At 45.5% G+C, this 144,179-nt stretch overlaps 1 protein-coding gene across 1 annotated transcript; it reads left to right on the top strand.

The window, feature by feature from the left end:
• The first annotated feature begins 45,659 nt into the window (after nucleotides 1-45,659).
• USP53 (ubiquitin specific peptidase 53) lies at nucleotides 45,660-99,133 on the top strand. The gene is made up of 15 exons (XM_040418270.1): nucleotides 45,660-46,094; nucleotides 61,399-61,491; nucleotides 66,234-66,368; nucleotides 67,259-67,372; nucleotides 67,457-67,539; nucleotides 72,236-72,341; nucleotides 73,977-74,123; nucleotides 74,232-74,381; nucleotides 74,465-74,633; nucleotides 75,653-75,805; nucleotides 79,525-79,671; nucleotides 80,424-81,162; nucleotides 86,033-86,097; nucleotides 87,952-88,054; nucleotides 96,409-99,133. The coding sequence occupies exons 1-15, from the start codon at nucleotides 45,948-45,950 to the stop codon at nucleotides 97,211-97,213; spliced, it is 3,156 nt and encodes a 1,051-aa protein (XP_040274204.1). The 5' UTR covers nucleotides 45,660-45,947; the 3' UTR covers nucleotides 97,214-99,133.
• The last annotated feature ends 45,046 nt before the right edge of the window (nucleotides 99,134-144,179 follow it).

Raw genomic sequence — 144,179 nt, 5'->3', positions numbered from 1 at the left:
CTTGTATGACGATACAATAGACCACTTGTCCCTCGGTGATGACGATGGTAGGGGGCGAGGCTATGCGGCGCGCTAGCTTTGTATTGGACGTCTGTTGTAGGTTTGATATGTAGATGGGAGGAGTTTCCTCCATTTAAACAAGCCCGCACTACGCGAGCCAGTTGTTTGCCTGTCCCTTGTATGACGATACAATAGACCACTTGTCCCTCGGTGATGATGATGGTAGGGGGCGAGGCTATGCGGCGCGCTAGCTTTGTATTGGACGTCTGTTGTAGGTTTGATATGTAGATGGGAGGAGTTTCCTCCATTTAAACAAGCCCGCACTACGCGAGCCAGTTGTTTGCCTGTCCCTTGTATGACGATACAATAGACCACTTGTCCCTCGGTGATGACGATGGTAGGGGGCGAGGCTATGCGGCGTGCTAGCTTTTTATTGGACGTCTGTTGTAGGTTTGATATGTAGATGGGAGGAGTTTCCTCCATTTAAACAAGCCCGCACTATGCGCGCGTCACGGCCAATATATGCCGGAGGCTCGTTGCTACACGCACGACATCAGAGGCGTGCAGCATTTCTAGTCAGTAAAAATTCTAGGTCTTTTGCTATCTATTGCATATCCAGCGTCAGGGTGGCAATATTTGACGCTGGCAGAGGACCTAGTAACTTGCTCCTGATGAATCAATAATAATTTGAATAGGGAAACGCGTCGAGCAAATACTGCATTTACATATATGCAGACCGACTCTTGGTTTCACATCTAGAGCCTTATAGGGTATCCTCTAATGGTGGCGATCTGTGTAGGGTCTGAGGCCCAATATACACAGTGTTTTGGATCATTGTAACAACTTGTCAACCAGTCCATATCCTCCTAAATATAAAGGAGGTTGTATCTGATTGTAGATATCTGGGACTTTTTATCCCGGCACCAGATCCAATATTGCATGGCCTTTAAGGGTTTACAGCCCTGCCATGTGGAGCGTGTATCACGCTCATGCTGATCATTAGAGGAACTACACCAGCATTTCTATACTCCTAAAAATAAAGGAGTTCTAGTGATAGGTTGTCTGTAGGAATCAGCATATTATCAGTCTGAGATATTCCCATTCACCCTATTAAGCCTATTTATGTGGAGATATATATTTTTATAGCATTCAATAAAGTGTTTTTAGCGTATTTTACATAGGCAGTAAATATAATTTTTGGAGTAGTACGTCTACATTATTATTACTATTTAGTGAATTACAAACATCGCTATGTGACTACAGATTCCAGAGATGGGACCTAGAACCGTGGGCACCAAAGAGATTTCAAACTTCATCTATCGTACAGGACGTTATCCTTGTGCTGCTGGTATCTGGAAGATTAGACTGGTAGAGACGGGGAGAGGACCCTGCCCACGAGGGCTTACTACATACAAGGAGGCAGTAGGTAGAAGCTGCTCATCCCGCTGTGTAGTGGCTTCAGGGTTACTGTAGACTTTCCCTCAAGAGGATGCTTTTAAAAGTTTTGATGGTGGGTGTCAGAGAGTGAATATTGAGATTTTGAGAGGAGTATCTATCTATAAAGGAAACCAATATAAAATAAAGCATTTAATCAGGGGTGCATATACCAAAAGGTGAACTGCACAGTAAAACTCAAAATGGGATCCACTTTAGAGTTGATACTCACCACCATATCAAGATAGGAGATCCAAGCCCTTGTTCATCATTGCAATATTTTGTAGTAGACAAGCACAGGTGGATTCTCAGGTCACTTCTCCCTCTCTTGTCTGCCAATGTGGAGATGCCGATGGTAAAGGGGTTATGGCAAGTTTCAAACCTATCCCCTATCCACAGGACAGATGGAGATCTGACCACTGAAACTCCCACCAAACATCAGAACTGGCGTCTCATGCCCCCCATTTGAATGAATGAAGTGTTATAGGGCACGTGTTTTGCCACTCTTATTAAAATCTATGGGACTACATCTCTCGGCTATTTCCAGCAGACCCAGAGAGTTTAAAAGGAGTAACAGTGTGCATGATTAACCACCACTCCATTTAAGCCGGTGACGCAAAACCCACATTCTCGTGATTGGGGAAGGGGGTCCCAGTGGTCAGACTCCATCAGTCAGACATTTATCACCTATTTTATGGAAAGGTGATTGGTTTTAATCTTGGCACAACTTGAGTTTTGAGCCCTATGGCAGTCATAAGGATTTGGCACACACATCATTGTAGTTATAATATTCATTGTACAGTTCATTCAACATATCTGTTCATATTAAACATTTCTTCAAAATTTTTATTCTTTTCATTCTGTACAGACAGATATTAATGAAAGACAGTATTGAATACATTTTCTTTTATGATTCTTTGGCCTGACTAGGCTAGATTTCCTAAGTGGAAAAATAAAGAAGATATTTCCAAGAACATCTCGATCAGGCTTAATTCCCCACTTTGGAATCAGATGACTCAGCCACAATGGAAAAACATAGTTTGAACTTAGAAAATACAGAACTCTTTTTCTATATAAGAGTTTATCCTTGGGGTAGGTTTTTTTTCAATCTTCATGAACTTTAGTTGGCACAGTCACGATCAATTGAGGAATTGTATCTCATAAATCATGATCTAAAGCTTTAAAAGTAAAAAAAAACAACAAAAAAAACATATGTTCGAAATGATCACATAACTGATGCTTCTACCACTCTGAAGTTACTTCTACATTGGTTACAGCTAATTTCATGAATAACATTTTGTTTGCGAGTTTAGTGTTTGCACATCAGCTCCCTAGAATAGAATCTGCACTTGATGACATGGAGCAGAAATATGTATGTATCTTTCATTCGTGTTGTCATGTTGGGAGCAGAGTTTAAACCACATCCTAACCAGCTGCAGAAATCTCTGCAACAGGAGCCCTCCAGTCAATACGCCTCTTGTATGCATGTGCTCAGAGAGCTCAGGGTTCCAGGAGAGAAAAATATTGACTCCAGCTTTATTGCGTGAGCTAATTCTGAGATTTAGAATACTTAAAGGGGTTGTCCGGCCTAGAATCCGACAACCTCAGTGACTCTTCAAAAAAATAAAAAATAATCACCTGTCCATGGCGCTTCCCTGCAACTACGATCACTGGCCCTGCAGGGACCGAAGGGGAATGGGAACAGGGCAGCAGCGCAGGACAACGGGACCACAGACAGATGAATGTTGTTTCCTGTTTTATGGGGCACAGGTTATGATTATGACCAAGACCAGACAATCTCTTTAATGCATGAAGAGTATAAAGTTTGATAAGTACAAAGAAATTCTAAGTCAGCAAATGTAAGTGTAGAATTTCTGTAATATATCTGATTTCACATTTTTGCTATTTTCCCTTAAAGGGGTTGTCTCACTTCAGTAAATAGAATTTATCATGTATAGAAAGTTAATACATGCCACTTACTAATGTAATGTTATTATCCTTATTGCTTCATTTGCTGGCTGGATTCATTTTTCCATCACTGCTTGTTTCCATGGTTATGACCACCCTTTATCCCAGGAGCAGTGGTCGTGCTTGCACACTATAGGAAAAAGCACCAGCCTATGCACGGTCCAGGCCACCAGAGAAGCCAGTGCTTTTTCCTATATTGTGCCAGCACGACCACCACAGCTGGATTGCTGGGTGGTCATAACCCATGGATACGAACAGTGTATAATGTGATGGAAAAATGTATCCAGCCAGCGAAGGAGACAATGTGGATAATAACAATACATTAGTATTGTATTAACTTTCTCTACATTATAAATGCTATTTGCTGAAGTTAGACAACCCCTTTAACTTTAATTTAATTTTGCTATATCCTGTATAAAAAAGCAGTTATTTGCTTATGTGAAAATTCAACAAGGTGCTTCCCTGTTTTAGTCCGTGATTGCAGATCCCATAATGCATATTATAGTTCATGGGTCTGTAAAAACCAGGAACGCAACACGGAGATGCTCTGGAGATAAATTTTCTGCCTAGCAGTGTCCATGGACTACGGATGACATATGGAGGGTAAAAACAGACACATGAACCAAACAGAGATTCTTGTCACGGAAGTCATCACGGGCATGGACGTGTGAAAGAGGCCTAAATCTGGTCTTGAAAAAAGGGTGGTCTTCTCAAAGAAGCAGTATTTTAGAGAAATTTCAATGTGTACTGTTTCATACTTTGAGTATGCAGTACCCCAGACCTGGGGTATTGGCAATTACTGTTATTTTATTACGGTATGTATTGTATTGTGTATTATAATGTTCATGTCATGTTTTGGCCATTCATTCCAGCTAGAGGAGGAATAGTTGGCAGGAACAGGGCTTCTCTATGTTCCTTCACTCTGATGGGTTGGTCCTACTTCTTGTCAGAAGGGGGAGTTCCAGTCCAAAGAGAGAAGGAAGAGGAAGCACAGTACAGAGCTCCTACTTTTAGGAACCGTATCCAATTCTCCTGTGAGACCATCACTCTATTGAGACTATCAATATTCAGAACACTGCTTACAGTAAGCATCAGTGTGCCAAGACAGCAGAGTGATTAGCAAAATTTTAGCTCTACAGACGCTGCTGCAGGTAAAGGGCTAAGGCTCAGACACCATCACATACCTAACAACCAGGCCAGACAAACATCAAGCCTGTATCACAGTGGACACCTATATCCACAAGTTCCTACAAGTGCCATTAAATAACCATCTAATCTACCACCATACCTTCCCATCTGGTGCCAGAAACTGCACTTTGTATTACTGCTGGATGTGCCACAAGTTATATTTTGCAAGTGAATAGATGCTTTTGTACTTTACTGCTGGCCTGATTCTTCAAACCACCTTTCCACTGCTCCTTTCCACAGGAAGCAATGGCCTGACGGAGTACACCGTGAAACAACACTTCAACGGGCCTACTACCACTCCAATCCTCTGCATCGGCTCCTCAGGGGCTTGCTGCAAGTATATAATGTATTGGTGTGCATACTTTTTTTTTAATAGTCTGAATGGTATATTAAATTGTTTTCCCCAAGATTTACAACAACTGCTAGGACCGCCACTGATCACAAGAACAGGGGCCCTGTCCCCCGTGCCCCCAAATGAATGAAGTGGAGCATGTGAGCTGAGGCTTTATTCATTCTCTATGGAACTGACAGAAATAGCTGGGTACAGCACACAGGCTATTTCCGGCAGTCCTATAGAGATGAATAGAGTGGTAGTGCTCATGCTGACCACCACTGAATTCCTTCTGAAGGAAGCAAGACCTAAAGGGAGCAAAATAATTTACATTTTTAAATTTCACCTTCGTTTTGAGTTAATACTTGTGTAACACCGAAAGAGTTAAACTTTCTAAAAGCAATTTTGAATACTTTAAGGGATGTAGTTTTAAAATGTGGTGAGTTTTTTTATATCTAGGCCTCTCAAAGCCATTTCAGGTATGAATTGGTACCTAAACAAATAGGTTTTGGAAATATTCTTGAAAATTTGAAAAAGTGCAGGTAAACATGTCCTTTTTAAAATCCCTAAAAATAAAAGGACATTTAAGAAATGAAGCCAGCATAAACTATTGTGCTTTCATGACTGGAGAGAGGTTCTCTGACTCTACTACCTTGACTAACTTTGTAAAAGGACCTATTTTTGGATTGCTGGAAAGCTGGAAGAGAAAGTGGGGATTTTCTTTTTGTTGAATCATATATTTTGGATTTTGGATTCTTTATTTGTATATGTGTAGTTTTCAATAGCCTATTAAAGAAAGTTGAAAAAATAGAAAAATAAAAATTTTGAACATTGCTAATTCTTCCAAATTTTGTGTTTCTTTATAAATAAAATGTAAAACATGACGACTACAATATGAAGTACAATGAAGCACATTTACCGAAGTGTTTGTGCCACTATTGTGGCGTTAAAAAAAATCCCAAATTATGATGCACGCTTTAAAGGGGCTGTCCAGGTTCATGGCTTAACCCAGACATATCCCTGTTTTCACCCAGGCAGCCCCTCTGAGATGAGCATCGGAGCATTTCATGCTCTGATGCTTTCCCTTCCCCTGTGCTGTATTGCGCAGGGCAAGGTTTTTTTTTTTACATTCTTGCACTGCTAGGCAGAGGCTTCTGCTAATGTTTTACAGGCTAGGGCAGTGCTAAAGCCTGCCCATCAGTGCCGGTGATGTCACTGGGAACACTGCCAGGCGGAACCCTCCCCCTAGCAGAGACCCGGTAAGTCACCAGATCTACAGAAAAAGCCCTTGCCCTGCACGATTCATCTCAGAGGGTCTGCCTGGGTGAAGAAGGGGATATCTCCAGGTTCAACTCTGAACCCGGAAAACTGGCAACTTTTTACTTGTCTCGCAACTTTTTAATAGTGGAAATGAAGGTGGGCAGAGCTGTGCAGCAGCGGCTTGGCCTCCTCAGCCTGCCGGATACACTGGCATAAATAATAGTTCAAACCTAAACTAGGTCATAGCTGGCGTAGATTTGAAAGTCTGGCGCACTGACTGCCTGAAAATGAGGCAAATTGATTTTAGAGTCCTGTGTTCAATTGGCATTGATGGATTTTATTATAAGACTCTTAACACCAATATTAGTGTATCTCCCCAACATTTCACAAAAAAACATTCTCTGAATCAGTTGGATATGAAAAGGCATTCCAAAGTTATTAGCACATAAAATAACTCCTCAAAAATGAAAAATAGGGTTTCGTTGTTTGGTCCAAACTGGTTGCTTTGGGAAGGGTTTAAATATCCACCATGTGTTGCATGTGATGCATATAATGCTTCCATAGTTAGCCATAGTGGACCTACAATTCAGACCAAGAGCATCATTTAGGGCTACAACCAACTGCATATCTCTAAGGCTAGGTTCATATCTGTGGTGGAGGTTCCGTCACAGATTATCGTAAAAAAAAGCAAGACTTTAAAAGTAGAAGGCATCTGGTGCCCGGGAATAACATCCAAAAACTTTCTTTGGTATACAAGAAGAACCTACAGCGTTCAGGGTTCCAATGCTAGACACAACTACTCGGCCTCACTTAGCTTGTCACGATTCTAGCATTGAAGGACAGATCAGCGCTATGGAAGATGGCGCTCACTGCGTGGAACTAGTGATGTTTCTACGTTGGCGGCACAGACAGTTTTTGTTTATTTGAGCTTGTTTATATAGAGCAGCTTATGGTGCTGATAGAAGAGTTATGTATTCGGCGCACTCTCTCCTCCCTGGTAAATGTGTTGTTATTTTACACAGTTAAAATGTAGCATAACTTTAATAGAAAAAAAAAAAAAAAGCTTGGCTCAAAAAATGTCTTCCCAAAAGAGACAAACATTTCATCAATCAAGCTGTAGACAGACCATCTGTCTTGGACATGTGCACATAATTGTAATGTGTTGTACATTGCATAACGCAATAGAGAATGATAGAGGGAACATCGGGTGCCCATGTTACAAGCCTCTGACCTGTCAAATTAGATAACACAAGGGTTTAGAGCTGAATGCACAGCACAGTCTGCATAGTAAACTATTAGGCCTCTTTCGTTAAAATTATGCATCTTTACGCTTGGGCTACACGTCGACATGGCTCACAGAAAAGACAAATGACAAAAAATATGTGCGACTTTTCTTCACCTTGCAGTTGCGCAACTATTTTAGAGCTGTGATTTGGCTGTAAAAACTCGGGAAAGTAACAGAAAAGTTGCAGGCAAGCAACCTACATTAAAGTCAGTAGAGAAAAAGTATTTTTGACCTGCAACCAGCAACTTAACATCCATCAGATCTGGATTTTTTGTGACTGTTACGTCACATTCACACGTGTCACACGAACTGTGACAACATTGACAATCATTAGATCCAATGTGGTGCGACACGTCGCCATGCGGCAAAGACTTATACAGAAAAATTGGCAAATAGATAAATAGGTGTCAATAGCAAAAACGTAAGCCAAAAGTGCATAGATCTTTTCCAGTTTGCGTTCCGGTCTGGATGTGGTACGTCCTGTTGCAATCCATCAAAAAAACTCAATTGAAGGTAATAACTGGATCTGTTAAATGGATTTCATACAATAGTATCCATCTATTTTTCATCTTTTAAACAAAAAAAAATGCCTCCCACCAAGACAAGCCTTGTTCAAAAAAGGTCAATATTTTAACTAATCACAGGTCACACAATCCCGACTCCACATTTTTTGTTATATTTGCCTTGTTTGGAAAAAAACAAATCTATTGTAAAAATTTACATCAGTTTGCATATGTTTTATAAATGGATCCAGTTTGTCTAAAAAAAAAAATTATATATATATATATATATATATATATATATATATATATAAAAAAAAGGCATCCTAAGTGGTATGACATAATGGTACAGTAATAGCATTTCATTCAGTAGGGTTGATCCTAAAAATACCTTACTTACGTGCCATTGTCGAGGTATATGTAAATTAGGTTTTCGGTGCATGGGGTCATCCTCCACCTGGAAATGGAGACGCTCGGCTTCGGGTGGAGCGGATGATCTTATCGGCACATGCGCAATAATCGTCACAGCCAGATAGTGTAGATTATGGCACATGTGTAAGATTACAGGGCCAGGAGATATGCTGGGCACTATCAATAAAAGGGTTGAGGGAGCGGCAAGAACTGCAGCGCGGAGGAGCTCTGGTGCTCCAAGGGTCTCAGGCTCAGGCCCCCCGATGCACTGAAGACCAAATTTACACTGACGAGCAAAAGGGTAACAATGTTTAGAATTTTTGACTTTCAGGCTCCATATCTCACCATCCACTACAGCTTCGAATGTGAGACTACCATAATTTTATAGACAATCATCTTGGCTATGTCATACATAAATTGGACTTGCAACTATTTAGAATATGATTAATTATGCAGATTCTTGTCATGTGTTGGCATTGTTACAGTTTTTTTCTTCTTATATACTACAAATTACAACCTGTTCTCACATTCCCTAATAGCTCAATGTGTTATTAGGTAGTGATGGAGGAACATCGGCCGGGACGGTTCGCAAACGCGCGTTCACGACCAAATGTTCGCAAACGGCGCATTCGCGGCGGGTCCCATTGACTTTAATGGCAGGCGAACTTGAAAAACCTTCAGGTCATATTTGCAGCCACCAAATACTTACTAGAAGTGCACAAATAGTCCCACAACATGGACAATGATATACCAGAGGGGGATCATTGGCAAAAATTCCCACAAAAAATATGTATTTTAATCAGAGGCCATTTTTATGTGTCTTAAAGGAAAACTCTCAAAAATGTGCCCTGCTGGAGCATAGAATTTTTTTTATTTTAGACCACGGGAGTACAGGCCCCAAAAATTAGGCATTCACCTGACAGAAAAGAACTTGTGATTATGTGGCTGGAGGTACATTAGGCGGTCACTGGATAACAATGTTACTGTAGTCCAGTACAGGCCCCAGAAATTCATCATTCACCTGACAGAAAAGAACTTGTGATGATGTGGCTGGAGCTACATTAGGCGGTCACTGACTAAAAATTTTACTGTAGGCAACTGAAGTATAGGCCACAAAAATTAGGCATTCACCTGACAGAAAAGAACTTGTGATGATGTGGCTGGAGGTACATTAGGCGGTCACTGGATAAAAAATTTACTGTAGGCCAGTACAGGCCCCACAAATTCGGCATTCACCTGACAGAAAATAATTTGTGATGATGTGGCTGGAGGTACATTAGGCGGTCACCGGATAAAAATATGACTACAGGCCACTGGAGTTAAGGCCCCGAAAATTAGGCATTCACCAGACAGAAAAGGCTTTTTATGCCGCTGTATATACATAAGACAAGGAGCATTCTTTGTTCTGTGTAATGGCGGATATGCGTGGGCTGGCATGAGGAAATTCTATTACACGTGGTCGTCACAGGTGTTGAATTCCTCCGAGATCCATGCCTCATTCATTTTTAGAAATGTGAGGTAGTCCACACTGTCGTGAGCTATGCGAGTGCGCTTATCGGTCACGATCCCCCCTGCTGCGCTGCAAGTCAAGAGTTCCATGGCAAATTGTGCCAGCTCTGGCCACAGGTCAAGCCTGCACACCCAGTAGTCCAGGGGCTCCACATCGGCCGAAGATGTAGTCGGACACCTGTTGGTCTAGGCCAGGGATGGGCAAACTGCGGCTCTCCAGCTGTTGTAAAACTACAACTCCCAGTATGCTTAGTCTACCTACAGCTATCAGCCTACAGCAGGGCATGATGGGATTTGTAGTTTTACAACAGCTGGAGAGCCACAGTTTGCCCATCACTGGTCTAGACGTTCCCTGAGGCTGGATCCGGAGGGTGGCTGTTAATGTGTTGACTGCAAGAATGATCTCATATCCGAAGTGACCAACACATCTTCAAACAGGTATAATAAAACCCTTTAATCAGTATTTTGTGGAAGCAGGTATCTCGCAGGCCTCAAACAATATTTGGTGGAAACAGGTATATCAATTCCCTTAAAGGGGTTATCCGAGTTAATAAAAAAAAATAAAAAAAACACTTAAAATCCATCAGGATATACATATAATTTGGTTAAGCTAGATTTCATCAAGTTAAAACCCATATTTACACCTTTTCATGGTTCTGTCATTGCTTTGTTTACATGCTGAAGTACATGCTGAGGGGGCGTATAACAACAAAGCCTGAGCTCTGCCTCATGAATATTTCTGGGCGTGAACAACCTGACCTTTCCCTCACCCTGCTCTGCACTTTGCAAAAAAATAAATAAATACACACTTGTCATGCGGATGGACGGATCCCTCTGTCAGTCTTTTTCACAGTATTCCCGGTTTGTGCATGTGCAGACCGGAAGGACGGAACTTCAGTTGTTTTGCAATGCCGGATGCGCAAGGCAGCTCCGTCGTCGGAGCTGCGTGCCTGCTGGATATGCCGATCAGACAACTGACAGCATTTGTAGACGGATCCAGGTGCGGATACGTCTAGAAATGAATTGCAATAACGGATCCGTCTATCCGCTTGTGATGCGGATGGACGGATCCCTCTGTCAGTCTTTTTCACAGTTTTCATGTTCTGTGCATGCGTAGACCGGAAGGACGGATCCGTCTATCCGCTTGCCATGTGGATGGATGGATCCCTCTGGCAGTCTTTTTCACAGTTTTCATGTTCTGCGCATGCGCAGACCGGAAGGACGGATCCGTCCTTCAGTTGTTTTGCAACGCCGGATCCGCAAGGCAGCTCCGTCGTCGGAGCTGCGTGCCTGCTGGATCCGCCGATCAGTGTGACAACGGACAGCATTTGTAGAAGGATCCAGGTGCGGATCCGTTTAGAAATGAATTGCAATAACGGATCCGTCCAGCGGCACGGGCAAATAGCGGCAGGGCGATCCGACAGGGTGAACAGCCTGTCGGATACGTCCTGCCGCTAGTCTGAAAATATCATTAGCATTATCTGTATCTAAGCAATATCTATATTATTCAAATATATATTCAATATTGATATTGCTTAGATAAATCCATATATTGGTGGCAGATAAGGATTTTATATAGCTGAATAATTATGATGATGATGATGATAATAATGATGGCCAATTATTTATTTATATTTCCCAGGGGGTGTTCAATGTGTACTAATGTGGGGGTGGGGGGGGACCAGGGCTGTAATAACAATCCCCAGATGCAGAGTGTAACGTTTACAAACTTGTACCTCTAGCCCCAGTGTGTGCAGGAGGGACAAACATACCCTGCTGCCGGAGAAGAAATCGCCTCGGCTCTGGTATGTACTGCGCATGAGCGATCGCATACCAGAGCCGAGGCAGTGAGAAGAGCTGGAGAGGGGCGGGCACCAGAGGCTCTGACGTTTCGTTTACAGAGCCTGGCCACTCCCTCAAGCAGGGAGACGGCTGTAAACGAAACGTCATCAGCAGAGCAGGCTTGCTGACGTCGGGGGTCACATGACCCAGAACTGAACTGGCCAAATAGTGATAGATAGGTGATGAAAGCGATTTTAAGAATCTTTCAAGGGACTACAATAAAAGCAATTAGAATAGATTTATTTAAGTCGGATAACCCCTTTAATCAGTATTTTGTGGAAGCAGGTATATCGCAGGCCTCAATCAATATTTGGTGGAAACAGGTATATCAAACCCCTTAATCAGTATTTTGTGGAAGCAGGTATATCGCAGGCCTCAATCAATATTTGGTGGAGACAGGTATATCGAACCCCTTAAGCAGTATTTTGTGGAAGCAGGTATATCGCAGGCCTCAATCAATATTTGGTGGAAGCAGGTATCTCGCAGGCCTCAATCAATATTTGGTGGAAGCAGGTATATCGCAGGCCTCAATCAATATTTGGTGGAAGCAGGTATATCGCAGGCCTCAATCAATATTTGGTGAAAACAGGTATATCAAACCCCTTAATCAGTATTTTGTGGAAGCAGGTACATCGCAGGCCTCAATCAATATTTGGTGGAAGCAGGTATATCAAACCCCTTGATCAGTATTTTGTGGAAGCAGGTATATCGCAGCCCTCAATCAGTATTTTGTGGAAGCAGGTATATCACACCCCTCAATTATTTTTTTCGCCACAACAGTTATATCACACCACCCTTTTTATTTGGGGCAACAGGTATATCGCAGCTGTCAATCAGTATTTAGTGAAGCAGGTATATCACACCCCTCATTCATTTTTTGGGGGGCAACAGGTATATCACACCCGTTGCAAATAGTTGTTCCAATAGCGCTTGTCCCTCTATATAGCTGCGGTATCGCAGCAGAACTGCACAGAACTGTGGAATCGCTCATCTCCGTAGTCATCTGTATTGCCATCCTCAGGACAGCGTCTTCCTTCCCTGTTCCTCTGATACGCTGCAAGTGCGGGGCAGGGGAGAGGAGTCGCCCTTCCCCGTTCCTCTGATAGGCTGCAAGTGGGGGTCGGCGGCAGGGCACAGGGAGATAAGCACTTCCATTGTGGAATCACTCATCTCCATAGTCATCTGTATTGCCGCCCTCAGGACAACAATACAGATGGATGCTGCGGGGCAGGGGAGTGGCGTCTCCCTTCCCCGTTCCTCTGATAGGCTGCAGGCACTATCAGAGGCCGATGCAGGCGGTGCGATGACGTCATCGAAAGAGGCCTGCATTGCATCGCTGCCAGCCTGATGGAGGTAAGTATGTGAGTTTATTTTTTTTATATGGTACAATACAGGAGAGGAGCGCTATGGGGGCACTTGTTACTGACAGATGATTGGGGGGCACTTGCTACTGGCACATGATTCGGAGGCATCTATAGGGGCACTTCTTACTGGAACATGATTGGGGGGCATCTATGGGGGAACTTCTTACTGGCATATTATTGGGGGGCATCTATGGGGGCACTTCTTACTGGCACATTATTGGGGGGTTCTATGGGGGCACTTCTTACTGGCACATTAGTGGGTGGCACTGTGGGGGCCACTTTTTACTGGCACATTATTGGGTGGAACTATGGGGGCATCTATGGGGAACTTTATTGGGGGGCACTATGAAGGGAATATATACTGAGGCCACAAAGAAGGGGTATTTTATATGGGGGGCACTATGGGGGAAGGGGGAGAGGAACACTATGGGGGCAGCTACTGAGGCCACAAAAGGGTATTTTATATGGGGGGCTCTGTATAGGGGCATTTTATACTGGGACACATTATGGTGGGTACTATGGGGAAGGGAGGAGAGGAGTACTATGGGATCATCTACAGGGGGCACTAAGGAGGGGTATTTTATACTTATGGGGGACACTGAAGGACATCTACTGAGGCACTATATAGGGACATTTTATACTGGTACATTATGGGGGGCACTAGGAGGAAGGGGGAGAGGAGCACTATGGGGCATTTACTGAAGGCACTATAAAGGGGTATTTTATACTGGCACATTATGGGGGCACTATGGGGACATTAGCTAATCTGGGGGCATTGTGTGCACTGGCACACATTATAAGGGGGCATTTTGCATATTGCTAACAATACAGGGAATAATAATGAGACCCTGAATAAGTTGTATTAGTTATAGATATAAATATACAGGGTGGGCCATTTATTTGGATACACCTTAATAAAATGGGACTGGTTGGTGATATTAACTTCCTGTTTGTGGCACATTAGTATATGTGAGGGGGGAAACTTTTCAAGATGGGTGGTGACCATGGTGGCCATTTTGAAGTCGGCAATTTTGAATCCAACTTTTGTTTTTTCAATAGGAAGAGGGTCATGTGACACATCAAACTTATTGGGAATTTAACACGAAAAACAATGGTGTGCTTGGTTTTAACGTAACTTTATTCTTTCATGAGTTATTTACAAGTTTCTCTTTGTTACAGCCATTGACATGTCGCCGAGGTTAACACGTGAGGAGCGGATAGAAATTGTGTTGATGTCTGGTGAACGCAGTAACCGGGTCATTACAGCAGATTTCAATGCAAGACACCCTACGAGACCACCCATCTCCCGTGCTACAGTTAGCAAACTGCTTGCTAAGTTTCGTGAAACTGGTTCAGTGTTGGATTTGCCAAAATGTGGACGCATGAAATCTGTCTCTAATGAAGAAACATCAGTGGCTGTCCTAGCTTCATTCAGCAAGAGCCCACAGCGTAGCACTCGCCTCATGTCACTGGAGAGTGGCATTAGTCGAACATCCCTTCGGCGGATATTAGCTACTCACAAATGGCACCCTTACAAACTCCAGCTACTGCAGCATCTCAACGAGGATGACCCAGATCGGCGCACTGAATTTTCAGAATGGGCAAAACAAAAATTGGAACAGGACCCTCAGTTTACGCAGAAGATTTTGTTCAGTGTTGAGGCAAACTTTTATGTGAATAATGAAGTTAACAAACAAAACCACCGCTATTGGTCTGACACTAACCCATATTGGATAGATCCCTCCAAGACTGTTGGAACAAAAAAATTGATGGTATGGTGTGGTATATGGGGTACAAAGATAGTGGGGCCATTCGTCATCTATGGAAACCTCAAGGCCACTGGATATGCGAAATTGCTACATGATGATGTGTTTCCCTCTTTATGCACTGAAGCTGGCACGTTCCCTGAGTTTTTCCAGCAACATGGTGCACCACCACATTATGGGTGTCAGGTCCGAGCATTCCTAGATGAACAGTTTCCCGGAAAGTGGATTGGTCGTCGTGGGCCATTTGAATGGCCCCCAAGGTCTCCCGATCTGACCCCCTTAGACTTCTATCTTTGGGGTCATCTGAAGGCAATTGTCTATGCTGTGAAGATACGAGATGTGCAGCACCTGAAACTACGGATACTGGAAGCCTGTGCTACCATTTCTCCTGCGGTGTTGCTATCAGTGTGTGAAGAGTGGGAGAAGAGGATTGCATTGACAATCCAACACAATGGGCAGCATATTGAACACATTTTATAAGTGGTCAGAAACTTGTAAATAACTCATGAAAGAATAAAGTTACGTTAAAACCAAGCACACCATTGTTTTTCTTGTGAAATTCCCAATAAGTTTGATGTGTCACATGACCCTCTTACCATTGAAAAAACAAAAGTTGGATTCAAAATGGCCGACTTCAAAATGGCCGCTATGGTCACCACCCATCTTGAAAAGTTTCCCCCCTCACATATACTAATGTGCCACAAACAGGAAGTTAATATCACCAACCATTCCCATTTTATTAAGGTGTATCCATATAAATGGCCCACCCTGTAGATTAAAAAAGAGAAAAAGAAAGATGGAGGGAAAGAGGATAGTTTCCCCCTCATGTATATATACAACCTCACGATGTTAAAAAGATATAGAGAATATACTTGCGTGCCCATGGGTAATAAAAAAGGAAAAGGCAATGTGGCCACAGATAAGTAGCAGTATTGAGCATTTCCGAACAGAGTCTCGGTCTGGGGCGCGCCCGTGCAGGTAGAAGTCTCAGACCGAGACTCTGATCGGACATGCTCAATACTGCTACTTGTGGCCACATTGCCTTTTCCTTTTTTCTTACCCATGGGCACGCAAGTATATTCTCTATATCTTTTTAACATCGTGAGGTTGTATATATACATGAGGGGGAAACTATCCTCTCTTCCTCCCTGTTTCTTTTCTCTGTGACCGTTTTTAATCTATATTTATATCTATAACTAACAAGACTTATTCAGGGTCTCATTATTATTCCCTGTATTGTTAGCAATATTATTCTGGCATCATAGTGAGCATTATGATATGACTCTATCATTGGTGGGTCCGATATCTATCTATAGGAACGGTTTCAATGGAATATTTGGTATTTATTCATTTAATTATTTACCATTACAAATCCAATTCCAAGCCTGATGAACCCTCACAATTAAAGGGTGAAACGCGTTGGGACAGCGACACTCTTAATATGGGGTATATTAAATCCTACATTATATACATTCATATCTACCTACTCTTTCATATTAGGGTCTGTTGTGTGTTATCTGTATAACATATTTTCATCTACCTTTTTTACACCAAAGGATTTTGGCATACTTTTGTTTATTATCTTCTGTATTTTTGTTTCTTGATGTGGCAACTGATACCGAAAACCAACTTCCTGTAGTTATAATTTTCGTCCCCTGATCAGGGCTATCCTAGGGAATATAGGAGGTTCCTGACACAGCCATTCCGTTCTTAGGCAGGGTATTGAGAAATAGGGTGAGCTTTAGGATCAGTAATCCCCCTTATCTGCCGCTAATTCCCTGAGCCTATTTTTGATAATTTTGAGTACAGTAATTGAATTTCATTATCTGTGCGAAAAAAAGTAATTGATAATTAGAGCATCTGTCGTCAGGATCTACCCTATTAAACCAAGCATAATGCCCAGTAGGGTTGATCCTGACAATACCTTACTTACATTCCGTTGTCCAGGTATATTTAAATTAGGTCTTCAGTGCATCGGGTCATCCTCCACCAGGAAATGAAGACGCTCAATTTCGGGTGGAGGATGATGTCATCGGCACATGCGCAAAAAACGTCACAGCCAGATGCACTGTGATAGTGTCGATTATGGCACATGTGCAAGATTACAGGGCCAGGAGAAACGTCAGCTCAAGTTTGCAATAAAGTATGAACAGTAGAAGATTGGAAACAGGTGATTTGGAGCGATGAGACGAAGGTCAATAGACTGGATTCTGATGGGTGCAAATGAGTCTGGAAGAACCAAGGGAAAAGGGGGCTAAAGGATCGAGATATTGAAGGAACTGTCAATTTCGGTGGAGGAAGTCTGATGATATGGGGTTGATAAGGTGTTGGATACTTGATTAGGATCGATGATAGTCTCAATGCTGAGTATCCTACAAGACAAGTTACTTCATACTCTCGAGTACTATGGGTATGAAACGGACAACATAGTGTTCCAGCAGGACAAAAACCAAAAGCATACATCGAGACTGGTGAAGAAATGGTTCAATGACAATTAAGTAGAGGTGCTGGATTGACCCCCACAGTCCCCAAACTTCAACCCAATCAAACACTTGTGGGTAGAGTTGAAAACAAAGCTGTATTTGTACCCAAGTGAGTTGACCAGTATGCACCAACATTGGGAACATGTAGAAAAGACCTGGGATCAGATTTTGGTTGAGACATACTTGAATCTGATCAATAGCATGCCCAGAAAGATTCAGGCAGTGTTGAAAGCCAAGGGTGGATTTACAAAATACCCCAACCTGATGGTTTTGAAATGGGATGTCCAACAATTAACTATAGGCATGATGGTCATGTGTCCATATACTTTTGGCCATACATTTCAAACACTCACAGCAAAGCTAACCATAGACTTTCGATTTATGACAGTAAACTCCACTGACACCATCTCCTGTCATAGGAAACAGGGATCGGACAATCCAACTCTGTCCTCATGATAATCCCACTTCCACACCTGTTCAACATGTTTTATGACAAGCCTTAGGAGCTAACTGCTGGCCAAATATAGTTTGGTCACCAGTTTTCACCTAATTATGGCCAGCTTAAAGGAGTTGTCTATCTTTGGGACTTTCTTAACTGTGGGCAGTTGTACCTTTTGAAAAAACAATACTCGCTCCTCGATGCTCCATTCCGCCTCCCTTCAGTGGTTTTCTGGTCCTGTATACCTCCGGGAGGATGAGGTCATGTGCGCAACTGCAGCCAATGACTGGCCTCAATGGTGATGTGTCCCAAATTAGGAGCACTTGGCTTTGTCCTCTCGACAATTTACAGGATGGGACTGGCAGACCACTGAAGGGAGCTGGACTGGAATGGCAGGGAGGGAACAGGTGTGTATGATTTTTTCAATAGGTAAAACATGTTGCTCGCCAGTTAAAAAGGTGCCAAAGCTGGACAACCCCTTTCAGGCCAATTTTATATAATTCCAGTGACTCTCAGCATGGTTTGGAGGTGTAGGAGGATCGTGACAACCTTCTGGAATGTAATTTTCAAAAAGGATTTTACAGAATGCTCACCTTATTTTCAGTACAGAACTAGGGGTCTGTTTCACTCTGAGATTTGCAGGGCAATGGATGACATATGGATGGCCTATTTATTGGAAGCCTTGGAGCAGCAAAAAAGGTACAGTGATCTACTTGTTAGACAGGTTGCTGTCATTTGGGGGAGGGTTGTTTGACAATCCCTTGGGATATTAACATCATAGAGAGAAGAATGTCAGAGTTGAAATGAGGGCAAAGTAGACAGCCTTAGGACACTTTCACACTAGCGTTAAAGTTTTCCGGTATTTAGTTCCGTAACAGGGGCTCAATACCGGAAAAAAACGCATCAGTTTTATCCTAATGCATTCTGAATGGAAAGCAGTCCGTTCAGTATGCATCAGGATGTCTTCCGTTCCAACCCTTTTACGGTATTTGGCCGGAGAAAATACCGCAGCATGCTGAGGTATTTTCTCCGGCCAAAACTCCGGAACACTTGCCAAATCCAGCATTAATTTCCATTGAAATGTATTAATGCCGGATCCGGTACCAAGTGTTCATGAAATTGCCACATTGACAGATCCGGTTTTCCGGTCTGCGCATGCGCAGACCTTCAAAAATGTGAAAAAAATAAATACCGGATCCGTTTTCCGGATGACACCGGAGACGGATCCAGTATTTCAATGCATTTGTCAGACGGATGGGAAACAAATGATATCTGTTTGCATATGGATTTCCGGATCCGGCTGGATTCTTCTAACACTAGTGTGAAAGTACCCTTAGTACAAGGCACTGTGAAAGTATGGTTGCACTATTAGAGGGGCTTGGTACTTGTTACTGTTGTCAGTCTCTGGCATTGTGTGTTGCCATTATTATGGGCAGGGCCGGAGTCAGCACTCGGCGTACCCGGGCAAGTGTCGGGGCCCACTGCTCCTGGGGGGGCCCAATGTGCAGCTATTAGCGCTTCAATCAATACAGATGAAAGCGCTCATTGCTGGAGTGCAGGGAGCTGCGGTCATTTAATTCACTAACCGCAGCTCCAAGGGGGGAAGCTATGTGGAAGCCACTGTTTTGGGCCCTGAGGGAAGAAGGGACCCGGGAGCAGTAGCATGGCCACAGCGTCAGACTGGAGTAAGGAGCATCAACAGCATGCAGAAGCCGGCTGCTGCTATCCTCCTCACAAGCTCCTGTGCTGCGGAGCTTCAGACACGCCACCTCCACTCCGTTCAGCAGAGCAGGACATCATGTACTGTGCCCTCTTATACCCTTTTATCCAGTCACTGCATAGCATTGTTATCCAGTTACTGTATGGCAGTTTTATCCGATCACTGTATGGAAGTATCCAGTCACTGTATGCAGGTGTTATGCAATAACTGTATCCCCTTCCATGCCCACGCCACCTTTTTTAGACCTGGCATGAGTGGGGAAAAGTTGCAGATTGTGGCGCAAAGGCTCTTTGTGCCACAATCAATGTCAGAAATACGCCTAATATAGGCGTGATGTAATACCACCGGGGGAGAGGGTTTCGTACAAAAATTTGCTGTGGGGCCCAGGCAGTTCTAGCTAGTGAGGGCCTCTTACACAGTATAATGACCCCAGTGCCCCCTCCATACAGTATAACCCCCAGTGTGGGGGCCACTGGTGGTCATTATTCTGAATGCGGGGCGAATGAGGGTCATTATTCTGAATGGAGGGCCACTGTGGGGTCATCATACTGTGTGTGGGGGGCCATTATACTGTGTGGGGGCCACTGGGGGTCATTATACTGTGTGAAGGGCCACTAGTGGTCATTATACAGTATGGGGGCCAATGGGGGTCATTATACGGTGTGGGAGCCACAGGGGTAGATGTAAATGTAAGAAAATGCCACAAATGGCCACACTGAGATTTATTGCCCAAGGGCCCACATGAACCTGGAGCCAGCCCTGATTATGGGGAACATATGTGGTCACTATGGTTGACACTAATGTTGAAGATAGTGTATTATATGATGTTGTAAGAACCATGACATGTACTGCATTCATGACTATTCTCAAGGCCTTGAGATACGGACATCGCTGTTTACTGAGTATTTGTGTAGATAGTCGTGTTCATAGTCTCCTGTACAGTCAGACAGTAAATATAAAATGAACCATGTTGACACTTACTGTCAATGCACCAGTACTATAACACAGGGGTGGGATTCAAATTTCCCACTTAACGGCGGATACACTGCATTACAACACATGTTTACATATACAGTACATACACCATATATATGCAACACACATACACATAAATACACCATATATACACCACACACACATACCTCCCAACTGTTAAAAAGCCTAAGGAATTAAACTATCAGCGCTCATCTCCCGTTGCCCTGACACCGTCAGAGCACCGGATCCGGACTTAGCCGGTAACACCGTTTTCCGATCCGACTGTAATTTTAACAACCATTAACGCTCCTCCAATCTAGTGGGAGTAGGTCAGGACCCTGAGAAGAATACTGAAGCAGTTTAGTACCATCTTTGGCTTATCTTTTGCAGTCTACATAATGCTTAATGAGTGTTATGCAATGAATATGGGCAGCAATACACAATCAATGGGTGCCCCCCATCATGGGAGAGCTGCTGAGTGGTAGCAGGCCCAGATCACCTCTGCCTGTGCCAACAAGTGCCACCACAGGGAGCTATTTTCCACTGTACCTCGAGCTGCTATGGATGTCCCAGTCACAGTGGAAAACTAAAAAAGAAGAATTATAGTGAAAATTCCCATGATGGTTATGAAAATGACCTATTTGGGGACTTATTAAAGGAAGTGTGTCATCAGAACACGACCTATTGTTAATTCACATTTTTATGTTTAACATATTTTTTAAGAATTTTTCATGATATTTTTAATTTTCTATGTCACTATCTATATTTAAACAAAAACCATAAAATCCTAAATTTTTCATACTGGTCACTAAGCCTAATAATAAGTACCACTTCTTGGTCTGTACTTTCTGCAGTTATCTGCTTATCTATACACAGAGATTATATCATTATAGGCAGGATTAGAATGACATAAGACAGGATCCACCATTCACAATAGGTGATTGTCAAAGCTTATCTAGTCTTTCCTTGTACAATGACCTCTGCACAGGTCACAGAGCATGCCTAGAAAACTCTCCCATGTAAGGCCTAGTTCACACAAACGTATGGCTTTTATAGTTTTTTGCGGTCCGTTTTTTAAGGATCCGTTGTTCCGTTTTTGAGTTCCGTTGTGTTTCTGTTTCCGTTCCATTTTTCCGTATGGCATATACAGTATACAGTAATTACATAGAAAAAATTGGGCTGGGCATAACATTTTCAATAGATGGTTCCGCAAAAACGGAACGGATACGGAAGACATACGGATGCATTTCCGTATGTGTTCCGTTTTTTTTGCGGACCCATTGACTTGAATGGAGCCACGGAACGTGATTTGCGGGCAATAATAGGACATGTTCTATCTTTCAACAGAACGGAAAAACGGAATGCTTACGGAACACATTCCGTTTTTAATGCGGAACCATTGAAATGAATGGTTCCGTATACGGAACACAAAAAAACGGCCCGTACACTCGCAAAAAAAACGATCGTGTAAACTAGGCCTAAGTCAATGAGGTCCTGACCATTGTGTCTATGGCTATTTTTTAATGCTTTGTAAATGCTGTTAAAGGGGTTATCCGAGTTATTTTTTGGTTCTTTCTATGTTCCTAACTGAGCAAATGTAACAGCTTTCCAATTCACTCACTTTATCTCCGGTGGGTGGTTTCTCAGATTTCACTGAGGGTCACATGACCTGTGATGTCAGCTTCTCTCCCTGCTCTGATAAAGGTCGTTTACAAGCCTGTAAACGAGACGTCACTGTGCTGGCCACGCCCCCTTCACTGCTGGCTGTGTGCTCTATCCTAGGAATCTTAACCCCTTCAGCTGCAGGCAGTGAGGAGACAATGCTGGGCACTGGAGCTGACATACTAGAGAGAGCATTGCACAAGAAGGTAGGGGGGAAGATCCTGTGTGTATTAGCAGTGTCATTATACAGCTGGGACTTGTAGTTCTACACTTACAAGTTGCTGTTGATTCTCCCAGCATTCAGGGCAGCTCTTGTATCCACTCCCTTAGCAGTGTCATTATACAGCTGGGACTTGTAGTCCTACACATACAACATGCTGCAGAGTCTCCCAGCAAGCAGACATGTCACTCAGGGCAGCTCTTGTATCCACTCCCTTAGCAGTGTCATTATACAGCTGGGACTTGTAGTTCTACACATACAACATGCTGCTGAGTCTCCCAGCAGGCAGACATGTCACATAGGGCAGCTCTTGTATTCACTCCCTTAGCAGTGTCATTATACAGCTGGGACTTGTAGTCCTACACATACAACATGCTGCAGAGTCTCCCAGCAGGCAGACATGTCACATAGGGCAGCTCTTGTATTCACTCCCTTAGCAGTGTCATTATACAGCTGGGACTTGTAGTCCTACACATACAACATGCTGCAGAGTCTCCCAGCAGGCAGACATGTCACTCAGGGCAGCTCTTGTATTCACTCCCTTAGCAGTGTCATTATACAGCTGGGACTTGTAGTTCTACACATACAACAAGCTGCAGAGTCTCCCAGCAGGCAGACATGTCACTCAGGGCAGCACTTGTATTCACTCCCTTAGCAGTGTCATTATACAGCTGGGACTTGTAGTCCTACACATACAACATGCTGCAGAGTCTCCCAGCAGGCAGACATGTCACATAGGGCAGCTCTTGTATTCACTCCCTTAGCAGAGCAGGGGGAGGGGCAGAGATAGTTTTTATTGCATGTAAACAAAGGGCCAGAAAAGAACCAGGGAAACGAGGAAATATATATATTTGTTTTGCATAAAACTTGCTTAGCTGAGTTGTATATCAGATTTTCAGTGCTATATTTTTTTTTTTCATAACTCGGACAACCCCTTTAAGAGCAGCTCAGGCAAGATGGCCACCCCAGAATCATGATTAGGAAATAGAATTAAAAAAAATAAAATCGATAATCAGAAAATAACAACAGATTAGTAAAAAGGAGAGGCGTCTCTATCTGGATTTAACTGGCAGATAAAATGTTTAGTGACATTTCCTTTAAATAACCAAAAAAATATATATAGAGCTAACAATTAAAAAATAAAATAGAAATAAAGATAAAATGCCCAGGCCAATTCAAACCAGCCGATTCATTGTCAGCAGCACACCCATTTGTAAACGGGCGATGTACTGCCAAAAAATGATATTATGAGCCACCTAAACAATGCATCACCGACACATAAGCTTTTGTAAGGTGCTCAGCGACACATTTATACAGGACAGTCATCTGAAACGAGTGTCGTTCGTTCCTGATAATTGGCCCAATTCTTATCCCATCTGAAAAAGTCTTAAATGGGTTTTCCGGGATTTTAATATCGATGGCCTACCTTCAGGACAAGTCATCAATATCTGATCGGTGGGGGCCCGATACCTTGCCAATCAGATGTTGGTGCTGGAACTACACACCTCTATCCATTGTGTAGTGGACGGAGCTGGTAACTGCAGTGCTGCTTCCAAAGAAGTGAATGGGAGTAGCGCTGCAATTACCAGCTCCATCCACGACACAATGGATAGAGGTGTGTAGTACGGGGTGTCGGACCCCACCAATCAGATACTGTATATCCTAAAGATAGGCCATCAATATTAATATTTCAGGTGGGTTTTATAGGATTACTATGGTTTTTAACAGATATGTTCATGTAGCTGCTTATCTCAGGTACATTCAATTTGGACTCTATTGACCCCTTTTCACCATGTAAATAATCTCTCTGGTTTGTTTCCATCCTGTATGTAGCACTTCCTGTTACTGTATCCAACTAAAGCCACCATGCACTTCCTTTCTCTACCTCAGCTTGATCACCACCCCTAACAAGACCTATGTAACTAACTAGTTACATAGATACTCCGCTAACACTGCTCCTAACAACGCCCAGCTACTTTATAGCTCCTCCACCTAGCTAGCTACATAGACACTCCCCTATTACTACCCCTGCCCAATAATATCACAGGAAATAGGAAAGCTGCATGGACATGGTCATGTGACCACAGCCCAGAGTGGAAGATAGGAAAAAAAAAAAAAAGGTAAAGTACATTACAAAATTACAGCTACCTTCATAAATCAATATTTTTAAGTATGGAGATGCAAATCGAACAAACCCTTTAAGGGATGATTTTGACCATAACCTGAGGGGTTGGGATGTCCATCACTGATCAGGTAGACGTGGCCCCATCTCTCAGCAGATAATGAGCTGCACAGTAGTTCTCCAAAACAATGAATAGGAGGGCTTCATCATTTGGAGCTTAGAGTTACAAAACAGTGTTAAAAGGGCTATACAGGAATTTGATATTGATGGGCTATCCTCAGGACTTGGACCCCCACTGATCAGCACCTTGGTCTCCTCACAGCTTGCCAAGCACAGTGTTGTACATTAGATAATGACTATGCTTGTTATTATTATTACTTATTTGAAAGTGCCATTAATGCCATGGTGTTCTACATCTAGAGAGAGTTACACACACAGAATATAAAAAATACAATAAACATGAAACTATTAACAGACTGGTACAGAGGGGAAGAGGACCCTGCCCCCAAGAGCTTACAGTCTACAATGTAGAGGGAAACGACAAAGTAGGTGAAGGTAAAAGCTGCTCATCTTGCTGTATGGTGGCAGCATGCTCATTGTAGATGGTAGACTTTCCTGAAGAGGTGGGTTCTCAGGTTAATTTTGAGGGTTTGGATGTTAAGGGGGGGGGGGGGGGGGGAGTCCAATGCGTTGGGGTAGTGAGTTCCAGAGTATGAGAGAGTCACGTGAGAAATCTTATAGACGATTGTGAAGAACTGGTGAGAGGAGAACAAAGAAGAAGGTCCAGTAGGCATCGGAGATTACATGAGAGGATGTATAGGGAAAGCAGATCAGAGATGTAACTAGTGTACAGCCTTATATGTAGTTGTCAGTATTTTTGAACTGAATTTGCTGGGCTATGGGGAGCGAGTGAAGGGATTGGTAGAGGGGAGAGACAGATTAACTGGGCAGCAAGGTTGAGGAAAGATTGCAGGGGGTATGAGAGTGCTAGATGGGAGGCCACAGAGGAGGATATTACAGTAGTCTAGGCAGGAGATGAGAAGGATATGGACAAGCGTTTTAGTTGACTCAGGGGTGAGCAAGGAGCAAATACGAAAGATGTTCTTGACTTGAAGGCGGCAGGTGGAGGTGAGGGTTTGGATGTGTGGCTTGAAGGATAGGCAGAATCAAATGTAATCCCCAGGCAAAAGGACCTGTGAGACTGGAGAAAGCGTCATGTTATTAACTGTAATGGATATGCCACGTAGGGGGGCTGTGTGACATGGTGAACACCTGATGATTTCAGTTTTCTCCATGTTGAGTTTACGGAAGTGGGAGAAGAATGAAGATATAGCTGACAGACATGCTGGGATTCTGGATAGCAGGGAAGTGACATCTGGGCCAGAGGAGTATCAGCATGGAGGTGGTATTGGAAGCCATGGGATTCTATCAGCTCTCCCAGGCCGAAAGCATAAATGGAGAAAAGTGGGAGACCCAGGAGAGAGCCTTGAGGGACACCAACAGAGAGGGGTATGATGAGGAGTTGGTGTATGAATGGGAAACCCTGAAGGTTCTGTTGCTGAGGTACAAGGAGATCCAGAAGAGGGCCAGATCTTTGATGCCGAGGGATGAGAGTTTGTAACAGGAGAGAGTGGTCGACAGTATCAAAGGCTGAGCACAGGTCAAGGAGGAGAACAGAGTAATGACGTTTATTGCAGCTCAACCCTATTAACTTGAATGGGACTGATCTGCACCTAGGCCATGTGACCAACAAATGTGATGTCACTGGCCTAGGAACAGACTCATGGAGCGCTGCAGATAGGCCATCAATATCAGATTCCTGGATAACCCCTTTAAAGTTATAATTCAGTGTACTGGCAGGCCACGTGCTTACATAGTGCAGCATTTGCATTCATTTCTTCCTCACATTTAGGGCTCATGCACACGAACGTATTTGTTGTCTGTGAGGTTTTTTTTCCGGCCTGTATGCGGAACCATTCATTTTAATGGGTCAGCAAATGAAACAGAAATGACTCCATGTGCATTCTGTATCAGTATGTCTGCAAGTCTGTTCCGCAAAAAATAGAACGTCCTATTCTTATCCATTTGCGGACAAGAACAGGCATTGTTACAATGGATCTGCAAAGGAAAACTGTTGTGAAACGGACATCACACGAATGCCAACCTTTTTTTCTTGCTGAAACCTGGGGAAGGTCTACCAGGGACACGAGAGAGAAAAAAAGAGGGGGTTAGTCACCTGGCTCTCACAATGAAGGTCAGGAAACCTAACTCGCAGGGCGCCAAAGTGTGGATCCGACAATGAGAATTTTTATTTTATTTTTCTTTAAAACATATGTATAGTTATAATTGTTATGAATAATTGATAGAAACAAGTGGACTCAATAAATAAGTTAAGAAGGCTGCCAGTGAGATAAAATTGGCTAGGAAGTATACCTGTCACGAGGGTGTCAAGAACCACGCCTGACTCCGTTATACCCGGGGTCAGGAAGTCGCAGCGGTTGGCTGCGCGCTCTATGTAAGATAGGGCTGTTTCCTTATGGTAGCTTTCTGGGTTTGCTTTGCAAACCCTTTTTGGCTCACTCAGGGATCCGTAGCTCCTTCTCCTCAGCTGTTCCTTGTCCAGCACTCCCAAACCTCCTTATATTCCCCTCTCCCACTTCTCTGGTTGCCAGATATAGAGCTTCCTGCCTGGACATCTATTCTGACCCTCTGGAGCTGTGTTGCTGCGTTCTCTGGTTGTTGGTCCAGAACGCTACCCTCCGGATCCCTGTTGGACCTTTGTGGTCTGCTGTGGTCGCCCACCTGGGTGTATGTGTTTGTCTGTATTGTCTGTCCTCTCCCTGGTGTTTCCCTCTTAGTGTCAGTGGTACGGACTAGCAATCCCACCGGCCCGTTCACTATCTAGGGCTCATTTTAGGGAAAGCCAGGGTTTAGGCACGTGATCGCCGCACGGGCGAGGAACCCGTCTAGGGACGTCAGGTGCCAGCCGCAAGGTGAGTCAGGGGTCACCACCTTTCCTTCTCCCTTGGGCAGGGCTTTCCCTTTTCCCTCCCTGTGCGTGACGCCGGTCATTACATTACCTAGGCAAGAGTGAGCGATTGGAGAGAAATAAAAAAAAACGCAATTAGACTTACCGGTAATTCCGTTTCCTTGAATCCACCATGACGGCCCACCTTGAGATTGACCCTTGACCTCTGTAGGGGCAGGAACACATAGAGAGTTTAAGAACCCCCCACCCCTCCACCTCCTCAGTGCTTTACAATTACCCGAAAAGGTGGAACAAAAGTAAAAGGATATTAATCCATACCCTTAAACTCCTATCTATCCTAAAGTACGTAAGTATGAAAAGATATATTCGTAAGCATATATCTCCCCTTTTTTTTTTTTTTTTTTTTTTTGGAAGGGGAATAGTATGGGCCGTCATGGTGGATTCAAGGAAACGGAATTACCGGTAAGTCTAATTGCGGTTTTTCCATTTCATCCACCATGACGGCCCACCTTGAGACATAACAGATAACTAAAAGGGTGGGGATAACGCCTGTAAAACCCTCCGGCCGAAAAGAGTTTCATTCGAATCCGGAAGATTAAGACGGTAATGTTTTACAAAGGTATTGGTGCTTGACCAGGTTGCAGCCTTGCAAATCTGGTCAAGCGAGACTCCTCCCTTCTCAGCCCAAGAGGAGGCAGTGGCCCTAGTAGAGTGGGCCTTAACATTATCAGGACTGGGTATATTCTGGAACCTGTAACAATATTCAATGGTGGATCTGATCCATCTGGCTATGGAAGACCTAGCTAGTTTCTTTCCCTTATTTTTCCCCGAAAACTGAACAAGGAGATTGCCATCAACCCTAAAATCCCTGGTATAATCCAGGTACTGGATCACTGTATCCCTGACATCTAAGAGATGTAAATTAACACTAGACCCTGAAGATTCAGATCTGGGGATGGAAGGTAGAAAGATCTCCTGTTCCCGATGGAAGGGAGAGACTACTTTTGGGAGAAAACCTGGATCGAGAGTTAAACGGATGTGATCTTGGGTGATCTGGAGGTAGGGTTCCCTACAAGAAAGGGCCTGGATCTCTCCAATACGTCTTGCTGAGGTGATAGCAATTAAAAAGGCAGTTTTTAGGGAAAGGTGTTTTAAAGAGATTTCTGATAACGGTACGAAGGGAGGTTTTGTTAGGCCTTCTAGGACTATGTTAAGGTCCCAAGTAGGAGCCCTTGATTTCAGAGAGGGTCTCAATCTTGAAACCGCTCTAAAGAACCTCCTGATCCATCTGTGGCTAGCTAGGCTGCAGTCATAAAAGGAGCTGAGAGCAGAGACCTGGACTTTCAGGGTACTAGGTCTTAGGCCCAATTCCAAGCCGCACTGTAGAAAATCCAAGATCCTATTGATGGGAGGGGAGGAGGTGTCTGGGCGCTCCACTCCTAACCAGGAACAGTATCTCTTCCAGATCTTTAGGTAGATGGCAGACGTCACATTTTTCCTACTGGCCCTTAGGGTAGATATCACTTTTTCTGAAAGACCCCTGTTTCTTAATGTCTCGCTCTCAGGATCCAGACTGACAGTTTGAATATCCCGGGGTCTGGATGAAGTAGAGGGCCCTGGACTAGAACATCTTTCTGGAAAGGGATTTCCCATGGATCCTCCAGCGATAGCTGTTTTAGAGTGGAGAACCAACTCCTCTTCGGCCACAAAGGGGCTATTAAGATCAGAGTAGTTGGTTCCCCTAGGAGTTTCTGGATGACCCTGGGAAGAAGAGGTATTGGGGGGAAGGCGTAGGCCAGGTTCCAATTCCAGTGTATCGATAGGGCATCGATTGCCCAGGGTCTGTCTTCCCGGTTTAGGGAGCAGAAGCATTCCACCTGCGCATTCTTTCTGGAGGCGAACAAGTCTACCTCCGGACGGCCCCATCTTTCCGAGATCTTCCGGAAGATGTCCCTGTTCAGAGACCATTCTCCTGGATCTATCGTCCTCCTGCTCAGGAAATCTGCTATCGTATTTTCGCAGCCCTTTAGGTGGATGGCGGAGAGAGATAAGACGTTCTCTTCTGCCCAGGAGAAGATTCTTCTTGCTAACGCACCCAAAGGCCGTGACCTTGTCCCTCCTTGATGTCGCAGATAGGCCACCGTTGTGGTGTTGTCGGACATTACTCTTAGGTGTTGCCCTTTTAAAAAACTCTCTCCCCTTACTAACGCCTCCAGGACTGCATACAGCTCTCTGTAGTTTGAGGATTTGACTCGTATCTCGGCTGGCCAGGAGCCCTGTAGAAGATGATCTCCAATCTTTGCACCCCAGCCTCCGAGGCTTGCGTCCGTGATAACCTGAACTGCCGGATGGTTCTGCCACTGTAGGCCTCCAAGCAGTCATCCTCTTTCTTTCCACCAGTCTAGGTCTGTTTTTACGGCCTGCGGGATCCGGAAAGTCTTGTCCAGACTTACCTGCTTCCCGTCCCAGATGCCTAGGATCCAACTCTGGATCACCCTTGTGTGGCCTTGGCACCAGGCAACCGAAGGGATGCAGGCTGTTAGGCTTCCCAGGAGACTCATAGCCTTCCGGATGGAGCAACTGCGAGACCTCTGAAATGCTCGGATCTTTTCCACTAGAGTCGTGGCCTTGTCCTGAGGGAGGAAGGTTCTTAACAGGGATGAGTCCAGCTCCACACCCAGGAACCTTATTCTCCTGGATGGGATTAGGGTGGATTTCTTTAGATTTATGATCCAGCCGAGATTGTTTAGGAATTCCGAGAATCTTTGCGTAGCTCGGAGGTTCTCGGACTCTGTTTTGCCCAGAATCAGGAAGTCGTCGAGATATGGGATGATTGTAATTCCCTCTTGACGAAGATAGGCCACCATCTCTACTACTACTTTTGTGAAGACCCTGGGGGCCGAGGAGATACCGAAGGGAAGGGCCACATATTGAAAGTGATGGATTGATCCGTCTTGACCCTTTATAGCAAATCTTAGATACCTCTGAGAGAGATGATGAATGGGGACGTGGTAGTAGGCGTCCTTTAAATCGATCGATGTCATGAACGCCCCCTTCAGGATCAGGGGAATTATGGATGGGATTGTTTCCATCCTGAACCTCCTGTATAGAATGGACTTGTTTAGGGGTTTTAAGTTTATAATGGTGCGAAAGGATTGGTCTGGCTTTTTTATTAAAAAAAGGCTGGAATAAAACCCTCTCCTTTCCTCTGGGATAGGGACCCTTTGAATCACCCCTAGGTCCAAGAGGTCTTGGACGCCCTGCCAAATTTTTGGAAGTTCTGATCTGCGCTGGTGTGAGATGCAGAATCTTCCTGGGGGGACTGATGCGAATTCTATCTTGTAGCCCTGAGAGATTACATTTAGAACCCAGGGATTTGAAGTTACCTGTTCCCAGGAAGATAGAAAACCCATCAGTCGCCCCCCTACTCTGGCGTCACTGCTGTTTGATTGGTCTATTTTGGGGGTTGAGTATGAAGCCTCTTCCTCTCCCTCCTTTGGGATAGCTCCATCGGCCAGTTTTCCCTTTCCCCCTGTAGGATCTCTGCTGAGGCTGGAATTGACGAAAGGGCTTCTTTTTAGAATCTTTCTCCTCTGGGAACCCCTTTTTCTTGTCTGCTGCCCCCTCTAGGATTTTATCCAAAGTGGGACCGAAGACAAATTCCCCTGAGAAGGGGATGGAGCAGAGTTTAGCCTTGGAAGCCTTGTCCCCGGACCAGGCCTTCATCCATAACGCCCGCCGGGCTGCATTAGAAAGAGCCGCATCCTTGGCTGAGAAGCGGATCGACTCTGCAGAAGCATCGGCCAGAAATGCAGTGGCGGAGCGTAGAAGAGGGAGCGAGTCTCTGATCTCTTCTCTTGGGGTTTTATTTTTCAGGTGTACGTCCAACTCCCCTAGCCATATATACATTGCTCTAGCAACAGAAGTAGCAGCGATATTAGTCTTGACCCCAAACATGGCTGATTCCCAGGATTTTTTTAGGAGCCCGTCCGCCTTTCTATCCATAGGATCGTTCAACTGTGAGGAGTCTTCAAAGGGTAGAGCGGTCTTCTTTACTACCTTAGCCACTTGTAGATCCACTTTAGGGGTCTGATTGTAAAGTTTGCATTCAGTCGGATCAAAGCAGAGCCTGTTTCTGAACTCCTTAGGAACGCCTAACCTCTTCTCCGGGTCTGACCATTCTTCCATTATCATCTCCTTTATATTTTCATTAATGGAAAAAACTATAGGGGATTTAGATCTAAGGCCCCCAAACATTTCGTCTTGTACCGTACGAGGTTTAGGGGTATCCTCGATACCCATTGTGGATCTAACTGCTCTCAGCAGCTCCTCCATTTCATCAGCGGAGAAGAAATATTTTTTATCCTCGTCCGGAATTTCCCCGTCAGACAAGGGTTCCTCATTAGGAAATTGTCTGGACGAGATGGAAGCCACTTCCACCTCCTCGCCCTCAGAGGAGGAGATAGCGGACAACTTGCGTTTCTTGGAGGGGATAGGAGTACTAGCGGGGGTTGTCAGGGTGGCTAAAGAGGACTTAATTTCGTCTGCAATAAAAGATTTCATTTCAGACAGAATATCTGGTTGTTCTTCTTTCCAAATTTCCGATGTGCAAGATTTGCACAACCTTTTTTTGTAGTTCTCAGGGAGACGCTTAGAACAAGCGCAGCATTTTAGGAGTTTGGACTTTGGCTTTGACTCCTTGCTGCCCTGGAGAGGAAACAACCAGATATGCCAATTAGAATTTCAATGTCAAAAGACTGAAAATATATACCCCCCAGAAGGGGACTCACGGTACTGGCAGTAGTGGGATCAGGGCCTTCCTGGCGGGGAGCAGGTGTCTCAGACATCGCGGTGCTGCAGGCAAGAGCTGGAGGGAACCGCGGTCTACTTTCCTTTTCAAATTTTCCCGGCGTCTGACGTCATCAAGCTGCGCCTCTAGTGACGGCAAGAGCCGGTGCCACACGAGCCTATGAGAGGATGCGTGCGGCGTCCGGCCTGCCTCCTCGCCGTACCTGCTCCCCCAGCCGGTCACAAGCGCACAGCATGCAGAGGAAGAACGTCGCATACCGCGCGCCCGCGAATCCGGCACCCCCGACTGCTTCCCTAAGGAGGGAAGGAAGTACGAGAGGTATGGGGGAGGACCACAGGCCTCAGCATAGGCCGAGACGAGGGTCCTCGATGTTCCAAGCTGGCCAGCCTTAGCCCATGCCGCGGGAGGCCAGCTGGAGAACCTGCAAAGTAAAAACTAACGATGTAATCCTCCCTGAGGAGGATCCTCTCCACGTGTTGGCCCCTGTAGGGGCAGGAAAGCACTGAGGAGGTGGAGGGGTGGGGGGTTCTTAAACTCTCTATGTGTTCCTGCCCCTACAGAGGTCAAGGGTCAATCTCAAGGTGGGCCGTCATGGTGGATGAAATGGAAAAGGTTTTTAACTCAAAGAGGGGCGCCACTCTTTCCTTAAATAATTATAATATTTGAATGATTATAATATTTAAAATATTATAATCATTCAAATATTATAATTATTTAAGGAAAGAGTGGCGCCCCTCTGGGAGTTAAAAACCTTTTTTTATTTCTCTCCAATCGAAGGTCTACCAACCAGGCAGTGTTCTCTCCTTAGCCCCGACTAAAGGCTTGTTCAATGAGCCTGGCCAGAACAGCTGCTTCCTGAACAGCGCCGTGCAGGTGAGCGGCTGTACCTACCTGTGTGTGCACACCGTGCTGGTTGACTTGCATATGAGTGTACATACTGCTTCCGCTTCTTGGGTATACATGCTGCCGCTGTACTTACCTGTGTGTGGGGGTACCTGCTTCTGGTCCTGGTACATATACCTATGTGTTGGGGTTCCTGCTGCTGGTCCTGGTACATATACCCATGTGTTGAGGTTCCCGCTGCTGGTCCTGGTACATATACCTATGTGGTGGGGTTCCTGCTGCTGGTCCTGGTACATATACCCATGTGTTAAGGTTCCTGCTGCTGGTCCTGGTACATATACCCATGTGTTGAGGTTCCCGCTGCTGGTCCTGGTGCATACCTGTGTGTAGGTGTATGATGCAGCTCCTGGCACATACCTGTTTCTTTACATGCTCCTGGTCCATACCTGTTTCTTTACATGCTCCTGGTCCATACCTGTGTTCACATGCTGCTGCTTCTGGTACATGATGCTGGTACATACCTGAGGGGGGAGGGGGTACATGCTGCTACTCCTGGTGCATATTTGTTTACATGATGCTGGTACATACCTGTGTGTAAATGCTGCCGCTCCTGGCACATAATGCTGATTTTCATGGGCATAATATGTTTTAAGGACAAATTGCAAAACCTAAGTGAATGATAACTGTGTAGAGCTCTGGACTGATGTGAGCACGATGGCAGCAGGTACTGGGATCTGTACGGTCATAATTACCACTTTAATGTACAGTTGACTTACTAGGATGGAAGATTAGTTTGGCCACTGGCCCCCACCCCCCTATTCCCATTAACAAACACAGAGACCTTATTTGGTGTAAGGCTATAGCGGCCCATTTTATTAACAAAATAACTATTATAACATTGGTCTTTTACACAACGTGCATATCTGAAAATATCACTGTCATACTAACGCCGATACGGCTGCACAAACCATGTGCGGCGTCCTCCTCCGCCAATTTCTTCATTTAGGCAACTAACCAGTCACTCAGTAGTCTTTGCCCATAAGCTCCTGAGGAGGTGCCCGACACAGGGTCACCAGAAACGCGTCGAGCAGGGCTGGGCATGATTAGTTAGCCTTTTATTCCAATGGTGATAGGGGTCCTCCGGGTGACCACTCTGACTGTCAAGTATACGGATAGCATGGTGGCATATCTTGGGCTAAATATATGGACCCTTGATGCATAAAACATTGGATGGCGACCAGGCTTTTTTAAATATACCTGGGGTACTATCAGTGTTTGGTGGTGGCATTGCTGGGACTGCAAAGATACAATAGCCCAGCACGGTCTATTGCCATTTTCACTGCGGATGGTTATCTCATCATGGTGGACATTCATAAATAGTGCTAATAGGCATCCACAGTTTGATACAGGGGATAGTTGTACATATACTTACCCCTATTAAATAAATACTTCATATGCCCATCTCTAGATTTCAAGAGAGGGATCAGCCATATTTTACTAAGTATCTTTAATAAAGTGTTGTTGTTTTCTTTTAACCGTCTTATTAGGCAGTGAGTATATCTGAAAATGCCCAAACATTCCAACTTCATTATCCCCTGATAGTGAGGGATCCTAGAAGGCAACCCAATCATTTGCAGCCTCCACTTGCAATTTCACCTTACCCTTGGCCGCACTCACTGACTCAAGGGCACCAAATCATCCACATAATGCCCCTGCAGGCCTTCTAGCCCTAACAGGAGCCCCCAGAATTCAACTCACCAAAACTCCTAAGATGCACGCCCCAAAGAGTCATGCAAATATTCCAAATCGTTTTGCCTCCCAGGATTCCCTTTCTACCTGCCACAAGAGAACATCAGTGACACCTCACCTATGTTTGTCCTGCCACACCCAAACTGCTGTCTCCAGACCCTCCTGAAGCCCCAATGCCCACAGGTCAGGTCCATCCCCACATCATTCAGATGAACACCACCCACCCACAAAAACTGTGCAGACGCCTCCTCCAACTCCCTATGGTGCACAACAAAACCTCCTTGCCGCCGCACGAAACACCCTACCTCCTTGTTCAACTTCTTCCTGGCTTTGTTGATTCGATAGACTGATCTAGAAAACCTCCATGACCGACAAGCTACCACCTAAGACCAAATTATCAACAAGCCCTTTAAAATTTAATGTCTCTTATGACATCCCTAGAGCGTAGCACCCCCCCCCCCCCCACCCGACATGAAGTACCAAAATATCTGGGAGCCTATCCAAAGAAGCATAGAAACGAAACTCCGGGAGCACCCTACCCCAACAAGAGGCCCCGAAAGACCTGTAAAACCTGACGTTCAGGAAAACCCAATTGTCTTCCGTTCCGCTGAACATCAGCCCTCCAGGCACCCCAATACACATAACAATGCCCAAATATCCAGGCCAAACACACGGAGGACCCTGTAAAAAAAATAACAAAAACATGCATCACACATAAGGCCACCACAGCCACCTCGTGCCCACCAGAACCCACAACCTATCCCCCACCAACACCTCCTTAAAGCAAATAAGGGCTAAGGCTACTTTCACATTAGCATTTTTTGTGGATCCGTCATGGATCTGCAAAAACACTTCCGTTACCATAATACAACCGCATGCATCCGTCATGATCGGATCCGGTTGTATTATGTCTTCTATAGCCATGACGGATCCGTCATGAACACCATTGAAAGTCAATGGGGGACAGGTCATTTTTCTATTGTGCCAGAGAAAACAGATCCGTCCTGCTCTACACCGCATGGCGGCCGCCTCCAGAGCGGAATAGTGACTAAATGGAGGCAAACTGATGCATTCTGAGCGGATCCTTTTCCATTCAGAATGCATTAGGGCAAAACTGATCCATTTTGGACCACTTGTGAGAGCACATGACGGATCTCAGAAAAGGAAAGCCAAAACACGAGTGTGAAAATAGACATACATATGAATGGGAAACATGCCGACTCCCAGCGGCCAATTTGCTTAATTGCTGCACCACCTAAACCCCACCTGGCTGCCTCCGTACCCACCCCTATCCTAAAGGAATGGAAAGCAAACTTCCCGGCCGGCAAACCAGCAACTGAAGACTAATGTCTTTTTGATCCCATCTGAAACTAGGCCGCATTGCCTTCCGCTGATGGAACTGTTCATCATACCTGAGCCAGGCTACTCCCCCCCCATACCCCTTGTAAGCCTCCCTAATGGCGTCCATATAACAAAACAATGCAGAGCAAAGATCAGGAAACTTTTCCCCCCACTACACTAGCCAGAATAGCAAAAGCCTGCAGCCAACTGCTGCTGGCTCAGACCTCCCTTATGGCTGTATTCTGAGTCCCAACCGATACCGACAACGTTGGTGCCCAGACCGCCACCGGAGAAACCCCAGCACTGGACCCCAAGTGCGACACAATCGCCAACAACCCCGCCAACAACTCCTGAGCCATACCGCCAGCACTCTCAAACCCTGGCACTCCTGGACTATTGCCCCCTAACACCCCCCCAACACACACACACCCGCTGTGCCCCTGACGTCCAATCACAAGGCCTGGGGGGGAAAGCTGCCCTGACCCCTCCCTTCCCCGCTGACTGGAAGAGCCGGACAGGGAACACCCCCACCCCTCTACCGCTGGTTCCCATCGCGGTACCGGACTCCTCCCACTGCGGCAGCGGCCTGCTGCAGAACCCGCCTGCCGCACAGGAGGGTCCCTGCTGGTGCTCCGCAAACAGCGCCGAACTCTGGGGGTCAACTCAGGACTCAAGCATGCTGGAGGCCACCCGAGCCCTCACCAAAGAGGCCACTGGAGACCCCTCTGGGCGCCCTAAAGTGACTGCTGCAGCCACTCCGATTCATGCTGCACCGCCGCAGCTCTAACAGCCGCCACCGGCTCCTCCAACGCCGACATGCCTGCACTTCAAATTCCTTCTCCCAGGCGAGTGACTAACCCCCCCCCACCCCACTTGCTTAAATACTGCCCGCCAAACCTCAACTTCACCACCCTCGCTTCAACCAATCCCTACCCTTGGCTATTTAAACTACTTAACCCCTTCATTGCCTGAAACCCCCTGCCGCCGCCCCCAAGTCAAGCCGCATTCCGCTACGACTGCGCCCCGCTCCATCGCTCTTTTTTAGGCCTCTTGCACACGACCGTATGCCCTCCGAGACATACGGTCCGTGAGCGGGCCATACGTCTCGAAGCGGCATTGATCGCACGCACGGGAGTACACAGCATAATAGATTACAATGATGCTGTGCACGTCAGGCCGCCTGCGGGACTATTGTCCTGCACTCATATGATTTTATGAGTGCGGGACAATAGTCCCGTGGGCAGCCCAACGTGCACAGCATCATTGTAATCTATTATGCTATGTACTCCTGTGCGCGCGATCAATGCCGCTCCGGGACATATTACCCGCTCACAGACCGTATGTCTCGGAGGGTATACGGTCGTGTGCAAGAGGCCTTAAAGGGAATCTGTTGTCCTAATTTTGGAGTATTATCTACAGTAATACATGCCTAGTACTGCAGATAAGGAGTTCCCTACTGCCTCCGCTGTCAAAGCTGCACTGAAATACACAGTCTGGACTGCTGTGCTGTTCTAACATGACAGAGAGGACTTGACAGCACTCCAGTCCTGACAAGGTATTCCAGTGCAGCTCTGTTGTGGGTACATGCCAGTGCTGGGTGTAGTGTATATCCGTGTGTAGTATTCCCTGTTGTGTGTCACACATGTACAGTAGGTGGGCATTTTCACTCTGTGTGGCAGTACCAGGGTGCAGACTCCCAAGGGCCGGGGTCAGGATTTGGCTCGAAGTGTGATCCTGTAATCCTGTACTGCGGAGCATGTACTTCTGGTGTGTGTATATATCATTATGGATATGATCGTACCATTTGCAGCAGGTACATGGGCATATACCAGTGTTGGATGCTGTGTCTATAGGTCTGCTCCGCTGTCTTTGGTAACTGGATATCAGTGCTTATAGTTTAGTGTTAGGTCTTATTTGACTTGTTTAAGTTTTGAAGTCCGGGTAAACTGTGAATTGCGTTATGGATTCCATTCCTTTAGAGGCATTCCGTTATGCATTCAAATAGAAGTATATGGCCAGCATAACGGATCCGTACCAATTCCGTTATGCAGGAAAGCGGCCTGCATAGCGGAATCGGTATGGATCCATTATGCTGGCCATAGACTTCTATTATGACGGAATCCATAATACAATTCACAGTTTACCCAAACTTCAAAAATTGAAGTTCGCTCATCCCTACATGTTAACAAATGACTGGTCTTAGGGCCGTCGTCAGTCTGCATGACAATAACTGGCGGAACCCTCTATTATCTGCCACTTGCTTTCCTTTAGGTTGCCTCTTAAAGGCGTTTTCAATTACTTTGATATTGATGACTTATCCTCAGGATAGGTCATTACTATCAGCTAGATGGAGAGCCGACATCCCCATCGATCAGCTGTTTTGGGGGAGTATTCAGTGGATAATGCTCCATCCACTGCCTAGTGGAAGTGCTGGGGTACTGCAGATCTGCTGCCATTCAAGTGAATGGCGGCTGGAAACTGCATAGTGGACAGAACCTTCTGCTTCCAGCTCTGCCTGCCCGAAAGCGCTAATCGGTGGGGGCGGTGGTGTGCCTAGGGTGTTTGGCCCCCGGGACAGGTCCTTTCTCTGGCATCCCTCCCAATACTTTAAAAAATTGTGCAACCTCACAGTAGCATTGCCCTCATTGTACAACCTTCATAGTAGTTATGTCCATATTGTGCCCCTTAAAGTACTTATCCATTCATTGTGCCCCTTTTACAGTACGAATACCATATCTGTGCCCCCTTTACAGTGGTAATACCCTTTTTGTGCCCCTTCACAGTAATGCCCTCTTTGTGCCCCCTTCACATTAGTAATGCAGATTGTGCCCCCTTCACAGTAGTAATGTCTACTTTGTGCCCCCCATAATAGGTATGCCCTCTCTGTGCCCCTTCACATTAGTAATGCCCTCTGGGCCCCCTTCAGAGTAGTAATGCCCATTGTACCCGATAACAGTTATGCCCCTTCACAGTAGTAATGCCCATTGTGCCCCCTATATAGTAGTAATGCCCACTGTGCCCCCTATATAGTAGTAATGCCGCCCCCTTTATAGTAGTAAAGCCCTCTGTGCCCCCTTGATAGTAGTAAAGCCCTCTGTGCCCCCTTTATAGTAGTAATGCCCTCTGTGCCCCTTTTGTAGAAGTACTGCCCTCTCCTCTGGGCCCCGTTTGTAGTAGTACTGCCCTCTCCTCTGGGCCCCGTTTGTAATAGTACTGCCCTCTCCTCTGGGCCCCGTTTGTAATAGTACTGCCCTCTCCTCTGGGCCCCGTTTGTAATAGTACTGCCCTCTCCTCTGGGCCCCGTTTGTAATAGTACTGCCCTCTCCTCTGGGCCCCGTTTGTAATAGTACTGCCCTCTCCTCTGGGCCCCGTTTGTAATAGTACTGCCCTCTCCTCTGGGCCCCGTTTGTAATAGTACTGCCCTCTCCTCTGGGCCCCGTTTGTAATAGTACTGCCCTCTCCTCTGGGCCCCGTTTGTAATAGTACTGCCCTCTCCTCTGGGCCCCGTTTGTAATAGTACTGCCCTCTCCTCTGGGCCCCGTTTGTAATAGTACTGCCCTCTCCTCTGGGCCCCGTTTGTAATAGTACTGCCCTCTCCTCTGGGCCCCGTTTGTAATAGTACTGCCCTCTCCTCTGGGCCCCGTTTGTAATAGTACTGCCCTCTCCTCTGGGCCCCGTTTGTAATAGTACTGCCCTCTCCTCTGGGCCCCGTTTGTAATAGTACTGCCCTCTCCTCTGGGCCCCGTTTGTAATAGTACTGCCCTCTCCTCTGGGCCCCGTTTGTAATAGTACTGCCCTCTCCTCTGGGCCCCGTTTGTAATAGTACTGCCCTCGCCTCTGGGCCCCGTTTGTAATAGTACTGCCCTCGCCTCTGGGCCCCGTTTGTAATAGTACTGCCCTCTCCTCTGGGCCCCGTTTGTAATAGTACTGCCCTCTCCTCTGGGCCCCGTTTGTAATAGTACTGCCCTCTCCTCTGGGCCCCGTTTGTAATAGTACTGCCCTCTCCTGTGGGCCCTGTTTGTAATAGTACTGCCCTCTCCTCTGGGCCCCGTTTGTAATAGTACTGCCCTCTCCTCTGGGCCCCGTTTGTAATAGTACTGCCCTCTCCTCTGGGCCCCGTTTGTAATAGTACTGCCCTCTCCTCTGGGCCCCGTTTGTAATAGAAACATAGAACATAGAAACATAGAATGTGTCGGCAGATAAGAACCATTTGGCCCATCTAGTCTGCCCAATATACTGAATACTATGGATAGCCCCCGGCCCTATCTTATATGAAGGATGGCCTTATGCCTATCCCATGCATGCTTAAACCCCTTCACTGTATTTGCAGCTACCACTTCTGCAGGAAGGCTATTCCATGCATCCACTACTCTCTCAGTAAAGTAATACTTCCTTATATTACTTTTAAACCTTTGCCCCTCTAATTTAAAACTGTGTCCTCTTGTGGTAGTTTTTCTTCTTTTAAATATGCTCTCTTCCTTTACCGAGTTGATTCCCTTTATGTATTTAAAAGTTTCTATCATATCCCCTCTGTCTCTTCTTTCTTCCAAGCTATACATATTAAGGTCCTTTAACCTTTCCTGGTAAGTTTTATCCTGCAATCCATGTACTAGTTTAGTAGCTCTTCTCTGAACTCTCTCTAGAGTATCTATATCCTTCTGGAGATATGGCCTCCAGTACTGCGCACAATACTCCAAGTGAGGTCTCACCAGTGTTCTGTACAGCGGCATAAGCACTTCACTCTTTCTACTGCTTATACCTCTCCCTATACATCCAAGCATTCTGCTGGCATTTCGTGCTGCTCTATTACATTGTCTTCCCACCTTTAAGTCTTCTGAAATAATTACTCCTAAATCCCTTTCCTCAGATACTGAGGTCAGGACTGTGTCAAATATTCTATATTCTGCCCTTGGGTTTTTACGCCCCAGGTGCATTATCTTGCACTTATCCACATTAAATTTCAGTTTCCAGAGTTCTGACCATTCTTCTAGTTTTCCTAAATCCTTTTCCATTTGGCGTTTCCCTCCTAATAGTACTGCCCTCTCCTCTGGGCCCCATTTGTAATAGTACTGCCCTCTCCTCTGGGCCCCATTTGTAATAGTACTGCCCTCTCCTCTGGGCCCCGTTTGTAATAGTACTGCCCTCTCCTCTGGGCCCCGTTTGTAATAGTACTGCCCTCTCCTCTGGGCCCCGTTTGTAATAGTACTGCCCTCTCCTCTGGGCCCCCTTTGTAATAGTACTGCCCTCTCCTCTGGGCCACGTTTGTAGTAGTACTGCCCTCTCCTCTGTGCCCCATTTGTAGTAGTACTCATCTCTCCTCTGGGCCCCATTTGTAGTAGTACTGCCCTCTCCTCTGTGTTAAAAAAATAATAAAAATAACAGTACCTACTCACCTTGTCCTGTTCCTGAAGCTCACAGTCCTCTTTCCCCTGCAGATACAGATCGCTCTGCAGCACTGTGTGAGCGTAGCTTATGCAGATTCCCGTGCTGCAGGCTCCTCCCACACAGGCCGGCAGTGCTATCTGTGCCTGCAGGCTGAATGGTGGATCAGGGAGAAGTCTTCCTGCTTCACCATGCTGTGCGCCGTCGGCCTGGAGGAGAGCGGGGAGCTGAGCGGTGAGTGACAGGACCACAGCTCCTAAAATGAGCACTTCGATTTGTATTGATGGAAGCGCTCATTGCTTCTGGGCTCTACCCACTCTCAGAGGGGTGCCACCCAGTGAGGACTGCCCCCCATCCTCTTAGCCTCTCCTTCCCCCAGCTTTGAGTGTCACCAACAGGCAGTGATGTAGTCTCGCCTGGCCCTGCGTTACTACACGTGTGCCATCACTTGGGCATCTGCGCAAGCGCAATTATAGCCATGTTGCTTGCCATGGCTGAATTTATCGGGACTGTGCTTGGTTGTTTCAGGAATCAATGCATGTGCAATACAGATTACTTTAGCCCTGGCAAGCTACAGGGCTGTACTGCGCGTGTGCCAATTCCTAAAGCAATAGCGAATGCGCTGTAACACAGGGCCAGGAGAGACTACATCACTGCCTGGCCCCGTCACTCAAAGCCGGGGGGGGGGGGGACAAAAGTAAGGAGCGTGGCTTTCAGTGCAGTGGTGCCTCCCTTGTTGCACCCACCAGTTAATTTGCATATGAGAAAAGAAGAATTTCTCTCAAACTCTGGTAACAATCAGGATGGTATCAAGAACGTTTTACTCAGGGGAGCAGCCGACATCTAACTATTTATTAGATTGATATGAAGGTATGTGGTGACTAATTCCCTTAAAGTTGGTAGTATCCTGGCCCAGTGTGGTATTTGGGTCAATAATCTATGAATGCCTTAAAAAAAAAAAAAAAAAAAAAAAATTGTGCGTTTCCCCCCATTTGGATTTTTTTCCCACTTCCCACTACATTGTATGCAACCGTAAATGGTGTCATTAGAAACCAACTTGTCCCACAAAAATGAAGGCCACAAAAGGCTATGTGAACAAAAAAAAAAAAAAGCTATGACTCTGCGAAGGCGGGATAAAAAACGAAAACAGAAAATCGCCCGGTCCTCTAAGGGTTAAAGGAAGTATGAATTCAGGGTCAGACTACACAGGGTTTGTTTGTCTATTACTAGGGATGAGTGAATCGACTTCGGATGATCCTTCTTATGTATGGGCTCCGATGAGCCGAAGTTATTACTTTGTGAAGTCGCGTGAGACTTTGTATAATAACTTTGGAAATTAATTACTACTGTAAAAAACCTTGGAACCAAACTCGGGTTCGTTTCCAAGGTTTTTTATAGTAATAATTAAAGGGGTTGTCTGGGTTTAGAGCTGAACCCGGACATACCTCCATTTTCACCCCAGTAGCCCCCCTGACATGAGCATCGGAGCAGTTCATGCTCCGATGCTCTCCTTTGCCCTGAGCTAAATCGCGCAGGGCAAAGGCATTTTTTGGAGATCCGGTGACGTATCGGGGCTCTCCATGGGGCTGCCAGGAACCCAGGTGACGTCACCGGCACTGATGGGCGGGATTTAGCGCTGCCCTAGCCAGTAAAACGGCTAGTGCAGGCCCATCAGAGTCGGTGATGTCACTGAACACACTGCTAAGCGGAAGTTACCGCCCGGCAGTGTGTTATTGAAAACAAAAGAGCCCGTGGCCAGCACGATTTAGCGCAGGGCAAGGGAGCGCTTCGGAGCATGAGATGCTCTGATGCTAGCCTCAGTGGGGCTGGCGGGGTGAAAATAAGGGTATGTCCGGGTTCAGCTCGAAAAAAGGGACAACCCCTTTAATTCCTGAAGTTATTATACAAAGTTTCACGTGACTTCGCAAAGGAAATAACTTCGGCTCATCGGAGCCCATAGTATTTTTAGCGACTCGACTTCGGATGATTCTCTCATCTCTATCTATTACCGTGGACAACATATAGTTCTACATAGAAGCTGTGGACAAAAAAAGAAGTTAGAATTAAGATTTGGAAAAGGACTTTGGAGGATACGCCACCCCCTCCCTGCTACCTACACAACTCCACCTCTCTGGAGCAGGCCCCACCACACCTGCTCCTCTACTACACAACTCCTCCTCTCTGGAGCAGGCCCCACCACACCTGCTCCTCTACTACACATCTCCTCCTCTCTGGAGCAGGCCGCACCACACCTGCTCCTCTACTACACAACTCCTCCTCTCTGGAGCAGGCCCCACCATACCTGCTCCTCTACTACACAACTCCTCCTCTCTGGAGCAGGCCCCACCATACCTGCTCCTCTACTACACAACTCCTCCTCTCTGGATCAGGCCCCACCATACCTGCTCCTCTACTACACAACTCCTCCTCTCTGGAGCAGGCCCCACCATACCTGCTCCTCTACTACACAACTCCTCCTCTCTGGAGCAGGCCCCACCATACCTGCTCCTCTACTACACAACTCCTCCTCTCTGGAGCAGGCCCCACCATACCTGCTCCTCTACTACACAACTCCTCCTCTCTGGAGCAGGCCCCACCATACCTGCTCCTCTACTACACAACTCCTCCTCTCTGGAGCAGGCCCCACCATACCTGCTCCTCTACTACACAACTCCTCCTCTCTGGAGCAGGCCCCACCATACCTGCTCCTCTACTACACAACTCCTCCTCTCTGGAGCAGGCCCCACCATACCTGCTCCTCTACTACACAACTCCTCCTCTCTGGAGCAGGCCCCACCATACCTGCTCCTCTACTACACAACTCCTCCTCTCTGGAGCAGGCCCCACCATACCTGCTCCTCTACTACACAGCTCCTCCTCTCTGGAGCAGGCCCCACCATACCTGCTCCTCTACTACACAGCTCCTCCTCTCTGGAGCAGGCCCCACCATACCTGCTCCTCTACTACACAGCTCCTCCTCTCTGGAGCAGGCCCCACCATACCTGCTCCTCTACTGCACAGCTCCTCCTCTCTGGAGCAGGCACCACCACACCTGCTCCTCTACTGCACAGCTCCTCCTCTCTGGAGCAGGCCCCACCATACCTGCTCCTCTACTACACAACTCCTCCTCTCTGGAGCAGGCCCCACCATACCTGCTCCTCTACTACACAACTCCTCCTCTCTGGAGCAGGCCCCACCATACCTGCTCCTCTACTACACAACTCCTCCTCTCTGGAGCAGGCCCCACCATACCTGCTCCTCTACTACACAACTCCTCCTCTCTGGAGCAGGCCCCACCATACCTGCTCCTCTACTACACAACTCCTCCTCTCTGGAGCAGGCCCCACCATACCTGCTCCTCTACTACACAACTCCTCCTCTCTGGAGCAGGCCCCACCATACCTGCTCCTCTACTACACAACTCCTCCTCTCTGGAGCAGGCCCCACCATACCTGCTCCTCTACTACACAACTCCTCCTCTCTGGAGCAGGCCCCACCATACCTGCTCCTCTACTACACAGCTCCTCCTCTCTGGAGCAGGCCCCACCATACCTGCTCCTCTACTACACAACTCCTCCTCTCTGGAGCAGGCCCCACCATACCTGCTCCTCTACTACACAGCTCCTCCTCTCTGGAGCAGGCCCCACCATACCTGCTCCTCTACTGCACAGCTCCTCCTCTCTGGAGCAGGCACCACCACACCTGCTCCTCTACTACACAGCTCCTCCTCTCTGGAGCAGGCCCCACCATACCTGCTCCTCTACTACACAGCTCCTCCTCTCTGGAGCAGGCCCCACCATACCTGCTCCTCTACTACACAGCTCCTCCTCTCTGGAGCAGGCCCCACCACACCTGCTCCTCTATAACCTTTAGTGCAGCCCTCTGTCTCTCCCCCCACCTCGGAGACCTGTTGACAGGAGCAGGAGAAACTTGTGCCGTCCAGCCGGCCGCAGAGTGACATGCTGGCTCCGGCTGACTTCACGCGTCGGCCGACCTCTAGCGGCTGGTGTGCAGCCCGTGATCTCTCCCTGCTCCGGTCACTAGCTGCTGACGGATCTGCACTGCAAGGGAAATCAACAAGCTCCTCCTTCTCGTTTCCTGAAACCACCAGAGAGCGAGTCTCCTCCTCCCCCGCACGGCAGCCGCCTTCTTCCACTTGTCTCCCCAGCTCCTTGTAATCGCTGTACAGAGCGGAGCAGCTCCGGGACTACATAACACATGTGCGGCCACCGGGAGAAGATGGAGCCTTCCCGGCCACTAGGCTCAGGAGCGACACCTGTGTGAGAGGCTCTGTGTCTGGACTTACCTGCTGTGCCTTGTGGAACGTGCGACGCTCCTATCCTGCCGGACGGACATGGCCTGGGTGAAACTATTCCGCCGACAGGCGGGGGGGAACCTGGGGAAGGTCTACCAACCGGGCAGTGTTCTCTCCTTAGCCCCGACTAAAGGCTTGTTCAATGAGCCCGGCCAGAACAGCTGCTTCCTGAACAGCGCCGTGCAGGTGAGCGGCTGTACCTACCTGTGTGTGCACACCGTGCTGTTTACCTTGCGTATCTGTGTGTACATACTGCTTCCGCTCCCTGTGTGTACATACCTCGGCTGTACGTACCTGTATGTGGGGGGTACCTGCTGCTGGTCCTGGTACATATACCTGTATGTGGGGGGTACCTGCTGCTGGTCCCGGTACATATACCTGTATGTGGGGGGTACCTGCTGCTGGTCCTGGTACATATACCTGTATGTGGGGGGTACCTGCTGCTGGTCCTGGTACATATACCTGTATGTGGGGGGTACCTGCTGCTGGTCCTGGTACTTATACCTGTATGTGGGGGGTACCTGCTGCTGGTCCCGGTACATATACCTGTATGTGGGGGGTACCTGCTGCTGGTCCCGGTACATATACCTGTATGTGGGGGGTACCTGCTGCTGGTCCTGGTACATATACCTGTATGTGGGGGGTACCTGCTGCTGGTCCCGGTACATATACCTGTATGTGGGGGGTACCTGCTGCTGGTCCTGGTACATATACCTGTATGTGGGGGGTACCTGCTGCTGGTCCCGGTACATATACCTGTATGTGGGGGGTACCTTCTGCTGGTCCCGGTACATATACCTGTATGTGGGGGGTACCTGCTGCTGGTCCCGGTACATATACCTGTATGTGGGGGGTACCTGCTGCTGGTCCCGGTACATATACCTGTATGTGGGGGGTACCTGCTGCTGGTCCCGGTACATATACCTGTATGTGGGGGGTACCTGCTGCTGGTCCTGGTACTTATACCTGTATGTGGGGGGTACCTGCTGCTGGTCCTGGTACATATACCTGTATGTGGGGGGTACCTGCTGCTGGTCCCGGTACATATACCTGTATGTGGGGGGTACCTGCTGCTGGTCCTGGTACATATACCTGTATGTGGGGGGTACCTGCTGCTGGTCCCGGTACATATACCTGTATGTGGGGGGTACCTGCTGCTGGTCCCGGTACATATACCTGTGTGTGGGGGGTACCTGCTGCTGGTCCCGGTACATATACCTGTGTGTGGGGGGTACCTGCTGCTGGTCCCGGTACATATACCTGTATGTGGGGGGTACCTGCTGCTGGTCCTGGTACATATACCTGTATGTGGGGGGTACCTGCTGCTGGTCCCGGTACATATACCTGTATGTGGGGGGTACCTGCTGCTGGTCCCGGTACATATACCTGTATGTGGGGGGTACCTGCTGCTGGTCCCGGTACATATACCTGTATGTGGGGGGTACCTGCTGCTGGTCCTGGTACATATACCTGTATGTGGGGGGTACCTGCTGCTGGTCCCGGTACATATACCTGGGTGTTTACATGGTACAGATTCTGGTACATACCTGTGTGTAGTTAAATGATGCAGCTCCTGGTACATATCTGCTGTCTGTTTACATGATGCTGGTAAGTACTTGGGGGTTACATACCTGTGTGTGTGGGGGGTTACATGCCTGTGTGTTGGGGGGGGGGGGGGGGGTTACATGCTGCTGCTGATGCTGGTACATACCTGTTTCTTTACATGATGCTGGTACATACCTGTTTCTTTACATGATGCTGGTACATACCTGTGTTCACATGCTGCTGCTTCTGGTACATGATGCTGGTACATACCTGAGGGGGGGGGGGGGGGTACATGCTGCTACTCCTGGTGCATATTTGTTTACATGATGCTGGTACATACCTGTGTGTCTGTGGGGGGGGGGGGGGGTACATACCTGTGTGTCTGTGGGGGGGGTACATACCTGTGTGTCTCTGTGGGGGGGGGGGGTACATACCTGTGTGTAAATGATGCCGCTCCTGGCACATAATGCTGATTTTCATGGGTATAATATGTTTTAAGGACAAATTGCAAAACCTAAGTGAATGATAACTGTGTAGAGCTCTGGACTGATGTGAGCACGATGGCAGCAGGTACTGGGATCTGTACGGTCATAATTACCACTTTAATGTACAGTTTAAGGCTACATGCACACGACCATATGTGTTTTGCCATCCGCAAATTGCGGATCCGCAAAAAAAAAAACTGATGACAGCCGTATGCCATCTGTGTGTGTTTTTTTTTTTTTTTTTTTTCGGATCCATTGTAACAATGCCTAAAACGGACAAGTATAGGACACGTTCTATTTTTTTTGCGGGGCTACGGAACGGACATACTGATGCGTACAGCACACTGTGTGCTGTCCGCATTTTTTGCGGACCATTGAAATGAATGGGTCCGCATCCTATCCGCAAAAAAAACAAAACGGAGCGGACACGGAAACAAACAACATTCGTGTGCATGTAGTCTAAAGGGAATCTGTCACCCCGACTGGAGTATTATCTACAGTAATACATGCCTAGCACTGCAGATATGGAGTCCAGATCACTAGTTTTTATTTCCCTACTGACTCCTTTTCCCCCGCTGTCAAAGCTGCACAGAAACACACAGTCCGGACTACCGTGGTAACCTAATGGGGAGGACTCATTGTGTGCTAGCACCGCAGTCCTGACAGTGTATTTCAGCACAGCTCTGTTGTACATGCCTTGGGGGGGTACATGATGCTTGTTGTGGTACATGCCTGGCGGGGGGGGGGGGGGGGGGGGGGGTACATGATGCTTGTTGTGGTACGCGCCTGGTTGTAGTACATACATGTGTATTTAGAGGACGCTTCTCTCTGTGCACATGATGCTTGTTGTGGTACACGCCTGGTTGTAGTACATACATGTGTATTTAGAGGACGCTTCTCTATGTGCACATGGTGCTTGTTGTGGTACACGCCTGGTTGTAGTACATACATGTGTATTTAGAGGACGCTTCTCTATGTGCACATGATGCTTGTTGTGGTACACGCCTGGTTGTAGTACATACATGTGTATTTAGAGGACGCTTCTCTATGTGCACATGGTGCTTGTTGTGGTACACGCCTGGTTGTAGTACATACATGTGTATTTAGAGGACGCTTCTCTCTGTGCACATGGTGCTTGTAGTGGTACACGCCTGGTTGTAGTACATACATGTGTATTTAGATGACGCTTCTCTCTGTGCACATGATGCTTGTTGTGGTACACGCCTGGTTGTAGTACATACATGTGTATTTAGATGACGCTTCTCTCTGTGCACATGGTGCTTGTAGTGGTACACGCCTGGTTGTAGTACATACATGTGTATTTAGATGACGCTTCTCTCTGTGCACATGATGCTTGTTGTGGTACACGCCTGGTTGTAGTACATACATGTGTATTTAGAGGACGCTTCTCTATCTGCACATGATGCTTGTTGTGGTACACGCCTGGTTGTAGTACATACATGTGTATTTAGAGGACGCTTCTCTCTGTGCACATGATGCTTGTTGTGGTACACGCCTGGTTGTAGTACATACATGTGTATTTAGAGGACGCTTCTCTCTGTGCACATGACGCTTGTAGCGGTACACGCCTGGTTGTAGTACATACATGTGTATTTAGAGGATGCTTCTCTCTGTGCACATGGTGCTTGTTGTGGTACACGCCTGGTTGTAGTACATACATGTGTATTTAGAGGACGCTTCTCTCTGTGCACATGACGCTTGTAGCGGTACACGCCTGGTTGTAGTACATACATGTGTATTTAGAGGATGCTTCTCTCTGTGCACATGGTGCTTGTAGTGGTACACGCCTGGTTGTAGTACATACATGTGTATTTAGAGGACGCTTCTCTATGTGCACATGGTGCTTGTAGCAGTCATCAGTTCTGGTTATGGCAGGGATCAGCAGCCTCCGGCACTCCAGCTGTTCTGAAACCGTAACTCCCAGAAACCTCCTTTCACTTCTGTGGGGATTTACAAGAACAGCCAAGTAAGTGTGCATGCTGGGAGTTGTAGTTTCACAGCAGATGGAGTGCCGAAGGTTGCTGATCCCCGGGTTATGGTATATATCTATAGTAGAGATGAGAGAAGTGACGTTGAATGCTATATCTGAAGTCGCTTTGCTAAAAAACGAGTTATGTTGCTGTACGGAGATGCTTCTCCGCGCAGCATTAGACAGTACTGCCTCCGATGAGGCGAAGTCCCTGATTCGCAAAGTTGCGAGAGAGTTCGTATAATAACTTTGATAATTAAAGGGGTTATCCAATACTATAAACAGCCCCCCCCCCCCCCATATGCCGGACCCCTCACAGGGAATATACTTACCACTCCTGGTCCCCGCACCGCCGCTGCTTCTTTCCATGCGGGATGGGGGGGGGAGCAGCCAATGGAGGACAGTGACCAGTCTCCCTAGCTTCGTGAGTGACTACACCATATATCTGTGTGTACGCCTGTTTATTGTCTGTAATCCGTGTGTAGTATTCCCTGCTGTGTGTCACACATGTACAGTAGGTGGGCATTTTCCCTCTGTGTGGCAGTACCAGGGTGCAGACTCCCAAGGGCCGGGCTCGATGTCTCTACTTCTGGTGTGTGTATATATCATTATGGATATGATCGTACCATTTGCAGCAGGTACATGGGCATATACCAGTGTTGGATGCTGTGTCTATAGGCCTGCTGCGCTGTCTTTGGTAACTGGATATCAGTGCTTATATTTTGGGGTACTTTCACACTTGCGTTGTTGGATTCCGGCAGGCAGTTCCGTCGCCGGAACTGCCTGCCCGATCCGGCAATCTGTATGCAAACGGATACCATTTGTAGACTGATCTGGATGCTGATCCGTCTCACAAATGCATTGCAATACCGGATCCGTCTCTCTGGTGTCATCCGGAAAAACTGATCCGGTATTTATCTTTTTCACATTTTTAAAGGTCTGCGCATGAATGCATTTCAATGGAAAATAATGCCGGATCCGGCAAGTGTTCCCAATACTGCAGCATGCTGTGGTATTTTCTCCGTCCAAAAACCGTACAGTGACTGAACTGAAGACATCCTGATGCATCCTGAACGGATTGCTCTCCATTCAGAATGCATTGGGGATAAAACTGATCAGTTCTTCTCCGGTATTGAGCCCCTAGGACAGAACTCAGCGCCGGAAAAGAAAAACGCTGGTGTGAAAGTACCCTTAGTGTTCAGGATCATATGCTGTTATTATGTCCCTTTTGTCTGATTTCTGCTGTATTACCAGTTGGCATGGATGTGCCCATGTGTACAGGACAGAAAGCGAGCCCCGATCTGGCACATTTTCCTAGTACTGCGGTGACCTGAGCCGAGTCTCCTGTACCCAGTGTCGGTTCTCATGTGAATAATGTATCTCGGCGGTGTACAGCATGTTTCCCGTCCTGTTGCCTTGTGTCCATTCATCATTAGGTCTTATTTGACTTGTTAACAAATGACTGGTCTTAGGGCCGTCGTCAGTCTGCATGACAATAACCGGCGAAACTCTTATCTGCCGCTTGCTTTCTTTCAGGCTGCCTCCTAAAGGGGTTTTCAGTTACTTTGATATTGAGGACTTATCCTCAGGGTAGGTCATTATTAGAGATGAGCGAATTTCCTCGAGCTTCGTGGTAGCGAATCGATTTAACCTGAAATAGTGTAAAAAAACAAAATCATACTTACCTCCTCCATTTGCTCACGACGGGCTGGCTGCCACCACCTTGATTGAAGATCTCGGCCGAAATCCCGTGCGCCGTGACGTATAACGTCACCACGCCGCGCCAGATCTTCAAGTAAGATGGCGGCAGCTGCCTGCCTGTCGCAAGCAAATGGAGGCAGTAAGTTTGATTACATAATGTTAATGTTACACTGTTTTTACACTCGGATGCCGTGATCTTGTATGAACGCGGCATCTGAGGGGTACAATGATGGGGGGGGGGCAGTGCTATCGCAGCTCCCTGTTATTGCACCCGCTACTTACAAAAAAATTTACTTCGTGACAAAGTAATTCGTCACAAAACAAATTTCTTTTTTTTTTGTGAAATTCGGCAAAGCAGGCGAATCGAGTTTTCTAAAACTGGTTAGCGGATCTCATCCACTGCCTAGTGGCCGTGCTGGGGTACTGCAGATCCGCTCCCATTCAAGTGAATGGCGGCTGGAAACTGCATAGTGGACCGAACCTTCTGCTTCCAGCTCTGCCCGCCTGAAAGCGCTAATCGGTGGGGGTGCCAGCCTCCTACCCATCTGATATTGATAATCTATCCTGAGGATTAGGGATGAGCGAATTTCATATTTTGAAGTTTGTGTGCGCGTTCGTGTTGTGGTATTTACTGAATTGCGTTATAGGCAATAGGACTCCAGCATAACGGAAACCGGAGGGATCCGTTATGCAGGCCATAGACTTCTATTATGATGGGATGAATAACAGAATGCCTCTAAAGGCATTCCGTCACGGAATTGCGTTATGGTCTGTGGTAACGGAATCCATAACGCAATTCAGTAAATACCACAACACGAACCCGCACACGAACTTCAAAATATGAAATTCGCTCATCCCTACGGAGAATACAGTAAGTCCCAGAGAACCCGAGGGCAGTAGTGACACAGACCCTAACTGCAATTGCATGGTCGCTTTTCTTGTAGTAGTTTCCATAAAATCACAAGTATTTGGTTCCGTCCGATCAGAGCGTCCGCTTCATATATGCTTACACTGGATCCTCCATGTGTATGAGCAGCCCCCCCCCCCCCCTGTGTACAGTAATGGGGAGCAAGCTGTCAATCAGCCCCAGGTGAACCTGCATATTATTACACAGCCCTCAGCTCATGCTCTACATGAACAATTGCATATTGGTAAAAATCATGGTGTCTGTCACTACTTTCCCCTCAGACACAGTTCTTAGATGTGCACTGGTCGCCCGTGTAAAGCTTTCTTGAACCCATCTTGATTGTTGCCCGCATTCCGGAGAAATTCTTTCTTTCCTTTTATGCAAATGAACTTGGCGTAACGAGCACGTCGTCATTGCACTGAAAGCCACGCCCCTTACTCTTGGCCTCCCCTCCCCCCAGCTTTGAGTGACACCAGCAGGCAGTTATGTAGTCTCGCCTGGCCCTGCGTTACTGTATGTTTGCCATCACTCGGGCATCTGCGCATGCGCAATTATAGCCATGGCTGAATTTATCTGTACTGTTTGATTGCTTCAGGAATCCATGCATGCGCAATACAGATTACTTTAGCCCTGGCAAGCTACAGGGCTGTACTGCGCGTGTGCCAAATCCTAAAGCAATGGCGAATGCGCCGTAACACAGGGCCAGACGAGACTACATCACTGCCTGGCCCCGTCACTCAAAGCTGGGGGGGACAAGAGTAAGGAGCGTGGCTTTCAGTGCAGTGGTGACGCCCTTGTTGCACCCACCAGTTAATTTGCATATGAGAAAAGAAGAATTTCTCTGAAACTCTGGTAACAATCAGGATGGTATCAAGAACGTTTTACTCAGGGGAGCCCCTATGACGGATCTCAATACCGGAAAACTAAAACGCTAGTATGAAAGTTGCCTTAGAGCAGCATTTGCCTCCATTGACCTCGATATTAAAATGATCTGATGCAATTATTAAGTACGGTATGTGAAGACATTTAATAAGTCACGTCTCGCTGTCCCTGTTTACGTGTAACTGTGCTGTATACGAAAATGTGGTTGTGACGCTTGAAGGACGTTCTGAACGCGCAGAAGAAGAGTCTGATCTTACTTTGTGCCTGGTCTGTTTTACACAGAAATCGTCTGGTTCTTCAGCCGATTCCTGACTGAAAGGGTCCTTTTCCTCAGAGCTGTAGATAAGTCACCAAGGGACCTTTAAACGCAGGAAGGAAATGCTTTGAACTCTAATCGAGTCAGGAATACGTTTCCTTTATGAGACTAAAGAAGCAAATGCTTGTAGTATCTACACATGTATCAGGAAATAGTCCAGGAAGATGAAGACATTTACAGTATGCAGGAGAACAAGCCCTCTGGACCGTTATTTTACCTTTGACCACAGCGGGTCAAGTGTGACTGATGGGATATGAGGGAAAGCATGGTGTATCAGGAGGAAGCGGGGGGAAATTTTTTAGTCATGGCACGGCACACAACCCAGCTTCTTGCACTAGAAACCCTGGAATAGAACACCTTCCTAAAGGGAGGACACTTAAAGGGGTTGTCACACTTCAGCAAGTGGCATTTATCATGTAGAGAAAGTCACTTACTAATGTATTGTGATTGGCCATATTGCTTCCTTTGCTGGCTGCATTCATTTTTCCATCACATTATACACTGCTCATTTCCAGGGGTTATGACCACCTTGCAATTCGGCAGTGGTGGCCGTGCTTGCACACTATAGGAAAAAGCGCCAGCCTATGTGAGCTCCTGCAGTCCTGGCCACCAGTGAGGTGGGCACTTTTTCCTATAGTTTGCAAGCACGACCACCACTGCTGGATTTGCAGGGTGGTCGTAACCATGGAAACAGGCAGTGTATAATGTGATGAAGAAATAAATCCTGCCAGCAAAGGAAGCAATATGGACAATCACAATACATTAGTAAGTGGCCTGTATTAACTGCATCTACATGGTAAATGCTATTGAAGTGAGACAACCCATTTAAGGACTCTTCTTATTATGCTTAGAAATGATCTTTAAAGGTCAGTTACTGAAAGCTGCCCAAACTGGTTTGCTAGCCAGTGTCTTATGGGAAAGGGAAAGAGCAATGTATAAAGTATCAATATACATGGTGCCTAATGGTATGAACTCCTCACCGCGAATGTGTGGATTTTATCAACCACTTTATAGTCTCTCCTGACATTTTCAGTAAACACCTGAAAATAACAATTCTATGGCATAGTTTCTTAGGACTCTGTATTGTGAAGCTCCTCTGTTATTCCTTCTAGAAATGTAGGAATAAATTGACAGGGTGGAGTGTCCATATACACACACACACTAAAGGATATGGCTTTGAGGAGGGCTTCCATGCAAGCTCTAGTGGTATTTACCTGGGGCATTACAGACTGTTTTCTTAGTGTTCGTTAATAACGTGGTAACCCCCAAAAGTGTGCAGCTAATAACAAAGAGTTTGTAAAGAGTTACAAGGGTTCTCTGGGAATGAAGAAAATGAAAGTACTTAAATATTACTTTATAATAAATATGTTCCCAAATACCTATCATTATTTAGAATGGCTCATGTTGTCTAGGGAGCAATCAGGGGAAACAAAATGGCCACCGTCCTGTTAGTACGCACAAAACCTGTCCTAATCACACAGCAGGACAAGTTACTTCACAACCGTCCAGTTTCCGTTATGCTGGAGTCCTCTCTTGCATAACTGAAGCGGGACAGATCCGTTATGCATACCATCATAGAATTGCATTATGGTCCGTGGTAACAGAATACATAATACACTTGAGTAAAGGCCACAACACGAACGCGCACATGAACTTCAAAATATGAAATTCGCTCATCCTTAATACAGCTGATAAGAACTATAGCCGAATCTCTGGGGAATTTAGTACGGAGAGGACGGACAGGAAAGGCTGTGGTAATGGAGACTGCATACAAGTGCTGCTGCTCAATAGCCACACCTCATATTTTCTCATGTCTCCTCATCATCTCCATTCCCCCAGAGATTCACCTGTATTCAGGATCATAATCCCTGACAAGTAGAGCAGAGAGGAGGATGAGGCAGATGTTTAGCTCAGTGTTGTGAAGTAACTTGTCCTCCTGTGTGATCAGGGCAGGTTTTGTGTGAACTAATAGGACGGCGGCCATTTTGTTTCCCCTGATTGCTCCCCAGACAAAATAAACGATTATAACTAATGAAAGGTATTTGGGAAAATATTTCTCATAAAGTAATATTTAAATATTTTCATTTTCTTAATTCCCGGAGAAGCCCTTTAAGTACTGCCACCACTTGCATGGCTACGCTGTTCATGCAGCACATGAATTAATGCTAATTGCCAGGCTGCTCCTAGATTTCCATTGGATTGAGTTGCAAATACAAGTGCAGCCCAGCAATTGGTGGTAATCTGTATGTGCTGACCACGGGCCTGGCTGCACAGTGTACTGGCACCCTAACACAGTCCACTCACTGCTGCCCGTGGTGCCAGGCCATCTAGGAGCACACCCGTTTTGCAAGGAGAATTATCCATCTGTGAATTTATTTGTCAATTTCCTAGAGGAATAACAGAGAATCGGCACAGGATTATTTTAATGAGGACCAGTGGCAGGGTCTTTTTCCCCGCAAGAACATTTCTCACATATCCATGTTTGGTCAGTGAGGGTCTTACCACCAGGTCCATTTTTCCTTTAGAAATAATTTCACATTAAAGGGGTTCTCCGGGATTTTAATATTGCTGACCTATCCTCCGTATAGGTCATCAATATCAGATTGGCGGGGGTCCGACACCGGCACCACCACTGATCAGCTGTACGAGGACACGGCGCATGCAGTGGGCACGTGACGTCTCCCGTCTTTCTGCTGCTATGTCTATGGCAAAGCAGCAGCGAGCAGGACGGGAGACTGCACATTTAATTAACTTTTAATATCAACATCAGATTGGTGGGTGTCCGACACCCAGCATCCCCGCCAATCTGATATTGATAACCTATCCTGACGATAGGCCGGATGCAGAACCATTCACGTCAATGGGGCTGCAAAAAAAGGAAATGACCGTGTGCATTCCCTGTCCGCATTTCTGTTTCGCAAAAAATAAAATAAAAAATGTACTGTTTTTGTCCGCATTATGAACAAGGATAGGACTGTTTTATTATAGGAGGGCCATTCAGTTCTGCAAAATGTAGAATGCACATGGTTGTTATCTGTGCTTTATGGATTCGCAATTTGCGGACCGCAAAACAACAACTGTTGTGTGCATGAGCCCTAACAGGAGCCGCATGCAGAGGTACCTCCCAAGGAAGAGAACATCTCGCCAGCGCCAACTGTTGAAAGTGGCTTCCTATAGGAGTCGGAATCTAAATTTTGACAATAAAAAGATAGAGTCTCTGAAAAATATACTAGTCTCCTCTAGCGCTGCAAATCCAAAGACAATGTGGGAAAAGTCTATTACTTGACGAAAATGTATAGAAAAAGACTGCGCTGCAAGAGGAAAATCTTCTCTATGTATAAAGTTCGTTTTTTGAATCTTCAACTAGTAGGATCACATGCCACCTCACGGTCCAACATTAGTGTGCAAACCTGTAGATGATGAGAAAACGCACTATGGTGTAGCAGGTTCCAAGCATCTAACGCTCCATGTGAACAGGTTATACTCACAGGATTCCTGATAAGTGAAGGCGTGTAGAAATCTCGATGGTATCAAGGTAGAACTCTGCTAAAAGAGAGGACTATAGCGTAGTATGTCACAACACTTGGTCTGCCTGCAAACAGATTATACTCACAGGGCTTCACTTGTCAGGTGCGTATGTAAAATCTATTATAGACTGCTCAGATCCTGGATTACAGCTAACATCGATGTCCAAAACCTCCCAGGGAAAAGGTCGCAAGAGAAGTATGTGCGCACCAAAGGTCAGATAAAAACTATTTAATATTGGCAAAAAGTACAACTATAAAACATATAAAAATCTGGAGTATTGCCCGACCCGGGTTTCGCGATGATGCTTCGTCTGGGGCTTGATTGGTAATTGCATACCACTGTGTTTTAAATAGACAGGGAACCTCCCCTGGATCACATCATAGGCTCTTCCAAAAATACAGGTTAAAACAAATCATACACACAGAGTAAAACTAATACAATAAAAAGGACTGGAACCGAACCGGACAGCTAAAGGCGAATATATTAAAATAAGCAATTATTAATGTCACATTCAATATTAAGCCCTTGTGGTTGAATGGTGCCCATACGAAACATCCACTCAACCTCTTTTTTGTTTATTATGGCAATAAAATCCCCCCCTCGAATAGGGTTATGTACTAATTCTAAACCAGTAAAAAGGAGACCCTTCGGATTTTTGTCATGGTGAATCCTGAAATGTAACGAAACACTATCTAAATTTTAATCAGGCCAGTTATCCATCCGTAGACAGCTGCACTACCATGGGGTACTTCCAGTAAGGGTCCATTCAGACGTCCGTAAGTGTTCTGCGGACTGCACATCGCCGGCACTATAATAGAAAATGCCTAATCTTGTCCGCAATTTGCGGACAAGAATAGGACATGTTTTATTTTTTTGCGGAAATGGAAGCACGGATGCGGATCCTCGGATGCGGACAGCACATTCCGGCCCCATTGAAAATTGTGGAACGGATGCGGACCCATTTTGCGGACGTGTGAATGGACCCTTAGTCTCCATACAGAACTGGTTTCTTTAGGGAAGCAGAAGTCGTGGCAGTATTGTCATTAGGAACCAGCCGAAGGCCAGCTCTAAAAACCCACAGACTAGCTGTTATGGGCAAAGCTGACTTTATTATCTGCAAACGTTTTCATGGATGAAGCCTGTGTGTATTGTGTGTGGTTTCCACATTCCTCTTCAGCTAGTTCAAAAACGACTAAACCGCCAGTCCACCCATTAAAAGTCTTTCTGAGCTTAAAAACAAGCAAACGGCTGCTAAACGCAATAAAAAATCCAGTGCCGCCCCCTCCATGTGTTTTAGACATGACCTCCCTTTTAGTGATTGCTGAGTTTTCAAGCAGTCGTACCCCTACTAATCTAACACGCTGAAGAGCCATGTTACTCTGGTAGGGAAAAGATCGGGAATGAGGGCTGTTCACTCGTGATAACTGCCCGCTAGTTCCGATGCATCTACATGCAGCAGTGATCCGTCTTGAACGGCGATGAACAATTGTATGGCGTCATGCACCACGGAAGCCTATCTGAGGCATTCCGTCATGATGGAAGTCTATGGCCAGAGTCCACATTCTAGAAAACTTGTGTGGACTCTCCATCAGTTTTAGACTACTTTCACATCTGCATTATTGCTGGATCCATCAGGGGATCGGCAAAAAACGTATCCGTTCAATAATACAACCTTCTGCATCCATTCAGAACGGATCCGGTGGTATTATTTCCAAAATGAACAAGACGGATCAGTCATTAAAACATTGTAAGTCAATGGGTGACGGATGCGTTTTTCTTTGTGTCCGAGAAAACTGACCCGTCTCTGTTGACTTGCATTGTGTTTCATGATGGATCCGTCTAGCTCAGTTTCCCATGACGCACACACAGACGCTGATTGCATGGGGACGGAACGGAGTGCATTCTGTGCACTCCATTCAAGTTTGTTTCATTTTGTCCCCATTGAAAATGAATGGGGAGAAAACTGATCTCAAAACCGTACAGCAAAACGCAGATGTGGAAGAGGCCGTGACCAATCCAGGTCTCCGTGACAATACAACACCTTTCAGAAATCAGAAGGTGGCTTGTCCTCAGTAGTGCAGACACAGGTTTGATATCAGATCTCACTTTTTTAATCTACAGTAATGAACTAGAGGTAAGTGGGGCACTTTTTCAGGGGGACAGGTCCTGCTGATGAGAGTAATCGATCTGCACCTCTCTAATCTACCCTTTTATACACTGTATTCTGTCTGGTCGTTCTCTTCTAAAAAAAAAAGTCTGGTATACCACTACTGACTTTGTGAGGGTCCTATATATATTGGTGGGTGCGTTCTTTTTTTAAATCGCCTTATAGTGAAGTTGGCAAGCCGTGCCCATCAGCCCCATTCACTCAGATTATTGGAGGCATTTGCAGTTTCAGTATTGATCTCTGTTGCCCATATGCCACTAGAGAAATATGGTAGCTTGAAAGCCATGGCAGTGTCGATCGCCAGGATTACTGCATGGTTTGTTGACTAATTAACCCTTTACTTGCCAAGGACCTATTTTGTAAGTCTTTGCAGGGTGGCGCTTCAGTAGCGAAGGACATCTCATGTGTCCGTGATACTGATGGTACGATCTCATGCTATGTATCAACTAGAGGTATCCGCCAAAAAATAGAACATGTCCTATTCTTGCCCATTTTGCGGGCAAGGACAGGCATTGTTAAATGGATATGGTCATGTGCATGAACCCTTAAACCTAACACTTGTCTAGAAATGTTACTCCAGTTTTCTACACTTCTCCCTTTCTGGAGTGACTTCATCCCTTTTTTAGGACCTTTTGTATAAAGGGGTATTCCCATCTCAATGATCACTGTTAAATCTCTTAATGATTTGACAGTGATCATTTTTCTAAATACATTTCATTACCCAATTCCCACCCTTTTTGAGAAAATAAGTCCCCTCTTACCTGATTGTTGTCTTTCGTCTCCCCTGGTTACGGCCACCTCTCCTGTCGAATCCGGCCGGGCCGCATTTGCGCAGAAGACTGAAGATTCTCTCCCGGCCGGGCCGCGCAATGTCCTGAACACGCACGCCGCGCATGCTCCATGATGACTTCTTCCTGGCCAGTATAGTACAGAGCCGCGAACGCGCACGCCGGCTCTGTACTATACAGGCCAGGAATAAGTCACCATGGACGTTCAGGACATTGTCCGGCCGGGAGAAAAACTTCAGTCTTCTGTCTTCTGCGCAAGCGCAGCCTGGCCGGGAGAAGACATCACTCAAGCTCAGCCGAATCCAGGAAGTGGACGTCGCACTGGACGAAGGTAAGTATGAAAACTGAAGATGGGAATACCCCTTTAAAAAAAATAAAAAAGTCCCAGCTACTTTTAAAAACTGGAGTGAGTGCTGTAAAAATGCAGAGAGTCACAAAAATGTTGTGCAAGTGGTTGTATTTTGTAACTTTTTGAAGACTGGAGTGCGTGTCTTGATAGATTCCACCCAGTGTGTCTTACAGCTAGCGTTTTCTTCTATAGAGAAGGTGTTGGTAAAATGCCTGAAAAAGAAAAAAGACGGCAAGAGCTACAGTATGCTGAATGCCACAAAAAACAGTGAAATGCACCATTAAAGATGATTTCCCATAATGAAAACTTTTCATACCGATCCTATGAATAGGTGATATGTGGGGGACTAACTGTTTGGACACCTTCCAGTCATGGGAAAGGAGGTCCTTGCCTGGTACATTGTGGTCCCTGTGGGTTTTATTCTGCCCAAGTGCATTTGTGCAACATTTAGGCATGTTGAGGAAACTAATATTGGTTATGTTTGATTGAAGCAGCTTTGCCAGGAATAACTTTGATTTTTATAATGTAAAAAAAAAATGCACACTGTGTGACCAAGGCCTGGTAGAGAGAGTCCCAGATGCCAATCACATTTTCACCTGGTATATTAGGATCTTTGTCTAGTACAGGCATCCTCAAACTGCGGCCCTCCAGCTGTTGCAAAACTACAACTCCCAGCATGCTCGAACAGCCTACAGCAAGGCATTGTGGAAGTTGTAGTTTTACAACAGTTGGAGGGCCGCAGTTTGAGGATGCCTGGTCTAGTACTTTTTTTCTATAATCTATAGAACCTGTTTTGGTGTTGGCTTATTATTTCATTTTTATTGTCTTGCAGGTTTTGTGGCAGTTGGACATCTTTCGGCGCAGTTTACGTGGGCTAACTGGACATGTTTGTTTAGGAGAAGCATGCATATTTTGTGCTTTAAAGGTAGGTAATTACATTGACATATCTAAACTGACATAATCTGAGAAACCATGATACTACCAGTTTGACCCCTTAGATGCCACATTCATTAGCGACCACGGCATCTAAGTATTCCTCTGTCACCCCATCTGCTCCCCTGAGATGTCGCAGGGTGTTGATGGGTTTCCATCGCAGCTAGGACCTAATGCAGGTGCTCAGTTCTACCTTCTTTGTATTCCTATTAGGCCCTGCCAGAGGGCCAAATTGGGATGCCTGTCAGTGTATCTAAAGAGCACTCCGTTGATCCCACAGTCTAGTCCCCAGGTGGGACTAAAAACAAAAGAAACGTAGAAGTTAAACTTTATAAAAATAAAAAATAAAAATGTACCACAAAATGACGTCATTGAAAAATACAAATTTAATCTTGCAACAAAGTCCTCATACTGCTATCCCGACAGAAAAGTAAGATTTATTGGCTTTATGAATGTGGAGAAGTAAAAATGAAAACTGTCCTTTGGTCCTAATCTCCAAAATAGGCTTATCTGAAGGTTCTGTGTATGTGCCCCCGATTATTTTTTCCGTGAACAGTCTCATTAATTTCAGTTGGGGTTATGATGGGCATCAGTTGGCCTTGTTTTTTCAGGTTTTCATTACTTTTGGTGAGCAGAATAGCATGGTCTTCTCTTCTGCCCAGTAAAATGGGATTCATTGGCCGTCTGCAACTTTTCCTCCTACATGCCTGTTTTTCTTCTCTCCCTTACATGGTTTTCTAGTTAAACAGGTTTTTTTGTATTTGCATTTCCTTTGGGCATCCACTTGGAAAGTGCTGAATACTCTCATCTACTGTTTGCTCTTTTTTTTTTTTTTTTTAACGTGCTCACGTGTTTTGGTTTTTTGAGTAAAGTTTTCAACTAATATGGCAGTTCATCACAGTCCCCGGGGATCCATTCACTGAGATGTGGAATATCTGACACCTTTTCTGTTTGTGCACCAAAACAGGAATCTACTCCAGCCAAGAGTCTAAGGCTTGGTTCACTCCTGAGCGTATTCGGTATGCGCATTTTACAGGCGTTTTTATCAGGCGTTTTACAGGCGTTTTTGAGACGTATTTTGGGGCGTTTTTGTATTTAAGAAACGCTCGTAATACGCGCGTTTGTATGATTGACAACAGAGGCATCCAATGAAAAACTGCCTTGAGGTGTCCAATGAAAAGAGACTCGGCTGGGTATGACATAGTTATGGGGGATCTGTGGAGGACGCTGTTATAGGGGGGATCTGTGGAGGACGCTGTTATAGGGGGGATCTGTGGAGGACGCTGTTATAGGGGGGATCTGTGGAGGACGCTGTTATGGGGTGGATCTGTGGAGGACGCTGGTATAGGGGATGTGTGCTATGACACATAGGGCCATGAGGGGGGCCAGCATAAGACACACATATAGCATCTTATGCTGGTCCCCCTCATGCCCCTATGTGTACCCTCATGTGTCCTAAACTGCGCACATAACTGGCTTTGTGTGTAAAGTATTTTACTACTGTCTGAAACAAGCTCTCTCCTATTGATAAAATGGCCAGCCTCTGTACACTCTTTCACTATGAATGCACTGCAGCGAGCGGGAGCGAGCAGGCTGGCAGGCGCGTGACTGACGTCACTTAGTAACGCTCCTGCTTCCTGAATTAAGTGGGAGGAGCGTTACTAAGTGACGTCAGTCACGCGTCGGCCGGCCTGCTCGCTGCAGTGCATCAGAGAAAGTGAATACAGAGGCTGGCCATTTGTTAGGACTCGGGAAAGGCATCTGGATTGTGGTGTTGTGCGCGACCAGCGTCATTACAGACAGCAACAAAACACAGGCACATCAAATGCAGTGAACGCTGCGGCCGATACAATCTCGTTCAACAGTGTGCGGACTCATCGAAAGAGCTTGTTTAATTACCCAGTAGTAAAATACTTGATATATCGTGCAGCAGGACGAAACGCACGTACGTACGCACGCAAGTTTTTACAAGAAACGCCCATTGTCGCGCCTTCCCGCTGAAGTCTATGGGCGGGAACGCGCGACAATACGCCCCAAAGAAGCTCCTGTACTTCTTGGGGCGTAGGGCGTTTTACAGCACGTTCGGACGCGCTGTAAAACGCTCAGATGAGCACCATTCCCATAGGGAATCATTGGTTCTTGCCTGTTGAGCGTTTTACAGCGCGTAAAAACGCTCAGGTGTGAACCAAGCCTAATGTGCGCCAGTTTTCTGATGCAAATATTGGTAAATGAGCTTTCCCTTGACCCCAACCCCTACCACTTTTTGGCACGTGTGTCTGAAAAACAGAATTTGTGCCTTTTCTACACAACAGATCTGGTGTAGAACCATACATGGCCCCATTGTGTTTGTTACATATATACCTTCCACTTGTGCAATGTGTAGTGTGTTGAACAGGTTCTCATCCACATGGCTGTAGCTGTTTTGTGCTTTCCACTTTTTGAGGATGAGTATGTCCTGATCTCTGGTAGAACTGCCTATTCGCGTCCACGATGTAGACAAGAATAGGACATCTTCTATTTTTTTTATTTTTTTTTGTGGGGCCGTGGAACGGAAATCCGGATGCAGACAGCACATGGAATCTTTTGCGGCCCCATTAAAATGAATGGGTCTTCATCCAATCTGCAAAAATTGCGGATTGGATGCGAACCAGAACTATGGTGTGTGCATGAGTCCCTAGGCTGAGGTGAGCATTGACGTGGCTATGCTGCTGCTAGGCTTCCTTCCCTCCTGTCGGCACTGTGCCAGGTGACTCGTGATGTTTTTAACTCTTAAACTGTCAGCTTTAGATGTTGTCAGACAGCATTCCCCTAGAAACCAGCGTGTCCCAGGTTACTCATGTGTGCTGAAGGTAACATGGCTTGGCTGGAATGTGCTTTTCCTTGTCTTCTATATTAGTTGACTTTTGTAAAATGAAGGTGGAAATCCTCATTAAAGGGATTGTGGCATTAGAATAAATTACCCCTTATTCACAGGGAAGGGGATTAGTGTCTGATCGGCAGAGGTCCAAATGCTGAATGGATCTGAGTAAAGGAGCAGAAAAACTAAAATAACTGAAGTGCCCCTATAGGGCACATAACTGACCCAAACAGAGCTGAACAGACTCCATACACTACAATAGAGACTCCTGTATGCAGGACCTTTCTGCCCCTTTAACAGTGAGTTTCACAGCTCCCCACTACCTTGACAGTGACCTCCTCAGGGGCCCGCCCCCTTAACACTGACCTCCACAGTACCCTGCCCCTTTAACAGTAACATCCACAGTGAACGCCTCTTTAGCAGTAACCTCCACAGCGCCCTGCCATAATGATAGGCTATGGTGTCGCACTGCGACATGTGACATGCTGCAAAAAATCCATGAATGGGGACAAAACTGAAGAGTTGGCAGGTAAGTTGGCAGAAGTGCTACCTTGGCAGCCTGCACTAGTTGTGCCGAATAGTGAGCAGCAGGCAGGAGATGCTGTTCTACCAATTGGAGTTCTCTTTGCACTTCCTGCAGAGAAGAGCTGCATGACTCTCTGCGGTACAGCCAGAGCTTCATTGCTTCATCAGTCTCCTCATTTTCCCCTGCCGGTAAGCAGAATTTTTAAAAAAAGATTTTTTGAGTTGCATCTGATTGCAGTACCATCAGTACAACCATGATGGCAAGCGACCCTTTGACAAAACTGGCCTACTGGAATTTCTCCCAGTTGTACCAGTGGTCAATACCCCCTAGGCATCAGAAAGCTCATTTGATAAACTTCACACTGAATGGAACTGAGCAGCTTGAAATGTATGAGCAGCGCATGCAATCTGCAGAAGACTGACCGCAATTTTTAACGTGGTTTGCAACTTTCTGGTTACAGTTGACCAATATGTTTGTAGGAGGTCTTTAAGACACAAATATAGCTTTTGTTGAAATTCTGTGCCATTTTTCTATGTTTCATAAAGAATGCTGCCTTGTTTACGGCCATCTTATGGACAGGACCTCTATATGAACAGCAGAGAAGATTTGTCTAAGCAGGGGACATGTCTTGTGAAATACAGCAAAGGGCACAGAATATCCACAAAGGCCATGAGTGCCATATAATAATCTTCACATTGGGCACCTAACCAGAAAGTGGCCAACCCCTTTAATAAAAACAAATGTTTTATCCCATATTACAGCCAGTACTATAAAATAATTCACTGAAACAATGCAATAAAAAAATTCACCCAAAGGTGTCCATAGCCCATGCACAAAACGGAAACTTCCCAGCGGTCTGTAGTTGGAGACCTGTGCCCAGCTCCTTGATTGGTCAGTAATGGGGATGGGGACAGCAGCGGAAACGTTAGAATTTTCTGGTATCTAATAAAGACATCGCCACCGTCTGCAGGTAGCCACTTGGACTACTTATTCCCATAATGCTAGTGTGGAGAATTGAGTCTAAAGCCGTGGTCATTTCATGGTCATTTGGAACCATGCAGCAAAAGTAAAAAAGGTTCAAACTCAATATTTATGAAGAATTCACTTTTCCAAGACAAAGAATTCCTGTTTGTATTGCTACAGGGGGCACAGAACCTCACCGCTGTACTCTGAAGGGTGGTAGTAATCCGGGCACTGTCCCTGTATGCTGTACGCTACACCAGCCTTGGTACCTTTCCTATGTCACCGGGGTGTTTTGTAGGACTGCACATAACCTAGTGAATGTAGGGTAATTAGTGACGGCTCCTGGATTATGGATTTAAAGCTGCTGTTTTGCTTCTCTTGCCTGCAGTCCATATTTTCCCAGTTTCAAACCAGTCGCGAGAAGGTACTCCCCTCTGATGCCATGAGGCTGGCTCTTGCTGAAAGCTTTAAAGATGAGCACCGCTTCCAGCTCGGACTTATGGATGATGCTGCCGAGTGCTTTGTGAGTATTGTTGCATGTAAAATCACACACAATTTCTGCACCTCTCGTCAGAATAGCCATCAGCCCCCCCACCCTGGATGCAGTGGGAAGGTCTCCTGGTTCCTTTCCATTTGCTAGTCTTACAGTCTTTGGGATGGCCCTTGACGGCCTATCCTCTGATCCACAGACCATATAAAGAATTGGGCAGGGTGACACCGTGTCTCCTAAATTATGTAATGAAATCGTTGCTTTAGGGTCCATTCACACATCCTTGTGTGTTTTGTGGATCCGCAAAACACGGCCACCGGCAGTGTGCGTTCCGCATTTTGTGGACCGCACAGCGCCAGCTCTTAATAGAAATTGCGGACAAGAATAGGACATGTTCTATTTTTTTCGGGAATGGAATTGCGGACCTGGCAGTGCAGATCCGCAATTCCGGATCCGGGCAGCACATAATGCGGCCCCATAGAAATGAATGGGTCCGCAAATTACGGAACAGAATTGCGGACGTGTGAATGGAGCCTTATGGGGACTCGTGGCCTTCAGGATTTCCCTTTTAGGAATGAGAATTGCGAGCAACTACAGAAAAAGGTTTTTTGATGTTCAGAAATGGCGCCATTTCATATGCAATAGTCTAAACCACTGGCCTACTAGTACTTAATAGTACTTGTGTCATGCGTCTGACATCTCTGTAAACCTTGATCAAGGCTTGATAAAATCAGTGCCTTTTTTATGGCCAGAAACTGGCGGCCAGAAGATGTTTTCTGTACATGTGCCCTATAATTATGGCCGGCCATCCAGTATTCTGATTGTGAAACACTAATAAATCCATAAATGCATGCCTTCATCTGTTCTCCTCCTGTGCTTTCAATAATGATCTGCCTTTTCTTTCCATTGTGCGCCACATGCAGGAAAATATACTACAGCGAATTCATTTCCACATTGTGCCAAATAGTGAGGGCGATATGTGCACTTCAAAATCGTGCATCACCCATCAGAAGTTTGCGATGACTCTGTATGAGCAGGTATGAAGTTTGCTTTATGTTTCCGATTCCAAATATCGGCTCCTATTTCATCTTCTTTTACTGACCCTATGTGTTTCTCCACAGTGTGTGTGTCGGAGTTGTGGAGCTTCATCTGATCCATTGCCTTTTACAGAGTTTGTACGTTACATTTCCACTACTGCACTTTGGTAAGTACTTTACATACCACTGCTATATTCATTTAACCAGAAGCCCTAAATCATTTACCTTTTTATTATACGCCTTACACATTGATTGAATAAATACCATCTCACTCCACTCTGCTCTGTATTGGCCACTGGTTACTTAAAGGGGTTGTCTCACTTCATTAAGTGGCATTAAACATGTAGAGAAAGTTAGTACAAGGCACTTACTAATGTATTGTGATTGTCCATATTGCTTCCTTTGCCGGCTGGATTAGTTTTTCTATCGCATTATACACGGCTTGTTTCCATGGTTACAGACCACCCTGCTATCAGTCAGTGGTGGTCGTGCTTGCACAATATAGGAAAAAGCACTAGCCTATGTGCGCTCCCATGGTCCCAGAGTCTGATGCTTTTTCCTATAGTGTGCAAGCACGACCACCACTGATGGATTGTAGGGTGGTCTGTAACCATGTAAACTAGCAGTGTATAATGCGATAGAAAAATGAATCCAAAGGAAGCAATATGGACAATCACAATACATTAGTAAGTGGCTTGTATTAACTTTCTCTACATGATAAATACTACTTACAGAATCGAGACAGCCCCTTTTAGCTGGATTTACACAGGCCAACTAAGCAGCCGATTGTTGGGAAGGAAGCGTTCCTTCCAGGCATTTGGCTGCTCGTCTAGTTAAGGAGACCCTCAGCTTTTTTCTTCACTGTAAGAGAACGAGGGATCGCAATAGGGATACAGAATCAAGGTTTCTGAGTAGCAGATCGCTGTTTAGATGGCACGATCTGCTGCCCAGAAGCCGTAATCGGTGGTGCCTGGCGGCACATTTACATTGCCAGATTGTTGGGAATGACCATTCGCAGGAACTGTTATTCCCCATGATCTGCCTGATTCTCGGGCTGTGTAAATGCACCTTTACTCATTTTGTGGTAAGCTGATAAGACATAAAGAGGACCTTTTAATGCGATTTTATTAAGAGAGATATATACCTGTACAGGGTGGTGATGCTACCACCCTGGTTGATTTTTTATTTTATTTTTATAAATATGCCCTGCTGTGCCTCGCTGGATTTCTCCCGCTCAGTATGCTAATACTGAGCATCAAAGCAATGGGGAGGAGACGCAGTCTTTTTCTGTGGGCGTCTCCTTCTCCCTGGCTGTAGCGCTGTCCAATCGCAGCGCAGCGTGTCACAGCCAGGGAGACCTCCCACAGAAAGACTGCGTCTCCTCCCCATTGCTCAGATGCTCAGTATTGGCATACTGAGCGGGAGAAATGCAGATTTAAAAAAAATCAACCAGGGTGGCAGAATCACCACCCTGTACAGGTATATATCTCCCTTAATAAAATTGCATTAAAGGTCCTAAATCCCAGGTCATTCACTCCCTATGTTCTTCTTGCATTGAAAGTGTTGGTAGAAACCCCTTTGTTAAAATGGTTTGGAATTGAAAGTTGGGAAGGCACTGCATTCCTTCATTGTGTAGCAGCACAGCCTCAAAACATAATGGGGTTGCAGCTCAACCTTGCAACGACCCCAGAATCAACACTGATGGAGTTTTGTTTCGTTTCTTGGTTCATGGTCATGGTTCCTTCAACTGCACTGCTACAAAGCAATCTTTGGCCATGCAAAGCTTGTCCCGGGCAAGTCGCTTTGTATCCCCAGCCCTAAAAGAGTTCAACAATTGATGACCCTTAACTAGAATACATCCTCCGTATCAGATTGGTGATGGTCCGACATGCTGCTGGTTCTGGAACCACACTGATTACTGCAGCACTACTCCCATTCACTTCGGTGGGAGGTGCCCTGCGGTAACCAGCTCCATGCACTATCCTGTGGACGAATCTGGGAAGTTTTGGCACCTGAGCTAGTGCAGGGTGTCACACCCTCGCCGATCAGATATTGATGGCCTATCCTAGGGGATAAATTGTTTAAATCCTGAAGAACCCATTTAAGACAGTACACTTAATAATGAAAAGAAACATCCATGCAGACATTAGTGACTGTCCACCCTCTCACCTTCTCTGGTGGTGGCTACAAGAAGCCAGAATTCTATTTGTATCAGTTAAAAAGGAGCTCCAGATGCGAATATAAAGAAATAGTAAGAAATAAATCTGGAATTTTGAACCTTGTGCTAAATAATGGAGATTTACTAAGAATGGAAATGCTCAAGTTTGACCAAGACTGACCCTGGAGAAAAGTGATGGTCATATGAATACTTCATTTTTCTAGCCTGCCTTAATATTTTGTTTTTCAGTTTTATTATGTCAGGGTTTATTCATGTGAAAAAAAAACCATCAAAGAATTTACAGTAGAAATCAGTGGCTGACATGCAGTGGATCACATGTGGCGTTAGCCCACATATGTGCATGTTGTTTGCTTGCAGGGCATGTCTGTGTAGTGGAGATATCGCTATGCAGCCTTTTGCACTGCATTTCCTTCCTATTTGGTCTAATAGCAAGTTTTTACCCAGCATTGATCTCAGCAAGTGAGGAATCTAAGTGAATGGGGAGCTAAACGTCGCTGACAGCTTTTGGAAATGCAGCGTGTTACTTTTGAGAACCTTTCAAAAGGCGAAGCGCGTTTCTCCAATATGTAGCATTTTCAAATTAATCCTGTCAAAAACACATTTTGCCTTGTGTTTCAGACATGAGTGGCAGGAAATTACTTCCTCTGCATTCTTATATCGAGTGAGTCAGAGGCATTATAAGCTTTGCTGGGCAAAGTTTTTCCAATCTTCCGATAAATAATGCGCAGTTAGCGAGGCGTGGGAGGATTTTAGCATGTTAATGTTGTATTTAAATTGCAGCCTTTTTTGAATTGTGACTCAAGCTGTAAGTGCACCATGTTATTTGGGCCCAGGGTTCCAGACACAAGCAGATGTTCTTTCTTTGGGCTGCTGTGCTGCCTCTTGGTATGACTTTCGGAATGAAAATCGCTTTTACTGTTAAAGTTAAAAAAAAACTAAAATACTTACATCATGTCTGAATGGGTGAGCTCTCTGCAATTTAGCTGCAGTATGGCGCTGCTAATGTGCTTTAACCTTCGCGGGAAATAAGCGCATGTAAATATAATTGTATGGTAAGAATTGATAAATGCCTCGATTCATGTTGCTTTCAAGTAGGTTCCCATTTACATTACATTTCTAAATTTATTGTAGCCAACCGGTGAGCTGTAGATGGGTATTTGACAAGGGGGGACAGGAATAGCTAGTTAATGTTACCTGCTCCTTTCATATGAATGTCTCTTAAATTTGCTGGGCAGGCAGGGGACCTTCTTATGGAACGCTGACAAATGGATGCAAAGACTTGCGTAGTGACCAAATGAAAAACCTTAGCGTTTTGCTCTGCAGGCAACACTTACTTTAGTGATCCTATTATTCATTTGTATCCAATGCTTATAGAAGAACAGCAGCGTTTTGTGATACAGGCAGCTGAAACACAGCCTTTGGTGTGGCAGTAATGACAGTTATAGCAGTTGTAGCTGACCCCAATACTTCTGAGGCACATAGGTCACTCAGGCATGTAAATGAGCAGAAATAGAAGAATATTACTTCTAATATGTACTGCTCTTAATGGTTGGCGCTACTAAGGCTATGGAGTCTGTAGAAATGTTCCGTCTCCAGCTTAAAAAATTGTTATTAATATTTTGTAATTTATTAACTTTCATATCAATTTTGAAAAGTTTAGAAATGTTAATCATAAATGTATTTTATGTTCTATAAGTCTAAGGCCCTCATCAAAACAGTGATAAGGGCAGGGTGTTCTAGTGGTGATAGATAATCAGTTCTCATATCACCTGTCCTTATACTATAAACAGTGATAAGCAGGGTGTTCTAGTGGTGATAGATAATCAGTTCTCATCTCACCTGTCCTTATACTATAAACAGTGATAAGCAGCGTGTTCTAGTGGTGATAGATGATCAGTTCTCACCTCTCGTGTTTTCTCCTGTCCCTTATACTAGGTATCTTCATGCAGCTCCAAGGCCCTTAGTTACAATAGCTAAAACTGTGCTGTACTTGCACTGTGTACGCTGGCTTTTGTAGTTCCCCGACATAGATCTTTTACTGGATTCCCTTCTCCGACCTAGAGCTGCACGGCATAGTTGCGTTTTAATCAAACATATTTTAATTATACTCACAGGAGATAGAATCAGTGTATCAAAAACATTTCACCTGGCTAGCAAAGTCTCTTGGCTGTCCTTTTTGCCAGCTTCTTCCGTGGCGTTCTCGAAGAAGAATAGAAGAATTGCTTCTAAAATGCCAAATAAAGTAATTGGTCATCACAAATTATTGCAGTTTATAATTAGATTATAATTTTAGATCTTTTTACTCTAGCATATTGAATCAAGTGTGAATGTTAACTCTGTTTAGTGCCCCAATCCAAAATCAGGAGAAATGTGGATAAATCAGTGTACTGAGCAAATATAATTGACCTCCCCTTCATAGTTGTGCTAATTCTAATGTACAAACCTGCCTGGCTAGTCGGGATTAATTGAAGACTTTGTTAGATGAGTTTACATTTCTCTCTGCCCTGGGAGTTAATTTACATGCAAAGAAGCCACAAATGAAAATGAAAAATCCCACGGGACCAGTAATCACTATGGCAATAGATGGTAATGAGAAATTGAGCATATAATGAATTGTAAAAGAAAATGAATATATTCCCTTTGTGATGCTTTTAACACCTGCATACCTTCCGTGTCTTATCTAGTAATGAAGTTGATCGAATGCTGGAGAGACATGAGCGCCTGAAGCAAGAGATGTTTGCTGAGTTACTACAGGCTGCCAACACTGCAGATGACTATAGGAAGTGTCCTGTAAGTAGATGGAAGTCATAGAGAGAATTTAACCTCCAAAAAGTCTCAAATAAAGGGCTTTATGACATTTTGGGGGGGTTATTTGTAAACGTTTGCATTTCTACACCACTTACTCCAGTTTCAAAAAATTGGCTGAGAATGTGAATTTAAAAAGGTTTTCTGAGAATTTTTTTTTACTGGTGACCTATCCTCTGGATACATCATCAGCATTTGATCGGTGGGTTCGACACCCAGAATCCCTGATGATCAGTAGTGCCATGGCCTTCTCTCTGTCTACCAAGCACAGTGCCCTACATTTGATAGCGGCTGTGCTAAGTATCACAGCTCAGCCCCATTCACTTCAATAGGGTTGAGCTGCACCTAGGCCATGTAACCAATGAATGTGATGTCACATGGCCTAGAGAAGGCTGCACTACCGCGAGCGACAGTGCCTTCTCAAACAGATGATTAACGGGTGTTGGACACCCACTGATACAAATATCTCGGAAAACCCCTTTTAAAGAAGCCCCATCACCTCTCCTGACATGTCTGTTTTAGTAATTGCTTTCTACATGGAATAACTATTCTGGAGCATCTATTCTTATGACTTTGTTGTGCCATCCAAATATTCCTACTAGAAGGACTATCCAATCAGTGCTACAAGTCGTAGACAAATCCCCACCTGGTGACTCCTAGTTGGCAATTTATTCATAAATCTCTATTTGGAATAACAAAGGAACGACGCAACATGGTCATAAGAATATATGCTCTAGAATAATTATTACACAGGCAATGGAAGTAGTCCCTGAAACAGACTTGTCAGGAATGCTACCAGGTCCTCTTTAAAGGGGTTTTCTCATCTCAGACAATGGAGGCATATTGCTAGGATATGCCCCCATTGTCTTATAGGTGCAGAGCCCCTATAAGTGAAGAAGGCCGCACTGCGCATGCGCAGCCGCCCTCCATTCATTTCTATGGGGTCGCCGAAAAATAGCCGAGCGCTGGCTTGGCTATTGCCATCTGCCCCATAGAAAGTAATGGGAGCATGGGCCGCGCATGCGCGGCACACTCCCATTCACTTCTGTGGGAGAGGCGGGGATTAGCGCTTGGTGGTGGATGGACCCCGGGAAATCTGGGGTCCTCCAGCCACAGCGCTCCCCGCTCCGTTCTCTATCTGTGCAGGTCCCAGCAGTGGGACCCGCACCTATCAGACAATCGGGGCATATCCTAGCCATATGCCCCATTTGTCTAAGATGGGAATACCCCTTTAAACTACCTGTGGGTTTTTAAAAAGTTGCACATTGTTGTAATCTTCCTCCAGTAACGTATGACGACAGCAGTGATAGATTTAAACTTGGACCAAATGTATCAGACATTGTGAGACATTGATAAATTTGCCTCAAATTACCACAATATGAACTCTCACAAATCTGCCTTTAAAAAAAATCCCCACATGATAAATCTTCCCCATTGAATGTCAAATGATGATATTGTGAATATTTCAGAGGCTGCTTCTTCATTATGGCCTGGGGGTAGCAGACATTTTTGAGCAGTGCAAAAGGGGTTGTATACATTGGTGATGGTCTGAGATGATAGATTTTACAACTCTGATCTGTCTCTGAAGACATTTTCATATTAATATCTGCATTCGTTTAGAGTAATTGTGGACAGAAGATCAAGATTCGTCGGGTGCTAATGAACTGTCCAGAGATAGTAACTATTGGTCTTGTGTGGGACTCTGAGAACTCGGACTTGACAGAAGACGTTGTTCGGAATTTGGCTACACAGCTGTACTTACCTGGGGTTTGTACCAATGTGCTCAATATCACCAATGCATTCTTCTGCATATGATGCCTCTTTTTTTGTTTTCCAAGAGTGGTGAACTGAAGTATTACTTTTTCTTTTCCCTAGTTATTTTTTAGAGTTACTGATGAAAAAGCGAAAGAAAGTAGACTTTACCTTGTGGGTATGATCTGCTATACAAGCCGACACTATTGTACCTTTGCCTATCATACAAAAAGTGCCAGATGGGTCTTATTTGATGATGCGTCGGTGAAAGAGGTAACTCTAGAAGTCTTTGTGCAAGGATTTTGTTTTAGTTCACTGCAACTTTTATGTTCACTTTTTTCCCTCTCATTGTTCAGGTTGGGACCAAATGGAAAGATGTAGTCACCAAGTGCATTCGGTGTCATTACCAGCCTTTGCTACTATTTTATGCAAATCCTGATGGCACCGCAGTGACTACAGATGATGCTCTCAGGCAGGTCATGCACTGGACACCTTACAAAAGACTCTTCAACAATGAAGACACTGGTGTGTATACAAAAACATTAAAGTACATTAATCTGTCTCATTGCTTTGTGATTTAAAAATATATATTTTTTTAAGTGGGGTTTTGGCCAACACAGTTGGCCAGACCTGTAAAGGGAATCTTACTTACCTGCTTCCCAGCGATGGCATCTCGTTTCTCCTCCTCCCGGCCTGTGAAGCTCCTCTGGGCTCCGTCGCTGTAAACATTCGATTTGACACCGCTTGCAGCCAATCACTGGCCGCAGCGGTGACCGGAATCCTATTTGTCATGACATAAGCGGAGCTGGTCTTCACCGCGGCCAGTGATTGGCTACAGTTGGCATTCAACCGAATGTTTGCAGCGAGGGAGCCCAGAGGAGCTTCGCAGGCTGGGAGGAGAAGGAGCGAGGAGCCATTGCCAGAAAGCAAGTTAGTAAGCTTCCCAAGTGGGTGCCAAAAAAAACCTCATTCTTGCACAACCCCTTTAAAGTGGTTAAGAGAACTCCTTGACAAGACAGCCCCTGTGCATATTAGGCTTTATAGACCTCTTAGAGGGGGACGAGCTGAGCTGTCCTTGTAGTGCATGAATAGTGATTACTCTGAATGGCTGCCATGTAATACTACATCTTTCCCTGGGGAAATATCTGTCTGACTGTGTCTTTCCCACAAAATTGGCTGTTTGCCAAGGTGGCTCTATAATGAGCCAACCCCTTAAAGATTGGGTGTCACCATAACCTGCTCCGTATATACTGCAAAAATATCTGTTTTAGCTTTGGCATCCAAGTACGTACAGAACTCTGTATAAGTAATAGCCTATTTCACACACTTTCCCAGTGTATATTTTAAAAGAAATCTGCGGGCAGTTTATATTAGATGGGTGAACAGGCGAGGGAGAGGGCACATATAGTCCGCTTGTTTTCTCACCAGTCCACCCCTTCTATAGTTTTCCACTTCTTTTATGGCTTTTGCCACCTGAGACATGAAACTGCAAGTATAAAATGCTATCGATAGTAACTCCTGCACGCGCTTTTGTTTCCTCTAAGCCAATGATCGAACGACATCCACATCAAAAAAGCCAGAGTACAATAGAGATTGTGATCTTGGAGAACATATATATCAGAACAGCGGTTGCAAGCATCAGAATGATCCAGCATTTAATGGTGGCGCTCTTCAGATGAGCGCTGGAAGGGGACCTGGTATGTAAAACTAATATCCATAATATGGTTCCGCGCGACAATTCCCCACACTTCCTACAATACCATAAGCAGAGGTAAACGTGCATTCACAGCATCGATCCAAATATGTATATATGTACCTGTTTGAACCTTGCTGTCACTTTTCTGCATGTACCGATCCTCGTTTGTATGCTGGTACTTGTGATCAAGGTGGGTTAGAGAGCAGGGTGGATAAAAATCTGATATTATTTTTTTATTTTTTTTTATTTAAATCGGATTTTTTTTTATATAAAATGCTTTTTGAGGAAAATATATTACCATCCAAAGGTTATTCCATCATGAAATAAAGATTCGTTTTTTAATTATGTAGAATAAGGCTGTACGTGGACTCCCATATTGTTGAATGGATTAGGCAGTGGCTGAGGGACAGGCAACAGAGGGTTGTAGTCAATGGAGTATATTCAGACCAAGGTCTTGTTACCAGTGGGGTACCTCGGGGATCGGTCCTGGGACCCATATTGTTTAATATCTATCAGCAAAATTGTAGAAGGCCTCGATGGTAAGCTGTGTCTCTTTGCTGATGACACAAAGATTTGTAACAGGGTTGATGTTCCTGGAGGGATACACCAAATGGAAAAGGATTTAGGAAAACTAGAGGAATGGTCAAAAATCTGGCAACTAAAATGTAATGTTGATAAGTGCAAGATAATGCACCTGGGGCGTAAAAACCCCAGAGCAGAATATAAAATCAGTGATAAAGTCCTAACCTCAGTATCTGAGGAAAGGGATTTAGGGGTCATTATTTTAGAAGACTTAAAGGTAGGCAGACAATGTCATAGAGCAGCAGGAAATGCTAGCAGAATGCTTGGGTGTATAGGGATAGGCATTACCAGTAGAAAGAGGGAGGTGCTCATGCCGCTCTACAGAGCACTAGTGAGACCTCATTTGGAGTATTGTGCGCAGTACTGGAGACCATATCTCCAGAAGGATATTGATACTTTGGAGAGAGTTCAGAGAAGAGCTACTAAACTGGAACATGGATTGCAGGATAAATCTTACCAGGAAAGGTTAAAGGACCTTAATATGTATAGCTTGGAAGAAAGACGAGACAGAGGGGATATGATAGAAACTTTTAAATACATAAAGGGAATCAACAAGGTAAAAGAGGAGAGAATATTTAAAAGAAGAAAAACTGCTACAAGAGGATATAGTTTTCAATTAGAGGGGCAAAGGTTTAAAAGTAATATCAGGAAGTATTACTTTACGGAGAGAGTAGTGGATGCATGGAATAGCCTTCCTGCAGAAGTGGTAGCTGCAAATACAGTGAAGGAGTTTAAGCATGCATGGGATAGGCATAAGGCCATCCTACATATAAGATAGGGCCAGGGGCTATCCATAGTATTCAGTATATTGGGCAGACTAGATGGGCCAAATGGTTCTTATCTGCCGACACATTCTATGTTTCTATATGTGTAATTTTTTTGGTAAATAAATTCCATTAATCCATTCACAATGTCATGCTCTTCCAGAGGTTTTTGTAAGATTATTGGGCAGTTTCTCTGCCTACAAGATATTATCACAGATGCTTGGTTTACTTTTGCAGTTCTCAAAACTGAATTTGACTCAGCAGAGATCACATGCCTCGTCACAGCAAAAATGTTATAACATGAACAGAGTTGAGAAAAATACCTCAATCCTAACTTCTACAAACCTATGAATGCAGAATCAACCTAATCAAACTAATATGAAAAGTGATTTAAATCCTGATTTAAATCATTTTGATTTAAATCAAATCCACCCTGTTAGGGAGCCCTATATAATCTTATGAAAACGAGCTTGCCCCGGCCGGTGGCACTGCTCAGTATTAAATTCGCTAACTCGCGCTCAAATCAGAGCACTTCGTGACGTCGCTGAACTGAGTTACGGGTATCTAGGAGTGTCAAAAAAGCTCCAACGCGTTTTGGATGATCGTTATACTTCGTCAGGGATATAGACTGGCTCTCCTAATGGTCCTTATATAGGATTCTCTCCCCCCCCTCCCTTAACTCTTAGTTCTCTATCATACTTTGATGTTTCAGCCTGCTCTTCTCCTTCATTTAAATGCAAATAGTTCAATGTCTGAATTTAACCCTGTTGGTGCTAATGTGTTCATATTAAAAATCCAACGTGTCTCCACTTTAGACATCTCCTCTATCTCCCTTAACTATTTCTATTCCACTGAATTGAGTTCCCACACTTAAACCCCCATGTTTCTCCTTATAGTGTCGGGATAATGGATGGCCATCATATTTTCTATAGATATTATAAATATGTTTCCCCATTCTTTTATTTAATGACCTTGTTGTACTTCCTATGTATATCTTATTACATGGACAGGTTAATCAGTAAGTGACACCTCGACTTTTACATGTGATATAATCTCTTTATATCATGTACAAATGAGCCATCTGTATTTTTTATTTGTATTCTTGTCCGTTTGGTGGACAAGAATAGGCAGTTATATTAATGGCTGTCCGTGCCGTTCCGCAAATTGCATTCGTGTTTTTTTGCGGGTCTGCAATTTGAGGACAGCAAAACCCACCGGTTGTGTGCATGTAGCCTTAGTATGACAATTATATTGTGTGATAATAGGCAGTATTTCGAATTGGTAGGTTCACAGAGCATAAAAGCGCCAGTGTAATATAGTTTTCAAGTATGGTATGTGAAACTATTCTTCTGTCTGGGTTTGGACGATGCATGCACGTGCTTACCTTCTCTGTAGTTTGGGAATTGCTGAATATGCCATATCTTATTACTCCTGTAAACTACAGTGAAGTTTCTGAAGTGCCACATACTGTAGAAATCAGGAGACCCCCCTTTGTGCCAATAAATGGGGGTCCCAGAGCTAACCACACAGTGCACTATTAGTACTTATCTGTTTCTGCTCTGATCTTGTGGACTTTAGCTGTATCAGTAGCACTCAAAAGTCTGTGTAGCCAAGGGCGGACTGGGAACTTAAAGTGGCCTTGGAAAAAATACTAAAAGTGGCCCTGTTTTGTAGTCGGGTCCAAACTAATGGAAGGCAGGGCCAGCAATGCTATGTTGCGGCACATTAAACCCCCCCAACAAAGCCAAATACCACAGTCCATCACAAAATACATCCCCAAATATATCCACTGGCCGCTATGAGAGGGCCCAGGCGGCCCCCCAGGCATCGGCCTACTGGGAAGTTTTCCTGTAAGGTCTATGGCTAATTCGCCCCTGTGTGTAGCCCTGGCCCTAGGGTAAGAACAGGCAATCTGGCTGCCAAGGGTGGCTGAAAGCCATGTGCATTAGTCAGTTGCAATATCATGTGGGTGGGGTGTCTAGTACATGCGGCAGTTGGACAGACTGTTCCTACCATTAAACATGTCCTGCAAATTTTTATTTAATAGGTCACTTGGCAGTAGGTCAGTGTGTATGTATATATAATTACAGACACTTATGTGTGAATGTAATGATGACCTATGTCAGTGGTTACAATATTACAGTGAAAGGATTAGCTTGATACCGTTTTCAGTGGGATTTGAAGAGTTCTGCTCACATACAGTATGAGTACCTACCTATACAGGCAGCTATGTAAATCATATACAAATGCGGTAATCAAATCTCAAAAAGGTATTGAAGGAAGGATTCTCTCCATATAGAACACTGCATGTGCCGTTTCTCAGAACTGAGCTAATGGAATAATAATTATAGACATTTATTTATTTATTTTCAAGTTAAATTAGGTCGTAATGATCCTCAGGAAAAATTGAAAGATTTGTCCAGAGAATGTGCCCAAAGAGCGAATAATCTAAAAAGTGCATCATCTTCTCAAAGAAAGCCTTTGGATAAAACGCAGAAGAAGGAACCTGCCAGGCCGAAAGGTAGTTTGATCCATTTGATGCTAATGATTTACTATAAAGACAGACTTTTCTTTAGTTTATTTCTGAAAACAGTCATGATCCTGCGTTAAATGTTATTAATAAAGGAGGATTAGCCATATGCATTACGTAACTTTTTTATTTTTATTTTTTTGCCAATTAGTCCACGGTCAGAATAAAGATTTTTTTTTTTACATGGGCCAATCTGATTATTGGGCGCGAAGCAGACGTTCCTGATAACTGCCATATCGTCAGCGGAGATGAGCACTCAATTTACATGAAGCAATTACCTCCGCTGTATGGGGACAAGTAGCGAACACTTGTCCCCCGTGGAAACGAATTGTTCCTGCAGAGAAGATCTTGTTCAGACGGCACGATGATTCTTGGTGCCAGCGGAAAGGCATGATCACCCGATGGGATGATCACTGACAACTTTTATCAGGAATTAGCGTTTCTACAAATGCTCATCCTTGATAATCTGCCAGGTCCATGTAAAAGGACTTTAAGGCTTTGTTTTCCACCATGTTTTTGGTGCATATGCAAAATATGTACCACTGGCATATTCAATCATATGGCATCCTTTATGTCCCCTTTTCTTAAATGTATGCTAAAATCCCATTTACTCCTAGTTTAACATCTGGCCTCTACATTGGAAAAATCATCTGCATGTGAAAATAGTCCAATAGTGTTCAGAAGTGACTTCAGAGTAGATGAATTAGAGAATAAAACTGATCTCTTTGATTTTTCTGTTGCAGAACAATCCTCTGGAGCTGTAGTATATCCATCAAAATCCTTCTCTGGAACCCAACTGAAACCTGCATCTTCTCCTACTAGAAATGGTTTCAGGCAGTTTCCTGACCCTCACTTCTTCAGCAGTCAAGGAAGAGGGCCATATAAGCAGCCGAGATCTGAACAGCAGGCCAGGCATGTTTCTCCCTCTACTGCAGTGCAGTCCACAGTCCCCGAATCCAGGCCGCTAAGTCGAGTGAAAAACAATGCTTCGAATGGCTACGATACCGACGGCAGTCAGGAATACAGAGAAAAGACAAACGGCAAGAACAGAAAGCCCTGGAGACCCATGCGAGAGACTCTAAACGTGGATAGCATCTTTAATGAGAATGAGAAAAGCCAATCAAGCCCTCGGCATATAGCGCAGTCTAATGGCAAACACCAGGCTGTCAAGAGTCAAAATGCTAACCACTGTTCAAAAGAGAGTCCCAAGAAGAAAACCCTGATGACCATCTACGAGGATGAAGTCAAACAGGAATCGGGCAGCAGGAGTTCTTTAGAATCTCTAGGGAAAAGTCAGACCGAGAGGAACAAACTCAATTCCGATTCCAAAATGTACCATCTTGACAGTTGGCAAATGCAGAGAGCGGAGTCTGGATATGAAAGCAGTGATCACATCAGCAGTGGTTCAAGCAATCTGGATTCTCCAGTTATTGAAGGAACCAGCTTTGCTGATATGAAGGGTCTTCAGGAAAGTCTTTGCAGGTAAATGAGAATATGCACAATGATTTGCTTTCACAGATACAGTGTTTGAAGCCAGAGCAAGGAGTAGATTGAAGAAATGAGCAGTAGAATCTTTCCTGTATACTTCTCCTTTCTTTACCATCCACTGCTGGCACTTGGTTCGAAAACTGCATCAAATGCCACGTATGTCAGCGTTTTAATGTTGGTTCACATCTGTAAAACCCGCCGACTGTACCAGTTCTGAGTGGAGTCCATCTGGACATGATGCAAATTGGTGTAGCTATGATGGCTGGTGTACTAGTGTTCCCTATGGAGTACTGAGATTCCTGTCCTACCTGGATGTACTCCCATCTGGATATTTAAGGCTAATGCACCTCTGGGACCCACACCTATCTCAAGAACGGAGTCCCATCTCGCACCACCATGAATGGAGAGATGACAGTGCATGCTTGGCTCTCTCCATTCACTTCTATAGGCGTTCCAAAAATAGCCTGCTAAATGTGCTTTACTCTTCCATGTAACTTCCATAGAAGAGAATGGAGAGAGCTGCACATGTGTATTACAAGATGGGGCCCCATTCTCAAATGCGGGTCCCAGAGATTATCAGATATTTATGGCATATCCTGTAGATATGCAATAAGTTTCCAGACAGATATACCCCTTTAAGTCTCATATATAGGTGCAGGAGGGGCACTATGGGTAGGCAGCTACAGTCTTTTATATTGCTGTTTGAAGCCGTCACAGCACTTGTGCAAGCTTTGCGTCCTCTTTAAAGCTTCAACTCTTTTCAATGTTTGCTGTATATGTTGCGTCTTTAAACATGGCGCCCGCTTGTGCGTGCAGAGGGCGCCGGGTTTCTGTTTCAAATAGCAGAGACCCCCAGCACATGTATGCGATCATTCATAAGGCTGATTGCATACATTTCGCCCCTCAGATGCCGTGGTCAATTGTGACCACGGCATCTGAGCAGGCCAGAAGCCGAAGCCTCAAGCGGGCTCTGGCAACTATTAGTGGAATATACCAATGCAGACCACTAGCTGGCAGCACTGTATTATTAATATTGAAAATGAAGTGTTCAATGATGGCTATATAGCCATCAATGAACACAATGGGCAATCTGATAATTAGCAGTTATAGTCACCCAGGGTGACAATTTTTTTTTTATTATAAAAGTTCATATCGTACTCCCCTTTCCCCAAAACAAAAATACTTAACCAATAAAAAAAAAATCATATCATCACATGCGAAAACGCCTGTACTATTAAAATATAACAATATTAATCCCATATGGTGAATGGCGTAACTGCTCCGTACGCGTAACTACAAAAAAGTTGGGTCAGAATATGGTGATGAAAATTTTTAATCTTTTTCAAGATTTAAATTTTTATTTTATTTCCGGATAAGGGCTCTTTCACACTTGCGTTGTTCTTTTCCGGCATAGAGTTCCGTCGTCGGGGCTCTATGCCGGAAGAATCCTGATCAGGATTATCCCCATTCATTCTGAATGGAGAGAAATCCGTTCAGGATGCATCAGGATGTCTTCAGTTTAGGACTGGAACGTTTTTTGGCCGGAGAAAATACTGCAGCATGCTGCGCTTTTTGCTCCGGTCAAAAATCCTGAACACTTGCCGCAAGGCAACGGATCCCATTGAAAGGCATTAATCCGGATCCGGCCTTAAGCTGAACGTCGTTTCAGGGCATTACTGGATCCGACGTTTAGCTTTTTCTGAATGGTTACCATGGCTGCCAGGACGCTAAAGTCCTGTTTGCCATGATAAAGTGTAGTGGGGAGCGGGGGAGCAGTATACTTACCGTCCGTGCGGCTCCCGGGGCGCTTCAGAGTGACGTCAGGGCGCCCCACGCGCATGGATGCCGTGATCGCATGGATCACGTCATCCATGCGCATGGGGCGCTCTGACGTCATTCTGGAGCGCCCCGGGAGCCACACGGACGGTAAGTATACTGCTCCCCCGCTCCCCACTACTACTATGGCAGCCAGGACTTTAATAGCGTCCTGGGTGCCATAGTAACACTGAACGCATTTTGAAGACGGATCCGTCTTCAAATGCTTTCAGTTCACTTGCGGTGTTATGGATCCGGCGGGCACTTCCGGCAAATGGAGTACACGCCGGATCCGGACAACGCAAGTGTGAAAGAGGCCTTAAAACGCAAGAAAAATTTTACAAATGTACTATCGTTGTAATCATACTGACCTGGAGAATGAAGGTAACAGTTCACTTTTACTACATAGTGAATATTGTAAAAAAAAACTGTGGCAGAATTGCGTTTGTTTTCCAATTCCAACCCATTTGGAATTTTTTCTCCGCTTCCCACTACATTGTATGCAACTGTAAAAAATAAGCCCTCATACAGCTATGTGAACGGAAAAATAAAAGAGTTATGACTCTGGGAAGGCGGGGAGTGAAAAATTTTAATGCAAAAAGGGAGAATTGCCCAACCTTCTAAGGGTTAAATGGGTTCTCCAAGTTTATATTTATTGATGACCTATCCTCAGGATAGGTCATCAATATCAGATCGGCTGGGGTCCGACACCCGGCACCCCCGCCGATCAGCTGTTTGAAGAGAAGGCGTGCTCCGTGCCAGCGCTGCCTCCTCTTCACTGTTTATCTTCTCGCCGTTGCATCTGCAGTGGTGAGCAGGTGTAATTACACCCAAGTCGTTCCCAGACACTTGTATAGGAGCGATCTGTACAATTGAAATGAATGGGACGGCTTGGGTGTAATTACACCTGCTCACCGCTGCAGATGCAATGGCTAGAAGGTAAACAGTGAAGGGGAGGCGGCGCTGGCACAGTGCGCGCGCTTTCTCTTCAAACAGCTGATCGGCGGGGGTGCCGGGTGTCGGACGATCTGATATTGATGACCTATCCTGAGGATAGGTCATCAATAAATATGACTTGGACAAGCCCTTTAACTGCACGCCTTCTCCCTTGTAGTGGCAGGATGAGCAGTTGTAATCACACTGCACCACCCTTACAGGTTAAATGGTGAAGAGGCAGAGCACTGCCACCCCTTCAAATAGATGATCAGCAGGGGTGTCCAGGGAGTTAGGAACCCCGCTGATCTGATATTGATGACCTATTTAGAGGTCTGTTTTTATTCATCAGTGGCCTTATCTTATTCTACATTGTCCTCATGTTATTTATAGGTTTACATTGTGTATAGCTGGTATATATTGCATGTCCTTATCAGTGGACGTTCAGTGGATTCTCTGTGTCGGTTTTATTTTGTTACCGACACGTTGTTCACATTGTATACAATTTTTTTTTTTATGTGTTTGTCTGTTGGTGGTGTTTAATAAACTTGATATATATTTTTATCCATGGATATTGTTGGATGTGCATTCATATGGTGGTTCTTTTGACTCCTTCTTGAGTCTGGCTTGTTCTATTTAGAGGATAGTTCATCAATATTATACCACCGCACAACCCATTTAAAGCTCACTGGGAGAGACAATTGCCATGGCAGCCGTTTGACATCCAGGGAGTATTGGGATTTGTGCACATTCATTAAAATAGGACCAGAGGACGTTACTCACTGGGCATCAGACGGTTGTTGTGACAACTGTCCTGCCCAACATGCAATTGTGTCTTTTCACGTCTGAGCCACAGGTGTCCTCTCCATATGTCTAACTGCTCAGATGCCGCAGATGCTATTGACCGCAGCATCTGAGGGTTTGATTGGGCAGGATCGGAGTGTTAACTGAATAACACTGCTGCCAATCCGCTATTCTCTCCCTTGTGACCTATGACATGCAGTTACATCATAAGCCGTTAAAGAATTAAGTTGGCAAATGGATGCATAAAAAGCAGACTGCGTGAGCTAGTGGTGCAGCATTGCGTACCTTCTGTGCTAGCTGAATGTGACAGATGGCACTATATGGAGTCCCTGCCTCGGCCCTTCTGCCGGGTCTCACTTTATTTATCGGAGGAATTAAAAGGTCTGAATGAGGTTGGGGGAAAGTCGCCTTCTACTACATGGGCTTGTCTGGTCTCGTTGCTGATGGAGCTCGGTGATGCTATGGGTCCAGATGAAATCGTGACTGAAAGAGAAATCTGTAACAAATAAGATAGTGCTGCCGATGTTAATCTCTAGCGTGCCCTAAAATCCATGGATTTCTGCCGCCACAGTGTGTACAGGGGAATACGTAAAACCTCATCCAGTTGTATTATACTGTACTATGTGAAAATCCGCAACAAAGTAGTCATGCGTAACTATGACCTTTTAGGGTCCATTCACATGTCCATAACGTGTTTTGCGGATCCGCAAAACACGGACACGGCAATGTGCGTTCCGCCGGCACTAATAGAATATGCCTATTCTTGTCCGCAATTGCGGACAAGAATAGGACATGTTCTATTTTTTTTCAGGAACGGAATTGCGGACCCAGAAGTGCGGGTCTGCAATTCCATATCCGGGCAGCACATTGTGCTGCCCCATGGAAATGACTGGGTCCGCAAGAAATTACGGACGTGTGAATGGACCCTTAATGTCACATCTTTGAATTTTCACCTTTTTAATTGGTCAAGTAAGCGCCCCTCCACTCCATTCAAAGTGTATGTTACTGCCAAAGATAGCCGAGGTGTACACTATCTCCAGCAGTCCTATAGGGATGATGGGAGCAGTAGTGTGCATGCCTGAACTGCCACTCCATTCCCGCATTCTAGTGCTTGGTGAGGGTCCCAGCGGTCAGGCCCCCACTGATCTTCACTGTATAGAGGATGACTTATGCTAACTGGAATACCCCTTTAAACAGGTCAGGGCAGGAAGGATTTTCCAAACCAGATGACTCGTTTAATGTGTTTTCCGGATGTGAGACTTGGTTGAGGGCACAGTTTTATATCTTCATGGTGATATCTTCTGTATTTCAGTGACCATCAGCAGCCAGGGAATGGATTTCTTTCTACCTCTCCACACAGTAGAAGTCCGTTAAATGGTAAGCTATTGGGAATGCATGTGAACTGCAATCATTTTACTGGGGATTATGTATGGGTCAAATTATTTACTGTAACATCTAAAGGGGTTTTCTGAGACTTGTATACTGAAGACCTATCCTCAGGATAGTAGAAATATTCGTATGAGAGCAGCACAAGTGACCACTGAGACTTGCTTTAGGAATGCAACAGCTCGTCCTTTGACCACAGATCCACACGGTCAGTAGAATAGCACAAAGAAGGTTGACAGCAGCATATCCAAGCAGATTTCTTTTATTCACAATGAGTCCATAAAAAGGGTGTATACAAACACCAGAATAAAGTGCAACACTTCGACTACGCAGTAGTCCTTCTCAAGCATTGACAGACTACTGCGTAGTCGAAGTGTTGCACTTTATTTTGGTGTTTGTATACACCCTTTTTATGGACCCATTGTGAATAAAAGAAATCTGCTTGGATATGCTGCTGTCAACCTTCATCTTTGTGCTATCCTCAGGATAGGTCATCCGTATCTGATCGGTGAGGGTCTGACACCCAGGACCACCACCATTCAGCCTGGGCCTTCTCTCAGCTTACTATCAAGCCATCAATGGGGCTTCACTTCAGTGCGGCTGAGCTGTGCCTTATGTGACCAATGAACGTGACATCACATGGCCTAAAATAAGCTGCGAGAAGGCCACAGTGTTAATTTAAGTGTGAAGCACTGGTGCCTTCTCAAACAACTGATCATCAGTGGTCCTGGGTGTCGGACCCCCACCAATCAGATACCTATGCAGGTAATAGGTCATCCGTATAGAAGTCTCGGCAAACCCCTTTAACCTGCCCTTGGAGAATAGACTAGGATTATAAGGGGGCAGGTTCTTTAGTAACGTATGGTTAGGGAATTTTCGTTCATGCCCTTCTGTTAAAGGGGTTGTAGAAATTTAGAAACATATGGCTGCTTCTAGTAGAAACAGCACCACATCCGTTCTGGTATTGCTGGTAGGCTTGATTAAAATGAATGGGACTGAGCTGTAATATCGCACATAACCTGTGGACAGGTGTGGCACTGTTTATGGAAGAAGCAGCCCTGTTTTCTAATACTGAACTTGCTGGTTCAGTCTTGCTTACGTTGTTTCTGGAGCATAGCTCATTTCAGTGATGCCTCTGTTCAGGTCTAGCTCTCATTCAGACTACTAATCATATTGTCTTGTCGTTCAGACAAAGTGAACCTGGGCTAGCAAAGGGTCCTATGGTCATTTTAAGTTCGGTTCGATTGAACCATGGGTGGTCTAGGTCTGCAGCCCTATCGGGGATACGGAAATGCAGTGACTTCTCATGCACTCACAGGGGAGCATTCACTGGTATAAAACGAAAGGTGAAGGTCTCCTGCCACATGACAAGCATACTTACTTGAGGGTCTGTTATTGTAAGGCATTTTGCACTACCACCCACCCTTATTCAGATAATGCAGCATTGGTTCTACAGGCAAGGATGCAAACATCTGCCATATTTAGTTTTGCAAAGAGCCCTGGGCCAGGCTTCAGAACAGAATCACTAGCTAGTTTTAGCCATGCATGGCTCTCCGTGTCAGCAGAAGAGAAAAATAACGCTTCTATTTTTAAATGGACTGGAATCCTGAAGACAAACCCTCCTGGTGTCAGCGAGCATTACTCAAAGGCATGCCTCCCTCCTGCTGTGTAGTCTTCCTGGTGGATCACTGCTGCCATCTGCTGTGCTGGCTCTGGAACTGCAGCCGAATATTTTCTATGTCCCACTTAGTCTAGTCCTTATTAATCAGAGAATGGTGTACTGTATATGAAGACACAGGGGTACCTTTAGCTATTTTTTTTAATGCTTGCTATTTTGTATTTAAGGTTACATCAAAGATTATAATGGTTTGGAGCGTAGTAGATATGAAGATCGGTTATCCCCAGTTCCTCGTGAGCCCTTGCATATGCACAGTCCATCTGGTCAAAGGTAGGGCTGGAATTTATTCTCCACTGCTTTCTTTTTTGTTTTTTCATGCGTTTTGTTACTAGAATCATGGCTGTGTGTGTGTGTTTGTCTGACCTGTACATGAAATCCAGTAAATCCTCTGGTATCTGATAATCCAGAAGATGGTGCCTGTTTCCAGCATAGAACTACTTTACGGCTGCTACAGATCTTCTTTTGGGCCTTCTTCATGGAGGGTTTCTACATACGTTAGTTTTGTGTACTTTTCTCTGGCCCTCTGGTAATACAGAATATTTGATCATTTGGCATCTATCATGCGTAGTGTACTGTGTATGGGTTTTGATTTACTCTCGGATTGTCTAAATGCCTATTTGGTGCTTACATAGACCCTGAATGTGCACACAATGTATAACCACACTCTTTACATCTTCATTCAGAGAATATGTGCCAAATACTGTTAATGCTTATACATTCATTTTCTGGATAAAATGTACTAGATGCTGCACAACCTCACCAGGACAAGGAGGAATGGTTCTGTTTTCTTAAAGCGACCATTGGGTTCAAGAAAAAAAAATCACTTTAACTAGGGAATAAACGGTACACTTGCATGTCGCCTTTCTTTTCATATTTGTAGCAGCAGATCCGACAGTTCCTTGCCCCTCTTCTGTCATCCAAGATGGCCACACCGCTTCTCTGATTTCCTGATGCATACTGGTAGCCCAAGACACTTCCTGCTGCCCTTGGATTGGCCAGCACTACTCACATGAACAGTGCTGCCCAATCCGAGAGGGCGGAGCAAGTAGGAAGTCTTTGGCTTCCTCTGCACAGCGTGCATATGAGAAACGGTGTGGTCATCTTGGATGGCAGAAGAGGAGCCCGGATCTGCAGCTAAAAACATCAAATGGAGGTCACCAGGTAAGTATTTTGTTCATTCCCCAGTTAATGTAAATTTTATATATATTTTTTCTTGAAGTGAAGGGTCTCTTAAAATCCTTCTCACATAATCACATATATTGCGAGAAGTGCCCATGTGATCAACCACTGTGGGACTTCTTTGAACAACACGCACCCTCCAGCACGAACAGCCAGGATCTGAGAGAAATTTAATTGCAACTGTTTAATCCTCTGTGCACTGCGATTAATGCAGATTATGGCGCTGACAAAGGAAGACTACTCACTGCCAGCTCTGGCATTTTAATCACTGAGGCAGAACTGTCCAGTACAAGCCCCTGTTAAGGCGTACCTTAAAGTGGTTCTCCTGCTATTTATATTGATGACCTATCATCAGGATAGGTCATCAACATCCGGTCGGCGGAGGCCGACACCTGGAACCCCCGCCGATCAGCTGTTGCGAGCGCAGTTTCCTGTTGGTTGCATTGCCTGTTGTCTTGGAAGTTTTGGTGGTGCCGTGTGATGACAAGTACTTGCTCCATTCACTTTAATAATTACATTACGCCACCGCTGCAAGGGAGATGACGTGTAGTGTAATGAACAGGAAGCAGCGCTTGCATGGAGTGCCACCTCCTCAAACAACTGATCGGTCGGGGTGCCGGGAATTGCACCGCCACTGACCTGATATTGATGACCTATCCTGATGAGATATATATATGTGTGTTAGTAGCGTTTCGCTCTGGTAGATGGGCTAAGCGGGCGGCAAAATTCTTAGCTCAAAACTTCAGTGTTTATTCACATTTGAGGCAATTGTACTTTGCAGTCTTGGTGTTTATTCACACACAATGGAAAGTTCATATAACACAAGTCACCTTGCTGGCAGTTCTGCCTCCAGTTGTTTACAGCGTGCGGCTCTCAGCCCTCCAGCACGGCACAAAGCCTCAGATCCCAAATACAGAGAACTCTCTGCTGAGCCCAGCTGCCTATTTAAGAACAGCCATGTGCTGCCAAAACCCGGACCGGCATTAAAACTCCGGTCCGGTATTTGACCTCACCTGGCTGGAAACCAGCCCAGCCGCACATGCTGGGAGGAAAATACCTGCCATGCCAGACACAACCCCTCACTGTGTCACATACACCCTCCCCTATCTTCAACCCTGAGGGGGTGGACATATGCCAGACAATGCACCCGGGACAGGGCATCCGCGTTTCCCTGCAACCGGCCTGCTCTGTGTTCTACTGAGAACTTAGTTCTGAAGAGACAAAAACTATCTGGTGACCCGGGCATTCCTGTCTTTGACCTGGCTCATCCATTTGAGAGGGTAGTGGTCGGTCAACAGGCGGAACTTTCTCCCCAACAAATAGTAGCGGAGAGACTCAAGTGCCCACTTGATAGCCAGGCACTCTCTCTCCACTATACTGTACCGGGTTTCGGCTGGTGTGAGCTTGCGGCTTAGGAAGACAACGGGATGCTCCTCCCCGTTGACTTCCTGAGACAGTACAGCACTGAGGCCTACTTCGGAGGCATCAGTTTGTACCACGAGCTCCCTCTTGAAGTCGGGCGTCACCAAAACCGGTGACCCACACAGGGCCGACTTTAAAGCGGCAAAAGCCTCTTCTGCCCGATCATCCCAGCGAACCATCACTGATTTTCGTCCCTTCAAGAGCCCTGTCAAGGGGGCGTGGCTAGAGTAGCAAAGTGGGGAACAAACCTCATGTAATAGCCCACCATTCCCAGGAATGACTTTATTTGCCTAGTGGTGACAGATCGGGGCCAATTCCGTATCGCCTCTATTTTGTTCACTTGGGGTTTGATGACAAATTACATACCCGTTACTTAGTCTCTTATAACCCTATCGCACTTTTTTGGGGGGTTAGCGGTTAGGCCAGCTTTCCGAAGTGAGTCCACTCTAGCCTGCACTTTGAGTAGGTGACTTTCCCAGTCGTTACTGTGGATGACCATCTCGTCCAGGTAAGCCGAAGCAGAACGATGTGGACGAAGCACAATGTCCATTAGTCGCTGAAAAGTGGCGGGGGCGCCATGCAGACCAAGGGTAAGAGCTTATATTGATACAGCCCCTCAGGCGTGATGAAGGCAGTTTTCTCTTTGGCAGCCTCTGTTAAGGGCACCTGCCAGTACCCTTTCGTGAGGTCCAAAACATAAAAATACCGGGCTTGTCCTAACCTCTCGATAAGCTCATCCACCCGGGGCATGGGATACGCATCGAATTTGGAAACCTTGTTAAGTTTTTGAAAGTCGTTACAAAACCGTAACGTCCCATCCGGTCTGGGTATCAATACTACAGGACTGGCTCACTCACTTTTTGACTCCTTAATGACGTCCAGCTGCAACATTAGCTGCACCTCCTCCGATATGGCTTGTCGCCGAGCCTCTGGTACCCGATATGGTTTTAATCTGACTTTTGCCTGAGTCTCAGTGACTGTGTCATGCTGGATTATGGATGTGCGTCCAGGGAGCTCCGAGAACACATCAGTGTTCCGACTAACAAACTCCCTGGCCTCCTGAGTCTGTTTAGAGGAGAGGCTGTCAGCAATTTTTACTGTGGCAGCCGCCTCTCTTGCATCAGACAGAGGGGCCGGTACCTCTTCTCCTAGAAAACCTGGCCGCAGGCTGTCTTCTGTACAGGTTTCCCTATCTTTCCACAGTTTGAGTAAATTCACATGGTAAACCTGCTCCGGCTTTCCCCGCCCTGGCTGGTGTACCTTGTAGTTTACATCTCCAATTTCCTCAAGTACCTCGCAGGGCCCCTGCCACCTAGCCATGAACTTACTTTCCACGGTCGGCACCAGAATCAAAACTCAACCGCCCGGGTTAAAGATTCGGACCCGAGCCTGCTGATTATAGACCCGACTCTGGGCTCGCTGATCTGCCTCCATATCCATATGCTCCCTAACAAGAGGCAACACTGTCTCCTATCCGATCTTGCATCTGGGTAACGTACTTAATGACCCTTTTTATTTGGAGTGGGTTGTTGTTCCTACGCCTCTTTGGCCACGTCCAAGAGACCGCGAGGGTGTCTGCCATATAGCAGTTCGAAGGGCGAGAACCCAGTAGAGGCCTGAGGTACATCTCGCACTGCGAACATGATAGGGCAGAAGAAAGTCCCAGTCCTTCCCATCTTTAGACACTACCTATTTCAACATATTTTTTAATGTTTGGTTAAATCGATCTACTAGACCGTCCGTTTGCGGATGGTAAACGGACGTCTGTAGTTGTTTTATGTGCAGGAACTTAGAGTTCCCTCATCACCATGGATATAAAAGGTGTCCCTTGGTCGGTCAGAACCTCTTTAGGTAGTCCTACTCGTGAAAACATCTCCATTAACTCCTTAGTTATAAGTTTGGCAGAGGTATGTCACAGTGGCACCACCTCCGGGTACTGAGTGGCATAGTCTAGAATGACTAAGATGTGTTGATGCCCTCTGGCAGACTTCGGTACTGGGCCTATAAGGTCCGTAGCTATTCGTTCAAATGGTACTTCGATAATCAGGAGAGGTACTAGGGGACTACGGAAATGTGGCTGGGGGCTAGTTATCTGGCAGGTCGGGCAAGACTCATAAAACTCTTCCACATGCTGGGCCAGTAAAACCGCTGTAGAATACTATCTTGTTTTCTGCAGCCCCAGGTGACCACCGAGACCTTTTTGTTGGGCTTGATCTAACACAAGCTTGCGATAAGCCTTGGCGACCACCAACTGTTTAATAGGCTCACCCCGTAGTTGGTTTACCTGATACAACATATCCTGATGAACCACAAAACGGGGAAATGCAGACTCTGCCCCAGGTTGTTGTGGCTCACCATCTACTATTAACACATTTTCCCAGGCGCGGGATAGGGTTGGGTCCCGACATCTGGCTGTACCAAAATTATCCCCGGAGACATTGAGGTCTGCCAATTCAGGACCCAGCGGCAAGTCCTCCACGTCTCCCACCATCACACTTAGCGGGGTTGTCTCTCCCTCTTCCACCGAAGTGGCAGTCACCCCTACAGCTGTCCCTTCGGTCTTTCCCCCCCCCCCCCCCCCCTTCCCCTGAGCCGGGCCACTCTGCTAGGGTTACCCCTGTCTCATGGGTATCAGTCACTCTCATAGCAGGCCACAGTGCCGAGAAGTCTCTCCCTATTATAAGTTTGTAGTGTAAATTTGGGGCAACTGCCACTTCGTGAGTCCATCTGCCAGCCCCTGTGGTTAGAGACACCAGGGCGGTGGGATAGACTTTTTAAGTCTCCATGGATGCACATGACCCTGACTTTCCGGCCAGTATACTTCGCTGACTGTACCAGGGGAGCCCTTACTAGGGACACCAGACTCCCTGAGTCCAGCAGAGCCTCCGCTGGAGTGTCTCCTGCCTCCACCTGGCACAGGTGGTTGAGTTTTTGGGGTACCTGCTGCACACAGCTTCCTGGCATATAGCGACTGACGGTAGCCATAGTTAGTATCCATGGGTTTCACCTGATGGGGACAGTCAGCTCTTACATGGCCCGGCTCCTGACATTGCCAGCAGACTATCGGAGCCAGGTCCGTAGAGGGTAAACCCTGGGTGGGTTTGGTTGGTACAAGTCACCGGGTCTGGGATGAAGATTTACAGGGTTTGACTGCCCCCCTCCCAAAATAACCCCCTTGGTAGCCTCATAGCGCTCCACCAGGTCCACCATTTCTAGGGCGTTGCCAGGAGACACCTGGCCGATCCAGTGCTGGAGAGAGGGTGGCAGAGCCCTTCAGAACATATCAGCCAATAGTCTATCCATCATAGCCGTGGGACTTGGCACATAAGGCTGTAGCCACTTTTGCAAGAGGTGGAGTAAGTCATAATACTGGGTCCTCGCAGGCTCAGCCGGCTTAAACCCCCCACTGATGTACCCGCTGGGCCCGGACCAACACATTCACCCCCTTGCCAAAATCTCGCCCTTTACTTTTCGGCAGTCCGCCGCTTGACCGTCCGGCAAGTCGAAATACACCCGCTAGGAATCAGATGCCAGGAATGGAGCGACGACCTCAGCCCACTGGTCACGGGGTAGCTTTTCCCTGATGGCCACTTTCTCGTACATCGCCAGGTAGGTTTCGATGTCCTGCTGTCTGCAAAGCCATCACATGTTGTAGCAGCAACTGGTTAGTCTCCTGCTGCTGCTTATTAGCCTTGCGTTGCTGCAGGTTTGTCTCGCTGCTGCAGATTAGCCTCCATGAGGGCCTTCACAACAGCCTCCATTTTGTCGTGGGGCACTGGTTGTAATACAGCTGGTTTAATGTACGACATACAACGGTGCCCGAAAAATGCAGAAACCAAAAATATTGGCGTTCACGCCAGCCTCACTGCTCTTGCCCGCATCCTCTACCAATTGTGGAGTTTCGCTCTGGTAGATAGGGTAATCGGGCGCAGTACAGAGGCAAAATACAAGTTCTTAACTCAAAACATCAGTGTTTATTCACACTTGAGGCAATTGCACAAAACAGCACGTAACTTTGCAGTCTTGGTGTTAATTTACACACACTGGAAAGTCACCTTGCTGGCAGTTCTGCCTCCAGTAGTCCACAGCAGGCTTTAGGGGGCCTGTTTCCCCAGCCTGCGGCTCTCAGCCCTCCAGCACGGCACAAAGCCTCGGATCCCAAATACAGAGGCCTCTTTGCGGAGCCCAGCTGCCTATTTAAGGACAGCCATGCCATGCCAAAACCCGGACCTGCACTTAAACTCCGGTCCAGTATTTGACCTCACCTGGCTGGAAACCAGCCCAGCCGCACATGCTGGGAGGAAAATACCTGCCTTGCCAGACACAACCCCCTCACTGTGTCACGATAGATAGAATAGATAGATAGAATAGATAGAATAGATCAGGACAACCACTACTCATTGACAGATGAACTGTGTGGCATCTGTCACAGGTACCCATTAAAAAAATGTCATGAGCTTTTTAATAACTTGCGATGATGAAGCCATTACAGCCACTGGGTGACAGTACCCCGAAATAATTTATTGGAAAAAAATGTATGTCATCCTGCAAAAAACAGCTATGTACGTAGATGTTAAAGTGTGATTGTACAGCACTACAGGATAGGTCATCGATATCAGATTGGTGGTAGTCAAAACTCCTGGCACCTCCATCAATCGATTTGTTTAAAGCGTCTGCTCCACTCGTGCTGCTATTGCTTCAAAATTACACTGTGCAATGTCTTGCTTGTAGATGCTGTGCAGTGGAATTACAACTGCTCCTCAGAGAACAGGGAAGAGACAATTGTGTATTTGTCAAAAATGAAGGTCACTACAAAATCAGACTAAAGAACATAAAGTAGTGATCAATTGTTATATTAAAACATAACTTTTACTAATTCACTATTAAACGGATAGGCCCTTGATTGATAAATAATACTAAATAATAGAAACGAAAATAGCGGTAGTAAAGACCCAATGGGCACCTGAACAAAAAAACAAAGGTAAAGGTGCACGGCGGCACTAAGGAATGATAACCTTAATCCTACCGCTCTGTCGTCAAGATCCAGGGTGCAGTCTGAATCCAGATGAAACGGAGTTGTCTTGTTCCAATCAGACTTTTAGCTGCTAAAGGTGGCGAGGTCTGTTTTAATCCCTGTTATTTTAAAACACAGAATGGACGGTCGGGTGATACCAGTTATAACACACCCAAATGATATCCAGCACTCCCTTCCCCATCTGTCTATACACTTAATGGATGATTATTTGGGTGTGTTATAACTGGTATCACCCGACCGTCCATTCTGTGTTTTAAAATCCTAGATAATCTTCCCCTGATGATTCCTCAAATATGAAACGTGTATGTAGGGAGTGGGATTAGATTAGGGCCAACCAGGGCCAGTATACAGGGGTAGGGTTCCTGACGGGGTCGCCCTTTTAAGGACAAGTGCCCTGTGGTTAGGCTGCTCCTATTATTTAGCAACTAGGGTCAGCTGAGGTTTATACCACAGGGCTATAACAGGGATCAAACAGACCTCGCCACCTTTAGCAGCTAATAGTCCGATCGGTGCAAGTCGACTCAGTTTCATCTGGATACAGACTGCACCCTGGATCTTGACCACAAAGCGGTAGGATTACGGTTATCATTCCTTAGTGCCGCCGTGCACAACTGCTCCTCCCATTCAAAGCGCTTCAAACAGCAGATCGGCGAGGGTGAATGGAGTTTCATCCCCGCCAATCTGATATTGATGACCTACCCTGAGGATAGGCCATCAATATTGTACTGCTGCACAGACGATTTGAAAAAAATCTCCATGAGCCTACCACACAGAACTTCTCTTCTGGCTTTTCCGTGTTCTTTTTGGCCGCTTTATGATAATTGAGTATTGTCAAATATCCCTTTTACTACGTTGCTGCAGTAAAGCTTTGGAAACATCTGTGATGGCTTTTGTTAGAAGTTTAGAAAATGAACTGATCTTCTTTAAACACATTATTGTCATCTTTGTAATTTGCATTTACTAATTTTAACTTCTGTTCCTTCTAAAGGAAGCAAATTGGTGACTGTAAAAAGGACATTCGCTCACCTTCCCTATCATTACGTAAGAACTACACCATGAAACCAGAAGACTCCCAGAAGACTCATCTGTCACCCTGCTCTCCAGAAAATTGTTGTCTGCACATTGAGCACTCACCACTGGGGCAGATGAATGGGCAGGCATACTCTCCAGGCAGTCCTTCTGCATATAGGGTGCAGTACATGAACACCCCATATTTTCCATCTGCTGAAGAGCAGAACGGCTGCTGTGGAAATCACCGTGACAATTTACCTCCCCCTCTTCCTCCCAAAAAGTATATACGAAGCACTATGCCAAGAACTGAGTTGGGTTTTGCACCGGCTGCACACCCGGACATATTGTCTCCTGTACATTCAGTCAGTGCCGAGAAGCATTCGCCTGGTGATTTTATCGGACCAGATGCTGATATAGACTACTATCCAAAGAAAGACTCCTATCACAGCAGTGGTTTACAAATACACATACCAAATGTGTCTGGATCTACAATGTATGACTGTCACTCAAAGATGGATCTGGATCCCATTTCCCATGTAAATGACACAGTCTCCCTCACTACCTACTTCTCTGTGGACAACTGTATGACTGACACATATAGGCTGAAATACCATCAGAAGCCCAAGGTCTATATGACGGAAAGTACAGCTTTCCACAGGGATCCCGGGCACTTGCAAGTACCCGAGACAGTTACCGAGCCTTCTTACCACAGAAACCTTGATAATGCTCATCATTCACTTTCCAGATTGAAGGCGTTTGGAAATGTCCCATGTAATAGGTAGACCGACTACCAGGTTAGTTACGAGTCCCCTTCTGTGGAGGTTTCATTTCTAACTGGTCAGTCCGATATCGTCCAGGGTTCATTTAGCTACATGGCATTCGTGTTGTGAAAAGCTTGCACATTTCCACATAAAATTATGTGGTTGATAATCTAACCGCCCATGAATGTGGAACATTAAAAATGAATATTATTCTCTGACAGATCCCCCACGCTGGTCGTCCCCGTCAGTCCTGCAGCAATGTCTTCATCATGGACGTCATTCAAGTCCTAGACAACCCCTTTAATGAAGATAATACATTGCTCACTTGGCACGTGCTTATCTATTGTCATGTATTAATGGCCTTAAATCTGCAGCCCCATAATAAGCCTAGGAAGTCGTAACCCAGCATTTCACTCCAGTTAACAATTAACTAAGTGCTGACCGAACGAGATTACATGGGTCACGCGGGAGCAGGTAATGGAATTTGCACATAGCGCAGTCAGGTGTTACTGCACAGTAGGTGGAATGGTATAAATTGTACGCTAGTACGTGGCAAATCGCCAAGCTTTTGTTTTAAATGGCATATCTCTTTTTATATTTTTACATATGGAGAAAAAAAAAAATGTATAGTAAATTATTAGTTGACAGACTGCGATCTGTATTTTTAAAGATTCCTCCCGACTGCTGTTTTCATTGAGCACAAAATGAATGACACGAGGTCCGTGTAGTGCCGTCAAAGCTTTGTACATGAGCACAGTGACTAATGGATACATTATCAGCATGGATGTTGCTGCCACACCTGGAACATAGAGGATTAAGTGCAGGCCTTGCACATGTCGTTTTAATATGTATTTTGTATATGCACTGTTTTTATATGTTAACACTCTCTCTAGATTTGAAGCCTTTGTACAAATTTCTGAACCAGCAAAATATTTGTAGTGCTAATGTCGTACGATTAGTTTCCAAACTTATTACCGACCATACAGATTTATTTATTTTTATTTTTTATATATCAATAGCCATTAGTCTGTGAAGGTTAAGTGAAGCTCCATCTTTAATTAGCATTGGCAGTGCAGTCAGCAAATATACAATCTAGCATTTTTTGTTAAACCACTCACCTTTTTCTTTTAATAATTTTTTTATTTTATTTTTTACTGCCTGGTGAAGATTCCCAGCGTGTCACACTTTCAGGATTTTCTGGCAACTGCTCAGGTAGTAGAATTATCAGTGTATCAGGAATTGCAACAAATGTTGTTCCCGTGGGCACATAAAGCCCGCATGGGACCTTTCAAACCATGAGACATGTATGGTGCTTTGATGAGGCACCGTATTCTCCCCTACGAGCAACGTTTCTACAGAACACTTACACCTCTAACACAGTATTAATGAATACTATACACCTCTTGCCTACCATACTGTATGACCGGATGTGCCATTGTATAGGTTAAGCAGACCCACGGCCTAATGAATGCATGAGGCTGTAGTGCTGTAAAGGTACCAAATGGGGAGACTAAAGCTCCTTTCACATGGGCCATCCATCCAACAGACCGCATCCAAGCTGAACACTGACCCATTAATTTCAATTTGTTTATGCACATAAAGTCGGATTTACACATGGTAAATGTCACGCAGTTTATTGAGAACGACTACTAGTACAAACACTTATTCCCGATCGCCCGTGTAAGGATGCCGCCAGCACCTGATGAACGACCAAGGTGCTCATTCATCTGGTGAAATCATTTATGCAGACAAATAAGTCATCATTATTTTGCCAGCAGATTGTGCTCTTTAAACAGGACTCTGCAGCCCAGAAATAATCTGTATGGGGCGAGTGCTGGCAGTAGCCATCGCATCCATGTGCGATACGTTTCTCACCAATGTTTGCTAGCAGATGCTGTGTGCTATTCTTCAGGGCCGGTTGCAATCCGGAGGGAAACACTGACGCTGGGTTCACACCAGAGCGTACTGAACGTACGCTCTGTATGCGCAATTGTACGGGCGTTTACAATCGCGCCGCGGAGACAAGCGAACGCCCATTGTCGTGCGTTCCCGGAAGTATATGTACGGGAACGCGCGACACTACGCCCCAAAGAAGCTCCTGAACTTCTTGGGGCGTCAGGCATTTTACAGCGCGATCGTACGCGCTGTAAAACGCCCAGGTGAGAACCATGCCGATAGGGAAGCATTGGTTTCTCCTTGTTGAGCGTTTTACAGCGCGTAGGAACGTACTGTAAAACGCTCAGGTCTGAACCGGCTGTCAAGCCAATCGCAGACAAAACTGATTCAATATGTATGCAAAATCATCCATCTTTCACACTTTCCTGATCGCTCGTGTAAAAAAAAGCCAAATTTTTAAATGGCAGCTCATTTCCAGGTTTTAACACTTTTTTTCTGGACTCTACACTAAAAAAACTAAAAGTAAATAAACTGAAGGGAAGAAAAATAATAATTAATTTGCTAACTGTATAGTTTGGTCAAAGATGGAGTTTCACCTGGAGCTCAGTAGACATTGGTGAGGCTGCTAGGTTGTCCCTTTTTTAGCATGTCCTTATTCATGATGATCCAGCTTTAAAGGGGTTCTCTGGGCCCTGAGGAAACTAGGAATAGCTGGGCATAGTCACCTCCCAATTGACCTCAGCAAAGTAGTAGGCGGGCCCAGCACATGACAGAAGCCATTAATTGGCCAGCAGTAGTGATGTGCCAGGAGTCTGCATGTCACACTTCAGGCTGGGACCAGAAGGTATGGAGATGCCCTGCAGGAATCTCACCTTGCCCTGCCATCCCCAGCTTCGAATATGGATGTATTTTAGTGGATGCAGTAACTCGGGCATTGTGCAGATTTACAAAACTGAGCTTAGATCACCATAGGATCCTATGTCTCATTTAGAAAAGCAGGAGAGACTGGGTATTGCAGTATTAAGGCCACCCACCTTCCAACTTGACGGACCTGTTGCAGAGTTTTGTTGCAGTTGACTATTGATCACACTATATAAAATAATAGCAAAGACAGGTGCACTCTGCGGTCTTACTAAACCCTCAAACTGATTTTAAAATTGAGAGATTAGCCAACATGTCCTACGGTGTAGAACATGTCTAAGCCCGGGCACCACGCCAAGGTTTCTCAAGTAGCTCGGGACCTAACACTCACCTACCTGTGCCTATGTGGGCAATACCAGGAGCCAGTAGGCAAATTACAGGAGCATGAGGCCGACTCACAAACAGCTCACCAGTTACCTCCAGCATGTAACCATGCTAGCAATGGGAGGAGGGAGGAGTCTGCGAGTCCCACTCAAGACTGGCTGATAAGGCCCAGGCCTCACAGGCGCACCTAAATGTAGCCTGTAGATGGAAAGCAGGCACATTTAAATTGGAGTTTATACACCTCCAGAAATCTCTATATACAAACTGAAAAGAATGGCGAGGTATTAAACAAGCAGGAAGTGCTCAAACGCCCATGCAGTTGTGCATATATATAGGGGAGCAAATCCTGCACTTGTGGCCCGTTGCTAATGACTATCCCCAGCAAAAATGCATACAGTGGAGGATGACCGCATCGAACCACAAGTACCACAATAGACATCCTACACAAGATGGCAATTATGTGGATGTGTTATATTGATTATCACATCCACATAATTGCTATCTTGTGTAGGATGTCTATTGTGGTTCGCTGCGGTCATCCTCCACTCTATGCATTTTTGCTGGGGATCGTCATTAGCAACGGGCCACAAGTGCAGGATTTGCTCCCCTATATATATGCACAACTGCATGTGGGTTTGAGCACTTCCTGCTTGTTTAATACCACGCCATTCTTTTCAGTTTGTATATATTGATCACACTACCATAACATTTTATGTGCACTGAGTTTTTATTTATATCTTTAACACTAGTTAGAAAAAAATATATATCTTCTGGAGCAGTAAATGCACATTTTAAGAGCCACTGACTCCTGGATTTGACGCAGTTCAGAAAATTGCGTGCATTAGGTCATCCAGCCCTGTCTGGAACAGAACCCTTGAGTACGCCGACTGCTTTGAAAGCATTGCCTGTGTAAATTGTATCTACACAGTTTCTTTAGATACACTCCAGTGGAAGCAGTTTTATTGACCCTAAGCTGAGAATATGCTCTTTATTATACCAGTTTTATAAATTTTATTGAACTGTACGTTGAGGACAAGTGACAACCTCTTATTTGTAGAATGTGACCTCTTATCTTTGTATGGCTTTGCTTCTGTGCCTATATATATATATTTTGTGTTCTGACCTGAAAATATAGATTTATACTACAGGAAACTCTATTTTGAAATGGCTTGTAATATTAGAACAATATATATATGTCGTAACATTTCCTTATGTTTGTGTTGAGGTTTTAAAATTGAACTGACTTGTGTTTCTTGTGTTTTTTATGTTGAGTTCGCAATGTGTTTTTGAATTTTGTTACAGATTTTTTGTAAATTTTTGTACATGGAGAGCAAGACAATATTGTGTTTATCAAAAGAACGTTAATGTGCAATATGAAGTGTAAAAATGCTTTTATAGAGTGATTTACTAACCATGTGAGCCTAACAGAAACTTTTATATGGAGTAATATAATCTAAATAATAAGAATCAAGTTTATCAACCTGTTTGAATTATGAGAAATCCCAAAAAAAAAAGTACCGTATATTGTATAGGCCAGAGAATGTAACCCAAGGATCTTTTTATAGTTTTATGCTGGTAAAGCGTTATCAGGGATTTAGAGTCAATGTGAGCACCTTTTATTCTTGATATCTAGCAACTGGCACACAGAGACAAGCACAATAGTTTCTCCTCAGTATGGTACATATATCTAATTTGCCTTCATTTATAAAGTTGGGCAGTGATTTCACTACGACAGACTTCTATTTTATGATTAGGGCTTGTACGTTTTAAATAGCAAAAATAGGGTTGGGTGGGAGCTACTTATACTAAAGGGCAGACTTTGCACTAAAACGATCAACCACATTGAGCACTATTAACCATCTTCGGCACAGAGAAGGGTTGTGCCCACTACCTTTCGCAGTAGGTTAGTTGCTGCTAAGTTGTTCCCAAGCTACATGGTATGGACATAGGCATATACATAGCAAGTGTTATCTTTTACTTCTTAATAGCATTGCTAGAGACCTTGGAAGGTAAAAGCATTATGTTACAATTTTTGCCATCTACTTGTGCATTGATCATATGATATTTTCTGTATAAAGCCTTGATAACAGTGTCCACATGTGAAGACAATCGGAGAACAAATGTTTCAGTAATAAATCATTTTTTAAAGATGTGCACTTCCCTTTTTCTCTCCATAATGGTACTTATGAATTGACAACATGTAATTTAATGTCATGGGAAAACATCTCTAAGTGGATCTGTTAACATGATGCCATGGACTCATGCTCCCAACCGTACAGATCAATTTTGTATCGAGCTATCCTAGAGGTACATGAGACTTTTCTTCCTTATGCCTCTGATTTCATAAGAAGTAGAAGAACGCCAGACCATAGAAGTCAAGCGTGTGGGGAACAAGGGGCGCACTTTCATAACTGGTTGTTCAATAAATTTCAATTTATTTAATGATGCGTTTCAGGGTACTGCTGACCCCTTTTATCAAGTCTGGATGGCTGATATGGCCCCTGTTCACCGGCACGTGGAGGACCATGATTTCATAAGGCCTGCTCCATTGGACTTCCTATCTATGAAGCCATTCTCTACTAGCTACATTGGGGAAGAACGTATTAAACTGATATGGTATATTTATGGGCTACATAAGTTGCAACAAAATTTGTGACTGTCTTTCTTTACGACACTTTTGAAAACTGGGTGGGAAACCTTTTAAAATAAGTCACAAAATCACTCAAGTTGGGGGAAGGGTGGCCTACGAAAACTGGAATAGACAAAGCTGTTTAAAGCGCATCTGAGTTTTCAAAGAAAAAAAATGTTTGCATAATGACTGTGCTTCTTTGTGCAATAATAACTGTGAAGGAACAGATCCTGTTTGGGCTTCCCAAGTTTCAGTCTAATCGGGGCTCAGTTATATCCTCCAAGGGGCCCCTGCTTCAGATCCCTGGAGTCAGAGCTGTGTCCATATATGGAGTCAGTGCTATGAACATGAAGAGGGTATCCCCAAGCATTGTTGGTATGCTTGGGGACACACTGTGTATTTAAGTCTAATTTAGCCTCTATTATAGCTACAGAGCTCAATGCTAAACTATTGCTGAAAAACAGCAGTATTTTATTTTATATATTTTTTTGTAATTGTAAAAAAAATGTACAGCACAAAATAAATATGTAATTACTGAAAAAATATATAAAATGTTACTTCTGATATATATGAATGCATAATGCGTGGGACACTTCTATGAGGGTTTTTACCATAATATAGTTACAGTAATTTAACATGGAGCTCTATAGCTCAGTGGTTAAGGTTCTTGCCTTTAAAGTAGACGGTTGCGAGTTCAAATCTCCACCAAAGCATTTAAAGGGAACCTGTCACCTGGATTTAGTGCCTAGAGCTGTGGACATGGGCTGCTAGATGGCCACTAGCTCATCTGCAATACCCAGTCCCCACAGCTCTCTGCGCTTTTATTGTGTTAAAATACTGTTTTGATCCATATGCAAATGACCTGCCAAGGCCAATAAGATAATGGGTTGCATCAGAAGGGGCATATATGCCTGTGATGAGAACATATTCCTACGACTTTACAAATCATTAGTCAGACCACACATGGAGTACTGTGTACAGTTCTGGGCTCCAGTGAACAAGGCAGACATAGCAGAGCTGGAGATGGTCCAGAGGAGGGCAACTAAAGTAATAACTGGAATGGGGCAACTACAGTACCCTGAAAGATTATCAAAATTAGGGTTATTCACGTTAGAAAAAAGACTGAGGGGAGATCTAATTTTTATGTATAAATATATCAGGGGGCAGTAGAGAGATCTATCCCATCATCTATTTATCCCCAGGACTGTGACTGTGACGAGGGGACATCCTCTGCGTCTGGATGAAAGAAGGTTTGTACACAAACATAGAAGAGGATTCTTTACGGTAAGAGCAGTGAGACTATGGAACTCTCTGCCTGAGGAGGTGGTGATGGTGAGTACAATAAAGGAATTCAAGAGGGGCCTGGATGTATTTCTGGAACGTAATAATATTACAGGCTATAGCTACTAGAGAGGGGTCGTTGATCCAGGGAGTTAGTCTGATTGCCTGATTGGAGTCGGGAAGGAATTTTTTATTCCCCTAAAGTGAGGAAAATTGGCTTCTACCTCACAGTTTTTTTTTTGCCTTCCTCTGGATCAACTTGCAGGATAACAGGCCGAACTGGATGGACAAATGTCTTTTTTTGGCCTTATGTACTATGTTACTATGTTACCTGATATGAGTCCTGTATCCGGAGAGGAGTCAAGCGGAAAGGAGCCCAGCACCGCCCCGCGTCCTCCGAATCTCCTCCTTGCTGGCTGACGTCACAGAGCTGGAGCGCCGAAGTCTCGCGATGCGCGAGCTAGCGCATGCGTAGTTCGTTCCTTGTGCTGATGCCAGTACAGGGAATGAACATGATGCCGACACTGCGCATGCGCTAGCTCGCGCATCGCGAGATTTCGGCGCTCCAGCTCTGTGACGTCAGCCAGCAAGGAGGAGATTCAGAGGACGCGGGGCGGTGCAGGGCTCCTTTCCGCTTGACTCCTCTCCGGATACAGGACTCATATCAGGTCATTTGCATATGGATCGAAACTGTTTTTTAACACAATAAAAGCGCAGAGAGCTGTGGGGACTGGGTATTGCAGATGAGCTAGTGGCCATCCAGCAGCCCATGTCCCCAGCTCTATGCACAAAATCCTGGTGACAGGTTCTCTTTAAAAAATAGAGGCTAAAAATTGAGGAAAACGTAAAATATTATCAAATAACTCCCGTATTAATCCAAGCCAATCTTTTTAACTTTAACCAGTATTTTTTGTTGGGAAAGGAAGCAACTAGAGATGAGCGAATTTCATATTTTGAAATTTGTTCACGCTTCATTTACTGGTAAAAGGTGAATTGCATTATGGATTTCCGTTACCAGGCAATTTGGGGTAGGGCATTCAGGCTTGGGCTGACTCAGGCCCCCCAGTTCCCCACCATCTGCACATGTGGTACAGTAGACTAATTGCACTACATATAGATACAGCGCATAACATTTCAACCAGCCTATGTTCATATAAAAAAAACTCTGCAGATAACTACCCAGTAGTTATATAGTTGTTATAGTTACATTGGATGGCTCAGATGACTTGTAGGTGCAGAAACAGGTCAGCTAGTATCCTCTTTCATCAGGGACCAGTCTTCCTGAAGTCTCTGCAGGGACCCCTATATTCAATTGTCTTTAGAGTCTTTGCTGCTGCCTGCCACTGTGTGAGCAGATAATGTTTGCATGTTCAGGAGCTGTACAGTGGACCCACAGAATTAATTTTACTGGTGGCCCAATTAACCCCACTCCAACACTGCTGTCCTGTATAGATGTGAATAAAGCTCTTGGGCTGAAATAGAAACTTGTTATTTAGCTGCAGCAGTCTCTTTGGTGTCTCTGGTGGTGTCATGTCTCGATGAGCTGCTGCTCACTCCTCCCCCATGCCCTCTCCATAGACTTGGGCAACCTGATACTTTAGTGAGCTGTTCCATCCTGAATGGTTTCTTGAGAAATGTCAAAGAGAAAGGCATTTATCAAGCAGGGGATAACTTTAAACAACCGGGGTGTGTCCAACACATCGCCTTGGCTACTATACCAAAAGGCTACCGTATTAACTATTAACGGATTGGCAGTCTGTTTGAAGATCTACAACCCGCTGTGGGAACTGCAGAACTGATTGTGAGCGTTTTGCACACCGGTGGTCATTTTGGAGAGATTGCTAAGTTTGTAACGTGAGACTTTAAGAATGAATCCGAACCCGGAATCGTTCGGTGCGCCACAGTCCTGAATAGATACGGATTTGTTCTGAAATACATTACAGTAATGGCGCATGTGTGAGTCTCATGTAGTTTTCTATTACTGTTGGCCATCTTCCTGCGGGCTCAGTGGAGCCCATACAACATACAGTGATTGGGAACTCATTCTCTTTTTTTTAAACAAATCTCAGATTCGGATTGGTCCAAAGCAGGACTAATCTGAAGCTTCCACCACTAACCCTCAACATTAAAATTGCAGCCCCAAGAAGTAAAAGTTATGGAAATCACTGGATGAAAAACATGTTAAAGATATGCAAATATTCAAATCATCTTGAGTTATTCATTATCAAGTATGAGTGCCACACACAGAAATACACGCATTGGCATGCTATCAAAGATAAATAAATGGTTGTCTGAAGAATGTTCTGCTGCTGGCAACCCCTTTGCAATTACCAGCCAATGAAGTTCCAGATGTGCCACAGTAGCAAGTTTAGACCTCGCAGACTGCTCACATTACCAAAAGCAACATGCAGCCTAGCGTTGTCCTGTTGAATAACGGTTCCTGGATAAATGGCTGTTCCACAACCAAATCAATGTAATCCCAAGGTGTTAGTGTACCTGAATTTAAAGGGGTTCTCCATAAATTATGAAAATGAAATTTGCTTAAATAAATATATTCCTACATACCTTTCATTAGCTATAATGGCTCGTTTTGTCTGGGGGAGCAATCCTTAGGGGAAATTAAATGGCCACCGTCCTATTGGTACACACAAAATCTGTCCTAATCACACAGCAGGACAAGTTACCTCAAAACCAGGGGTGGACTAGGAGCTTAAAGTGGCCCTGTTTTGTAGTTGGGTCCAAATTGATGGAAGGCAGGAGCATCAATACCATATTGTGGCACATTGTACCACACCAACAGAGCCAAGTGTCACAGTCCATCACAAAATACATCCCCAAAAACTGTCCCCCTGGGCATCGGCCCACCAGTAATTTCTCTGTAAGGTCTATGGCCAATCTGCCCCTGCTTAGAACAATGAGCTAAAGAGATACATCGTCCTCCTCTGCTCTGCTTGTCAGGGATTGTGACACTGAATACAGCTCATAAGATCTTCAGCTGAATCTCTAGCAATGGAGTCCATAAGGAGACATGAAGTACAGAGAGGACAGACTGTGGTAATGGAGACTGCATACAAGTGCTGCTGCTCATTAGCCATACCCGCACCCTCTTCTCTGTACTTAAGCTGTCTCCTCATGAACTCCATTCCTGCAGAGATTCCGCTGAAGCAGCTGTATTCAGCATCATAATTAGTGTTGAGCGAAGCGAGCTTCGGATCATAGATTAGAAGTCGCTTAGTTCAAAACTTCACCTGAATGCTGCATGGAGACTCGTCTCCATACAGCATTCAAATGTATTGGCTTCGTGGAGGTGAAATTAATTATGTCCGAAGTCTCATGAGTCTTTGTTGATTATTCAACTTGGCAAAATCAGCTTTGGTACCTGGGTACCGAAACAGACTTTAGATCCCAGTTTTAAAATGGTTTCCAAGTTGAATAATCGAAGTCTGAAGTTATTCAACCAAGTGTCGCAAGACTTCGGATATAACGAATTCCACCTCCACGAAGCCCATACATTTGAATGCTGTACAGAGATGGGTCTCTGTACAGCATTCAAAATAAGTTTTCAACAAAGTGACTTCGGATCTATGAACCGAAACTCACTTCGCTCAACACTAATCATAATCCCTGACAAGTAGGAGAGGAGATTGAGGTAGCTCTTTAGTTCAGAGTTCTGAAGTAACTTGTCCTGCTGTGTGATTAGGACAGGTTTTGTGTGTACTAATAGGACGGTGGCCATTTTATTTCCCCTGATGATTGCTCCCCAGACAAAATGAGCCATTATAGCTAATTATAGTATTTTGGAATATATTTATAATAAAGTAATGTTTAAGTATTTTCCTTTTTCTTAATTCTTGGAGAACCCCTTTAATACTGTAGTGGTCTGGCTACAATACATTATGCCACCCACCGTCATAATTCTGGGAGTAGAACCAGTTTGACTTTCCATTGTCAAATCCTCTTCGTGGCATTGCCCATGTGGTCTCCAGGCCAATCTTCAGCTACTATCGTGTCTCATACTCATTGTCTTTGCTGTCTTACTGTGTAGCATGATGGCATTTAAGACCACCTGGAGTGTGACATCTAGCTCATAGTCCAATGTCTTGCACTGTACACTGCGTGCAGAATTATTAGGCAAATGAGTATTTTGACCACATCATCCTCTTTATGCATGTTGTCTTACTCCAAGCTGTATAGGCTCGAAAGCCTACTACCAATTAAGCATATTAGGTGATGTGCATCTCTGTAATGAGAAAGGGTGTGGTCTAATGACATCAACACCCTATATTAGGTGTGCATAATTATTAGGCAACTTCCTTTACTTTGGCAAAATGGGTCAAAAGAAGGACTTGACAGGCTCAGAAAAGTCAAATAGTGAGATATCTTGCAGAGGGATGCAGCACTCTTAAAATTGCAAAGCTTCTGAAGCGTGATCATCGAACAATCAAGCGTTTCATTCAAAATAGTCAACAGGGTCGCAAGAAGCGTGTGGAAAAACCAAGGCGCAAAAAACCTGCCCATGAACTGAGAAAAGTCAAGCGTGCAGCTGCCAAGATGCCACTTGCCACCAGTTTGGCCATATTTCAGAGCTGCAACATCACTGGAGTGCCCAAAAGCACAAGGTGTGCAATACTCAGAGACATGGCCAAGGTAAGAAAGGCTGAAAGACGACCACCACTGAACAAGACACACAAGCTGAAACGTCAAGACTGGGCCAAGAAATATCTCAAGACTGATTTTTCTAAGGTTTTATGGACTGATGAAATGAGAGTGAGTCTTGATGGGCCAGATGGATGGGCCCGTGGCTGGATTGGTAAAGGGCAGAGAGCTCCAGTCCGACTCAGACGCCAGCAAGGTGGAGGTGGAGTACTGGTTTGGGCTGGTATCATCAAAGATGAGCTTGTGGGGCCTTTTCGGGTTGAGGATGGAGTCAAGCTCAACTCCCAGTCCTACTGCCAGTTTCTGGAAGACACCTTCTTCAAGCAGTGGTACAGGAAGAAGTCTGCATCCTTCAAGAAAAACATGATTTTCATGCAGGACAATGCTCCATCACACGCGTCCAAGTACTCCACAGCGTGGCTGGCAAGAAAGGGTATAAAAGAAGAAAATCTAATGACATGGCCTCCTTGTTCACCTGATCTGAACCCCATTGAGAACCTGTGGTCCATCATCAAATGTGAGATTTACAAGGAGGGAAAACAGTACACCTCTCTGAACAGTGTCTGTGAGGCTGTGGTTGCTGCTGCACGCAATGTTGATGGTGAACAGATCAAAATACTGACAGAATCCATGGATGGCAGGCTTTTGAGTGTCCTTGCAAAGAAAGGTGGCTATATTGGTCACTGATTTGTTTTTGTTTTGTTTTTAAATGTCAGAAATGTATATTTGTGAATGTTGAGATGTTATATTGGTTTCACTGGTAAAAATAAATAATTGAAATGGGTATATATTTGTTTTTTGTTAAGTTGCCTAATAATTATGCACAGTAATAGTCACACACAGATATCCCCCTAAAATAGCTAAAACTAAAAACAAACTAAAAACTACTTCCAAAAATATTCAGCTTTGATATTAAGGAGTTTTTTGGGTTCATTGAGAACATGGTGGTTGTTCAATAATAAAATGAATCCTCAAAAATACAACTTGCCTAATAATTCTGCACTCCCTGTATACATGTAGGTACTTTGTGTGTATATATAAAATATATGTATACAGTACACATATATATACAGTACAGTTTGTGTATATATGCAAATCATGACTTCTGATCTCCTGCTTCCCTTCACAATATAGGCTGATATCAGACATTTTTGCAATCATATCAGATAAAAGCATTATAAGGATACATGTACACGTCAGGATTTATGTGCGGAGAATCCACACTGACATCCCCAGGTTTTCGCAGGGAAATCAGTGCGGACAATCTGCATCAGGAATGCAGATTTACATGTGGATTTTACTAAGTGAATGGTGAAAATCTGGTCAGGATAAATAAAATAAATTGACTTGCGGCAGATTTTAAAATCAGCACCGCAGGTCAATCCGCATCATGTAAAAGAGAATTTCAAATCCGCACATAGCAGCATTAGTAATGTATTCAGTTATTACAATTGTATTAAAAGGGTTGTCCTAGTTAATTAAAACTCAGGCAGCCCTGGTATATGTTGTAAAATAACAAACAAATCTATTTGCCCCCCTTTTCTGCCCTGCTGCTTCCAGCGCTGCGCTCTAATGGCTACATCGGTGACATATCTTGCACACAGATCACCATACAGCCAATCACTGGCCTCAGTGGCGATGTCCCGTGCACTGCTGAGGCCAGTGTTTGGCTGCATGGTGACCTGTTTGCGGAACGTCACCACTACAGGCAGGAAGCAAAGGGGCGCTAAAATGTAGTTTTGCAGAGGATGTCATATAAGGCTACTTTCACACTCGCGTTTTGGGCGCATCCGTCATGGATCTGCAAAAACAGATCCGTTACAATAATACAACCGCATGCATCGGTCATAAATGGATCCATTTGTATTATCTGTAACATAGCCAAGACGGATCCGTCATGAACTCCATTGAAAGTCAATGGGAGACGGATCAGTTTTCTATTGTCAGAGAAAACGTATCCGTCCCCATTGACTTACATTGTGTGCCAGGACAGATCCGTTTGGCTCAGTTTCGTCAAGCGGACAGCAAAACGCTGCAGGCAGCGTTTTGGTGTCCGCCTTCAGAGCGGAATGGCGACTGATCAGAGGCAAACTGATGCATTCTGAGCGCATCCTTTTCCATTCAGAATGCATTAGAGCAAAACTGATCAGGTTTGGACCGCTTATGAGAGCCCATGACGGATCTCACAAACGGAAAGCCAAAAATGTGAGTGTGAAAGTAGCCTAACCTGGTGACTACACAATTTCAGGAGCTGAGCCAGGGTCCATCAACAGGAAGAACGGCAAGGAAACATAGACGAAAGCTATGCCATTGAATGTATAAGATGGGAGTACTCCTTTAAAACTCATTGTCTAACCAACTACATTCCATTTAATGGCCGTATTTTTTAGCAGTCTACCACTTATCAATTACCAATCAATTCAGCTGAATATGCAGTGGGGAAAATAAGTATTTGATACACTGGCCATTTTGAAAGTTTTTCAACCTACAAAGAATGGAGAGGTGTGTAATTTATATCGTAGGTACACTTCAACTGTGAGAGACAGAATCTAAAAAAAAATCCAGAAAATTACATCGTATGATTTGTAAATAATTCATTTGCATTTTATTGCATGAAATAGGTATTTGATCACCTACCAAACAGCAAGAATTCTGGCTCTGACAGACCTGGTTCTCTTTAAGAAGCCCTCCTACTCTGCACTCATTATCTGTATTAATTGCACCTGTTTGAACTCGTTACCTGTATAAAAGACATTTGTCCATTCACTCAATCAATCACACTCCAACCTCCCCACAACGGCCAAGACCAAAGAGCTGTCTAAGGACACCAGGGACAAAATTCTAGATCTGCACAAGGCTGGGATGGGCTACAAGACAATTGGAAAGCAGCTTGGTGAGAAGGCAACAACTGTTGGCGCAATTATTAGAAAATGGAAGAATCACAAAATGACTGTCAATCTTCCTCGGTCTGGGGCTCCATACAAGATATTTCCTCGTGGGGTAAAGATGATTCTGAGAGAGGTCAGGATTCAGTCCAGAACTACATGGGAAGACCTGGTCAATGACCTGAAGAGAGCTGGGACCACAGTCTCAAAGATCACTGTTAGTAACACACTCTGTCATAGATTAAAATCCTGCAGGGCACACAAGGTTCCCTTGCTCACGCTAGCACATGTCTAGGCCCATTTGAAGTTCGTCAGTGACCATCTGGATGATCCAGAGGAGGCATGGGAGAAGGTCATATGGTCAGATGAGACCAAAATAGAACTTTTTGGTATCAACGCCACTCGCCGTGTTTGGAGAAAAAGGAAGGATGAGTACAACCCCAAGAACACCATCCCAACCGTGAAGCATGGGGGTGGAAACATCATACTTGCTTTTCTGCAAAGGGGACAGGATGACTGCACCGTATTGAAGGGAGGATGGATGGGGCCATGTATCGTGAGATTTTGGCCAACAACCTTCTTCCCTCAGTAAGAGCATTGAAGATCGGTCGTGGCTGGGTCTTCCAGAATGACAATGACCCGAAACACACAGCTAGGGCAACGTAAGAAGCATTTCAAGGTCCTAGCCAGTCTCCAGACCTGAACCCAATTGAAAATCTTTGGAGGGAGCCAAAACTCAATGTAGCCCAGCGACGGCCCCGAAACATGAAAGATCTGGAGAAGTGAGCCAAAATCCTTGCAGCAGGAGACCCTGGCATTGAACTCACTTGTACCTTCTGCGCGTGCGCCGGATAACTTGCCCGGCACCCTCACTCGCAGTGCGCCTGCGTCCCTTATTCAATGCGAGCGTCTCCTGCTGCGCCTGCGTCGGCTCGGGAGGATCGGGGACTGTAAAAGCCGCCCAGCCAGTGAATAATAATGAGCTGGGCAGCGCTAGGAAGCGACAGTTGAGGCGCGGCTGGGCACAAAGGTAGGAGTAAAAACGCCCCTTGGGCATAAAGAGATGTGAAAAACCGCCCCTTGGGCATGAAGGAAGGTGATTGACAGATGATTATAAAGTTGTTTTTACATGGTTTATAATGCAGACAGGGGGTACACTTATGTGATTGTAATACACTTTAATAGACCTATGACTGCATAGGAATAACTAAATATGTTTATTGGGCCTGTCAGTGTCCCTTTAAGTTCTGTTTTTCTATTGTATCAAATACTTATTTCATGTAATAAATCGCAAATTAATTATTTAAAAACACAATGTGATTTTCTGGATTTTTTTTTAGATTCTGTCTCACAGTTGGAGTGTACCGACGATACAAATTACAGACCTCTCCATTCTTTGTAGGTGGGAAAACTTACAAAATCGCCAGTGTATCAAATACTTACGGTATTTTCCCCACCTTACATATGTATATGAACAACATAATAATAATTTTTTAGGCAATAGGCAGGGTGGGAGATAATATACAAGTATAGGACAGATACATTCTGGAGTGAAATACTAAGCTTATTCATGCATATCCAGTGGTGGATTACAATAGGGATGTTCGGGTCAGCAGCCCCGGGCCTCAGCACCGCTGGAGGGCCCAACGCCGACCCGAACGCCCACATACTGCAGCGGGGCACGGGAGCGCATAGTTCCCTGTCCCGTCACCGATCACCGCCAGAAGCTTCAGGCCTAGTAGACCTGAGGCCTATGGGGTAGTGAAATCCCGGCGCAGGCGGGCGTGATGACGTCATCGCGCCCCTGTGCCGGGACGCAGCACTGTGACATGTGCACGCCTGCCTCATCCCGCCTTCCTCTGCGAGCAAGCGCCTGGCACTGGACATAGGTGAGTTTACATTTTTTTTCATTTTTTTTTTTCATGTGCCTACTTTGGGGGACACAGGAGGACATATTAGTGAAGAGACATCGAGTACTTGGGGGGGGGGGGAATGTGGGGGCTGTGTGGGGCCAAATGATTATGGGAGGGACTACTATGTGGGGGCAAATTACTATATGGGCAGTGTGGGGGCAAATTACTATGTGGGGGAAATTACTGTGTGTGGGCAGTGTGGGGGAAACTATTGTGTGCAGGAAATTGCTATGTGGGGCAGTGTGGGGGAAATTGCTATGTGGGGCAAATTTCTATTTGGGGCAGTGTGGAAGAAATTACTATGTGGGGACCGTGTGGGGAAATTGCTATGTGGGGGCAAATTACTATATTGGGCAGTGTGGGGCAAATTACTATGTAGGGGAAATCACTGTGTGGGGGCAAACTACTATATGGGAGCAGTTTGGGGAAAATTACTATGGGGGGATTACTATGTGGGGGCAGTATGGTGGAAATTACTATATGGGGGTGTTGCTATTGGGGAGGCACTGTAGGGGCAATTCTATTATTTTTGGGGACACTATACAGGGATTATTGCCTGGTGCACAATAGAGGGTGTTATTATTACTGGGGGCACTCTAGGGGACGTTATAGCTGCTGTAGACACTATAGGGACATTTGGGGTAGTTTATCAAACTGGTATAAAGTAGAACTGGCTTAGTTGCCCATAGCAGCCAATCAGGTTCCACCATTCATTTTTGACAGCTCTTTTGGAAATCCAGTTCTACTTTACACCAATTTGATAAATGACTCCAATTATGTCTATTAAGGTCAATATTTTTTCAGCAGTATAGTACCTGGGGCATTGGGGAGCAAAACGGGCACAGTATTGGGAGTGGCAGCAGGATGACATTGTGGGGCCACCAGGATGGGGAGGTTGATGGAAAAATTGAGAAATCTAACGTGTCTGTGTTACAAACTGTAGAGACGAGATGTAGCTGAAAGAATTTGCCATGGTGGTCTGGGTCAAATGGAGGAGAAGAGGAAAGAGAACGTCTACATGACAGGAGATGTCACTGGATGTAAGAGGTATGTGGTGCTGTATTCTCCTCCATGTCTTTTTTATTATAATTATATGTATTTTAAATTTGGCGACCACATTTTGCAGTTTAGGACCAAATTTGGGGTATTTTTTTTAGTCTGAAGATGTCATATGGCCTAGGAAGAGACTGTGGTGCTCATGAAGCACCGCAGCCTCTTCATACAAAAAAAAAAAACTAAACTAAAATGGAGGAAGGGGCCCAAATTGGGTAGACAGCCCCGGGCCTATCATGCACTCAATCCCCCCCTTTGCATATCTATGGATCAGTTCTAAAAGGGCAACATGGCAGGAGTAAAGAAGAACAGAATGTTGCACTTCCAGATTTCTCTTTTCATGGATTTGTGAAATACCAATTTGTGACTCTAGAGAGCAGCAAACATTTAATAATTTCAAGTCTGCATTGTTGTTTTACTGCTTGTAATAAAACCATACTGCAATATAAATGGTGCACAACAGGATGCAAGCGAATGACCATACATTTCCATTGTCGTTTCTATTGAAAAAAAAACATTATAAAAGCAGCTCTCAAGGGAAAGCGTGGCAAGTGTTTTTAAACATAGATGCACTCTCATCGCTAGAAAATTGGGCTGGTGGGCACGCATTAAGCAGCCAACATAGAGTGCCGAAGCGGTGATTTAGTAAGGCACCCCTTGTGCAGCCTAACTTCTATACAACCAATATCCTGACCACAAATAGCCGACAGATCAAACTGATCATGCATAGGCTAATTGACAGACCTAACTTATTCACTGCAATACAAAGTACAATAAGCTCCTGGAACTGATATAAATGTGATATTTTGGCTCGGGAGAGCCCTTGGGTAATGGTGTAAGCGTGGGTAACACTACTTCAGGTTGCAATCAGGTCAAATATGCATGATAGTAGGTTGATGGCTGTGGATAAATTCAGAGCTCACAGAAGATGCATCCTCATCGCTCCATAGCTGGCCACGCTCCCCCATAATGTCATTTTTACTGGGGTACTACACAATAGGGGGAATTGTTGCTGGACGCTCTGTAGGTGTATTTTTGAAAAGGTGGGGAGGATGATGGAAAGGTGAGGAACCTAACATGTCTGTCCGGAAGTCTCTGGTATTTGGTTCTGCTGTGACAGTTTCTGTCCTGCACTTTGGAATTGGTTCTGGAGCAGAACGAAATACCACAGTGCAGGGCAATATACTTCCCCAGCAGAAGCAAATATCCCAATCAAGGACAAAAGATTTCCTCAGCAGAAGCAAATACCACAGAGCAACAAGATGTTCTGCTGGAGCAGTATAATGTGCTGCACTGTGGTATTTGGCTCTGCTGGAGCAGTATTCTGTGCTGCACTGTGGTATTTGGTTCTGCTGGAGCAGTATTCTGTGCTGCACTGTGGTATTTGTCTCTGCTGGAGCAGTATTCTGTGCTGCACTGTGGTATTTGGTTCTGCTGGAGCAGTATTCTGTGCTGCACTGTGGTATTTGGTTCTGCTGGAGCAGCATTCTGTGCTGCACTGTGGTATTTGGTTCTGCTGGAGCAGTATTCTGTGCTCCACTGTGGTATTTGGCTCTGCTGGAGCAGTACTCTGTGCTGCACTGTGGTATTTGGTTCTGCTGGAGCAGTATTTTGTTCTGCATTGTGGTATTTGGTTCTGCTGGAGCAGTATTCTGTGCTGCACTGTGGTATTTGGTTCTGCTGGAGCAGTATTCTGTGCTGCACTGTGGTATTTGGCTCTGCTGGAGCAGTATTCTGTACTGCACAGTGGTATTTAGCTCTGCTGGAGCAGTATTCTGTGCTGCACTGTGGTATTTGGCTCTGCTGGAGCAGTATTCTGTGCTGCACTGTGGTATTTGGCTCTGCTGGAGCAGTATTCTGTGCTACACTGTGGTATTTGGCTCTGCTGGAGCAGTATTCTGTGCTGCACTGTGGTATTTGGCTCTGCTGGAGCAGTATTCTGTGCTGCACTGTGGTATTCGGCTCTGCTGGAGCAGTATTCTGTGCTGCACTGTGGTAATTGGCTCTGCTGGAGCAGTATTCTGTGCTGCACTATGGTATTTGGCTCTGCTGGAGCAGTATACTGTGCTGCACTGTGGTATTTCGTTCTGCTGGAGCAGTATTCTGTGCTATACTCTGGTATTTGGTTCTGCTGGAGCAGTATTCTGTGCTGTACTCTGGTATTTGGCTCTGCTGGAGCAGTATTCTGTGCTGCACTGTGGTATTTGGCTCTGCTGGAGCAGTATTCTGTGCTGCACGGTGGTATTTGGCTCTGCTGGAGCAGTATTCTGTGCTGCACTGTGGTAATTGGCTCTGCTGGAGCAGTATTCTGTGCTGCACTGTGGTATTTGGCTCTGCTGGAGCAGTATACTGTGCTGCACTGTGGTATTTGGCTCTGCTGGAGCAGTATTCTGTGCTGTACTCTGGAATTTGGTTCTGCTGGAGCAGTATTCTGTGCTGTACTCTGGTATTTGGCTCTGCTGGAGCAGTAATCTGTGCTGTACTCTGGTATTTGGTTCTGCTGGAGCAGTATTCTGTGCTGTGCTCTGGTATTTGGTTCTGCTGGAGAAGTATTCTGTGCTGTACTGTGGTATTTGGCTCTGCTGGAGCAGTATTCTGTGCTGCACTGTGGTAATTGGCTCTGCTGGAGCAGTATTCTGTGCTGCACTGTGGTATTTGGCTCTGCTGGATCAGTATTTTGTGCTGCACTGTGGTATTTGGTTCTGCTGGAGCAGTATTCTGTGCTGTACTCTGGTATTTGGTTCTGCTGGAGCAGTATTCTGTGCTGCACTGTGGTACCTGGTTCTGTTGGAGCAGTATTCTGTGCTGCACTGTGGTATTTGGTTCTGCTGGAGCAGAATTCTGTTCTGCACTGTGGTATTTGGTTCTGCTGGAGCAGTATTCTGTGCTGCACTGTGGTATCTGGTTCTGCTGGAGCAGTATTCTGTGCTGCACTGTGGTATTTGGTTCTGCTGGAGCAGTACTTTGTTCTGCCCTGTGGTATGTGGTTCTGCTGGAGCAGTATTCTGAGCTGCACTGTGGTTTTTGGCTCTGCTGGAGCAGTATTCTGTGCTGCACTGTGGTATTTGGCTCTGCTGGATCAGTATTTTGTGCTGCACTGTGGTATTTGGTTCTGCTGGAGCAGTATACTCTGCTGCACCGTGGTATTTGGTTCTGCTGGAGCAGTATTCTGTGCTGCACTGTGGTATTTGGCTCTGCTGGAGCAGTATTTTGTGCTGCACTGTGGTATTGGTTCTGCTGGAGCAGTATTCTGTGCTGCACTGTGGTATTTGGCTCTGCTGGAGCAGTATACTCTGCTGCACTGTGGTATTTGGCTCTGCTGGAGCAGTATTTTGTGTTGCACTGTGGTACTTGGTTCTGCTGGAGCAGTATACTCTGCTGCACTGTGGTACTTGGTTCTGCTGGAGCAGCATACTCTGCTGCACCGTGGTATTTGGTTCTGCTGGAGCAGTATTCTGTGCTGCACTGTGGTATTTGGCTCTGCTGGAGCAGTATTTTATGCTGCACCGTGGTATTTGGCTCTGCTGGAGCAGTATTCTGTGCTGCACTGTGGTATTTGGTTCGGCTGGAGCAGTATTCTGTGCTGCACTGTGGTATCTGGTTCTGCTGGAGCAGTATTCTGTGCTGCACTGTGGTATTTGGTTCTGCTGGAGCAGTACTTTGTTCTGCCCTGTGGTATTTGGTTCTGCTGGAGCAGTATTCTGTGCTGTACTCTGGTATTTGGTTCTGCTGGAGCAGTATTCTGTGCTGTACTCTGGTATTTGGCTCTGATGGAGCAGTAATCTGTGCTGTACTCTGGTATTTGGTTCTGCTGGAGCAGTATTCTGTGCTGTACTCTGGTATTTGGTTCTGCTGGAGCAGTATTCTGTGCTGCACTGTGGTATTTGGCTCTGCTGGAGCAGTACTCTGTGCTGCACTGTGGTATTTGGCTCTGCTGGAGCAGTATTCTGTGCTGTACTGTAGTATTTGGTTCTGCTGGAGCAGTATTCTGTGCTGCACCGTGGTATTTGGCTCTGCTGGAGCAGTATTCTGTGCTGCACTGTGGTATTTGGTTTGGCTGGAGCAGTATTCTGTGCTGCACTGTGGTATTTGGCTCTGCTGGAGCAGTATTTTGTGTTGCACTGTGGTACCTGGTTCTGTTGGAGCAGTATTCTGTGCTGCACTGTGGTATTTGGTTCTGCTGGAGCAGTATTCTGTTCTGCACTGTGGTATTTGGTTCTGCTGGAGCAGTATTCTGTGCTGCACTGTGGTATCTGGTTCTGCTGGAGCAGTATTCTGTGCTGCACTGTGGTATTTGGTTCTGCTGGAGCAGTACTTTGTTCTGCCCTGTGGTATGTGGTTCTGCTGGAGCAATATTCTGAGCTGCACTGTGGTTTTTGGCTCTGCTGGAGCAGTATTCTGTGCTGCACTGTGGTATTTGGCTCTGCTGGAGCAGTATTTTGTGCTGCACTGTGGTATTTGGTTCTGCTGGAGCAGTATACTCTGCTGCACCGTGGTATTTGGTTCTGCTGGAGCAGTATTCTGTGCTGCACTGTGGTATTTTGCTCTGCTGGAGCAGTATTTTGTGCTGCACTGTGGTATTTGGTTCTGCTGGAGCAGTATACTCTGCTGCTCCGTGGTATTTGGTTCTGCTGGAGCAGTATTCTGTGCTGCACTGTGGTATTTGGTTCTGCTGGAGCAGTATTCTGTGCTGCACTGTGGTATTTGGTTCTGCTGGAGCAGTATTCTGTGCTGCACTGTGGTATCTGGTTCTTTTTCAGAACCAAATACCAATGTGTAGCACAATATACTCTCTATGGCAGAGATCAGCAACCACCGGCACTCCAGCTGTTCTGAAACTACAACTCCCAGCATCCTCCTTTCACTTTTATAGGAGTTACAAAACAGCTAAATGTGCATGCTGGGAGTTGTAGTTTCACAGCAGCTGGAGTGCCAAAGGTTGCTGATTCCTGCTCTATGGTATTGCTCTCCCCATCTATGTGTTAGCCCCCACTTACTTGAGTTAACCCCACCCAATGAAGTATGGTCTAAATAACATACTAAAGTGCTGTAGTGCTTGTGGCAGGCTTCCTCAACGCGCGTTTCGCGGTTTAGCTTCATCAGCTTCGTTTGCTTCGCTGTTTAACTTCCTCCTGATGACGCTAAATCGCAAAACGCGCATTGAGGAGGCCTGCCACAAGCACTACAACACTTTGGTATGTTATTGATTACTAAAAGGAAATCAGTTAACTCATTATTTTTGGATTGGTAATGTCTGAATATTGTAAATGTCTTTGATTAGGGCCCCCAGACATAACTTATCATGGGGCCCCTGAAATGCCAGATCTGCCCCTGCTGGTACCAATTATTAGGGAAGAAGAAAGAACAAACCTCTTCAGGGAAACAAGAGAACAGAGGAATCAAATCTAGCTGAGGAAAACAATGAGATGATTTTTTTACATTTTTAATTATTTTAATAAATTTTTAACATTTTTTGTGGGAAAGGGGGTTGGGGCAGGGTGGGGACAGGGGGTAGGTTTGTGTGAGATGTTTTTCACACTTTCTTTATCGCCTGGGGCATCTATAATGGTGGTATAGAGCTTTCACACACATCTTCATGGCCATGTCCCTCAGCCTCTTACTCCTCATCTTCTTATCCTTGTTTTTCTTCAGTTTTTTGTGTAGATGTTTCAGGTACATTCTTGTCACATAGTTGGATAGCATTTTTCCTATAGCTCCATGTTTAACACGTCGGAATGTATTTATCACTGCAGCTACAGCTGTTGGACCAAATAGAATGTAAAAGGAAACCATCAGTAAGTTGTAGATGTAACAGAGTATTTCCCTATAAGAATTTGGGCAATGCGATAATATTCCCAATATTGAAGCTCATCAGCAGACATAAGAAATCTCACCGCTGTATTCTGCTGATTTCTAGGGTGCTAGGAGGCATCCCCCCACTCAATGTTTGGGACCCCCAGTTATAAGAGGTAGCCTTAAGGCAGGGACATTGCTAGGACTTTTTATTCGGGGCCAGTGCCCTGAATCAAACTACCACTGCCCCGAACCTCGGGACTCGGGAGACTGGTGGTGACTGGCTGCAGTGCTGCACACTGCGATATTACATCTATTAATGCAGCTACTCGGCTTATATCAGGTGCGGCCTGACATCTGATTCTTGGGCTGGCTCAACTCAGCTGACTCACTCACACAGCCGGGTGCCGGCGGCACCAGCACAATACTGCTGCGCTAAGTACGGCAGCGACGACTGCAGTGGATCTTCTAACCTGATTGGCTGCTGGCTCGTTATCCTGTGGGTGCACAGGAAGTCAGGCTGGCTCGGCTGCTCCTCGCTCGTCTTATCAGTACTGGGCTGGCAGGAAGTGAGGCTCAGCTCAGCAATAGCCCGCGACAGAGTGCAAGCTGTGCAGCCTTGGACCCACAAGAACAGCAGCAGCAGTGGCAGTGCAGCAGGAATATAGAGGTGTGAGCAGGCTCCTGGACAGGCAGTGTGACAAAAGCTCCCAGTCATAAAGAGGCATTGTCCCAAGGCCTGAGTGTGTCAGGGAACCAACAGGCAGAAAGAAATTGCCTGGGCTAGAGGGAGTGATGTTATTTACATGGGACTGTATGTTGGAGGGGGCTGGAGAGATGGTGTGATGTTATTTACATGGGACCGTATGGTGGAGGGAGGAATATAACTACAGGGGGCACTGCAAATCCAGGGGACATTATAGGCATTCTTATTACTACTGGGGGCTCTATAGAAGGGACTTATAGATCTGTATTATTTCTACTAAGAGCACTATGGGGGCCTTATTACTACTGAGGGCTCTGTAGAGAGCTCTATTACCACTGGGGGAACAACCTTATTTCTATTGGGAGGCTCTGTGAGGGCATTATTAATACTGGAGGGCTCTTCTACTAATGGGGGCATTCTTGGGGAGTGTTATCACGGTTGGGGGCACTGTAGGGGGCAGTATTACTAATGGGGACACTCTTGGGGAGCATTATCACTGTTTGGGACACTGTAGAGGGCAGAATTACTAATAAGGGCATTCTAGAAGGGAATCACTATTGGTGGGACTATGAGGAGCACTATTACTATGGAGGGGGGTCTATCTGTATGGCAGTTATTTTTCTTCAGGATAGTATTTGGGGGTATTGGGGAGCACAGCGAGCAGCAGGATAACACTGTGGGGGGGCTCCAGGATGGGGAATGATGACAGAAAAGTGATGAAGCTAAGACGTCTGTGTGTCAAACTCTGCAGAGACGAGGTGCGGCTGAAAGAAGTTGTCCAGACCAAATGGAGAAGATGATGACAGAGAAGATCTACATCGGAGGAGACATCACCTGGAGGCACTGGATGTGACAGGTACGTGCTGCTGTATAACAAGTACAGCAAAATGCTGTATGGGGGAGGGGGGAGACTTAGAGAATTTGGCCATATTCATTGGGGCTTGGGCCCCGTATCTTTTTCGACCCTAGCAACGCCCCTGCCTTAAAGTCTGCCTATACCCCATGTATATGATCTTATAAAGCCATTCTTACCTGGTCGGTGCACCACTACTTCTATCAATTGGTCCCGGATGACACGCGGACACTTCTTTACACACTTGTAGCTGTGGCACAAAGAAATGCCCTTAACATAAACTGGTGCAGATGACAATATTTAATTACCCCCAGAATAATATACCCCAGATACTCTTCCCCCCACTACAGATGGTGATAGAAAGGTGCAGCATATACTATTACACATAGCACATACTATTATATTGTAATACCAGGAGAGGAAGAGCGGCGGCAATCTGATTATAGCACCGCCTAATCCAGCCCCTGAGTTATAGCCTGGCTGCGCTAGTTATTGCTCCCCCTGTAGCTCAGACAGGGAAATGCCGCACCATGTTATATAGCAGTTCCCTATGGAGAATAATGTGATCTGTAGAAGATGGATACTCACCAGCATGTAATGATGCCTATAATTGTAGAAATTGATGAAATGGCAGATACTGCTTTTACAGCGGGACTTGTGGCTGGTAATAAAGAAACAAGATGCCAGTTATTAATTCTTATAAGAGACTGAATATTCTGTAGGACATTGTCCATCATCTCTAGATCCTCCTGATGCCAGCACTGTCCTTTATGAAGATATCAGCCTGGCTGGACTATGGCTAATGGGCACATCATGATATCTTCTAGCAGCACATCATTATATAGGAGAAATCCCCTAAAGAAGCCGCTGAATGGTTGTTCTCCTTCACTATAGTCATAGCTTGGTAGAGGATGATGGGGGTAGTATTGGCGGGGGACTAACTACTCACCAATCTTGGCTCCTCCGCTGTCCAGTTGGGCAGGTGTTGTTGTCCCAAATACTGGCAAAGTCACTGTCCATATAAAGATGAAGAGAAATAAAAGCATGAAATCCATGATGGCAGCAAATAACCCCCAAGACTGTAAAATAAGGAGGATATAGAAGACTCTTCTTATAAGTGACCCCCACAGACTCTCCCCAGTGATAGCGTCCATTACCTGATGGTCTTACTGTGAATTTTTTTTCAGCATAGCATATGCTAATCGCCAAAAAAATGAGAATAATTCTCCGTAGCTCCATCTCCTTCAGCTACAAACCCTCAAAAGACTCCAGAGTCCCCCAACTCATAGAACACTGGATGCTGCATTGTGATGTCATCCAGCTTCAGAGCTGGGGGAGGGGCTTCTAATGATGATGTCATCAGAGCTATGGCCTGAATCATAAACCTACTTTTAGACGAGCACTTGAGTGACTTTTACACGAGCGCAAAATCTTAAAAGCATTTTAGCACCCAGCAGACCGAGGGTTCCTCTACCAACCATTTATACAGTATCATATTTACCTAATGGTTGTTTTAAGTGTAACAGCCGTCTTGTGATACTGTTGCCCATAACGTGACTATGTTCATCTCCTTTTCTACTGGCAAATCATTTAACATCAAGCACCATTTTACCTGTGCTAGTAATTATGTCATGTATTTATTACAGTGCAATGGTAACATTCAATACGTGGGGCGGACCATACAACCTATAAACATCGGTACATCTGAACAGTGTCTTTAGACACTTTGCCCAAGTTCAGGGGAAAAATCCAAACTTACTCAGTCTAACTGTAATTGATTCCCCCCGACTCAATATTGCAGACTAAGGGCTCATGGCCGCAAACAACAGGTCCGCAATACACGGACACCGGTCGTGTGCATCCCGCATCACAGTTGCGGGAGATGCGGTGCAGAACGGAGGCACGGATTGGAAGCCCATGGAAGCACTACGGAGTGCTTTCATGGGTTTTCTGTCCGTGCTTCCTCACCGGAAAAAAAAGGAGTGCATTCACTACTTTTTTGTGGTGCAGACTGTCGGATGCGGATCCCGGACCCCATTCAAGTGAACGGGTCCACAATCCGCATGCAGCGGCCTCACGGTCGGTGCCCGTGCATTGCGGACCGCCATTTGCGGTCCGCAGCACGGGCCAGGCCGGCACACATTCTTGTGCATGAGGCTTTAATAGATTAATTAACCATGAATCCTACTGGATATTTAAACTTAAAACGCCAGACGGTTTCAATGAATTGTTAGAAAATACTAAAGAGTAAACTAAACTTTTATATACATTTTTGTTAACATGTCCCTAATGCCTTAATAATAGTTTTGTAATATACTTTACTAATGGTTTTTGTTTTTTTAATACCCCCCCCCCCCCCCAAAGCGCACGTTTTGCTGTGCGTTTAAAATGAACTTTTTAGTCTACCGCTGACTTCTCCGCGGTGTACTGGTACTGGCTGTACAGTTTATGAATGGGGCCGCAGCGCAGTGAGTACAGGCAGCAGCGCATATTGCTGATCCTGCCCCCAGAGGTTTATATAATCCTGGCATAGCACGTGGTGGGTACCCTGTAAACCATGTGCTATGCCAGAATTAGACTGAAGTGGTGGGGCTCCTGCATGCAAGGCTTTTAGCTTAGCAAAGCACTGCACTGCGGTCCATTGATAAACGTGTTCTCTGTACACCGCTGATTTGACAGGTATCGGTACAGGGTACCCATGTGTTATGCCAGCAATTAGTAAACCTCTGTATTTTGTATAAAAAAATACAATTTAATTAAACTATATTACAAAAACTACTAATAGGGCGTTAGGGACATGTAAACAAAAAGTTATGCAAAAGTTTAGTTACTCTTTAAAGGGAACCTGTCATCACCTTTATGCTGCCCATACTAACAGCAGCATAAAGTAGAGACGGGTGAGTTGATTTCAGTGATTTGTCATTTAAAAGTTAAAAGTAAGTGGTTGCTGAGAACCAACATCACAACCATTGCAGACTGGGCCTGAAAAGAGTCCCGGCCACCTGAGAAGAGTCCTGGATATTCATATATTCCTGCTCTCCCGCCCACCTGCTAATGACTGACCTGTCTTCTACCTAGTGTTCTCCCCATCTCTCTAGGAGAGAACTGCCAACCATCAGCAGATAGGTAACAGTGCAGGAGATCATAGATAACCATGACTCTTCTCAGGTAGATGTGACTCTTCTCAAGGCCTGGGCTGCAATGATTATGATGCTGGTTCTCGGCAACCACTTACTTTTAGCTCATAAATGACACAACGCTGAAATCAGCATTTCTGTCACTATTTTATGCTGCCCATAAAGTTGATGACAGGTTCCCTTCATTTTACTTTTTTATACCTAAATTGACTCACATTACCTTTCTCACTGGATGTTCGCCTGGTTAGGATGTCCTTCCACAACACTCTTCTACTTCTTCCACTGTCTTTTTGGTGCTCCTGGACCTCCTTCTCCATGTAATCAATGCAAAAAAATATATATATGATTTTTCGTAGTTGGAACATCACTGTTGTGAAATTATATCTTTACCCTTCATTCATTCAAATCTGGGTTTACTTCACTCTTCTCCTTGTTCTTTTTATATGTATCACCCGTGTTGACACACAGAATCTATTTTAGTCTCTGCTTATTACTCATTATTTATTCTTGCCATGTTTTTCACACACTTCTTTTCTCTTCACATCATCTGTTTCAATAGTTTTGAGTTTTTCATTTCAAACAGTTAAAGAAAGTACAGTACGTTTGATTTGTTACAGTGTCAATACCATTTAATCAGGTAATCAAAGGATAATATAAATTCCAAATAATACAATTATCAGATAGCATTATTTTATGTAAAGCATCATCCTATTCTTTATTGTGCTTCAATGAAGCAACTTCTACTTGGTGCTTGGAGCCGGCTTTGTGTGGCCAAGATTATTTTGTACTGTATGTAAAGTGTAGAAGAAAAAATAAACTGGTAGATGGAGGTGTAGAGATAAAATAAACAAAAGATAGTAACGAGAGAGAACTTAGAAAACCTATTTAGGTCCTCTTATGCAAAGAAAAAATGTACATCACAACCTAATCTAATCTGTCTAATAATGAGAAGTACCTCGATGAAGACGCATGGGGTCCAATGTTATGTAGTATTTATTAATGGTGTATTGTTGCTTCTGGCAATCATTTTTTTCAAAGCTACAATTGACATTTACCTTCCTTAATTATTTGAGATATGGGAAGAGTTGATGAGGATTTCCAAGTTTGTGGACTGAGTACCTATCGATATCAAGTCTTAACAAAAAAGTGTCTGGGGTTAAATGGTAGATTGATGTAAGTGAAGAGTAGATTAGAAGGACAGTTTCTTTCTAGAAACCTGTAATAATTGGTTATTCCCCAAAATATATGTAGTCTCTTCACATCATTTATTAGTTTGTTCTGTCCCGCAGCTGCTTTTCTTTGGTTGCCTTATCCCTGCCCTCCAGTATACTCCAATTGAGTACCGATTTGTTGTCTCGATTCCCCGCAAGGCGGCTCAGCCAAGCCCTCTCACATCCCGATCCGCCACCATGTAACTAAGATGATTTCTTTATACATATAAGCTTTGTAATATGACAGTCTACCTATATTATGACAGTCTACCCCCCCCCCCCCCCCGCCAATTGGCACTTAGCAGGAGAATACCCCCAACTCCTCAGAGCAGGAAAACAACGTGGAGACCGATAATATAAGTCTCCCTCCCCTTTACCTGCTCCAGTTGTTTCCTGTCCCTAGGATGTATGTGAGAACCTGCCTGTAGCTGGATCACTTGTATATCTTCCTCGCACAGCCATTTGGTTTGTTGTTCCCTGATAGGTCAGGAGGGCTGTTGCAGTGGACCAGGCCCCCAGGAGAGACCAGTTGCAGTCCTCCCTGGTTCTTTGGCCTAAGTAGAGCGTGTACAGGTAGCCCTGGGCTAACCACAGGCTCTAGGAGCTTCCGGTGAGAGGGATCAAGCCAAATGATAGCGGTTGCAGTGAAGTTTCTCGGGCCAGGATCTTCCTCATGCAGGAGCACTTCCACCATCGTACCATGTGACGGAGCGTGCATATGATGTCATGTAAGCGACATTGAAGATGGCTAGCAGAGACCTCGCCATTTGGTTCTGTGTCCGCATCACCATTACTATGTCTCTTCCTTCTGAAAATGAAGTTGCTTGCAAGCCTACTGATCCTTCTAGGGGCCCAAGCCCAGCAAACCTCCTCCCTTATGTTCTAATTGGGATGCTGGTATGCACCATTTTTGCATTTTTTATTATTATAAAAAAAAATTGGGGGGGGGGGGGGGGGGGGGGAATTACCAGCACTCTGTTCCTTGGTGGAGGTTCTGAAAAAAAACACAAAATAAAATAAAAAATCCTGGCCATTTGCTTAGGAAGATTTGTTTGCTATACTTCCAAGATAGAGAAACCACACCATTAGGCTACATGCACACGACCATATGTGTTTTGCGGTCCGCAAATTGCGGATCCGCAAAAAAAACGGATGACATTCCGTATGGCATCAGTTTTTTTTTGCGGATCCGTTTTTTTGGCGGATCCATTGTAATAATGCCTATCCTTGTCCGCAAAGTAGAAAAAAATAGGACATGCTCTATTTTTTTTCCGGAGCAACGGAACGGACATACTGATGCGGACAGCACACGGTGTGCTGTCCGCGTTTTTTGCGGACCCATTGAAATGAATGGGTCCGCATCCTAATCTTAAAAAAAACGGATCGGGCACGGAAACAAAATACGGTCGTATGCATGAGGCCTTAAAATGAGAGAACCTTCACAAAACAACAAAAAATGTGCTATATGCAGAAAATCACTGGCGACATCTTACAAGAAACCACTTTGCAAAATATACAGACAAAGTAGTGTCCGAAGAATCACCATCATTACTTGAGAGCATGAGACCTGTGATAAAAGAGGAAGTGAGCTCTGATACTGATGCAAGATTATCCGTTATGTCCCTGAAACCATCTACCTCTAAATCAGTCTCCAGCCTTAATAGATATGGAAATAGACTCTGAATCAGATGACATTTCTCCTTCATCTTGATCTATTTCATCAGAGGATGGGAGGGGGGGGGGGGGGGTTTGGGGACGGCATGCCCCGGGCACAGAGGCAGGTGGGGCGCAACCGTTTTGTTTCCATAGTAAAGAAGGGACCCCTCCTCTCCTTGCTTTACTGTTCTTCTGAGATCCAGCGCTCACCCCTCAGGCCGTACATCGCTCTGTTGGCTGTGGGAGGAGCGTTGAAAGCCCGGGAATCGGCCTCTGGCACAGACAGTAGCGCGATGTGAGTGTGGGAGCGTGTTGTCAGGGAAGCAGGTAAGTATTGTGTTTTTTTTTCCTTCAATGTAGCTGCAGTCTGGAGAGGGCACTTGGGGCCACAACTTTTGGGGCACAAAAGGGGGCATAACTCTACTGAGGGTGCACCTAATCTGGCATAACTACTGTAAGGGGGCACATAATCTGGCATAATTACAGTGAGGGGCATATATCTTGGCATAACTACAGTGAGGGGCACATATCTGGGCATAACTACAGTGAGGGGACACAAAAGTGGGCATAACTACAGTATGGGGGCACACACTGGCCATATGTACTGTGAAAAAAAGCAAAAAGATGGGCATACCTACTGTGAAGAGCACACAGGTGGGCATAACTATCGTGAGGGAGCACAAAGGTGGGCATACATAGTGTGATAAGCACAAATGTGGGCATAACTAATGTGAGGGGCACAAAGATGGGCATACCTACTGTCAAGGGCATGATAGTGGTGTATTAATATAGTAAATAATATAGCACAGCGCCGTGATGTTTCGCTGACACACACAGCAATTTAAATTCAGCTGCTTATCAGGGACATGACATATTCACTTACCCCTTGGGTGTTTTAAACCGTTTCTGATTTGCAAATTTTCTGTTAGAAATAACTAAAATGGCACCAGTAAGGGTTGTTGGTTTCTTAGATGACTGCACCCAGACCCACATCGGAGGCATCGGTCTGGACCACAAACTCACGGGAGAAATCCGGGGCTATCAACACTGGTTACTTACACAGGGCCTGTTTAAGCTCTTGAAAGGCCCTTTCCACTTCTGGGGACCACCTCACCATAGCAGACTTTGTGCCCTTTGTCAGGTCAGTCAGGGGAACCGCTATTTCTGCGAACCCGGGGACAAACCGCCTATAGTAGCCCACAATACCCAGAAATGCCTTGATCTGCTTCTTAGTTAGTGGACGGGGCCAATTCTGAATGGCTTCTACCTTGTTAAGCTGGGGTTTAATCTCCCCTCCCCGACTACGTAGCCCAGGTATCTGGTTTCCTCCATGCCTAAAGCACATTTGGCTGGGTTTATCGTAAACCCCGCCTTCCTTAGAGCATCAAGGACGGCCTGAACTTTTCTGAGATGGCTTTCCCAATCGCGACTAAAAATGACAATGTCATCTAAGTACGCCGCGGCATACTCGTTATGGGGCCGTAGTACTTGGTCCATAGCCCTACGGAAGGTGGCAGGGGCCCCCTGCAAGCCAAACGGCATTTTTACATACTGAAAAGACCCCTCAGGTGTAGAGAACGCAGTCTTCTCCTTAGCCTCTTGCGAAAGTGGGATCTGCCAGTATCCTTTAGTGAGATCTAAGGTGCTAGTATACCTTGCGGGGCCTAACCGTTCGACCAGCTCATCTACCCTGGGCATAGGGTAAGTATCAACTGTGTACACTTCATTAAGCTTGCGGTAGTCATTGCAGAATCTCCACTCCCCGTTTGGTTTTGGCACTAACACTATGGGGCTGGACCAGCCACTTTTAGACCTTTCAATCACCCCTAGCTCCATCATCCTCCTAACCTCTTTGGAAATCACGTCCCGGCAGGCTTCAGGGATCCTATAGGGTTTCAAGTTCACCCTCATTTGGGGATCTGTGAGGATCTCATGTACTATCACATTGGTACGGCCAGGGGTTTCTGTGAAGAGATCCGTATTCCTCTGCAGCAGTTCCCTAAGCTGTTGTTTTTGAGAGGGGGATAGGGTCTCTGAAATTTTAGCAGCTTCGATGGTGGACCCCTGTTGAGCCACCAGGCAAGAAGCTTCAGGTGGGTCTCTCTCCTTCCAGAGTTTGATCCGATTGACATGGTATATCTGGTAGGGCTTTTTCTTCCCTGGCTGGTGTACCCTATAGTTGACCTCTCCCACTTTTTCCACCATCTCGTAGGCACCCTGCCATTTGGCTAGGAATTTGCTTTCGACATTAGGGACTAACACTAACACCCGATCTCCCGGATTAAACTGTCTTAGACAAGCAGACCTATTATATACCCGGGCCTGTGCCTCCTGAGCCTGAAGCATATGTTCCTTTACAATGGGCATCACCCTCGCCATCCTCTCTTGCATCTGTGCTACATGCTCTACTACACTTTTGTAGGGAGTGGCCTCACTTTCCCACGTTTCCTTTTCTACATCCAAGAGACCTCTGGGGTGTCTGCCATATAGTACTTCAAAGGGTGAAAAACCTGTGGAGGACTGGGGCACTTCTCTAATAGAGAACAGTAGGTATGGTAACAGACAATCCCAGTCCCGCCCATCCTTCTCTACCACCTTCCTCAGCATGGCCTTTAGGGTCTTATTAAAATGCTCCACAAGGCCATCCATCTGAGGATGGTATACGGAGGTTCGCAGCTGAGTGACTCTTAAAACTTTGCACAGTTCCCTCATCACTTTTGACATAAACAGGGTCCCCTGATCTGTAAGAATCTCTTTGGGAATACCTGTTCGGGAGAAGACATGGAACAACTCCCGGGCAATATTTTTGGATGTCGGGTTCCGTAGGGGAACAGCCTCGGGGTACCGGGTAGCGTAATCAGCGATTACGAGGATGTACTGATGCCCCCTAGCGGACTTCACCAATGGGCCTACCAGGTCCATTGCTATCCTTTCAAAGGGGACCTCAATGATTGGTAAGGGGACGAGAGGGCTACGGAAGTGTGCTACCGGGGAAGTGACCTGACAAACTGGACACGATTGACAGAATTCCCTAATCTCTCGGTACCACCCCGGACAATAAAATCGTTGTAGGACCCTCTCAAGTGTTTTGTCTGCACCCAGGTGACCACCTAACACATGAGAATGGGCCATGTCCATAACCATACGTCGATATGGTCCCGGGACTAGTAGCTGCTCTATCACTTCGTCCCGTATCTTGGTCACCCGGTATAATAGGTCCTGATTCAGGGCAAAGTGTGGAAACCGTTGGTCGACCCCGGGCTCTTGCGGAACCCCATTAAGGAGCTCCACATTCTCTAGTGCCCCTTTTAAGGTCAAATCTCGAAGTTGGGCCGTACCAAACTTTCCCCGGGATACCTCCAAGTCGGGGACATTTTCCTCTGTGGTATCCTCTTCCTCATTGTCTCCTACCAGGACAGTCAGAGGAAACTCCTGAGTCGCCTCTGGACTCCCACCCACAGGGTTGCATGGGCCTGCAGGGTGATTCAGCATAGCAACCTTTGCCCACAGGTCCCAAAACAGGGGGCAGTCACGACCAATAATAACCTCATGCAGTAAGCATTTCACTACTCCCACATGGTGGGTCAGGGCAGCCCAGCCCGTCTCCAGAGTAACCTGGGCCACCGGGTAATCTCTGGTGTCCCCATGAATACACGTGACCCCCAGATTTTTCCCAGGGTCCAACACATGAGGAAGAGAAGCCGAGTCCAACAGTCCTGAGACTAGAGTTCCATTGACGGTTAGTGTACACATCTGGGGTCCCTCCCCCCCTGTGGGTACGGCGCTGCAAACTGGCTGCGCAAAGAGGAAACTGCGCCGGCCCACAGAACAGTCCATGGGCTCCGTGGTGAGGGGACACTGGGCTACCATGTGACCTGGGGCCCGACATCTCCAGCAAATGATTTCCTGGGAGATTCCTCTGGGTATGGGTTCGGGCATCCCCATGGCCTTGACACGACGCTCTCGAGTAGGCTTGGCCTCTAGTCTCTGACTATCTGAGTCCTTCCGGGCCCCCAATATGTTGATTTCAGGTTCCCTGGACCACCCAGAGACTTCTCCATGGCATGGAATCTCTCCACTAGTCCCACCAGGTCATCTGCTGTCTGGGGGTCACCCTGTGTAACCCAGCACTGAGTGGGGTGAGGAAGGGAGTGCATGTACCGGTCCATGACTACACGCTCCACCATTTCAGCCAACTTCTAGCTGCAACCACTTTTGAACCAGATGTAGCAAGTCAAATAGCTGGGACCTCTGAGGTTTATCCAGGCTATAGGACCAGTACTGTACCCTTTGGGCTCGCACCGCCAAAGTAACACCCAGCCGTGCCAGGATCTCGGCTTTTAATTTGGGGTACTCTTTAGCGTCCTGCAGGGCAAGATCATAATAGGTCTTTTGGTGCTCCCCAGTTAAATACGGGGCCAGGACTTCAGCCCACTGATCCGGTGGTAGCTTTTCCCGGTCAGCCACCCACTCGAACACCGTTAGGAAAGCCTCGACGTCATCCTCCAGGGTCATCTTTTGTAAAGCTTCCCTCACAGTCCTCCTGACACGATGACCATCATTCGTAGTGGGAGGAGTTGATCTCTCCCGGGTGCGAACGGCGTCGGTCAAAACGGCCATCTGCTGGATGAGCAGCTTGTTAGTCTCTTGCTGGGCTTGCATGGCGTCCGTATGTGCTTTCTGTTGCTGCAAATTTGCCTGCACCAGGTGCTTAATCACTTCCTCCATGGCAGCTGGTGTGGGTTGTCTCTGTGTTGCAGCTTTGACCCAGGACATGTAATTCGACCACGGGTTTATGCCCGCATCCGACACCACTTGTGGGGATCAGCTCAAACAGTGACTTCAGGTGTCATTTAAACAATAGTCTTTTATTTTGTACAACACAGACCTAACAAATACTCGCTTACTTCAGCGGGTAAACACAGTCCATATGAAATGGTATAACTCACAGTCCTCTGTAGTTCCAGAGTTCCACCACCCGCTGGAGAGGGGGGAAAAGAGTAGGCAATGGCAGGCTTATCCACAGCAACACACCACACAGCTTTACTCCCAGTCTTTTACACTTCCAGACTAGGAACCACACCCCAGCTCTCCTGGGATTCCTGGCTTAAATAGGCCAACCAACACCTGGCCTGGATACGTGGGAGTAGTCATCCCACCCTGCTCTTTGACTACTCCAATGAAACCCGGCCCGGATCAGCTGCAGCTAGCAACTAAACTACTTCTAGCAACTGTCAGTAACCTAGGGATACTGACCAAACATTACCGGTTCATTTCACTGAGGCCAGGCACCTCGGTGACACGTATCTATCATCTATTATGGCACCTTGTGCCTTCTCACAACACCTTTTCTTGAATTGTTGAGAGCAAGAATGCTTCCCTTCTTCACGTTCAAAGTCTTTAGTAGAATGTTGTTCACAAAGAAAAACAACTCGCCTTTCTTCTCCTTTTCTTTCGAGATTTCAATCTGCACAGAATTTCGGAATCCTCATTTCGCCTTGGTTTGCGAAACGGATGTCCGGCATATATACTGCCATTCTTCAGCTGAGTAATCGCCTTCCAAGTCATCGCTATGAAGCTCTGACAACCCCTTGCCCAAGTCCGGTCAAGCCAGAAATCTTAAGCAAAGAGTCGAGAAGCGATCAGCCAGGCCAGACCAGCTCTCTATCCATACAGACTTGAGAGCCAGTAAGCATCAAAGTTACTTGATTTGAATTAACAGGCTTGGGGGACCTGCGCATCTACATCATTATCATTAGGGTGACAAAAACTGTAAATTATTTTTTTGGATGCCAGCTAAGTCTTCTCTCACTGCTTAGGAGGGCAGCATAAACATTTTCAGTTTTCTAATTGTCCTAACGTTTATATTCAATAACCTTTCTATACTGTTTTGTCATGTAAACTCATTTGTATAAACATGGGCATATGGGAAAGACATGCAAATAGTGTTTTAGCTGAAAAACGAGGCAGATTCTGCTAATTTGCATGTCTTTCTAATATGCCCATGGTTATGCAAATGAGTTTACATACAAAACAGTATAGGTTATTGAATATAAACGTTAGGACAATTAGAAAACTGAAAATTTTTATGCTTTAGGCTACTTTCACATTGGCGTTTCTGAGCGTTTCCGTTTCAGGACTCTCATAAGCGGTCCAAAATTAATCAGTTCAGCCCCAATGCATTCTGAATGGATAGGGATCCGTTCAGAATGCATCAGTTTGGATCCGTTGTGCCTCCATTCCGCTCTGGAGGCAGATACCAAAACGCTGCTTGCAGCGTTTTGGTGTCCGCCTGATGATGCGGAGCCAAACGGATCTGTCCTGACTTACAATGTAAGTCAATGGGGAAGGATCCGTTTTCACTGACACAATGTGGTGCAATTGAAAACGGATCCGTCCCCCATTGACTTTCAATGTAAGTCAGGATGGATCAGTTTTGATTTAGACTTTTTTTTTTAAAGAATAATGCAAACAGATCCGTTCTGAACGGATACAAGCGTTTGCATTATCGGTGCGGATCCGTCTGTGCAGATACAAGACAGATCCGCACCGAACGCAGGTGTGAAAGTAGCCTTACTCGGCTTTTGGCATACAGCCTTTGTGTGATTGTCTGTTACATGTTGTCTATTGTATGTTATAGATAATGATTTATTTTAAAGATAAAATAATAAAGCATCTATAAAAAGAAATTATTAACGATAGGTAGGGAAATATTTATTATAAAAGTTAATTAATGATAGGTTAAATAAAACACTATAAAAAAAAAAGGTATGGATGATAGATAGCATAATAAGGATAAAGAGAAGCTATATATAAGTGAAAAAATATTATAGCTTTATTTAGTGATAAAAAAATCTAGAATAGTCGCGATTATAAAGATATAGCACTATATTCTTGAATTTTGTGAATTCTCGAAGTGCTGATATTCACGATAAAAATTGGCGATTAGAATATTAGCGCTCAACACTACTATGCACCTAATCCCAACCAGTCCCCTTAATGCCCCCACTTAGTAGTTATTCCCCCTTCAGGCCACCGCAGAGTATTTATGCCCACATTGTGCCCCCTCACAGAATTATGCCCAGCTGTGCCCCCAGTAATATGCCCAGCTGTGCCCCCAGTAATATGCCCTGTTATGTTCCCCCAGTAATATGCCCAGCTATGCCCCCAGTAATATGCCCAGTTATGTGCCCCCAGTAATATGCCCAGCTGTGCCCCTAGTAATATGCCCTGTTATGTGCCCCCAGTGATATGCCCAGCTGTTCCCCCAGTAATATGCCGTTATGTGCTCCCAGTAATATGCCCAGCTGTGCCCCCAGTAATATGCCCTGTTATGTGCCCCCAGTAATATGCCCAGTTATGTGCCCCTAGTAATATGCCCTGTTATGTGCCCCCAGTGATATGCCCAGCTGTTCCCCCAGTAATATGCCGTCATGTGCTCCCAGTAATATGCCCAGCTGTGCCCCCAGTTATATTCCCTGTTATGTGCCCCCAGTAATATGCCCAGTTATGTGCCCCTCAGAAAGTAAAAAAAATAAACACCACATACTTACCTTGTTCCGAGCAGCAGCAGGACTAGGCAGATTAAAACAAAACAAGAAGAACAGAAATAGGAAGATTATGTTAAGTTTTGTTATTTTTTTATTTGGAATCTGTGGTTAGTAAAAATGCCTGCAATTTTCTATATATCCACTAGAGGTCAATACTATCGAAGTCTCTGACTCTGAGTATAATGAAACGAATAAACAGCCAGGTGTAGTTTTAAGTCACTAAATTGGATATTGAATGCTGATTTCACTTTTGTTTCCTAGGTTCATCTGATTTCAGGTATAGCATATTATTTTACCAAAATGTCTCCTCCTTTTTTCATTGTAATACTGCACCTGCATGTTTTACACTGGGGTATCATTTACTAACCAGAAATACGTCTATATTAGGTGTATTTCTGGCGCAGATTGCGTCAAAAAGGTTAATTGTGCCGCAGTTTGCGACTTTTCCCTTCTCATGCCAGGTCTAAGAAAGTGGGCGTGGCAAGGGCAGGAAAGGGGATGGGTAGGCAGGCCTGTCTCATTCATCAGTTTCTATGTCTGGTTTAGATGTAGAAAATGGTTTAAATCTACGCCAGCAAGGGAGCTGGTGTAGATTTAGAAGTGCTTGGTGGATCCAGGCATTGGATTCAGCCAGTTCCCTCAGGTTCTCCAGATCCGGTTGTTAAAATTACAGCGGCAGCTGGAGATGAGCGCTTCCATTCCATAGTTTAGCTCCTTAGGCTTTTTAAAAGTTGGGTGGTATGTGTGTAACGCCCCAGAGTGGCATTACCACTTCTACACCCCGCTACTATCTCTAATGGGCTAATATCATGTCATCTGTGCATTTAATTCAGGTCCAAACACAGTGCATTCTCTGTTTTGCAACTGTTATGTTCAAGTGTAATTTACCCAGTAGGTGGCAGCAAGCATGGCAGAGCTACAGTTACAGAGAAAGGAACCCTTCTTTCCATTCTAACTCTCCCTCTAAGGAGGGGAGGGGACTAGTTAGTTAGAGGTCAGTTTAGCTTACCTCCTGCTAAGGGAAGGAAGCAAAGGCCGGGCATGTCCATGCCCAGCAAGCCAGCCAGAGCACCTGCTGGATATAGAGGCCACAGCTTGAAGCCTTAGAGGCCAGGAAGCATAGTTCCCTGGACTAATCTAGAGCCAGACTACAGAGAGAAGTTGCAGCATCCTGCAGAAGCAGAGATTCAATTTAAGCCTGTCAGCACAGCAGTGCCAGAGAGCAACATATGTAGCAGAGAGGAGTTTGCCTGCCACAGTTTTGTTCATGCTAAAGCCTGCTGGGACCCAAGACAAAATCTGTAAACTGTTTGAAGAAACGTTTACCAAAGTAAAGCTTCTTTTCAAGTTCATCACAAGTAGAGATGGCCTTGCAGTTCGCCCGGCGGTCATTTTGCGGCGAACTTTGCGTGTTCGCTATTCGCCGAACATGCGAACATATGGCGATATTCGCGCCCGCCATATTTTTTTACATTGTGAAGAACATTAACCCATGACACATCCATCAGGTGGTACAGGACAGCCAATTGAGATGTTTCAGCACATGGACATACCCCCACCTTCTAAATAAACCTGATCTGGCCGCCATTTTACATTCAGTGTTTTGCCAGTGTAGGGAGAGGTTGCTGTGTGGAGCAAGGACAGGCTGTTAGGGACACCAAACGCTAGCTAATAGGGCCACAAAAGTCCTTTTAAGGACTGGTATAGGTGTGCTATCGAGAGGTGTGATACACAGAGGGGTGCGATATACTTATAATATACTTTTATAATGAGTCAAAAACACATAGATCTATATAGTGATCACCTGGAAGTCAGGGGCCTAGGGGCTAGGGGCTTACTAGGGCCATTTTTATATAGGGTAAGGTTCCGTATGGTGTCGCTCTTATCAGGGCGGGTGGTCTGTGGTTAGGCTATCAGGGCCAGAATAGCACCCCCCTGTAGGGCAATATCAGGGACATTTCTTTGCCCACCCTGTCCTTCAATATCACATCATCATCTAGCCAAGGGATAGATGTTTTTTGCTTTCCCTCCGGGATTCATGGATGTGCACTGGTACCCCCCGGATTGTGGTAGGACATATGGTTTCTGATTTGGTGCCGCCTAGCACCTGATTTAGTGCCGCCGAGCATTTGTTATTGCCTACCACATCTATGCTTTTTGATTAACTTTAATAATTAAATTTATTTTCATTTTGAGGGATATCTTTTCCATTCACACGTTCACAAAATGGGTCCACAATGGGGCCGGAATGTGCTGTCCGCAACCGCATTTGCGGATCCGCATTTGCGGATCCGCAATTCCGCATCCGTGCTTCCATTTCTGCAAAAAAATAGAACATGTCCTATTCTTGTTCGCAATTGCAGACAAGATTAGGCATTTTCTATTATAGTGGCAGCGATGTGCGGTCCGCAAATTGCTGAATGCACATTGCCGGTGTCCGTGTTTTGCGTATCCGCAAAACACTTACGGACGTGTGAATGGACACTCATAGTAACATTATTAAAGGTTACGTTTTATCTTTATGTATATTCTAATGGATTGCCTTCCTTGTACAATGTTATAATATACTTTTTATCTTAGAAAGTATATTATAGTGCATTTGTATTGTGCGGCAGTTGTGTGCGGTTCTGCTGCGATACTGCCGGTATATAGAGGGACAAGCGTTATTGGAACAAATAATTTCTACTGGTGTGATATACCAGTCGCCCCCCAAAAAAACTGATTGAAGCGGTGTATTATATACCAATATACTTTCTTTATAGTGCATTTGGGTACTGTATAGTGCATATGCGCATACGCGAAAGTTATATTGCCGATATTTCGCATTGAAAAAGATAATGAATGGAGATCGCAAATTCGAATAATACCGTATTTTTCGCCCTATAAGACGCACTTCCCCCCCCCCCCCCCAAAGTGGGGGGAAAATAGCAGTGCGTCTTATGGGGCGAATGCTGCTGATTTTGCTGAATTTTCAATGATACACCCGCCGCAATGCCGCGCGGCGGGTGTATCAGCTGTGAGGGAGGAGGGGCTGGGGGCCAGCATCTGCTTTTACAATGACAGCGGGGCCCGTGCAGTGACTGTATTCTACTACACGGGCCCCGCTCACTGTATAATCGTATCTGTAATAGTTAATTATGTATATACCGGTAATCGCATAATCAGCGCCTGTATTACTTACAACTACAAGCGCTCGGTAGGTAGCAGAGAGGAGGGAGGAGGCAGGCCGGGAGGACAGGCGCTGGCAGCGTGAGTCACTACGTCACGCGCCTGCGCCGCCCACTTTATGAATGAAGCAGGCGGCGTGGGCGCATGACGTAGTGACTCACGCTGCCAGCGCCCGTCCTCCCGGCCTGCCTCCTCTCTGCTACCTACCGAGCGCTTGTAGTTGTAAGTAATACAGGCGCTGATTATGCGATTACCGGTATATACATAATTAACTATTACAGATACGATTATACAGTGAGCGGGCCCCGCTGTCATTATAAAAGCAGATGCGAGCCCCACCCCCTGTATTGAGGGTCATTCACTACAGGGACACTGTTATGGAGGGGATCTGTGGATGACACATAGCAAAGGATGCTATATATGTGTCATCCACAGATCCCCCCCCATAACGGTCATACACAGATCCCCATAACAGTGCCTTCCAGAGACCCCAATAAGAGCCACCCACAGATCCCCCATAAGTGTCACCCACAGATCCCCCATAACAGTGCGTCACCCACAGATCCCCCATAACAGTGCGTCACCCACAGATCCCCCATAACAGTGCGTCACCCACAGATCCCCCATAACAGTGCGTCACCCACAGATCCCCCATAACAGTGCGTCACCCACAGATCCCCCATAACAGTTCACCATCCACAGATCCCCCATAACAGTGCGCCATCCACAGACCACAATTAGTTCAAAACCCACCAAAAGCACACCTATTGGTTAAAAATATTATTTTTCTTATTTTCCTTCCTAGGTGCGTCTTATGGGCTGGTGCGTCTTATAGGGCGAAAAATACGGTACATCTGGTATGTCACTGTCCATGTTGTGGGACTATTTGTGCACTTCTAGTAATTATTTCTTGGCTGCAAATATGAGCTGAAGGTTTTTCCTGTTCGCCTGCCATTAAAATGAAAGGGACCCGCAGCGAACTTGCGGTTCGCGAACATTTGATCGCATTCGTGCGAACCATCCCGGCAGATGTTCGTCTATCACTAATCACAAGGTCTGGACTCAATTTATTTTTCATCCCCTACTACTTCTACCCCCTTTTTCTGCTTTGGACGACAACGCCTGGGTTCCAGCGTATCCAGATAGTAGCACCGTGACACAAAACATTAAGGGACATTTTAGGCTACCCTATACCACTCAGCCACTCCTACACCTGGGTACCACCAACACCATCTCTGTCCCGTTGTTGCTTCACCGCAACTGGCGTTACAAATATTTCTATAAAAGGGACTCCTGGTCGCTGTCAGACGTCGCATGTATGTAGTGTATACATGGTGTATTTATGTATGTGTGTGGCATATACCGGTATATAGTGTATTTATGTGTGTAGTGTATATATGGTGTATTTATGTGTGTGTACCATGTATATGGTGTACTTATGTGTGTTGCATATATATATGGTCTATGTATATATAAACATGTGTCGTGACGCCGCGTGTTCGCCGTTGAGTAGGGAACCTGTTGTTAAAAATTTGAATCCCACCCCTGGGTGGATCCGCCAAAGTTGTTTAAAACGTTTTTATAGCCGCAGATAGGAATACCGAACTAAATCACTAAAGTCTCTTTATTTTGTGCAGCCCATACATTTTAAGGGCTTGTTCACACGATTGTGCCGTGCTTTGCGGTCCGTAAATTGCGGATCCGCAAAGCACGGATGCCGCCCATGTGCCTTCCGCAATTTGCGGAATGGACGGCCCTTAATAGAAATGCATATAGAAATGGACATAAAAACACCAAAACTAGCATTTTTGATACTATACAAAGCAGTTATACACTCTATACACATTATTATCAGGGAAAACAGACACAACTATACAGTCCGTCTATCCTTCACTCCTAGGCAGGAAAACAGTATTGATAGCATGGAACTGCAGATCCTAGTTAGGCCTCATGCACTCAGCCATTCTGTGCATTGGGGACCGCAACGGATCCGGACCCATTCAACTTGAACATGTTAAATTTTTTTGCAGTTCGGAGGCATGGAGAGAAACCCCACGGAAGCACTCTGTAGTGCTTTCAATGGGTTCTGTCCCTCCATTCCGCAACGCACCTTCCTGATGCAGACCTATTCAAGTGGAATAGGGCCTGCAGCCATGATGCGTGACCACACTGCTGGTGCCCACATGATCACTCGATCACCCGGTGCATACCCATCCCTCTGCACTGGTCTTGGGTTAGGGTGTACCACTTGTCCCAGGCGCTCCCCCACAACCTTGTGGATCGCTCTCAGCCAGCAATGAACCGCTCACATGCCCCATTTCCCTGGGGGTGATATGGGGTGGTGCGGGAACGTTTGATCCCATACAGTTGGTGCAGCTTATTCATTAGAGTACCCTAAAAAACATGCCCCTGGTCCGAATGTATCCTCCATGGACACCCGAACACCTGTATAAAATGTTTGCAGACCGCTTTAGTGGCCGACTCTGCCGTCTGGTCTCTGGTGGTACAGCCACCACATACTTTCTGAAATGATCTGTTATGACTAGACAGTACAAGTGTCCCGAGGTAGAGTGCCCAATCTGTACATAATCGATCATAAGGAGCTCTAGGGGCGCTGAGGTCCGGATGGCCTGGACAGGAGCCCGCTGTTAAGTACTCTTACTCATCCCGCAGGGTCGACACTTGAGACATGCTTCGGCCACCATGTCTGCCAGATCTGGACAGTATATCATCTGCTGGAGCCACTTGAACGTTTTATCGCTCCCAAAATAGGCACCCCTCTAATGGGATTCACGGGCAGCCTCTGGTCCCAATGACATGGGGATGACAATCTGTCGCCGGTACTGCAGCTCTGATTGCAAGTATATGGTCCGACACAGGAGGCCCTGGGTAACAGTCAGCTTATCCCACTGCCTCAACAACTTTTGGCCCTCTAGAGTCAGACGGGCCCGCTGAGGCCAGATCTTGGTCCGGACCCATTTTTTCACTTTCCACAGGTCCGGGCAGCCATTCTAGACTCTCTCCCAATTAGCCAACGTCTTTCCAAGCACCATTGGCATGCCGGATGCCACCCCACTTGAATGTGCCACGTCCTGAAACACGGGTAATCGACCAAGGTCAGGAGTTTCAGTGTCCTCTAGGTCCCCATCGACAATCCTACAGGGACTCGGGAGAGTGCATCAGCATTGCCGTTCTCTCTACCTGACCGGACCTTGATGCAGTATTGGTACTTAGAACGGCGAGCCAACTACCTCTGCTCAAGTGCACCGAGCTTTGCATTCTCCAAGTGTGCTAACGGGTTGTTGTCCGTCATCACGGTCACCTCTGCACCAGTCAGGTACTCTGCAAACCTCTCGGTCATGGCTCACACCAGTGCCAGTAGTTCCAATTTAAAGGAGCTATAGTTGTCAGGGTTGCCATAGGCAATGACTCTCTAACGTCTATCTTGGGCTAACACGGCCCCCAGACCATGTATACTTACTTACGTCAGTGTACAGAAGGAATAGGCTGTCGAACCGCACATAAGCCAAAATCAGGGCACAGGTTAGCGCCTCCTTCACTGCTTCAAAGGCCTCTTCTTGCTGGGGTCCTCACTCAATGGGACAATTCTTTGGGCCCCCCACAGTGTCCCTTGATAACTCGTTTAACTGGCAACCAATTGAGCATATTTTGGTATAAACCTCCTGTAGTAGCAGGCCAGTCCCACGAATGCCCGCACCTCTCGTAGTGCTGGGGCCACTTCTGGACGGCCTCCCCCTTGCTGGGGGTCAGCTTTACCCCATCCTAGGTGACCAAATGTCCCAAATACTCTTTCTGCTGTCTAAACACTTGGCACTTCTTGGGCTTGATCTTGAGCCCATAGTCTCGCAGCAGTCCTAGGACCTGTCGCAGCTTCTGGAGGTGATACTCAATGGAGGCCCCAAACACTACTATGTCGCCCAGGTATATAAATATCGACTCAAAGTTGAGATCCCCCAGACAGTGCTCCATCAACCACTGGAATGTTCCCGAAGAATTGGAAGGGCCAAATGGCATTCGGTTGAACTCGTAGAGTCCCATAGGTAGGATGAAGGCCATCTTTGCTTTGTCCTTCTTGGCCACCGGTACCTTCCAATACCCACTGGCCAGGTCAAGAGTCGAGAAGAACTTTGCATGACTCAGGGCGGACAACAACTTCTCAATCCGCGAAAGGGGGTAAGCATCCCGGACAGTCTGGGCATTCAGCTTCTGATAATCCATGTAGAACCAGAGACTCCCATCTTTCTTCCGCACCAAGACAACTGGAGCAGCCCAAGGACTTTGACTCTCCTGGATCACCCGGTTTTCCAATATGCTGGCCACCATATCCTTCATCTCCTGGTACATTTTAGGTGGGATTTTCCAGTACCATTCCCTGATTGGTGCAGCATCACTGGTAGGGATTTCGTTCTCGATGGGGGAAGCATACCCAAAGTGCTCATCATGTCTCGAGAATGCCTTTTGAAATTCCCAAAGGGTGTCTTCCAGTAACTTCTGTTGTCCTGGAGTCAGGGTCTTGCAGTCCACCCCCATCCGGGCCATCATCACTCGACCGTTCCACTCCGCTGTCGGGGTCTCCCTTTGATGGACCTCTACAGCATAGGTCCAGGCTGATCTCCTATCTGGCTGTAGCGTGAAGCTCCTTTGCCGAGGTATATCCCCTGCGGACATATAAAATTTGGCCAGCAAGGTATTAAAATAGAAAAATGTGGGGGTGGTCCCTGGAGAGAGAGGTGCAGAGACACCTCTCTTGGGTGTACTGCTCTGTGAAGCAAAATATGTAAGAAAAAGGGGCAGTAACGTGTTAATATCTATCTTTTATTAGGATGATTAAAAATACGATGGTAAGCCCCTACCAGACAAACCACATAAACAATGACGAACAACGGTAAGGTCACTAATAGGTCAGGTCCATTTAGGCCCAAGGATGGGAACAAAAAGTGGAGGTGACCAAAAAACAAATACACTATTAAGAGACCCTGGGTGGTATACCCAAGGTCTACTAGTATGCCAATAGGCAACAAAATACAGGGTAGGTCTTACCGGTATGGGATGCCCGGGCCGTGTAGTCCACTGTTCAAAAGAAGATATCTTTGAACCTGGTTGCGACCGTCAGTCGGTTAGGTCTTGATGGCTGAGGGCCACAGGGAAAAATCTACCCCTGTTATTGCCCTACTTGGCCTGTTGTGCCCTAACCACCTAACACGAGGTCCTGGCCCCGCAAGGGGTGGCCCCGTCCGGAACCTGACCCTGAAACATGCACCCTAGATGGCCCTGTAAGGAAGGGAGAGAGGCCAAGAAGGGGCTATGACTAACAGGATGGGAAGGTTGGTAAAA

The sequence above is a fragment of the Bufo bufo genome, chromosome 2 (genome assembly GCF_905171765.1).
Source record: "Bufo bufo chromosome 2, aBufBuf1.1, whole genome shotgun sequence".
NCBI classification, from domain to species: domain Eukaryota; kingdom Metazoa; phylum Chordata; class Amphibia; order Anura; family Bufonidae; genus Bufo; species Bufo bufo.
This window is presented reverse-complemented; position numbering and strand designations above follow the sequence as displayed.

Excerpts from the sequence above, each read along its gene's own strand:
- USP53 (XM_040418270.1), top strand. The coding sequence starts at position 45,948 with ATGGCCTGGGTGAAACTATTCCGCCGACAGGCGGGGGGGAACCTGGGG. Across the intron at positions 66,369-67,258 it reads ATGATGCTGCCGAGTGCTTT|GAAAATATACTACAGCGAAT; the intron begins GTGAGTATTGTT and ends CGCCACATGCAG. Across the intron at positions 74,382-74,464 it reads ATGATGCGTCGGTGAAAGAG|GTTGGGACCAAATGGAAAGA; the intron begins GTAACTCTAGAA and ends CTCATTGTTCAG.